The sequence below is a fragment of the Lolium perenne genome, chromosome 1 (assembly GCF_019359855.2).
Source record: "Lolium perenne isolate Kyuss_39 chromosome 1, Kyuss_2.0, whole genome shotgun sequence".
Lineage (NCBI taxonomy): Eukaryota > Viridiplantae > Streptophyta > Magnoliopsida > Poales > Poaceae > Lolium > Lolium perenne.
The window spans coordinates 253,086,597-253,230,775 of NC_067244.2; the positions used below are offsets into that span (position 1 = coordinate 253,086,597).

Here is a 144,179-nt window from a genome sequence, read left to right on the forward strand (position 1 = left end):
ACTCCCTCCTCATGGGAGCAGCAGCGGTGATGAAGATGGCGGTGGAGATGGCAGCGGTGTCGATGGAGAAGCCTTCCGGGGGCACTTCCCCGCTCCGGCAGGGTGCCGGAACAGAGATCCTGTCCCCCAGATCTTGGCTTCGCGATGGCGGCGGCTCTGGAAGGTTTTCGTGGGTTTCGTCAATCGTTATAGGGTTTTCTGATCCAGGGGCTTTTTATAGGCGGAGAGGCGGCGCAGGAAGGTCGAAGGGGGGCCCACACCCTAGGGGGGCGCGCCCCCCCCCCCTTGGCCGCGCCGGGTGTGGTGTGGTGGCCCTGCCACCCTTCTGCGCGGTTCTCGTGTGTTCTGGATGCTTCCGGGTAAAATAGGAACCTGGGCGTTGATTTCGTCCGATTCCGAGAATATTTCGTTACTAGGATTTCTGAAACCAAAAACAGCAGAAAACAGGAACTGGCACTTCGGCATCTTGTTAATAGGTTAGTTCCAGAAAATGCACGAATATGACATAAAGTGTGCATAAAACATGTAGATAACATCAATAATGTGGCATGGAACACAAGAAATTATCGATACGTTGGAGACGTATCAGGCTTGTGTTGAAGGCAAAATGCATGACTCTCCGCATCCAAGCAAGACCATCATCTCTTCCAAGAGGATCTTGGAGCTCCTTCATGTGGATCTCTTTGGTCCCGTTACTCATGCAAGTCTTGGTGCGAAGAAACATTGCTTGGTGATTATCGATGACTACTCAAGATACACTTGGGTCTACTTTCTCAAGACGAAAGATGAGACTCAACAAATATTCATTGACTTTGCTACCGAGGTGCAACACCAACACAACCTCCTCATTATGGCAATAAGAAGTGACAACGGCTCCGAGTTCAAGAACTACACACTCAATGATTTTCTTAGTGATGAGGGGATTCGTCATCAATATTCCGCTGCTTACACCCCTCAACAAAATGGTGTTGCGGAGAGGAAGAACCGGACTCTTATGGATATGGCAAGGTCTATGATGGCGGAGTATAAATCCCGCTATAACTTTTGGGCCGAAGCCATCTCCACCGCTTGTCACTCCTCCAACCGGCTCTATCTCCGCAAGGGCTTGAACAAGACTCCATATGAAATACTCACCGGGAACAAGCCTAATATCTCATACTTCAAGGTGTTCGGGTGTAAGTGTTTCTACAAAATCAAAGGGGTTCGTTTGTCTAAATTTGCTCCTAAAGCTTTGGAGGGTATATTTGTTGGTTACGGTGCCGAATCTCACACTTATAGAATCTTTGATGTATCCTCCGGGATTATCATTGAATCTTGTAGTGTGAAGTTCGAAGAAAATGATGGCTCCCAAGTGGGGCAAGTTGATGTTTGTGCAGGTGATGAAATACCTCAAGATGCCATAGTAAGAATGGGTGTGGGATTTTTCCGCCCCATTGAGGGACACGGTGTGGCGTCTCGGGAAGGACTATGCTCTACCACGGTGGAGCCCTCATCTTCTCAACATCAACAAACCCCATCAAGTGAAGCAAATGATGCACCAACCCAAGAACAAGAACAAAACCCTCCCTCTAGTGTGCAAGATCAAGAACAAGATCAAGGTCATGATCAACCAAGAATCCATGATGGTTCCGACGAGTATCCATTTGATATTCGCTCCGCACCAAATGATGTCCAAGATCAAGCACATGATGTTGAGCACCCACAAGAGATTGTAGTTGCTCAAGTTGAAGGTCAAGACGGGGACCCAAATGATCAAGTTGATCAAGTGACACCTCCAAGGCCAAGAAGAACCAAGGAGGAGATCGAGGCCCGTCGTTTGGCAAGAAGAGAGAGGACCCTTGAAATTCGTGGACACACTCATGACAAGGTCCTTGGTGATGTTCGAGCAAAAGTCTCCACAAGAAGGCAATTGGCTAACTTTAGCAATCATCATGCCTATATCTCCGTAGTGGAACCCAAGAAAGTGTTTGAAGCCCTTGAAGATTCGGATTGGGTGGAAGCTATGCACGAGGAACTCAACAACTTCAAGCGCAACAAAGTGTGGACCTTAGTAAAGAAGCCAAAGGAGTGCCGCAATGTTATAGGCACTAAATGGATATTCAAGAACAAGCAAGATGAGTTTGGAAATATTGTGAGGAACAAGGCAAGATTGGTGGCTCAAGGTTTCTCTCAAGTTGAAGGGATTGACTTTGGAGAGACCTATGCTCCCGTGGCTCGTCTTGAGTCCATCCGTATCCTTCTTGCTTATGCATCGCATCATAACTTTAAGTTACAACAAATGGATGTGAAAAGTGCATTTCTTAATGGTCCTTTACATGAAGAGGTTTATGTTAAGCAACCCCCGGGGTTCGAGGATCTCAACTTTCCTAACCATGTCTACAAGCTTGATAAAGCACTTTATGGTCTCAAACAAGCTCCTAGAGCTTGGTACGAGCACCTTAAGGAATTGTTGGTAGACCGTGGGTTTGATGTTGGGCTAATCGACCCCACTCTTTTTACTAAGAGGGTCAATGGGGAGCTTTTCGTTTGCCAATTATATGTTGATGATATTATATTTGGCTCTACTAACAAAGCTTTCAATGATGAATTCTCAAAGCTTATGACCGATAGGTTTGAGATGTCTATGATGGGAGAGATGAAGTTTTTCCTTGGTTTTGAGATCAAGCAATTGAGAGAAGGAACCTTCATCAATCAAGCAAAATATCTCCAAGACATGCTCAAGAGGTTCAAGATGACCGAGATGAAAGGTGTTGCTACTCCTATGGTTACCAAATGTCATCTTGCACTTGATCCCAATGGTAAAGAGGTGGATCAAAAGGTATATCGCTCCATGATTGGATCCTTGCTTTACCTTTGTGCATCTAGACCGGACATAGTGTTGAGTGTTGGTGTGTGTGCAAGGTATCAAGCTTCTCCTAAGGAGAGCCACATGATTGGTCTCAAGAGAATCTTTCGATATTTGGTTGATACCCCAAGATATGGTATTTGGTACCCCAAAGGCTCAAGTTTTATTCTCAATGGGTACACCGATGCGGATTGGGCGGGTGACAAGGATGATAGGAAATCAACTTCCGGGGCTTGCCAATTCCTTGGTAGGTCCTTGGTGTGTTGGTCTTCTAAGAAGCAAAATTGCATATCTCTCTCCACCGCCGAAGCCGAATATGTTGCCGCCGCAAGTGGATGCACTCAATTGTTATGGATGAGGCAAACTTTAAAGGAATACGGTGTCATTTGTGACAAAGTGCCTCTATTATGTGACAATGAAAGTGTCATCAAGATTGCCTATAATCCGGTGCAACATTCAAGAACGAAGCATATTGAGATCCGGAATCATTTCATTAGGGATCATGTTGCCCGTGGTGATATTGAGCTTATCTATGTTCCTACCAAAGATCAACTTGCCGATATATTTACGAAGCCTCTTGATGAAGCAAGGTTCACTTATTTGAGGAATGAGCTAAATATCATCGATTCAAGGAGTATAGCTTGACCATCTTGCAAACACACCTTCGTCTCAAAACTTTATTTGGTTTAGATGTGGGCATGGAAATAGGGGGAGTGCGGTTTAAATTATTGAGCTATCCCTCCCCCCATAATGCCTACATTAAAGATTTCATTCTCTATATATCATATGTTGATATGTGAGCTTAAATGATGAGTATTGATTTGGACCCAAGATACATCTTCGCGGTGCCATATCATAACACTCATATATGGTGGCCTAGGCCACCACACTCTTCTTCGTGAAGAGTTGGAGTTGTTTGGTTTTTCATTGGATTTTATTGACATCTCCATGTTCTTATGGGAAATCACTCTAGTTTGGCCTTATTTGCTCATACATTGCAAACTTGAGTGACCATGTACCATTAACAGTTTGTATCTTCTAGAACCTAAGCCTACTCTCTCCTATAAGCCATTTCCATCTTGCTCATTTTTCATGTTTGGTAAAAACTTGGAGTTTGAGGTTTTTCGGTCAGATGATCTAGGTTGCTCCATCTTATTGGTAAATTTGCACCTTATATGTGACGTGATATTTTATTACATCATATATGGGACTTGCAAATAACCAACGAAAGATGGGCCGGATTCCCGGTGATTCTGGAATTTTCCAGAACCCCGGATAATCCGGCCCCAGGCGACCCCGGAATATCCGGCCCGGCCGGATTATCCGCCCTAAGCTAGGGCCGGATTATCCGGCCTGGGCAGATCTTGAAAGGGTTGAGGTCGAGGCCGCAGGGGGCAAAACGGTTCATACCTTCCCCCCCCCCACGCGCCTCTCTCCTCTCTCTCCTCTCAAGGCCGCCGGATCTCCTCCTCCTCGCCGGAGACGCTCCGTCCGCCCCCTCTCGGAGTTCTTGGGTGGATCGGGTGCATCTCCTCCCTAGCTACCGTCTCCTCCAAGCGGTTTCCACAATGGATGTGGGTATGATTCACAATCTCTAACCCTAGATGTTGTGTTTTATATGTGCTATTTTCTTGGTGGAATTGGTGTCTAGTTGTTCCAAATCACGTGTAGTGTACTCCTCTTTCATGCCATGAGGCCGATCTAGTCTTAGACATGTTTTTTGATTGGAAATCTGCACATCTCGCAGGGCCGGATTATCCGCCCCCCGAGCAGGCCGGATTATCCGGCCAGGCCGGATTATCCGTCCCCAGGGGACACCGGATTATCCGGCCTGGAGCTTCATCGCCGCTGCAGTTTTGCTTCAATCTTTCATGTCTAGATTTGTACCGACTTATAGCATGTTTCTCGAGTATATTACTATATCTTACATGACTTATGAGCATTACCTTCTCTTTGCTACCCGCCTTTGCTTCTCACAGGTGGTGCTTCTCGGGGTGGTCGGAGACGCCAAAGGCATGATCGATCTAGTGACGAGTTTGCACCCAATGCACCTCGCAAGTCCGTCACTTCAAGGAGGAAGAACAAGGATGTGAGGGAGAACTACAAGGCCATGGATCCAGTTTCTTATTCCGCTATCCGCTTAAAGAACTGGTATGAAGATGTTCCAAGGGATGAAGAGATAGAGGGCAGGAGATACTGGTGCATGGGGCAAATGTACATCTACAAGGACATCTATGAGCCCATGAAGAATCTGAGACCCATGCAAGCTATTGATGTGGACATCCTGACTGCAAACGATCACTTTGAAGATGCAATCTGGGTAGTTGGAAGAATGGGCTTGAAAGATATCATGAAGATTCAATGTGACTATAGCCCAGATTTGGTGAAGCAATTCTTTGCCACTTTGGCAATCAAGAATGATGAGGAACGCACTATGGAATGGATGTGTGGCTCCACTCACTGCAGTGCCACTCTGCGTCGTTTTGCTGGTATTCTTGGAGTTCCTATTGATGAGGGTCATCGTCTTCATGGACCACAACAGACAGATAAGAATGCTCTTGCGAATCTCTATACCTCCGCGGGAAGGATTGGTTATACTAAGGGGCTGCTCCTCATATACAGTCAGTTGCTCCGGTTCTTTCGGGCAACCATTTGCCCAAGTGGTGGTAACAATGATGCTCTCCGGGGAGTCCTTGTGGACCTTATGCACCTCAGCTATAAGTGTGCTCGTGATGGTGATGAGGTGCGGGACTACACTCTTGATATCATGGACTTTATCTTCCATGAGATCCGTGATGCCATGGTCTCCCGGACCACCATACCTTATGCACCCTACATCCAGCTTCTCATCAACAACTCTGTGACTGTGAGTGAAGATTTGAGTGGGTATCCGTTGGTGAAGCACCATGTCAAGAAGGCCTACAAGCTTAAGCCAGTGTCCTCAGCTGTACCTACACCTGATTCTTTCATGGGTGCTGCTCGTTCTAGTGGTGTTGCTCCTGCTCGTCATCCTGATGTCCCGGCTATGAGGAAGCAAGTGACCCGGCTTAGTTGGTTTCAGCGACACATCCTTTGCATGAACATTGAGATCCATAAGGAGAACTATGCAGCTAGCCGTGAGCGTTCTGAGATCAAGCATACTCAGGCGGTTATTCTACACAAGCTCAGTGGTGATCAAGGTCCCCCGCCTCAGCCTCCAGCTCACCAGGGATACAGTGGATGGCACTCTGCTCAGGTTCCATGGAGTGACCTTAATGATTGCCTTCAAAGGTCCAACACCTCTCGTCGCTCTCCGGATGCTCCTGACACTGATGAAGAGGAAGAAGAAGAAGAAGAAGAGGTGCAAGAGTCCGATGATGATTATGCCTCCGAGTGATTCCCATGGGACGTGTAGCATCGCGCTTGTCCCCTTTTTGGCGTTTCGATGCCAAAGGGGGAGAAGTGTTCTATTAGGATTCTCGGGGATTTGCATGGTTTGGGCACAAGCATATGCGTTTATCATTCTTATATTGCTTGTGTTCCTTCTTATTTGAACTATTTGGTTTGTTTGTGTGACGTTCAAAACTATGTGTTATGTGGTGTGAGACATTGTTATGGTTTTCGGATTTCTATTTGTTGAGATCAAGGATATTACATTATGTGTGATGCTATATCTCCGTAGTATATATCTACACATGGGTATGATTTCTTACATCCTATCTCAACTTCATATGTGTCAATGTCTAGTGTTAGAGCTCATGTTGGATATCTCTCATATTGAGGCACCATACTCCTATGTGTTGTGTATTTGTATTCAAATGCAAATTACTTAGATGCACACATGTAGGGGGAGTGCCTCTATGGTTTGCCATCATGCTTGTCTCTTTAGTGATTCTCTTGCAAATCCGTATATTGTCATCAAACACCAAAAAGGGGGAGATTGAAAGAACATCTCTAACATTTATGTTTTGTGTGTTTGATGTCAATATATATGATTCACTAATGTTTGTTTAAGTGGTACAGGGATTACATAGTTATTTATTCTTGTGTGATGGATTTGATCATCTGTCAAAAAGGAATCAGAAAAAGTTGGCCGGGCCGGATTATCCGGGCCGGATATTTTGGAAATATCCGGCCCCCTCGTTTTTGGCTAAGGACTGGAAGAAATGTGGCTCAGTACATGGGCCGGACTTTTGGCCGGACAATGTCATGGTTTTGTCCCGAAGACCGGATTATCCGGGGGGGGGGCGGATTATCCGGCCCTTACTTAGGCCGGATTATCCGGCCCCCCGGAAGCAGCAACGGCTCATTTTTGAGAGGGGGTATAAATACCCCCCTTCTTCTTCCTTGGTTGCTTGCTCAATCATTATCCAAGAAATCTGCCAAGCCACCTCCATTAGAGCCACCTCAAAGAAAGTCAAGATTCACAAGATCTCCTTCCTCCCCCAACCAAAGCTCTTGATCGTTGGAGATTCGAAGGAGAAGACACCGATCTACATCCTCACCGAAGCGTTCTTCATTTCCCCCTCTCTTGTTTGAGGGATCTCATGCTAGTGTTCCTATTTGGTTCCCTAGTTGATTTGTGTTGATGTATTGTTGTTGATTGTTGTGTTGTAACAGATTTGGGAGCCTCCAATTTGGTTGTGGATGTGTGCCCCAAGAACCTTGTAAAGGCCCGGTTTCCGCCTCGAGGAAATCCCTTAGTGGAAGTGGGCTAGGCCTTCGTGGCGTTGCTCACCGGAGATCTGAGTGAAGCCTTCGTGGCTGTTGGTTTGGCTTTCGTAGCAACCACACTCCTCCAAACGTAGACGTACCTTCTTGCCAAGGAAGGGAACTACGGGAATCATCTCCGTGTCATCGCGTGCTCCACTCTCGGTTACCTCTATCCTATTCTCTATATATTGCTTAGATATATCTTGCTTAGTTGTTAGCCTTGTCATATAGGTAAATTCACTTAGTTGCATATCTAGAGAATTTACCCTTTGTGTCAAGCCTAAATTGAAAAAGAACTAAAAAATGGTTAGCACCTATTCACCCCCCCCCCTCTAGGTGCGGCATACGATCCTTTCAAGCATGTACAGACATGGTCTCGGAAAGTCGTCATGATATGATGGATAAAATTATGAGTGAAATTGTTCATCATATTACAAAGTTACTAATAGTGAAATCTGGAACACTTGTCATATGATGATCAACTTCAAAGTAAGAACCTCAAGGTTATTGGTATTTGACCAACAAACCTAGAAGTTAATGATGTTGAAGTGTTTTTCTGAATAATGAGGAAAGCTAAAAGAGAAACTACAAAAGATATTTTGGCAAAAAGAAAAGAAAAGACTAGAAAGTCTAGCTCAGGTATATATAAATGATATACATGTTATGGTTGTATTCCTAGTTAAGTCACACTATGAAATTCTTGGGTATTAGTACTATATTGGTTGGTATGAAGTGTCATACAAAACAACGCAATACAAGAATACAATGGCCTAAGTGACTGACAAGGAATATGATAGGAATGCACGTCTGGAACAAAATAAAGTGTTATTATGTTCGTCGTTGGCATTCTATCTAGCCCTTAGAATTTATAATAAAGAACTTAATAATTGTTATTTTGCTCTGGTCAAATGAAAACAATGAGTTGTTCAAATTATGACATCACTCCATGTACGATGGATAAGTTATTATAAATCTTAATGGTGAAACACACATACATAACACTGACGCTAAAATGCCATAAGGCAAATGATTTGAATTCCACTTATTTGTGGAACCGCCATTTAGGTCATGTTAGAAAGAAACGCATGAAGGAACTCCATGTAAATGGATTTTTGGAGTCATTTGATTTTTGAATCATTTGGCGCTTGCAAATTTTTTCTAAAGAGAATGATTAAAATACCGTTCATAGGCCAAGAAGTTGAACGGGCAACTAACTTAGTGGAAAAATACATGATGATGTATATGGTTCACTGGGCATAGTTGTGTGCGGGAGATTCTTCTACTTCATGAAAACTTTCAACAATGAATTGAGTATATATGTGGATATATTCAATAAGGAAGAAGTTTGAAACATTTGAATGGATTCAAATAAATTTCAGCATGAAGTGGACATCATCGTAATAGAAAAGTCAAATATCTATGATTGGATCATGGTGAAAATATTTGAATTACGATTTTTAGCGAACATCTAAGAGAGTCATGAAATTGTTCTACAACTCACATTTCTTGGAGTATCATAATGATGATATAGTATCCGAGAGATGTATCAAAACCTTGTTGGATTAATGATGAGATAAAATATTATGATGCCATTATATTTTTGTGGATTATGCTTTAGTGACTACCGCTTTTACACTAAATAGAGCATCATCATGATCCGTTGAAATGACACCATACGAGTTATGGCATGGGTATAAACCCTAATAGTCCTTTCTTTAAATTTTGGTCTAAGAGTTTACAAACCAAAATCGGATGAATGTCTTTGTTGGTTATCCCAGAGATTTAATTGGGAATTCTTCCCACAAGACAAAGACAAAAGTGTTCGTCAATGTTTCTTATTTTCGAGAAATTGTTTCTAGTGAAGTATTTGAGTGGGAGGACAATATATTTTGATAAGGTTTATGAACCTGAGCATAATAATCAGAGTAGCGCAGCATCGGAATTGGTTTAGGAAGCGGCCACGACGATCATGGCTCCCATGACTACAAAAGTGTTTTAGCCATGGAGATCGAAGTACATATTGAACCTTGTAGGTATGGTTTACTTTGTGATCAAATAAATGATTTGTGAACAAAGGATTGATTTTGAACAATGATAAACCAACTACAAACAAAGAAGTTATGATGGGCCCTGACTCCGTTAAAATGGCTATATGCCAAGAAATTCAAGATAGATAAATACTTTTTGAAAGTAAATGGATCTATACAATTTATGGACTTGGATAGAATATCCTTAAAGAAGCTCGACTTGTCGAAAAATTGTTTACGACAAAGTTCAAAGAGTTGACTACGATAAGATTAGATCTTCCGTAGCAATGCTTATAGTCTATGTGGATTATTCTAGTAATCACTACATATTTCTTTTATGAGATATGCTAGTAGGATGGCAAAATACATTACTTATCAGAAGTATGTATTAAAAGGTGTATACAAGATACAACCAAGAGTTTTGCTGGTCCGTGGAATACTAGATAGGTATACAAACTTCAATTTGATGAAGTAAGTATAGCGGAGTTTGAATCTTCACTGGATGAAATAGTCAAAGAGTTTTTGATTTCATCAGAGACGATGAAGAGGCTTGCATTTGCAAGAAATTAAGTGGGAGCGCTGAGACATATTTATAATACTTTATGTAGATGACATATAGTTGGTTATAAATAATGTAATTATATACTTGATTAAAATGTTTCATTGAAAATTAACTTCAATGAAAGGATATAAAACATATTTAGTGTCAAGATCTATGAAGATAGATTGAAACACATAATAAGTTTAAGTCAAAGTACATAGAATGGATATTGAAATAGTTCAATATAGAAATATTAAGAAAATGTTCTTGTCATGTGAAGGTTTAACAAGACTTGAGTGTATCTGACACTCGATGAGTAAAAACACATGAGTGATTTTAGATCACGAATAATATGTACAAAATCAGATATCTTGTGCTCTAAAATGTTATGAGCATATATCGGAATGATTCATAAGATGATCATTGGACGACAGTAAGAATGTCCTTGAGTACTTTAGAAGAACCAAGGATATATATATATTTTTTTATGAAGAAATGACAAACAAATCGTTGTAAGGTGTTACACCAATATTGTTTTTGTCACATATAAAATATAATTTCAATCTCAAATTAGACTAAGTGTTGTTTAAAAGGTAGCACAATGAGCTAGAAGTTGTCTATGCTAGATTTAGAAGAGTTCTAAATATTGTGACGGATTCTACAAAAGAAGGCAGAATATGTCATTGCTTTGACAATGACAAAGGATGTTAAAGTCAAGAGGTTCTTTGAGAACTTGGTGTAGTTCCGACAGAGTCAGAACTTTGAAGCTATATTGTATGTGACAATATTAGTGACATATTTCAGACCGCGGAATTAAGGTTCCACCAGAAGACCAAACATATTTAATGCCGACTCATTTGGAAATGAGTGATGCGTTGAAACGCAAATGAATTACAAAATACATACGTTTCTGAGCGTGTCAGATCCGTTGACTAAAAACCTCTCCCGTGAGCAATACATGATAAAGCACCATAAGGAAGGTGTTATATCTTTACAAATGTAAACTAGATTATTGACTCTAGTGCAAGTTGGAGACTATTGGAGATATGCCCAAGAGGCAATAATAAATGGTTATTATATATCTTTGTGTTTATGATAATGTTTACATACCATGCTATAATTGTATTAACCGAAACATTAGTACATATGTGATATGTAGACAACAAAGAGTCCCTAGTATGCCTCTTAACTAGCTTGTTGATTAATGGATGATTAGTTTCATAATCATGAACATTGGATGTTATTAATAACAAGGTTATATCATTATATGAATGATGTAATGGACATACCCATTTAAGCATAGCATAAGATCACGTCATTAAGTTATTTGCTATAAGCTTTCGATACATAGTTACCTAGTCCTTATGACCATGAGATCATGTAAATCACTTATGCCGGAAAGGTACTTTGATTACACCAAACGCCACTGCGTAAATGGGTGGTTATAAAGGTGGGATTAAGTATCCGGAAAGTATGAGTTGAGGCATATGGATCAACAGTGGGATTTGTCCATCCCGATGACGGATAGATATACTCTGGGCCCTCTCGGTGGAATGTCGTCTAATGTCTTGCAAGCATATGAATAAGTTCATAAGAGACCACATACCACGGTACGAGTAAAGAGTACTTGTCAGGAGACGAGGTTGAACAAGGTATAGAGTGATACCGATGATCAAACCTCGGACAAGTAAAATATCGCGTGACAAAGGGAATTGGTATCGTATGTGAATGGTTCATTTGATCACTAAAGTCATCGTTGAATATGTGGGAGCCATTATGGATCTCCAGATCCCGCTATTGGTTATTGGTCGGAGTGAGTACTCAACCATGTCCACATAGTTCACGAACCGTAGGGTGACACACTTAAAGTTGGATGTTGAAATGGTAGAAATTGAATATGGAATGGAGTTCGAATATTTGTTCGGAGTCCCGGATGAGATCCCGGACATCACGAGGAGTTCCGGAATGGTCCGGAGAATAAGATTCATATATAGGATGTCATTTTATGTGAATTAAAATGTCGCGGAAGGTTCTATGGAAGGTTCTAGAAGGTTCTAGAAAAGTCCGGAAGAAACCACCAAGGAAGGTGGAGTCCACATGGGACTCCACCTCCATGGCCGGCCAACCCTAGTGGGGGAGGAGTCCCAAGTGGACTCCCCCTTAGGGGGCCGGCCAACCCCCATATGGGAGGTGGAAATCCCACCTTTGGTGGGAGTCCTAGCTTGGCTAGGTTTCCCCCTCTTATGGGAAGTTTTTGGTTCGGGTCTTATTCGAAGACTTGGAGACCAACTCTTGGGAATCCACCTATATAATGAGGGGCCAAGGGAGGGGGCCGGCCACCCCAAGACCACAAGCTGGCCGCCCCCTTTGAAGTGGCCGGCCACCCCCTCCCAAACCCTAGCCGCCCCCCTCTCCTCCATATCTCCCGCGTAGCTTAGCGAAGCTCCACCGGACTTCTCCACCACCACCGACACCACGCCGTCATGCTGTCGGATTCAAGAGGAGCTACTACTTCCGCTGCCCGCTGGAACGGGGAGGTGGACGTCGTCTTCATCAACAACCGAACGTGTGACCGAGTACGGAGGTGCTGCCCGTTCGTGGCGCCGGAACCGATCGTGATCAAGATCTTCTACGCGCTTTTGCAAGCGGCAAGTGAACGTCTACCGCAGCAACAAGAGCCTCCTCTTGTAGGCTTTGGAATCTCTTCAAGGGTGAGACTCGATAATCCCCTCGTTGCTACCGTCTTCTAGATTGCATCTTGGCTTGGATTTCGTGTTCGCGGTAGGAAAATTTTTGTTTTCTATGCAACGTTATCCTACACTTTGATATTATACGCTGAAAAGGAGCACACTAATGTCTTTTGGAACTTTTCATAGATTTATTTAAATTTGGATGTATGTGTCTACATTGTTTTTAGATACATCAAAGTCTTAACAAATCTAAAACAACTTTCGTGGGAACGAGGAAAGTACCATGGTGAATGTATTTCTATACCTAATAATAAAGGGATGATTGTTTCCGTCGTCCAACACTTTTTTGGACCGTTCTACCCTCCCACCAAATTACATATTACCACTAATGCCATATAATGAGTGAAAAAACGTTTTGATATTTTATCCGTCCGAGGGAAAATGAAAAAACGATTCGATTGTTCCTCCTCTTATTCCGAACAGACCAACTATTGAAAAAAACAAAAAAACCTGGCCCTAACATGGTCCGTCGCTTCGAGATGGAGGTCGTTACTGGAGGCAAGGCGCGATGCTTGGCTGGAACAAACGGTGTTTCAGGCGGCAACGTCAATCCAGGAGACGGACACCGGCTGGGCTCTCCCACCAGCCAGAACAAAACAGATTCCTGCCACCAGGCGCTGTCCGGCCCGCGTCGTTCCTCCGCCTCTACCCGCCTGTTGTCGTCAGAAACCCACCGGCGGGCAGCGACGGGCAACACCGTAGAGCCGGGAACAACCTAGGGCTGCGGCTGGCCGAGGTCCCTCCGAGCGACGGCCCGCAAAGCCTTCTGGTCACACATCCGATGCTGATTGCAAGGGCGTGCCACCTGACCTATACCTGGTCAGGAAGGTGATGGAGATGCCTCGCTTAGTTTCCTGCATGGCATACATGTAAACATTAAATACGAGCCTCGATCGGCTCTCAGGTTATCCTGTGAATCGGCTCAAGGAGCCGATCCACCCATGATTCGTACGGGGTGCACGAATATATGGTGGTCCTGCTTGATCAAGATAAAGCTAATTAGATCTACGACGATTTAGGGTTTTCACCGCATAATCGGAACATCCTACTCAGGATTGGGCCTCGCGGCCACGCACGGTGATCGTAAGTCGATCCTAGACAAGGCCTAAAAACCAACACGAGGTTGATCCCCGGAACATCCTGTCTAGGACTAACGAACGACACCCTACGTGCCGCTGGATCCTCCAGCCCCTTGTAAGGCCTAACTATTGCAGATATTAAACTAATCCTTGATGAACAAGGAGCAATCGTAACGGATCAGATCTACTAAATAACGATCAAGCGGGGTGCCGCCCCCACACCTGAGATAGGTGTGAGGGCGGCTAGATATGCAAGGGTTGCACTACGATAGCATGTTTACGCGAAGAACTATGCTAACCCTAACACATCTATGATAACTACGTTGCTCGCCATCAACAAGGCTTCAGTACGAGCAACGCATGAACAACGTGGAGCTTGTGCTGCCTAGATCGCAAGATGCGATCTAGGCAGCATGTTGCTTACCGGTAGAAACCCTCGAGACGAAGGAGTTGGCGATGCGCCGAGATTGATTTGGTTGGTTGAACGTTGGTTGTTTATTCCATAAACCCTAGATACATATTTATAGTCCAGGGGACTTTCTAATTTAGGCGTGCACCTAACCGTGCACGGGTAAAACTCTAACTTTCAATCTAAGATATAATCTACCATAATTAAAGATACACGGGCAGTCTAGCCCAAACTCTTCGCGCAAGGCCGCTTCAGAGATCTTCCAACGTGTGATCTTCCAAGCCCATCTCTCTCACGGCCCACTTCCTGATTTGGCCAAAATCTGGTGATAACACATGCCCCCCTGGTTTTGGCAATGATAATTTCAAAACCACTCTGTTTTTCCTTCGAAGGGTCATGTCGTGGCAGAGCAGACACTGTCGTGATATCCTTCATCATGATGCCCTGTCTTTCCAGCTTCTCTGCAAAATTCGATAGCTTTGGCATCACTTCCTCGGAAACTGCAATGGCATTAAATTTTCACCAGGCTTCTCATTATTTAACTGTGCCGATCGATTAGCTCTCTTCATCCTTTCTCTGTTCCAGCCATTGGCACCCAAAAAACCCTCTTGCGCTACCATGTCTTCTTCCTCTTCTTCCTCTTCTGGTCTTTCCTATGGGTCTTCCTCCTCCCGCGAGACACCTCCGGACGTACGCGCACCAGAAGAATGGGATCGGGAGGACCATGCCTCCTCCGTCTGGTCCGAGGATGACAAGTCCCTAACCAGCGGGGATGAAGATCTCCAGTTCCTAGCCGATGGGGAACTAGCATCGGAAAGCGAGGATGACTTGCTCCCCTGGGACGGCTGTCCCTCTTCCGAAGAAGAGAAGGAGGAAGACGAAGACGACTCCCTCGAGGGCTACCCACCGGCGAAACGTCTCTGCATGTGGTGGGACGACGACGACAGCGATGATGACGAGGAGGATGAAGCTCCCATCGAGGGCCACAGAAGCAGCGACGAAGAGCCCCACGGCGGCAGTGCCGATGAAAGCTCCGAGGACGACGACGACGGCAGCGACGGTCCGTAGATAGGATCCACTAGTGTAGGTCTAGTAGCAGCAGTTTGGTCGGCAGACCCCTCTTTTTGTACCTCTCCCTTTGAGCAATCGACTCACTCTTTGTAAGGAATCTTGTTTATCAATGAAGAATTCCTCCAGTTTCGATTTTGCCGATTCCTTTCACGCTAATTTAGCCGATTGTCAATTCGGTCACTGGCTAAAGAGCCGATTGCCACGCACCAGTTCCTCAAAATTTCCGCGCAGTCAGTTGCCCCCCGAGCCTTCATTAAGGCGAGGACCGCAGTGAGTCAACCAAACATGCCACCATCTGCTTTCCGAGTCATGATGCAGAGCCAGTCGATTTCAACTAAATCGGCTCCCCAGAGCAGAGAGCTTTCAGGGCGAGCTGCCCCCCGAGCCTTAATCCGGCGAGAAATAGGCTATGACCTTAGGTAATCTGGTAATCCGAGATAGCCATCATGAAGACTCAGCCAGACTTGCCCCCCTCGATCAGTTTCCTTCTACTGGTCTTGTGTAACGGTACTAGAGTCGATGGCTGCGCATCGGCTGTCTGTTATAAAAATTTTTTTTACTGGCCGATTTTTCTCTAATCGGCCCCTAATGCTTCATTGTACACATGTTTGCTGCACATGTCTATCTGACTATATGCCCCCCCGAGCCGAATCTGCCAGGTGACTGCAGATATCGGCTTTTATGGTTGGCTAGGGCACTGCACTTGTACGTCGGCTCCGCAAGGATTCGTGCTGACCCTCATCTGACGACGTGGCCGCTGCCCAGTAGATCGATGCTGCACATAAGCGGAACATGTGGTGAAGATAATTTTGGCCGATTGCTGGAATCGGCCTCCATATCGACTGAAGCGCTGACTGAAGGTTCCGTAATGCTCCTTCATAAATTTTTGGGGCCGATCACACGGATCAGCCTCGCCATGTCTGCTCATCGCTTTGCTTCAGCTACGCGGTCGGGCTGGTGGATAAAACCAGCCCAACCTCTGACTTGATGCGCCTGCTATCGTCCACCTTGAGTGCGTCGTAGAATCGTGGAGCACTAAGCTCCGTCGGAAGGACGAGCACCATGTTTGTACCAGCCGATGTTCCATCATCGGCTTTCCTTTGCTTGGGGCGCCATTCCATTTTCCGTGGACGACCCTCTTCGTCCAGGGTTCGCTGAACTTTCGCAGCCAGATCGGGTCGTGCCTTCCTTAACGTATGCAAGTATACCCTTTCGGCTTCCTCCAGACCGCGCAAACGCTGAACCCTGCGCTTTTGTGAACGGTTGAGTCCATCAGGGCACCACCTTGGCCGGTGGTACCTGTCTTCTTCTTCTTGTCCCTCGTCTTCTGAATCCTCGAGATCCGCCCACCGAGGGGACTCAGCGCGTTTGCTCTGTGGCGGGAGAGGCCCTAAGCGCCTGAACACGGACACGTTGGCTGCCTCCTTCTTCTTTTGGTTGCATTCTGGGCAATTGCCGATTGTGGGCAATCGGCTCATTCCTGAATCCCAGCAGTGTCTGAAGAAGGGGCAGTCCCAGTGCCTGTCGTTGTCATCTTGCTCCCTTGATTCTTCTTTGGCACGGCGCTCGTGCTCCTCCTCATCGTGATCGTGCCGACGATGTCTTCTGGCTTCTCTAGCCAGAAGATCTCTTTCATCATCATCGCTGGATCGTCGGCGTCGGTCATACTGACTCACATACTTGTTGAGGAGGTGATCAGAGAGGGGTCGCTGATATCTGATGTTCTTCACTTCTCCCTCTGTGACGTAGCGCTTGCCATCATGACGGAGCCGATCGCGTGGAGCGGCTTCCTCTGTGTCCTTGCTACGAGAGCAGCTGCCCTCGTCTCCATCTTTGCCAGAGTGGTGCCCAGGTCCTACCATGTTGATGCTGAACGAGGATCCTGGCTGGCAACCTTCAGGGTAAGTGCATCCTACCATGTTAACGGCGGGGAAGGGCTGGGTGTCGACCTTCATGGCGTACTGGTTGAAAATTAGACGCCCTTTTTCTATCGCCGCTTGGATGTGCTGACGCCACACCCTGCAGTCGTTGGTGGCATGGGAGAGCGAGTTATGCCATTTGCAGTATGGCTTTCCGTTCAGCTCTTGCACCGTGGGGAATTTGAGACCTTCAGGAATCGTCAACTGCTTCTCCTTGAGCAGGAGGTCGAAGATTTGCTCAGTCTTGGTCACGTCAAAATCAAATCCCCTGGGCGGGCCTGGTGGCTTTACCCATTTGCAGGACACGGGGGTTCCTCCCGAGCCCATTCAGCCACTGCTACCTCTTGGTCTCCCGCAGGAACTTCGTCTTCCTCTCGCATTGACCAGGACTATCGCACGCTTGAATTTGTCCTTGCACAGGTCCGGGTGGCGCTGTTCATATGCCGACAGTTTCTGAACCATGTGCGCCAGTGAGGGATAGTCTGCTTGGGAGGCCATGTCCTTGAGCGGTGTTGCGAGGCCTGCTACTGCCAACTCGACTGCTTCCTTTTCAGTTAAACGAACCGAATAACATCGGTTCCTAAGATTCCTGAAGCGCTGGATGTATTCTGTCACCGTTTCCCCGCGCTTCTGACGCAATTGTGCTAGATCGGCAATGCCGGACTCGGAAGCCTCTGAATGGTACTGCGTATGGAACTGCTCTTCCAACTGCTTCCAAGTCCGGATGGAGTCTGGTGGCAACGAGGTGTACCATCCGAAAGCCGATCCCGTGAGGGACTGTGAAAAGAGCCTCACGCGTAGTTGATCCGACACTGAAGCCGGTCCTAGTTGTGCCAAATATCGGCCCACGTGCTCGATGGAGCTGGAACCATCCGATCCACTGAATTTGGAGAAATCAGGGAGCCGATATTTGGGTGGTAGCGGGATCATCTCGTAGTCGTCGGGATACGGCTTGGAATAGCCGATTGCCCTCCTTTTCGGCACCATGCCGAACTGGTCTCTCAGTATGGTACTGATCTGATCCGCTGTGCTGGCTGCAGGAGTTGAATTCTGAAGATTCGCCGGGGTGGCGTACTTAGCCAACCATGTTTGCTTTTCCAGCTCTGAGCCAACTGCAGGAGCTGAGCTCTGGAGGTTCGTCGGGGTGGCGTACCTAGTTAGCCACGTCTGCTTCTCGAGCTCTGTTGCTGACGTCCCCCCCATTTTCCCAGGAGTCCCTGATGCTGTGGCCTGGTTTGTGAGTGCCCAGTTACCACAATCTGGCACATACGTGCACGTGTACCCGTGAGGGATCTCCTTAGGCGCCTCAGGCAAGAACTGGTAGTCACCAGGGTCACCACCGATCTTGTAGACGACGAATGCCGGTGAAGCCGGCACTTCGGGTGCTGCCAACGCATATGGCAGCGGTGGACGGGACTGGAGTGGCAACTCTCCTTGAGGCGTCCCGAGAGCTGGTCCCGACGGCGAGTATCTGGTGCCTCATGATCTCCTGGAGCACGAGAAGAGCGACACGCTCCAACGTGTTGACCAGGTTCTCAGAGTGGCGGTGTAGCGAGTGAGCCACCAGGTAGTTGATCTCCTGCCGCAGGGACCTGGTGCGTTCTTCCGATGGGGCAGAGAGGTCTATCCCATCTAGTGCACCATTAGGCGAGAACCCCTTCCACCTGATGCCATGGGAACGGGTTCTGTGGAAAGAGCCGATGAGGTCGGCCTCGAGGATAACCTTAATCTCGTCATACTTCTTCTTGAGCTCATCGGTCAGGTCCTCGTACGTGACTGGCGTGCCGTCCGCCATCTCAGATGTAGATGGCGATGTGGTCGATGTAGAAGCTTGTCCCACCGGGCGTGCCAGAATGTGTTGTCGTCAGAAACCCACCGGCGGGCAGCGACGGGCAACACCGTAGAGCCGGGAACAACCTAGGGCTGCGGCTGGCCGAGGTCCCTCCGAGCGACGGCCCGCAAAGCCTTCTGGTCACACGTCCGATGCTGATTGCAAGGGCGTGCCACCTGACCTATACCTGGTCAGGAAGGTGATGGAGATGCCTCGCTTAGTTTCCTGCATGGTATACATGTAAACATTAAATACGAGCCTCGATCGGCTCTCAGGTTATCCTGTGAATCGGCTCAAGGAGCCGATCCACCCATGATTCGTACGGGGTGCACGAATATATGGTGGTCCTGCTTGATCAAGATAAAGCTAATTAGATCTACGACGATTTAGGGTTTTCACCGCATAATCGGAACATCCTACTCAGGATTGGGCCTCGCGGCCACGCACGGTGATCGTAAGTCGATCCTAGACAAGGCCTAAAAACCAACACGAGGTTGATCCCCGGAATATCCTGTCTAGGACTAACGAACGACACCCTACGTGCCGCTGGATCCTCCAGCCCCTTGTAAGGCCTAACTATTGCAGATATTAAACTAATCCTTGATGAACAAGGAGCAATCGTAACGGATCAGATCTACTAAATAACGATCAAGCGGGGTGGCTAGATATGCAAGGGTTGCACTACGATAGCATGTTTACGCGAAGAACTATGCTAACCCTAACACATCTATGATAACTACGTTGCTCGCCATCAACAAGGCTTCAGTACGAGCAACGCATGAACAACGTGGAGCTTGTGCTGCCTAGATCACAAGATGCGATCTAGGCAGCATGTTGCTTACCGGTAGAAACCCTCGAGACGAAGGAGTTGGCGATGCGCCGAGATTGATTTGGTTGGTTGAACGTTGGTTGTTTATTCCATAAACCCTAGATACATATTTATAGTCCAGGGGACTTTCTAATTTAGGCGTGCACCTAACCGTGCACGGGTAAAACTCTAACTTTCAATCTAAGATATAATCTACCATAATTAAAGATACACGGGCAGTCTAGCCCAAACTCTTCGCGCAAGGCCGCTTCAGAGATCTTCCAACGTGTGATCTTCCAAGCCCATCTCTCTCACGGCCCACTTCCTGATTTGGCCAAAATCTGGTGATAACACCGCCCCACCCGAACACTTTTTTGTCAGCAGGGTGACCCCCATATCTTCTGTGTTCGTGAGGCTAGGAGCGGCAAGGTGGAGGCCATCGCGACTTCGCGAGACTAGGAGGCCGAGCTTGCCGTATAGTAGAGCTAGCTGCGCAAGCTCCATTGAAGAAAGAGCTAGACCAGAGTGCTTGCGTTGAGGATGGTACGAGCGGCAGTGCTTGCATCTGAGAAGGGAGTGCGGTGGCGACGCGATGCACACATGCAGGAGCCGTGAACCTGAATGAATTAGTAGCAGTTTTTTTTTGGGAATTTTTTTGGGAAGGGATTACTAGCCGCAGATTTTTTGAGACAATATTAGCAGCAGCTGGGATCCAATAACGACTGATTACTAGCAAACTAGCATGTACGGTTACGTTAATTTTAGCTAGGCATGGACTGAAGGTGAGATTTCCCCAGCAGAATCTTCTCTTCCGTGGTCGAGACCAACAAGAGATGATATATTTTGTAGTTCCGTGATGCACGTGAAAAAGATCGCAACCTGAGTTTTCTATTTCTATTTCGAGAGGAATAGTGTACAATGCTCAAATGAAGTAAATATTCAGCATTGGAATGGTACAAATCAAAATCTAAGTCAAATAAAGATACATCGACGAGAGATAGAAATTACGTCATATTGTTCCAAATTATTGTACAACCAATGAAACTATCAAGCATTGGATGATGCTGCAAAAGAGTGGTGAGTTGATATCCGAATATCCAAATTATTATACACCAATAGAAACTACATCATATTGCAACGGTTGTAAACACCAAGAATGGTGGAGTTGATATCCGAATATCCAGTGTAATTCCATTGGATGATGGTGCAAAATAACATGCAAGTTCAAAGCAGTTAATCACCGAAGCTGTCACACCTTGCCACCTTCTGGGCTATCAAGGTGATAGTGGACGACAAGGTTTTATGGTGCATATATATGAGGACATCAACTAAGACGTAGGAGAAGTAAAGAAGAAACATATTCCTTTCCCGTTTTTTTGCCGTGCCATGATATTGTTTCAGTTTGTAGTTCCCGGTGTAATGCACGGGTAGCTTTCCTAGTTTTTTATTAAAAAGAAGATAGAAACCCAAGTTGTGGCTGCGGCAAATCCATGTTGAAATCGACATGACTCCCTTCAGGCAATGGTAATATTGTGCAACTAAAGCTCTTAAATCAGTCCTGCACGTAAGATTCTGCTGCACCCTACACTGCCACTATTTGTTTCAGGGATTGCATAGTATGTAGTTAATGAGCATACCAATAAATGGTGGGTGCTTCTGAATTTTTATGAAGCTTATGAAGCAGATAGTTACAACAGACACCACACCATACCATCTACACCTAGCATCACATTCATCCCAAGGGACTCGGTATTTTTTTTTATTGCAAACAGCCGGTTCCGGCCGATAGAAAAAAAAAAGCTCACATGCATTGCCCTTCTGCATGTCCAAGCTCTCTACTGAGGATAGCTTTGGGGATTCTGTACTTCAGTAGAGAAGCCAGCACCTTGGTAGTCGTTGGAGACAGGTGTGCTCCGCCGGAAATTCGGTCTCAACAATGATCGATGCTCTTAGCGGGGTCAACCAATTTCCAGCCAATTCCCAGTACGGTAGAGAGCCGCCCAAGCTGCGATGTGCGATCCTGCTTGTTGACATAGATGGGGACATCCCGACGAGTGCTGCGGAGTGGCCGTCGCTGGCCATGGCTCACGCCGCTCGCCGAGTCACATACCATCAGCAAAACAGGTAGAAAAACATTGCCGGTAGAGGTACATGTGGATCAGATTGAAGATCAAGCCTCAGATCGAAGAACACACAACGGTCGTAGCCAGAATAAGAAGGGGAAGAAGATGACGCCGCGGAGGACGGACGTCCGCCGGCTCCTCCATGTCCTACTCTTGGCCATGGCGCGGCCCTTCCTTGGTTTCGACCTGAGGACACTCGCAGAAACTGAGGCGCCCCTGACCCCGCGGCTCCCACGACGCGTCGACCTGCCGTCAGCCAGCTACTTCTGCTTTGCACACCAAGTACGCCGACGAAACCCGACAAGAAAGAAATCAATCGCGCCTGGCCAACCCTCTAATGAATTGATATCCATGGCGTGCAGGCAGCTCCGGTCCCGCACGAAACGCGATCTCGCTCACCCTGCGCCGTCGACTTCTCTCGGCACCGGTAGTTTGACGGCATGTCGTAGTTGTAGCAGGCCATGGCGAACCGCCGACTGCGTATCATGGGCCTCCTCGAGGATGCCGACATCGATGTTGTGCAACTCTGATCCATGCCGATGTCCATGGAGGGCAGCGGCGAAGCGACGGAGTCTCCATAGATTGGCTAGCGGTGTAGCTAAACTTGGGGCATCGTGTGGTTATTTATTTGAGGACACGATCGACAGGTTGTAGCTGGACTTGGAGGCGGCCTAGAACTCTCCGAAGAAAGAGATCGAGAGAAACCAACTTAAAGGGAGAGAAAGGATGCGCTAGTTATGCACGTCGCGGGATTGGATGTGGGCAGGAGGACGTTCCATGGACTAAAGAAGGAAATCATTCTTTTAAGATCGACCAGGACTATGTACCGAGATCGACCGGGACTCCTGCCTTTGGGGCGGTTCGTCCGGTGGGGAGACGTACGAGCGAACGCAGCTAGCTACCAGCACGACGGACCAAGCGAACGGACCGAACCACGGAAACGTTTCTCCCTTTATTATTAGGTATGTAGATAGAATAGATAGACTAGTAGGCATATATTTATCATATAATATACGGAGTATGTTAAATAGTGAACATGCAATCAGTGGCGGACCCAGGAATTGGAAAGGACCAGGGCTAATTTTCTAATGGCCAGAAAGTATGAAAAAAATACCTCATTATCCTTTTCTAATTAAGGCATAGTATTGGCTTTTGCACACTAAATGCATAAATGACGTTTATATGAAAGAAGGTTCAATGTTTAACCAGATAAAAATAAGAAAAACTATAAAAAAATCTTGAATAGTAGCACGACCAGATCATATTTTTGGTACCTAAATAGGTGAGATTTGCCGTACTTCTAGCCTACCATTTCCTCATCAATAATAGGAGCGGAGCTAGAACCTACAAAAATGATCAGAAAAGGTGTGAATAAATACATGATGCAACAGTTGTATTGCTAAGAAAAGTAACTTACCGCTGGCTAAACTTGGTAGTTGTTTTTTGCGTGACCGCATACTTTGGAAACACTTCAAAATCTTATCATCTTCGATGCTTGCAAATATGTGTCGCTCAATATAGCATAACATACTATGATTCATCCAATCATCATTCATTTTATTTCTCAAATCTGTCTTAATTATCTTCATTGCCGAGAATGCTCTTTCCACTGTCGCGGTTGCAACTGGCAAAATCAAGGCTAACTCAACAAGACGATATAACAGCGGAAAAGTCTTGTGTCTCTCAGTTTGAACCATCGTAAGAGCAAGGTTCCCAAGATCAATACAATTTGCAAAGTTTAGATCTTCTCTTGCATCAGCAATAAATGTGCCAAGTTGATCCCTAAGAACTATACACTCATACTGGGAGAAGTCATGAGCATACATTCTTGCAAGTTCAATTAACTTATCACTATCAAAATTAGCAAAAGAATTCTTTGGATCAAGACAAGCTATGCACCTCAATAACTGAGTAGACCTTTCAGCAAAGCGATTATTGAAATCAACAATAATTTGATCAAGCACCACATTGAATATTTCATGATGAAAATGGTCATAGTAAGTTACTAACTGACTACCAGGACCCCTTGAATGACCTCTAGCTGGTATTTTATCTTCCATAACTGGCACAACAATATTATGCACAAGACAAAATCCCTGCGCATCTTCAAAAATCTCATCCCAACCGGTGTTTCTTATTTTCTCAACTTCCTTCAATGTAGTACCAATTAGCCCTATGGCACGCACAATGTTTTGATCTTTCCTTTGCAAGCATGCAGATAGATCATTTGTCTTTCCAAGAATCATGATCATAAGATGCATTATAAATACAAACTCAAAGCTTTCCATTTTTTCCAACAAACCGGAAGCTGTGGTTTTTTGTGTATCTCCTGGCCTTGCAAGATTAGTTTGTTGGTTCTTTCCTCTTTCCGTGAAGATATCACCAGACTCAATTTGTTCCACAATCTCATCATGTTGACTCTGCAACAATTTATCTTTTCTATGACAAGAAGTGATACGTCTCCGACGTATCGATAATTTCTTATGTTCCATGCCACATTATTGATGTTATCTACATGTTTCATGCACACTTTATGTCATATTCGTGCATTTTCTGGAACTAACCTATTAACAAGATGCCGAAGTGCCAGTTCCTGTTTTCTGCTGTTTTTGGTTTCAGAAATCCTAGTAACGAAATATTCTCGGAATCGGACGAAATCAACGCCCAAGTTCCTATTTTCACCGGAAGCATCCAGAACACCCGGGAAGGACCAGAGGGGGGGCACTGGGCCCCCAGACCCTAGGCCGGCGCGGCCCAGGCCCTGGCCGCGCCGCCCTATGGTGTCGTCGCCCCTTCGACCCTCCTGCGCCGCCTCTTCGCCTATATAAAGCCCCTGGATCGAAAACCCTGATACGATCGACGAAAACCACAGAAACCTTCCAGAGCCGCCGCCATCGCGAGGCCAAGATCTGGGGGACAGGAGTCTCTGTTCCGGCACGCTGCCGGAGCGGGGAAGTGCCCCCGGAAGGCTTCTCCATCGACACCGCTGCCATCTCCACCGCCATCTTCATCACCGCTGCTGCTCCCATGAGGAGGGAGTAGTTCTCCATCGAGGCTCGGGGCTGTACCGGTAGCTATGTGGTTAATCTCTCTCCTATGTACCTCAATACAATGATCTCATGAGCTGCTTTACATGATTGAGATTCATATGAGTTTGTATCACAATTTATCTATGTGCTACTCTAGCAAAGTTATTAAAGTAGTTCTATTCCTCCTGCACGTGTGTAAAGGTGACAGTGTGTGCACCGTGTTAGTACTTGGTTTATGCTATGATCATGATCTCTTGTAGATTGCGAAGTTAACTATTGCTATGATAATATTGATGTGATCTATTCCTCCTACATATGCATGAAGGTGACAGTGTGCATGCTATGTTAGTACTTGGTTTAGTCTGTTGATCTATCTTACACTATAAGGTTACTTAAACATGAGCATTATTGTGGAGCTTGTTAACTCCGGCATTGAGGGTTCGTGTAATCCTACGCAATGTGTTCATCATCCAACAAAAGTGTAGAGTATGCATTTATCTATTCTGTTATGTGATCAATGTTGAGAGTGTCCACTAGTGAAAGTGTAATCCCTAGGCCTTGTTCCTAAATACTGCTGCGTTACTACTGCTTGTTTACTGTTTCACTGTGTTACTACTGCTGCAATACTACCACCATCAACTACACGCCAGCAAGCTATTTTCTGGCACCGTTGCTACTGCTCATATATATTCATACCACCTGTATTTCACTATCTCTTCGCCGAACTAGTGCACCTATTAGGTGTGTTGGGGACACAAGAGACTTCTTGCTTTGTGGTTGCAGGGTTGCATGAGAGGGATATCTTTGACCTCTTCCTCCCTGAGTTCGATAAACCTTGGGTGATCCACTTAAGGGAAAACTTGCTGCTGTTCTACAAACCTCTGCTCTTGGAGGCCCAACACTGTCTACAGGAAAAGGAGGGGGAAGTAGACATCAAGCTATTTTCTGGCGCCGTTGCCGGGGAGGAAAGGTAAAAGGTACTCACACTCCGGATCTCGGCTACTAAGCTATTCTCCGCTGTCGTAAGTACTCGAAGCTATTTCCTTTAGATCCTGCAATTGCAACTTTTTGTTTCTTGTTTACACTAGTTTGGCATAATGGACAACAATGAGCTTTTTACTCTATTTCCTGATTTAAGACATGGATGGTTTGATCCGAAAATTAAAAAACCCATGGAACATGTTAGTATGAACACTTTGAATACCATTGTTGCTAATGATATGGAAAATTCTAAGCTTGGGGAAGCTGGTTTTGATGAGCATGATATTTTTAGTCCCCCAAGCATTGAGGAGAAAATTTTCTTTGATGATACTTTGCCTCCCATATATGATGATTATAATGATAGTGGTCTTTTGTTGCCACCTACTATGGAGAGTAAATTTTGTTGTGATTATACTATGCCTCCTACACTTGATGAGAATAATAATGATAGCTACTTCGTTGAATTTGCTCCCACTATTACTAATAAAATTGATTATGCCTATGTGGAGAGTAATATATTTATGCATGAGACTCATGATTTATGTGATAGTTATATTGTTGAGTTTGCTCATGATGCTACTGAAAGTTATTATGAGAGAGGAAAATATGGTTGTAGAAATTTTCATGTTACTAAAACACCTCTCTATGTGCTGAAATTTTTGAAGCTATACTTGTTTTATCTTCCTATGCTTGTTACTTTGCTCTTCATGAACTTGTTTATTTACAAGATTCCTCTTCATAGGAAGCATGTTAGACTTAAATGTGTTTTGAATTTGCCTCTTGATGCTCTCTTTTGCTTCAAATACTATTTCTTGCGAGTGCATCACTAAAACTACTGAGCCCATCTTAATGGCTATAAAGAAAAGAACTTCTTGGGAGATAACCCATGTGTTATTTTTCTACAGTACTTTGTTTTTATTTTGTGTCTTGGAAGTTGTTTACTACTGTAGCAACCTCTCCTTATCTTAGTTTTGTGTTTTGTTGTGCCAAGTTAAGCCGTTGATAGAAAAGTAAGTACTAGATTTGGATTACTGCGCAGTTCCAGATTTCTTTGCTGTCACGAATCTGGGTCCACCTCCCTGTAGGTAGCTCAGAAAATTAAGCCAATTTACGTGCATGATCCTCAGATATGTACGCAACTTTCATTCAATTTGAGCATTTTCATTTGAGCAAGTCTGGTGCCATTTTAAAATTCGTCAATACGAACTGTTCTGTTTTGACAGATTCTGCCTTTTATTTCGCATTGCCTCTTTTGCTATGTTGGATGAATTTCTTTGATCCACTAATGTCCAGTAGCATTATGCAATGTCCAGAAGTGTTAAGAATGATTGTGTCACCTCTGAATATGTTAATTTTTATTGTGCACTAACCCTCTAATGAGTTGTTTCGAGTTTGGTGTGGAGGAAGTTTTCAAGGGTCAAGAAAGGAGGATGATATACTATGATCAAGAAGAGTGAAAGCTCTAAGCTTGGGGATGCCCCGGTGGTTCATCCCTGCATATTTCAAGAAGACTCAAGCGTCTAAGCTTGGGGATGCCCAAGGCATCCCCTTCTTCATCGACAAATTATCAGGTTCCTCCCCTGAAACTATATTTTTATTCCATCACATCTTATGTGCTTTGCTTGGAGCATCTGTATGCTTTTGTTTTTGTTTTTGTTTGAATAAATGCTTGTGTGGGAGAGAGACACGCTCCGCTGGTTCATATGAACACATGTGTTCTTAGCTTTTAGTATTCATGGCGAAGTTTCTTCTTCGTTAAATTGTTATATGGTTGGAATTGGAAAATGATACATGTAGTAATTGCTATAAATGTCTTGGGTAATGTGATACTTGGCAATTGTTGTGCTCATGTTTAAGCTCTTGCATCATATACTTTGCACCCATTAATGAAGAAATACATAGAGCTTGCTAAAATTTGGTTTGCATAATTGGTCTCTCTAAGGTCTAGATAATTTCTAGTATTGAGTTTGAACAACAAGGAAGACGGTGTAGAGTCTTATAATGTTTTCAATATGTCTTTTATGTGAGTTTTGCTGCACCAGTTCATCCTTGTGTTTGTTTCAAATAAGCCTTGCTAGCCTAAACCTTGTATCGAGAGGGAATACTTCTCATGCATCCAAAATACTTGAGCCAACCACTATGCCATTTGTGTCCACCATACCTACCTACTACATGGTATTTTCCGCCATTCCAAAGTAAATTGCTTGAGTGCTACCTTTAAAATTCCATCATTCACCTTTGCAATATATAGCTCATGGGACAAATAGCTTAAAAACTATTGTGGTATTGAATATGTAATTATGCACTCTATCTCTTATTAAGTTGCTTGTTGTGCGATAACCATGTTCACTGGGGACGCCATCAACTATTCATTGTTGAATTTCATGTGAGTTGCTATGCATGTCCGTCTTGTCTGAAGTAAGAGAGATCTACCACCTTATGGTTAAGCATGCATATGTTAGAGAAGAACATTGGGCCGCTAACTAAAGCCATGATCCATGGTGGAAGTTTCAGTTTTGGACAACAATCCTCAAATCTCAAATGAGAAAATTATTAATTGTTGTTACATGCTTATGCATAAAAGAGGAGTCCATTATCTGTTGTCTATGTTGTCCCGGTATGGATGTCTAAGTTGAGAATAATCAATAGCGAGAAATCCAATGCGAGCTTTCTCCTTAGACCTTTGTACAGGCGGCATAGAGGTACCCCTTTGTGACACTTGGTAAAAACATGTGCATTGTGATGATCCGGTAGTCCAAGCTAATTAGGACAAGGTGCGGGCACTATTAGTATACTATGCATGACGCTTGCAACTTATAAGATATAATTTACATGATACATATGCTTTATTACTACCGTTGACAAAATTGTTTCATGTTTTCAAAATCAAAGCTCTAGCACAAATATAGCAATCGATGCTTTTCCTCTATGAAGGACAATTCTTTTACTTTCAATGTTGAGTCAGTTCACCTATTTCTCTCCACCTCAAGAAGCAAACACTTGTGTGAACTGTGCATTGATTCCTACATACTTGCTTATTGCACTTATTATATTACTCTATGTTGACAATATCCATGAGATATACATGTTATGAGTTGAAAGCAACCGCTGAAACTTAATCTTCTTTTGTGTTGCTTCAATGCTTTTACTATGAATTATTGCTTTATGAGTTAACTCTTATGCAAGACTTATTGATGCTTGTCTTGAAGTTCTATTCATGAAAAGTCTTTGCTTTATGATTCACTTGTTTACTCATGTCATATACATTGTTTTGATCGCTGCATTCACTACATATGCTTTACAAATAGTATGATCAAGATTATGATGGCATGTCACTCCAGAAATTATCTGTGTTATCGTTTTACCTGCTCGGGACGAGTAGAACTAAGCTTGGGGATGCTGATACGTCTCCGACGTATCGATAATTTCTTATGTTCCATGCCACATTATTGATGTTATCTACATGTTTCATGCACACTTTATGTCATATTCGTGCATTTTCTGGAACTAACCTATTAACAAGATGCCGAAGTGCCAGTTCCTGTTTTCTGCTGTTTTTGGTTTCAGAAATCCTAGTAACGAAATATTCTCGGAATCGGACGAAATCAACGCCCAAGTTCCTATTTTCACCGGAAGCATCCAGAACACCCGGAAGGACCAGAGGGGGCACGGGCCCCCAGGACCCTAGGCCGGCGCGGCCTGTGCCCCGGCCGCGCCGCCCTATGGTGTCGTCGCCCCTTCGACCCTCCTGCGCCGCCTCTTCGCCTATATAAAGCCCCTGGATCGAAAACCCTGATACGATCGACGAAAACCACAGAAACCTTCCAGAGCCGCCGCCATCGCGAGGCCAAGATCTGGGGGACAGGAGTCTCTGTTTCGGCACGCTGCCGGAGCGGGGAAGTGCCCCCGGAAGGCTTCTCCATCGACACCGCTGCCATCTCCACCGCCATCTTCATCACCGCTGCTGCTCCCATGAGGAGGGAGTAGTTCTCCATCGAGGCTCGGGGCTGTACCGGTAGCTATGTGGTTAATCTCTCTCCTATGTACCTCAATACAATGATCTCATGAGCTGCTTTACATGATTGAGATTCATATGAGTTTGTATCACAATTTATCTATGTGCTACTCTAGCAAAGTTATTAAAGTAGTTCTATTCCTCCTGCACGTGTGTAAAGGTGACAGTGTGTGCACCGTGTTAGTACTTGGTTTATGCTATGATCATGATCTCTTGTAGATTGCGAAGTTAACTATTGCTATGATAATATTGATGTGATCTATTCCTCCTACATATGCATGAAGGTGACAGTGTGCATGCTATGTTAGTACTTGGTTTAGTCTGTTGATCTATCTTACACTATAAGGTTACTTAAACATGAGCATTATTGTGGAGCTTGTTAACTCCGGCATTGAGGGTTCGTGTAATCCTACGCAATGTGTTCATCATCCAACAAAAGTGTAGAATATGCATTTATCTATTCTGTTATGTGATCAATGTTGAGAGTGTCCACTAGTGAAAGTGTAATCCCTAGACCTTGTTCCTAAATACTGCTGCGTTACTACTGCTTGTTTACTGTTTCACTGTGTTACTACTGCTGCAATACTACCACCATCAACTACACGCCAGCAAGCTATTTTCTGGCACCGTTGCTACTGCTCATATATATTCATACCACCTGTATTTCACTATCTCTTCGCCGAACTAGTGCACCTATTAGGTGTGTTGGGGACACAAGAGACTTCTTGCTTTGTGGTTGCAGGGTTGCATGAGAGGGATATCTTTGACCTCTTCCTCCCTGAGTTCGATAAACCTTGGGTGATCCACTTAAGGGAAAACTTGCTGCTGTTCTACAAACCTCTGCTCTTGGAGGCCCAACACTGTCTACAGGAAAAGGAGGGGGAAGTAGACATCAAGAAGCATTAACCGTGTTGACAATAATGTTTGCATAATTAAAGAAGTCTAAGACAGATGAACAACACTTGGCAATAGAGACAACCACTAGTTGCAACTGATGGGAAAAATAATGGATATAAAATGCATATGGGTTTTCATCTAATATGCGTCTTTGCAATCCGCTGAATTGTCCCCTCATATTTGACGCTCCATCATAACCTTGACCTCTGACACTAGATATGGATAAACCAAGAGATTTTAACATACCATCCAAAGCTATCTTCAATGAAGAGGAAGTCGTGTCTGGGACATGCTTCACACCAACAAACTTCTCTATCACATGCCCCTTATTGTTGACGTACCTACACATGAAAAGAAAAATAAAGTTAGCATGCATTAAAATTTTGAATCACTCAAATAGGTGAAATATATAAGTCGCTGCAACTAACCTCAAAACCATGGCCATTTGTTCCTTAATAGATGCATCTCATGCCTCATCAACAAGAACCGCAAACTTTTTTATCCCCAATGTCATCAATAATAGCTTTGGTGGTCACATGAGCACAAGCTTTGCAAATCTGCTTTTGTATTTTTGGTGCAGTCATTTGACGGTTCCTAGGAGCTCCATCAAGCAATTTTGCAGCCTTTTCATCTTTCCCTTTATACCATTTCAGCATCTCAAGAAAATTCCCTCTATTGTTTGAGCTAGAAGACTCGTCATGCCCACGAAATGCAAGAGCTTGTAATAACAAAAAAATTGCAATGCCTATCATAATTTTCATTTGAGCTTTATATTCTTCCTCGTCTTTCATTCTGGCAGCGGACAACACATAATCCACACCTTGCCTCTGATTTTTAAAAGCCTCGCAATATTTTCTAGCTTTATTGTGAGCACTACTGAGATCCTTACCAATATTTTTTAGACTGAAGGCTCGAGCAGAGCCCGGCTTTAAATTATTAAAGCAACACCATACAACCGAAGGTCCAAGATACAACTCCCACCGATAGCACGGAAGGTAACACAGTTCACGAACTAACACATCCAAATGCCCCAACATTTGGAGAACACATACACACAGACATAAACATAATCCAGATACAAGGTAGATATGATAAAGACAGCTAAGAATGCTATGTCTGCATCCTGGAGGAAGTGTGGAGCGTGCGCAGTCTGTCAATGGTCAGCTCCACAGCCTCACGGTCCTGTCTCCTAGCCACTTGCTTCCACACCTGTAGATAGAGAGACATTTTGTATATGCAATCAGCAGGTTGACTAGGGAAGCGCCCCTCAATGGTAAATTTGTTTCTAATGTTCCACAGGGTCCAGCACAGCGCCGCACAGCTAATCCAGTAGACCCGTTTAGTTTGGCCTCTGTACGGTTGAAGCAGCCTATAAACGTCCGCCAAACACGTGGGGTTCCAAGTACAATGCAGTAATTCTCTAACCGCACTCCACAAGAATCTGGCTAAGACGCAGGTGAAGAAGATGTGGTTTGTGTCCTCCATCTCTCCACAAAGGGCACATCTCCCCGAAGATGGTCCCCTCCTCCTACGAATATTGTCATTGGAGGGAAGGCGTTTACGCACTAGCTGCCAGAGGAAGATCCTGATCTTGAGAGGGACAGCGATCCTCCAAAGCACCCCATAGTGTTTCCGTGTCGTGCCCTGGCATAGCCTGAGATATAGGGATCGTACAGAGAACTCTCCAGAGGGTTCGAGAGACCATCGGATCACATCCCGCCCGGCCCTCAGACCCACTGTCTGGAGATCCCTCCGGATGTCAGTGAGCTCCCTGTGCTCAAGCCTGCCAAGCTCCCTGCGCAAGGGGATGTCCCAAAACCCGCCGGCTGCGGCTTGCACCACCGAGGCCTCCGGATCTGCCGTTATGGCGAAAAGGCCTGGGAATCTCTCCCGAAAGGGTCTCGGTCCTAACCACCAATCGTGCCAGAACCGGGTCGATGTCCCACTAACCACTTGATGCTTTGTCCCCAAACAAAGCACTCGCTTGATCCTCTGAAGCGTGTTCCAGAATTGTGATCCTCTTGGGTGCGAGTCTACCCAGATGTCTCTACCGTTCAGGTATTTGCCGCGAATGATGTCCGCCCACAGACCCTGAGCGCCAGTCATGATTTTCCAAACCCATTTTGCCATGAGACAAACGTTCATGAGTTTGGTGTCCATGATGCCAAGTCCCCCCATGGACTTGGGCATACACACCGCGTCCCACCTGACCCAATGATATTTCTTCTTTGGGCCGTTAGCTTCCCAAAAGAATTTCGCGCGGTGTTTGCGAAGGACGTCGTGTATGCCGTCCCCAAGCATGCACACCCCATGGCGTGTAAGGGCAGGCTAGACAGGCAAGCATTCACCAGGATGAGACGTGCCGCCGAGGACATGAATTTACCCGTCCACGGGTCTGCCCGTTTAGCCACCTTTGCTGTAAGCGGACCCCAATCCGCGGCCGTAATGGCATGGTCAGAGATAGGAAGGCCAAGATATGTGAAGGGAAAGGACCCTTGTTTGCAGTTAAGCATGTTGGCAATCCTCTGCTTCTCCAGGTCCGAGGTCCCCATGACCATGACCTCACTCTTATGGAAGTTAATGCGGAGCCCCGACATGTTCTCAAAACAGAGAAGGAGGAATTTCAAGTTGGTAATAGCCAGGTCCTCCGGCTGGATCATGATGATCGTGTCATCCGCATACTGTAAATGTGATACCCCTCCTGGTATGATGTGCGGGATAACACCCTCAATGTGTCCCGCAGCAAGGGCTCTGTCCAAAATCGCGGCGAGCGCCTCGGCCACGAAATCGAAGAGGAGGGGGGATAGCGGGTCCCCTTGACGCACGCCTCGCCCATTCCTAAAGTAGTTGCCTACCTCACCGTTGATGCTGATCGCTGTTTGGCCCCCCCGAGACCAAACTGAGCACCCGGTGGACCCACCCTGGGTTAAACCCCTTCCGGAGGAGCACCTCCCGGAGAAAAGACCAATTGACTCGATCGTAGGCTTTCTCAAAGTCAAGTTTCAAGAAGACTCCCCTAAGTCTCTTGGATTTCGTTTCATGGATGATCTCCTGAAGGGAAATAATCCCCTGATGAATGTGTCTACCCTTAATGAAGGCCGTCTGGGTTCTACCAATGTATCTGTTAGCTATGGGGGAAAGCCTGATCGCAAACGCTTTAGCAACAAATTTAAAGATAACGTTGATCAGCGCAATCGGGCGGAATTGGCGAATATCCTCCGCCCCCTGAACCTTGGGGATGAGCGTAAGCACCCCAAAGTTAAGTCTCGCGATATCCACACGTCCCAGTGCAAAGCCGTTAAGGATGGCCAAGATGTAGGGCTTGACCAAGACCCAAAATCTCTTGAAGAAAATGACCGGGAACCCGTCCGGGCCGGGAGCCGTGTCAACCTTCAAACCCTTAAGCACCCCGTCCACCTCCTCCCCTGAGAAGGATAGCATAAGGTCCTCATTCTCAGCGTCCGAAACCCGTCGATCCGCCACCCAGGTGTCCTGCGTTAAGGAGAACAGCCTGTTCTCCCCTTCCGCCCCCATAAGGTTACGGTAGAAGCTATAGATGTGCTCCTGCAGGTCCTTGCTCTCAGTGATGATCCCCTGATCAGTCACCAGACGGGCGATGGTGCATTTGCGTCTGCGCCCATTAGCAATCGCATGGAAGTACGCCGTATTCGCATCCCCATGGAGGAGCCAGGACTGGCGTCCACGCTGTCTCCAATACTCCTGCTCCATCTTGAGCAAGTGTGTGAGTTGGCCTTCCAGATGATACCTCAGCGCCCAGCCCTCGTCATCCTGACCCGTGGAATCTGCACGTGTATCAAGGGCCTGAATCCTCCCGAGGATGTCCTCCTTCAGGACCCGGTCAGCTTTCCCAATGTTGGCTCCCCAGCCCTTGAGGAATTGCCTCAGACCTCCGGAAACGTGCTGCCAGGCATCGATGGGGTCTAAGAAGGGGTCCCCTAGTCCCTCCAAGCTATGCCACTTAGCCGTGACCAAATCCCCAAAATCCGCGCGTTGCAGCCAGCCCTTCTCAAAGTAGAAGCGTGTGGCACGGCGTCTAGCGTCCTCCCCAGAATCCAGCATGAAGATCACAAGCTTCAATTCCATTTTTCCAATAACTAAAACCAACTCTTGTAAATGATTCTATACCAAAATTTTCCGCGCGTGGTTGCTTAAAGAGAAAATAGTAAAAAAAAATGCAGCATCTTTAGCTACACTATATTCCAACCAATCATACCTTTTAAACCACTTCTCCTAAAATCTACGATTTTGTTTTGCAATTAATTCAGAAGGAAATTTATGACCAACTGGTTAATTGGCATGGCCCCATTACCAAATACTCTCTCCTAGCAGCATCTCTGACATTCACATCTAGCTCCTCGATCGGTTTCCAAAGGCTAGGATCCGCAACAATATCTTCTGGATTAAGATCAACACTACCATTTTCATACTCGGTACTATTGTTATGCACCTCTGGATTAACAACAATAGTATCCGGATTATCTTGCTGCTGGGCAGGGGATTGCTGTTGTGTGGTACTAGATGTTCCATCAACATTTGTATATGTTTCTTCAGCCCCACAAGATTGGTTCTGGATCGTATTGCCATGTTGTGACAGTGTTGGAAAATAAGATGAAACCGGTCGAATTGATGAGCTGATCTTTGATCTCTTTGTCCCCTTCATCCTATGTGCAATCGTACTGAATAAAATTAGTCCCAATTCAAAATCAGCAAATTTAACTAGACCCATGAAATTGGCTATTTGGTTCTGCAATCTTGAGTGCGTTCGGTATAATTGAAAATTCGAGTAGATTAAACAGAGAAAACATCAATTAGAGAGGGCAAGAAGCCGGCAGGTCGGAAATTACCAATCGTTGGTAGCAGAAGGCTGGAAGTACTTCGACGTGGTTCTGTATCTGCACTCTGTAGACTGCAGGTCGGGCTCTAAACGGCGCGGCGCGTCAGCGGCGTCTCCGCCAGTCGTCGCGTCGGCGGCGGCGCTAGCCCTGGGGGCTGGGCAGCGGCGTCGCCAGTACGGGCGGAGCCGCGGAGGGCTGATCGAGGGGTTAGGCGGCGTCGCGGCGATATGAACAGAACACGAAGAGGTAGTTTTGGTTCTTTTTTTTCACTTTTCCTAACTAGCTGTTTTGCAATTGGCAAGCAGCTAGTTTTTGCACCGTTCGATGTTGTTCGGAATCTTGGCGCACCTATGTTTCTGTTTCTCCGTGTTTCTCAGTCGTGTTTAGGGGTGGACTAAGGAGCTGGTCGGATCGTTAAGGCTCGGCTCGTTAAGCTCGTGATCGTTATGGCTCGAATCGTTAAGCTCGTTAAGAATAACGAGCTAAAATCATTGTTCGGCTCGACTCGTTATGTTCTTTCGAGCGCTCGCGAGCAGCTCGTTAAGGATCGTTATGTTGGAGATATGCCCAAGAGGCAATAATAAAATGGTTATTATAATATATCTTTGTGTTTATGATAATGTTTGCATACCATGCTATAATTGTATTAACCGAAACATTGATACACGTGTGTTATGTAAACAACAAGGAGTCTCTAGTAAGCCTCTTGTATAACTAGCTTGTTGATTAATAGATGATCATAGTTTCATGATCATGAACATTAGATGTTACTAATAACAAGGTTATGTCATTATATGAATGATGTAATGGACACACCCAATTAAGCGTAGCATAAAATCACGTCATTAAGTTCATTTGCTATAAGCTTTCGATACATAGTTACCTAGTCCTTTCGACCATGAGATCATGTAAATCACTTATACCGGAAGGGTACTTTGATTAAATCAAACGCCACTGCGTACATGGGTGGTTATAAAGGTGGGATTAAGTATCCGGAAAGTATGAGTTGAGGCATATGGATCAACAGTGGGATTTGTCCATCCCGATGACGGATAGATATACTCTGGGCCCTCTCGGTGGAATGTCATCTAATTAGCTTGCAAGCATATGAATGGTTCATAAGAGATGACATACCACAGTACGAGTAAAGAGTACTTGTCAGGAGACGAGGTTGAACAAGGTATAGAGATACCGATGATCAAACCTCGGACAAGTAAAATATCGCGTGACAAAAGGAATCGGTATCGTATGTGAATGGTTCATTCGATCACTAAGTCATCGTTGAATATGTGGGAGCCATTATGGATCTCCAGATCCCGCTATTGGTTATTGGTCGGAGAGAAGTCTCAACCATGTCTGCATAGTTCACGAACCGTAGGGTGACACACTTAAGGTTTGATGTCGTTTAAGTAGATATGTGACATAGGCATCCCCAATGGGCCTGCCGAAGATGGTACCAGGGGTTTATCGAAGGCCCCCGACTCGAAGGATAAGAAGAATCGGAAGCCCAAATTATTATTAAGGAAAGCTAGAGTTGTATTAGGAAGTAATACTTGTAATCTTGCGGGATGAGTTGGAAACCCTCCCGGACTCTGTAACTTGTGTATTACGAAACCCTCGGCTCCGCCTCCTATTTAAGGGGGAGTCGAGGGACAAAGAAAGCATCTATTCATTGTCTCACAAACCCTAGTTTTCATATCGTCGAGCACTTTTCGGCTGAAACCTTCGAGATCTACTTGCCCTCTACTTCCGACTAAACCCTAGTCTACAACCCGTAGGCATTGAAAAGTTAATCCCTTGTCAATTGGCGTCGTCTGTGGGGATTAGAGGCGTCAAGGATCTGATCTCGATGGCACGTTCAAGATCGTCGACTTCGTCAACTGCAAGCAACGCGATGGATAGAGGTAAACAGATCGAAACTGGTCTAGTCGATTTTGTTCCTCACCCGCCCTCCCGTTTGGATGCATATGCGTATCTGGAGGATCCTATGGAGATGACGTTCGGAAGGTTCCACTTTCGCGTCGAGAAAGAAAGAGTGTATCGTCTCGAAATTCCGATCTCATCGGGATTATCGGCGGTCGATCCCGACTTTTCAAATTCAACACCGTCAATCGAGTCAGGCGACGAGGAGACTTCATCGCCACGCTTCATCAGCACCAGGGCAAGCGAAAAACTCGCCAAGATCTTCAGCGACATGTCCTTCGAGTCATCTGCGGACTATGATATAAGCAATGACTCGAGCAGCATCGACAGCTTCAGCTTCATCGACAGATCTACTACCGTTGGAAAGGTCTTCACCAATCTCTATGATGCTGTCACCAAACCCAGCAAGGTTCAGAATCCAAAATATCATCAGATTTATGCCATCGGAGAACCGAGTCGCGATCAGGAGGAGACGTCAGAGGCTTTCGATGATTTGGGAAATCCATACGTTGATCCCTCTGACCTTAGGCGAGGTCTAGGCACTAAATACGTCGGGCCCACACAGTGTTTAAGGGTTCAACTTCCACAAGAAGCGTGGGATAGAGCCGCAAGAGATATGGATGGTATAGAACCAATGGCTACAACCGCTACGACGGAAGAGCTGCAAGCATACCAATATAGACTCGCCCGAGCTGGATGAGAATTGGAAAAACAGATAGCTGCTCTGAATAGAAGAAGGGAGGCAACTTCCGCATCAAGCAGGCGAAGGGCGGAGTTAAGTCGACATTCAGGAACCTAGGGAGATAGCCACAGAGAAGCTCGAAACAGAGCAAGATCTCGGCTGCAAAACATACCTGAGGCTGACAGAGAAAACCTAGTTCAGAACCTCAACATGTCCTTTATGTCGATAGACACGAGGGGGAACATCATCCCTAAGACACCGGAAGCTGGGTATATGGCGACGCAAGCCTTTATCCTCGCATGCAAGCCACCTCCCGGAGATCCAAGAGAAGCATTGTACAATATGGCCATGGCAGGAGTTGGAGCCATGGGTACAGCGTTCGTAACTTCGCCTCCCGAAGGATCAGCAAGTCAAAATAGTCCACGACCTGCTGCAGCAGCACCAGGTCCCGAGAACAAGTGGAGCAAGAGACACAGCAGCTCAAGCACGGGTGGACAAAGCACAACAAAATAGAAGGGAACATCGGCACTCCCCGGAGATAGATGACGAGGATATGTGTGGGCTGCCGTGCTTTACAAGGAGGGTCCGAAAAACTCGAGTACCTTCGGGGTTTAAATTACCCGATAACTTCAAAAAGTTCGACGGCCTGCAAGATCCAAAGGATTGGCTAGTTGATTATCTCGAGACGGTGAAGCTGATAGGAGGAACCAGAGCAACAGCCATGCAGAGCATCCAAGTACATCTGAGTGGAGCCGCGAGGTCTTGGATAAAGAAGCTTCCTCCGGGTTCCATCGACAGCTGGGACAGTTTCGAGGATGTGTTCGTCAAGAACTTTCGATCCACCTGCAAAAAACCTGCATCGTTAGAAGAGTTGAGAGCGTGTCGACAAAAGCAGGATGAATCAATGAGAAAATATATCCAAAGGTGGAATATCATTAAAAACTCGGCAGAGAACATATCTGACGAGAGAGCAATAGATGCGTTTGTCGCAGGAATTCGACGAGGAGATTTTGTCGAAGACTTGGGGAGAACCAACCCAAAGACAGTATCAGCGTTGATGGAGATAGAAAACAGATGGGCAGATGGAGAAGATGCTGTTCACAATAAGCGGCATAGATCACCAGAGGAGGACCGTGGTCGAAATTTTCAAAATAGACGTCGGTTTTCTCGACAATTCTCGAATTACGATGCTCCTGGTCAAATCTCGGCCGGATTTCGAGCAAGCGCCGGAGGAGGCAATAGAGATGACTATCAAAGGAGCAGCGAGGCGACAATAGAGATGACTCCCGAAATAACAGGCAAAATAGTGGGCCAAGGTTCCAGAGACCCTTCGTGTCTCCCGAAGATATGATGAACGGGCCGTGTCAGATGCACTTCTATCTTGACAGCAATGGGAAGAGACTGTCAGGACACCTGCAGAAGGACTGTCGAAATTTTCAGGAAATGCTAAGGTTTGCAGGGCAAGCCAATGCTCAGGCGACAAATAGAAATCCTCAAGGGCCTAGGAGTGAGATCCACTTACCACCTCCCCCGCAATTACGGACGAAAATCGACACCAGCTCAGAATAGCGGCATCACCACAACCACCTCCATACGTTGATCCTAACTCCAACGGTGCGGTCTCGATGATTTAGAAGGGTAGGCCGTCCAATAGAGCTCAGAAAGTAATCTCGCGACAAGTGTTCATGGCAGAGAAGATGCCTCCACCAACGATTGAGTACCTAAATTGGTCAGGGCAAGACATTGGCTTCACAATAGCGGATCATCCGCAGCAAGTTCCTCAACCAGGGCAGTCAGCACTTATCTTACCAGCAGTAATCGCAGGATTCGACGTATCTCGAGTATTCATAGATGGAGGCAGCAGTCTAAACCTTATGTACGCAGATACATTAAGGAAGATGAACATATCTCTAGACAATCTGAAACCTACCGACACACGTTTCCATGGCATCACGCCAAAGAAGCCGAGTTATCCGTTGGGGAAGATCAATCTCGACGTTCAGTTTGGGACCCGAGAAAATTACAGAATAGAAAGGCTGGAGTTTGAAGTCGAGGATTTCCCGTCGCAGTATCACGCCTTGTTGGGACGACCAGCATATGCCAGGTTTATGGCGGTACCACATTACACATATTTGTTATGGAGGTTACCTGGACCTAAGGGACCAATCACAGTCAAAGGAAGCTTCGCGTTAGCCGATAAATGTGACAAGGATTTTCATCGACTGTCAGAAACTTTCGGGATGCAAGCATAATACATGGCGTCAAGGCTCACGACTGGTTATGATGTGCTGCCAGATGTGGGGAGGCCTAACAAAGAACCAACCTTTAACACTGCGAAGGATTCCAAGAAGGTGCAGATTCACCCGACAGATCCGAAGAAAACAACGTCCATCGCGACAGACATGGACCTCGCATAGGAAAGCGCGCTCGTCGAGTTCCTCCGTGAGCACTGGAAAATCTTCGCATGGTGTCCAGCTGACATGCCAGGAGTACCCAGGGAACTTGCCGAGCACCACCTAAACTTGGATCCAATAGCGAGACCAATTAAGCAACCTTTGCGGCATTTTTCGGAGCCAAACTGCAAAGCTATGCTGTCAGAGATTGATCGACTCAGAGAAGCTGGTTTCATTAAAGAGCTGCATACAGAGGCCACGTGGGTAGCAAACCCAGTGTTGGTCCCAAAGAAAAACACTAAAGTCCTTCGCATGTGTGTCGACTTTACGTGTCTTAACAAGCACTGTCCAAAGGATCACTTTCCCCTCTCGAGGATCGATCAAATTATCGACTCCACGGCATGATGCGAATGTCTTTCCTTCCTGGACGCATACTCTGGTTATTACCAGATCAGATTGAAAGAATAAGACGAGGTCAAAACAGCGTTCATCACACCTTACGACGTGTTTTGCTATAGAACAATGCCCTTTGGTCTGAAAACGCGGGAGCAACATATCAGCGGATGATGCAGAAGTGCTTGTCAACACAGATTGGGAAAAACGTACAAGTATACATTGATGATGTCGTCATAACGTCAAAAAAGGGGGCAACACTAATCGAGGACCTGAAGGAAACTTTCGACAACCTCGATAAGTTTTGTCTCAAGCTGAATCCGACGAAGTGTTCTTTCGGCATCCCTGCAGGAGAACTTCTCGGGTTTCTAGTCTCAGCAAGAGGGATTGAAGCTAATCCCGAAAAAATTCAAGCTATCGTAACAATGAGGAAGCCAACAAAGTTGAAAGAAATACAACAGTTAACTGGACGAGTCGTAGCTTTAAGCAGATTCGTCGCCAGGCTGGGAGAAAAGGCGTTACCGTTCTACGCTTTAATCAAGCAAGGAGAGAAGTTCCAGTGGAACGAAGAGGCAAATAGAGCTTTCGAGGATCTTAAACGCACAATTTCGACACCACCAATCTTGGTGGCGCCTAAAGAGAAGGATCCCCTCTTGTTATATATTGCGGCCACACCCCAGGTGGTCAGCACAGCACTTGTTGTCGAAAGAGAAGAGGAAGGAAAACTCCATGTAGTACAGAGGCCGGTATATTTCATCAGTGAAGTTTTATCGCCTTCAAAACAACGGTACCCGCAGTACCAAAAGCTAGCATATGGAGTATTCACAACCGCAAGAAAATTGCGACACTATTTTTCGGCGCACCCGATAATAGTGGTCAATGAGGCACCTTTATCCAACATACTAAACAATCCAGAAGATACGGGTCGTGTCTCCCTTTGGGGAATGGAACTTTCTCCTCGGGACATCACGTATGAAAAAAGAAAGCAATAAAGTCACAAATTCTGCCAGATTTCATCGCAGAGTGGATGGAGCTGCAAAACACAGGACCCCCGGATTTATCGAGAACTTGGACTATGAACTTTGACGGGTCCAAGAAGGTAGAAGGAGCTGGAGCAGGCGTGATACTCATATCACCTGAAGGCGACAAATTAAAGTATGTCTTACAGATGACGTTCCCGAACGCGTCTAACAATGAGGCAGAATATGAAGCTCTTATACACGGCATGAAGATGGCTAAGGCTTGTGGTGCAACTCGACTAAAAATCTTTGGCGACTCACAATTGGTGGCTCAGCAAGTCATGAACCAATGTGATGCAGTCAATGATAGCATGGTGGCATACCAGGAAGTGTACAATGAGCTCGAGAAGTTATTTGGTGGATGCGAGGTAAATCACATCAGCAGGCTGAGCAATGATGATGAAGCTGATTTTCTTGCAAATATCGGGTCGCAGTGCCTCGCAATTCCACCAGGTGTGTTCTGGGAAGAGATAACCGAGAGGTCTACAAAGCCGAAGAAGGCACAGAAGAAGCAGAAGGATGAGAAAACCTCGACAACTCCTAAAGAAGCACTAGAGGAAGAAGAGGAACAGGAGCTAGTGATGATGGTGCAGGTCCCATGGATGCAAGCGTATATATCATACATCTTAAGGAAAGAAATACCCGATGACCCAATTGAAGCAAAGCGAGTTATTCGACGATCCAAAGCTTTTACGGTGGTCAAAGGGGAGCTGTACAATATCGGGTGTATTACAAAGGTGCGTCACACCCGAAGAAGGAAGGATGATTCTGAAGGACGTACACGAGGGAATATGTGGTCATCACGCGAGCAGTCGAGCTATTGCGGCCAAGGTCTTCCGAGCTGGATTTTACTGGTTGATAGCAATCGAGGACGCGAAGGACATAGTACGAACTTGTGACGCATGCCAGAGATTTGCCGCAAAGCCTCACTCTCCGACAGCGGAGCTGATGCCAATACCGTTGTCTTGGGCCTTTGCTCAATGGGACCTCGACATGGTGGGAAAGTTACACAAGGCCTCGCCAGGAGGATACGAGTATATGCTCGTCGCTGTCGACAAGTTCACCAAGTGGATAGAAGCAAAGCTGATAAATTCACCAGACGCAGCGTCGGCAATAAAGTTCGTAAAAAGCATTGTCTTTCGGTTTGGAGTACTGATGACCCTCAAGTATAGGGGGTGTATCGTAGTATTTTCGATAAGTAAGAATGTCGATCCCAATGAGGAGCAGAAGGTGTTGACAAGCAGTTTCGATGAAGGATTCACTGTAAATGCTCACAGACAAGTATTCAGGGGGTTTTGATGTAGCAGATGAATAAAGTACGAGTAAGTAAAGTGCGAGAGTAACAATTGCAGCGAGTGGCCCAATCCTTTTTAGCACAAAGGACAAGCCGGTTTGTTTACTTATAATGACCAAACGTTCTTGAGGACACACGGGAATTTAGTCTAGTGCTTTCGCTTCATATAGTTGATTAATCTTCATTGTTTTGATAAGTGTTGTGTGAGTGAACCTATGCTAATGTACCGCCCTTCCTAGGACTAATACATATTTGTGATTATACCCCTTGCAAGCATCCGCAACTACAAGAAAGTAATTAAGATAAATCTAACCACAGCCTTAAACTCTGAGATCCTGCTATCCCTCCTGCATCGATATACCAACGGGGGTTTAGGTTTCTGTCACTCCGGCAACCCCGCAATTGGCAAACGAGTACAAGATGTATTCCCCTAGGCCCATAAAGGTGAAGTATCATGTAGTCGACGTTCACGTGACACCCCTAGAAGAATAACACCACAACTTAAATATCATAATATTGAATATTACTCAACCATAATTCACTACTAACATTTAGACTTCACCCATGTCCTCAAGAACTAAACGAACTACTCATGAGACATCATATGGAACATGATCAGAGGTGATATGATGATGAATAACAATCTGAACATAAACCTTAGTTCAATGGTTTCACTCACACTACTAGAAAAATACTTACCGCCGGCGACCTGAAAAGTCTTACCGCCGGCACTTTCGGATTCGCCGGCGATCACCTCGCCGGTGGTAAGCGCTTACCGCTGGCGTCCTCGGATTCGCCGGGGGTAACTCCAACTTACCGCTGGCACCTTCTCCAATTCGCCAGCGGTATTTGTTACTGCCGGCACCTAGCCTATTCGCCGGGGGTAACTGTGTATCACCGGCACTTACGTTCTTGCCAGTGGTAGAACTAAAAATTCGCCAGGGGTAATAATAACAGGAGCCAAAAAAAATCTCAAATTACACTGTATATACACTAGAATACATAGTATATACACATAATATAGAGGGAAATACCGGAATGATAGCAAGATACACATCAATAACACAAACAGGTATAGAAAGTATCCAAATGTTCATAACGTGCATGCATCAATAACACAACAGATATAGAAAGTCTCCAACTAGCAAATATTACACAAATAGATAAAAGTTCTCCCCGTTTTCCCGGCAATCTCAGCTTATTAGGGTGGCTTGCACATGTGAATACAAAATCTCCGCGGCTAGCTAGCTTCCAGCTTCCCACCAGGCTTCTCGCTCCTCCGCTGGCTGCCGGCGAGCCTACTCGCTCAATCGACACCGGCCAGCCTACTCGCTGAAACGCCGCCGGCCAGCTCCTCCTCCTGCGTGCTCGGACTCCGAAGCCGACCTGGTGCATAGAGCCTCCTTGGATCTTTCAACAGAGCATCTTCAGGTATGCAAGTATCCTTCAAACAGTAAGGAAATATTCTCGGAATTGGACGAAATCAACGCCCAGGATCTTATTTTTCCACGAAGCTTCCAGAACACCGGGAAGGAAACGAAGTGGGGCAATGAGGCACCGACACAACAGGGCGGCGCGGCCCACCCCTTGGCCGCGCGGCCCTGGCCTGTGGGGCCCTCGCGTCGCCCCTTGACCTACCTCTCCGACTATAAGAAGCCTTCGTCGATAATAGTTCCAGTACCGAGAGCCACGATACGGAAAACCTTCCAGAGAAGCCGCCGCCGCCAATCCCATCTCGGGGGATTCAGGAGATCGCCTCCGGCACCCTGCCGGAGAGGGGAATCATTTCCCGGAGGACTCTTCACCGCCATGGTCGCCTCCGGAGTGATGAGTGAGTAGTTCACCACTGGACTATGGGTCAATAGCAGTAGCTAGATGGTCGTCTTCTCCTAATTGTGCTTCATTGTTGGATCTTGTGAGCTGCCTAACATGATCAAGATCATCTATCAGTAATGCTACATGTTGTGTTTGTTGGGATCCGATGAATAGAGAATACTATGCTATGTTGATTATCAATCTATTATCTATGTGTTGTTTATGATCTTGCATGCTCTCCGTTATTAGTAGAGGCTCTGGCCAAGTTTTTGCTCTTAACTCCAAAAGGGAGTATTTATGCTCGATAGTGGGTTCATGCCTCCATTAAATGCAGGACCGTGACGAGAAAGTTCTAAGGTTGTGGATGTGCTGTTGCCACTAGGGATAAAACATCGATGCTATGTCTAAGGATGTAGTTGTTGATTACATTACGCACCATACTTAATGCAATTGTCTGTTGTTTGCAACTTAATACTGGAAGGGGTTCGGATGATAACCTGAAGGTGGACGTTTTACGCATAGATGCATGCTGGATAGCGGTCTATGTACTTTGTCGTAATGCCCAATTAAATCTCACTATACTCATCATATCATGTATGTGCATGGTCATGCCCTCTTTATTTGTCAATTGCCCAACTGTAATTTGTTCACCCAACATGCTTATTCTTATCGGAGAGACGCCTCTAGTGAAATGTGGACCCCGGTCCATTCTTTTAATCGAATACAATCTACTGCAATACTTGTTCTACTGTTTTCTGCAAACAATCATCATCCACACTATACATCTAATCCTTTGTTACAGCAAGCCGGTGAGATTGACAACCTCACTATCACGTTGGGGCAAAGTAATTTGGTTGTGTTGTGCAGGTTTCACGTTGGCGCCGGAATCCCTGGTGTTGCGCCGCACTACACTTCGCCGCCATCAACTTTCAACGTGCTTCTTGACTCCTACTGGTTCGATAAACCTTGGTTTCTAACTGAGGGAAACTTACTGCTATACGCATCACACCTTCCACTTGGGGTTCCCAACGGTCGCGTGCTGTACGCGTGTCAGGAATCATCTCCCGGAGGACTCTACACCACCATGGTCGCCTCCGGATTGATGTGTGAGTAGTTCACCCCTGGACTATGGGTCCATAACAGTAGCTAGATGGTCGTCTTCTCCTCATTGTGCTATCATTGTTGGATCTTGTGAGCTGCCTAACATGATCAAGATCATCTATCTGTAATGCTACATGTTGCGTTTGTTGGGATCCGATGAATAATGAATGCTATGTTATGTTGATTATCAATCTATCATATATGTGTTGTTTAAGATCTTGCATGCTCTCCGTTGCTAGTAGAGGCTTTGGCCAAGTTGATACTTGTAACTCCAAGAGGGAGTATTTATGCTCGATAGTGGGTTCATGTCTCCATTAAATCTGGGGGAGTGACAGGAACCCCTAAGGTTGTGGATGTGTTGTTGCCACTAGGGATAAAACATCAATGCTATGTCTAAGGATGTATTTGTTGATTACATTACGCACCATACTTAATGCAATTGTCTGTTGTTTGCAACTTAATACTGGAGGGGGTTCGGATGATAACCTTAAGGTGGACTTTTTAGGCATAGATGCATGCTGGATAGCGGTCTATGTACTTTGTCGTAATGCCCAATTAAATCTCACACTACTCATCATAACATGTATGTGCATTGTCATGCCATCTTTATTTGTCAATTTTCCAACTGTAATTTGTTCACCCAACATGCTATTTCTTATGGGAGAGACACCACTAGTGAACTGTGGACCCCGGTCCATTCTTTTACATCGAATACAATCTACTGCAATACTCGTTCTACTGTTCTCTGCAAACATCATCATCCACACTATACATCTAATCCTTTGTTACAGCAAGCCGGTGAGATTGACAACCTCACTGTTAAGTTGGGGCAAAGTATCTTGGTTGTGTTGTGCAGGTTCCACGTTGGCGCCGGAATCCCTGGTGTTGCGCCGCACTAGACTCCGCCGCCATCAACCTTCAACGTGCTTCTTGACTCCTACTGGTTCGATAACCTTGGTTTCTTACTGAGGGAAAAACTTACCAATGTACGCATCATACCTTCCTCTTGGGGTTACCAACGGACGTGTGCTTTACCGTCACAAGCAGCAAGGCTTTTTCTGGCGCCGTTGCCGGGGAGATCAAGACACGCTGCAAGGGGAGTCTCCACTTCCAATCTCTTTACTTTGTTTTTGTCTTGCTTTACTTTATTTACTATTTTGTTTGCTGCATTATATCAAAATACAAAAAATTAGTTGCTAGCTTACATTATTTACTATCTTGTTTGCAATCTCCATATTAGAAACACAAAAAAAATTAGTTACTTGCATTTACTTTATCTAGTTTGCTTTATTTACTATTGCTAAAATGGGTACTCCTGAAAATACTAAGTTGTATGACTTCACAACCACAAATAATAATGATTTCTTATGCACACCTATTGCTCCACCTGCTACTACAGCTGAATTCTTTGAAATTAAACCTGCTTTACTAAATCTTGTTATGGGAGAGCAATTTTCTGGTGTTAGTTCTGATGATGCTGCTGCCCATCTCAATAATTTTGTTGAATTATGTGAAATGCAAAAGTATAAGGATGTAGATGGTGACATTATAAAATTAAAATTGTTTCCTTTCTCATTAAGAGGAAGAGCTAAAGATTGGTTGCTATCTTTGCCTAAGAATAGTATTGATTCATGGACTAAATGCAAGGATGCTTTTATTGGTAGATATTATCCTCCTGCTAAAATTATATCTTTGAGAAGTAGCATAATGAATTTTAAACAATTGGATAATGAGCATGTTGCGCAAGCATGGGAAAGAATGAAATCTTTGGTTAAAAACTGCTCAACCCATGGACTGACTACTTGGATGATCATCCAAACCTTTTATGCAGGACTGAATTTTTCTTCGCGGAACCTATTGGATTCAGCTGCTGGAGGTACTTTTATGTCCATCACTCTAGGTGCCGCAACAAAGCTTCTTGATGATATTATGATTAATTACTCTGAATGGCACACGGAAAGAGCTCCACAAGGTAAGAAGGTAAATTCTGTCAAAGAAACCTCCTCCTTGAGTGATAGGATTGATGCTATTATGTCTATGATTGTGAATGGTAGGATAAATGTTGATCCTAATAATGTTCCTTTAGCTTCATTGGTTGCCCAAGAAGAACATGTTGATGTGAATTTCACTAAAAATAATAATTTCAACAACAATGCTTATCGGAACAATTATAGTAACAACTATAGGCCATATCCTTATAATAATGGTAATGGTTATGGTAATTCTTATGGAAATTCTTACAACATTAATATGAATACACCCTCTGGTCTTGAATCCATGCTTAAAGAATTTATTAGTACACAAACTGCTTTTAACAAATCTGTTGAAGAAAAGCTTGGGAAAATTGATATACTTGCTTCTAAAGTTGATAGTCTTGCTGCTGATGTTGACCTTTTGAAATCGAAAGTTATGCCTAATGAAAATAAATATATCAAGTCATTTGCTACAGCAAACGCCATCCTAGTTCGAATTAATGAGAATATAAGATTGATGGCCGAATTGCGTGCTAGGTGGGAAAAAGAAGAAAATGCTAAAGATAACAATGTAGCTAAAGTTTGGACTATTACCACCACTAGTAATGCTAATGCTTCACATGTTGCTGCACCCCCTACTATTAATGGTAAAATAATTGGTGTTGGCAATGTTTCAACTTCTAATGCAAAGCGTGAAAACTGCTCAAATCGCTAAAATCATTAAATCGCCTTTGATAAAACTGCTGAAATTTTTTCCAATGTTGGGGATAATGATCCCATTGCTTTAGATCATAATGGTTTAGATTTTGATGATTGTCATATCTCTGAAGTTATAAAGTTCCTACAAGAACTTGCTAAAAGTCCTAATGCTAGTGCTATAAATTTGGCCTTTACAAAACATATTACGAATGCTCTCATAAAAGCTAGAGAAGAGAAACTAAAACTTGAAACTTCTATTCCTAGGAAGCTAGAGGATGCTTGGGAGCCCATAATTAAGATGAAGGTCAATGATTTTGATTGTAATGCTTTATGTGATCTTGGTGCAAGTATTTCCGTTATACCTAGGAAAATCTATAATATGCTTGACTTGCCACCATTGAAAAATTGTTATTTGGATGTTAATCTTGCTGATAACTCTACAAAGAAACCTCTGGAAAGGGTTGATAATGTTCGTATTAAGGTTAACAATAACCTTGTCCCCGTTGATTTTGTTGTCTTGGATATTGAATGCAATGCATCTTGTCTCATTATATTGGGAAGACCTTTTCTTCGAACTGTTGGTGCTATTATTGATGTGAATGAAGGTAATATTAAATATCAATTTCCTCTCAAGAAAGGTATGGAACACTTCCCTAGAAAGAGAATGAAGTTACCTTCATTAGAACAAATTATGATATTGATGCTTCATCTCTTGATAATACTTGATACACACTTTCTGCGCCTAGCTGAAAGGCGTTAAAGAAAAGCGCTTATGGGAGACAACCCATGATTTTACTACAGCACTTTTGTTTTATATTTGAGTCTTGGAAGTTGTTACTACTGTAGCAACCTCTCCTTATCTTAATTTTGTTGCATTGTTGTGCCAAGTAAATTCTTTGATAGTAAGGTTCATACTAGATTTGGATTACTGCGCAGAAACAGATTTCTTGCTGTCACAAATTTGGGTTGAATTCTCTGTAGGTAACTCAGAAAAATCTGCCAATTTACGTGAGTGATCCTCAGATATGTACGCAACTTTCATTCAATTTGAGCATTTTCATTTGAGCAAGTCTGGTGCCTCTTAGAAATTCGTCTTTACGGACTGTTCTGTTTTGACAGATTCTGCCTTTTATTTCACATTGTCTGTTTTGCTATGCTTGATGGATTTCTTTGTTCCATTAACTTTCAGTAGCTTTGTGCAATGTCCAGAAGTGTTAAGAATGATTATGTCACCTCTGAACATGTGAATTTTGATTATGCACTAACCCTCTAATGAGTTTTTTTGAGTTTGGTGTGGAGGAAGTTTTCAAGGATCAAGCGAGGAGGATGATACAATATGATCAAGTAGAGTGAAAGCTCTAAGCTTGGGGATGCCCCGGTGGTTCATCCCTGCATATTTCAAGAAGACTCAAGCATCTAAGCTTGGGGATGCCCAAGGCATCCCCTTCTTCATCGACAACATTATCAGGTTCCTCTAGTGAAACTATATTTTTATTCCGTCACATCTTATGTGAATTACTTGGAGCGTCTGTATGTTTTTGTTTTTGTTTGTTTGAATAAAGTTGGATCCTAGCATTCATTGTATGGGAGAGAGACACGCTCCGCTGTTGCATATGGACAAATATGTCCTTAGGCTTTACTCATAATGTTCATGGCGAAGGTTGAAACTGCTTCGTTAATTGTTATATGGTTAGAAACGGGAAATGCTACATGTGGTAATTGGTAAAATGTCTTGAATAATTTGATACTTGGCAATTGTTGTGCTCATAAGGATCATGTTTAAGCTCTTGCATCATATACTTTGCACCTATTAGTGAAGAAATACATAGAGCTTGTTGAAATTTGGTTTGCATGATTGGTCTCTCTAAGGTCTAGATATTTTCTAGTAAGGGGTTTGAACAACAAGGAAGACAGTGTAGAGTCTTATAATGCTTGCAATATGTTTTTATGTGAGTTTTGTTGTACCGGTTCATACTTGTGTTTTCTTCAAATAACCTTGCTAGCCTAAGCCTTGTATTGAGAGGGATTACTTCTCGTGCATCCAAATCCTTGTGCCAATAACTATGCCATTTGTGTCCACCATACCTACCTACTACATGGTATTTCTCCGCCATTCCAAAGTAAATTGCTTGAGTGCTACCTTTAAATTTCTATTCTTTGTCTTTGCAATATATAGCTCATGGGACAAATAGCCTAAAAACTATTGTGGCATTGAATATGTAGTTATGTATCTTATTTCTTATTAAGTTGCTTGTTGTGCGATAACCATGTTCCTGGAGACGCCATCAACTACCCTTTGTTGAATATCATGTGAGTTGCTATGCATGTTCGTCTTGTCTGAAGTAAGGGCGATTTACCATGAGTTGAATGGTTTGAGCATGCATATTATTAGAGAAGAACATTGGGCCGCTAACTAAAGCCATGATCCATGGTGGAAGTTTCAGTTTTGGACAACAATCCTCAATCTCTTATGAGAATATTATTTGTTGTTGAATGCTTATGCATTAAAGAGGAGTCCATTATCTGTTGTCTATGTTGTCCCGGTATGGATGTCTAAGTTGAGAATAATCAAAAGCGAGAAATCCAATGCGAGCTTTCTCCTTAGACCTTTGTACAGGCGGCATAGAGGTACCCCTTTGTGATACTTGGTTATGTATTGCAGTGATAATCCAGGTAATCCGAGCTAATTAGGACAAGGTGCGGGCACTATTGGTAATCTATGCATGAGGCTTGCAACTTGTAGGATATAATTTACATAACACATATGCTTTATTACTACCGTTGACAAAATTGTTTCTTGTTTTCAAAATAAAAAGCTCTAGCACAAATATAGCAATCGATGCTTCCCTCTTTGAAGGGCCTTTCTTCTACTTCTATGTTGAGCCAGTCTACCTATTTCCTCCCACCTCAAGAAGCAAACACTTGTGTTAACTGTGCATTGATTCTTACATACTTGCATATTTGCATTCATCATATTACTCTGTATTCATAACTATCCATGAGATATACATGTTGCAAGTTGAAAGCAACCGCTGAAACTTAATCTTCCTTTGTGTTGCTTCAATGCCTTTACTATGAATTTATTTCTTTATGAGTTAACTCTTATGCAAGACTTATTGATGCTTGTCTTGAAAGTACTATTCATGAAAAGTCTTTGCTATATGATTCAGTTGTTTACTCATTGTATTTACCATTGCTTTGGATCGCTGCATTCATTACATGTGCTTACAATAGTATTGATCAAGATTATGATAGCATGTCACTTCAGAAATTATCTTTGTTATCGTTTACCTACTCGGGACGAGTAGGAACTAAGCTTGGGGATGCTTGATACGTCTCAAACATATCTATAATTTCTTATGTTACATGCTACTTTATTGATGATACTCACATGTTTTATACATACTTTATGTCATATTTATGCATTTTCTGGCACTAACCTATTGACAAGATGTCGAAGAGCCAGTTGCTATTTTATGCTGTTTTTGGTTTCAGAAATCCTACAAAGGAAATATTCTCGGAATTGGACGAAATCAACGCCCAGGGTCTTATTTTTCCACGAAGCTTCGAGAAGTCCGGAGGAGATACGAAGTGGGGCGACGAGGCGCCCACACAACAGGGCGGCACGGCCCAGGTGCTGGCCGCGCGGCCCTGGCGTGTGGGGCCCTCGTGGCACCCCCTAACCTACCCTTCCGCCTACTTAAGCCTTCGTCGATAATAGTTCCAGTACCGAGAGCCACGATACGAAAAACCTTCCAGAGATGCCGCCGCCGCCAATCCCATTTCGGGGGATTCAGGAGATCGCCTCCGGCACCCTGCCGGAGAGGGGAATCATCTCCCGGATGACTCTACACCACCATGGTCGCCTCCGGATTGATGTGTGAGTAGTTCACCCCTGGACTATGGGTCCATAGCAGTAGCTAGATGGTCGTCTTCTCCTCATTGTGCTATCATTGTTGGATCTTGTGAGCTGCCTAACATGATCAATATCATCTATCTGTAATGCTACATGTTGCGTTTGTTGGGATCCGATGAATAATGAATGCTATATTATGTTGATTATCAATCTATCATATATGTGTTGTTTAAGATCTTGCATGCTCTCCGTTGCTAGTAGAGGCTCTGGCCAAGTTGATACTTGTAACTCCAAGAGGAGTATTTATGCTCGATAGTGGGTTCATGTCTCCATTAAATCTGGGGGAGTGACAGCAACCCCTAAGGTTGTGGATGTGATGTTGCCACTAGGGATAAAACATCAATGCTATGTCTAAGGATGTATTTGTTGATTACATTACGCACCATACTTAATGCAATTGTCTGTTGTTTGCAACTTAATACTGGAGGGGGTTCGGATGATAACCTGAAGGTGGACTTTTTAGGCATAGATGCATGCTGGATAGCGGTCTATGTACTTTGTCATAATGCCCAATTAAATCTCACAGTACTCATCATAACATGTATGTGCATTGTCATGCCATCTTTATTTGTCAATTGCCCAACTGTAATTTGTTCACCCAACATGCTATTTCTTATGGGAGAGACACCACTAGTGAACTGTGGACCCCGGTCCATTCTTTTAGATCGAATACAATCTACTGCAATACTCGTTCTACTGTTCTCTGGAAACATCATCATCCACACTATACATCTAATCCTTTGTTACAGCAAGCCGGTGAGATTGACAACCTCACTGTTAAGTTGGGGCAAAGTATTTTGGTTGTGTTGTGCAGGTTCCACGTTGGCGCCGGAATCCCTGGTGTTGCGCCGCACTATGATACGCGTACAGCACGCGTCCGTTGGGAACCCCAAGAGGAAGGTGTGATGCGTACAGCGGAAAGTTTTCCCTCAGTAAGAAACCAAGGTTTATCGAACTAGTAGGAGCCAAGAAGCACGTTCAAGGTTGATGGCGGCGGAGTGTAGTGCGGCGCAACACCAGGGATTCCGGCGCCAACGTGGAACCTGCACAACACAACCAAGATACTTTGTCCCAACGTAACAGTGAGGTTGTCAATCTCACCATCTTGCTGTAACAAAGGATTAGATGTATAGTGTGGATGATGATTGTTGCAGAAAACAGTAGAACGAGTATTGCAGTTGATTGTATTCGATGTAAAAGAATGGACCGGGGTCCACAATTCACTAGTGGTGTCTCTCCGATAAGAATAAGCATGTTGGGTGAACAAACTACAGTTGGGCAATTGACAAATAAAGAGGGCATGACCATGCACATACATGTTATGATGAGTATTGTGAGATTTAATTGGGCATTACGACGAAGTACATAGACCGCTATCCAGCATGCATCTATGCATAAAAAGTCCACCTTCAGGTTATCATCCGAACCCCCTCCAGTATTAAGTTGCAAACAACAGACAATTGCATTAAGTATGGTGCGTAATGTAATCAACGAATACATCCTTAGACATAGCATTGATGTTTTATCCCTAGTGGCAACAGCACATCCACAACGTTAGAGGTTTCTGTCACTCCCCCAGATTTAATGGAGATATGAACCCACTATCGAGCATAATACTCCCTCTTGGAGTTACAAGCAAAATCTTGGCCAGAACCTCTACTAGCAACGGAGAGCATGCAAGATCATAAACAACACATAGATGATATTGATAATCAACATAACATAGCATTCACTTATTCATCAGATCCCAACAAACACAACATGTAGCATTACAGATAGATGATCTTGATCATGTTAGGCAGCTCACAAGATCCAACAATGATAGCACAATTAGGAGAAGACGACCATCTAGCTACTGCTATGGACCCATAGTCCAGGGGTGAACTACTCACTCATCACTCCGGAGGCGACCATGGCGGTGAAGAGTCCTCCGGGAGATGATTCCCCTCTCCGGCAGGGTGCCGGAGGCGATCTCCTGAATCCCCCGAGATGGGATTAGCGGCGGCAGCGTCTCTGGAAGGTTTTCCGTATCGTGGCTCTCGGTACTGGAGTTATTATCGACGAAGGCTTAAGTAGGCGGAAGGGTAGGTCAGGGGGCGCCATGAGGGGCCCACACCACAGGCCGGCGCGGCTAGGGCCTGGGCCGCGCCGCCCTGGTGTGTGGCTGCCTCGTCGCCCCACTTCGTTTCCTCTCCGGACTTCTGGAAGCTTCGTGGAAAAATAAGATCCTGTGCGTTGATTTCGTCCAATTCCGAGAATATTTCCTTACTAGGATTTCTGAAACCAAAAACAGCAGAAACAAGAATCGGCTCTTCGGCATCTCGTTAATAGGTTAGTGCCGGAAAATGCATAAATATGACATAAAGTATGTATAAACCATGTAGATATCATCAATAAAGTAGCATGGAACATAAGAAATTATCGATACGTTGGAGACGTATCAGCATCCCCAAGCTTAGTTCATGCTCGTCCCGAGTAGGTAAACGATAACAAAGATAATTTCTAAAGTGACATGCCATCATAATCTTGATCATACTATTGTAAGCACATGTAATGAATGCAGCGATTCGAAGCAATGGTAATGCAATGAGTAAACAATTGAATCATATAGCAAAGACTTTTCATGAATAGTACTTTCAAGACAAGCATCAATAAGTCTTGCATAAGAGTTAACTCATAAAGCAATAAATTCATAGTAGAGGTATTGAAGCAACACAAAGGAAGATTAAGTTTCAGCGGTTGCTTTCAACTTGTAACATGTATATCTCATGGATATTGTCAATGTAAAGTAATATAACAAGTGCAATATGCAAGTATGTAGGAATCAATGCACAGTTCACACAAGTGTTTGTTTCTTGAGATGGGAGAGAAATAGGTGAACTGACTCAACATGAAAGTAGAAGAAAGGCCCTTCGCAGAGGGAAGCATTGATTGCTATATTTGTGCTAGAGCTTTGATTTTGAAAACAAGAAACAGTTTTGTCAACGGTAGTAATAAAGCATATGTATCATGTAAATTATATCCTACAAGTTGCAAGCATCATGCATAGTATACTAATAGTGCCCGCACCTTGTCCTAATTAGCTCGGATTACCTGGATTATCACCGTAATACATATATTTTAACCAAGTGTCACAAAGGGGTACCTCTATGCCGCCTGTACAAAGGTCTAAGGAGAAAGCTCGCATTGGATTTCTCGCTTTTGATTATTCTGAACTTAGACATCCATACCGGGACAACATAGACAACAGATAATGGACTCCTCTTTAATGCTTAAGCATTTAGCGACAATTAATATTCTCATATGAGATTGAGGATATTTGTCCAAAACTGAAACTTCCACCATGGATCATGGTTTTAGTTAGCGGCCCAATGTTGTTCTCTAACAACATGCATGCTCAAATCATTCAACTCATGGTAAATCGCCCTTACTTCAGACAAGACGAACATGCATAGCAACTCACATGATATTCAACAAAGAGTAGTTGAGGGCGTCACCAGGAACATGGTTATCGCTCAACAAGCAACTTAATAAGAGATAAAATGCATAAGTACATATTCAATACCACAATAGTTTTTAGGCTATTTGTCCAATGAGCTATATATTGCAAAGATAGAGAATGGAAATTTTAAAGGTAGCACTCAAGCAATTTACTTTGGAATGGCGGAGAAATACCAGGTAGTAGGTAGGTATGGTGGACACAAGTGGCATAGTGTTTGGCTCAAGGATTTTGGATGCATGAGAAGTATTCCCTCTCGATACAAGGCTTAGGCTAGCAAGGCTATTTGAAACAAACATAAGTATGAAGGGGTACAGCAAAACTCACATAAAAGACATACTGTAAGTATTATAAGACTCTACACAGTCTTCCTTGTTGTTCGACCCTTACTAGAAAATATCTAGACTTTAGAGAGACCAATCATGCAAACCAAATTTTAGCAAGCTCTATGTATTTCTTCACTAATAGGTGCAAAGTTTATGATGCAAGAGCTTAAACATGAGCACAACAATTGCCAAGTATCACATTATTCAAGACATTCTACCAATTACTACATGTAGCATTTCCCGTTTCCAACCATATAACAATTTAACGAAGCAGATTCAACCTTCGCCATGAACATTATGAGTAAAGCCTAAGAACATATTTGTCCATATGCAACAGCGGAGCGTGTCTCTCTCCCACACAATGAATGCTAGGATCCATTTTATTCAAACAAAACAAAAACAAAAGCAAACAGACGCTCCAAGCAAAGTACATAAGATGTGATGGAATAAAAATATAGTTTCAGGAACCTGATAATGTTGTCTATGAAGAAGGGGATGCCTTGGGCATCCCCAAGCTTAGACGCTTGAGTCTTCTTGAAATATGCAGGGGTGAACCACCGGGGCATCCCCAAGCTTAGAGCTTTCACTCTCCTTGATCATATTGTATCATCCTCCTCTCTTGATCCTTGAAAACTTCCTCCACACCAAACTTAAAACAACTCATTAGAGGGTTAGTGCACAATCAAAATTCACATGTTCAGAGGTGACATAATCATTCTTAACATTTCTGGATATGGCACAAAGCTACTGAAAGTTAATGGAATAGAAAAATCCATCAAGCATAGCAAAACAGGCAATGCGAAATAAAAGACAGAATCTGTCAAAACAGAATAGTCCGTAAAGACGAATTTCTAAGAGGCACTAGACTTGCTCAAATGAAAATTCTCAAATTTAATGAAAGTTGCGTACATATATGAGGATCACTCACGTAAATTGGCAGAATTTTCTGAGTTACCTATAGAGAATTAGGCCCAGATTCGTGACAGCAAGAAATCTGTTTCTGCGCAGTAATCCAAATCTAGTATGAACCTTACTATCAAAGACTTTACTTGGCACAACAATGCAACAAAACTAAGATAAGGAGAGGTTGCTACAGTAGTAACAACTTCCAAGACTCAAATATAAAACAAAAGTGCTGTAGTAAAATCATGGGTTATCTCCCAAGAAGTGCTTTCTTTATAGCCATTAAGATGGGCTCAGCAATTTTAATGATGCTCTCGCAAGAAGTAAGAGTTGAAGCAAAAGGAGTATCAAGAAGCAAATTCAAAACACATTTAAGTCTAACCCACTTCCTATGCATAGGAATCTTGTACACAAATAAATTCATGAAGAACAAAGTGACAAGCATAGGAAGAAAACAAGAGTAACTTCAAAATTTTAAGCATATAGAGAGGTGTTTTAGTACCATACAAATTTCTACAACCATATTTTCCTCTCTCATAATAATTTCCAGTAGCATTATGAACAAACTCAACAATATAACTATCACATAAAGCATTCTTATCATGAGTCTCATGCATAAAATAATTACTACTCCCAACATAAGCATAGTCATTCTTATTAATTGTAGTGGGCGCAAATTCAACAAAGTAGCTATCATTATTATTCTCATCACCATAATCATCAAATATAGGAGGCATAGTATAATCATAATAAACTTTATCCTCCATAGTAGGTGGCACCAAAATACCACTATCATCATAAATGGGAGGCAAAGTATCATCAAAGTAAATTTTCTCCTCCATGCTTGGGGGACTAAAAATATCATGCTCATCAAAACCAGCTTCCCCAAGCTTAAATTCTTCCATAGCATTAGCAATAATAGTGTTCAAAGCATTCATACTAATAACATTGCCATTAGCACGCATATAAAGTTCCATAGGTTTTTTAATTTTCTCTTCAAACACCTCATGTCCTAACTCAAGATAAATACAATAAAGATCTCTAATATTTTTGTTGTTTTCCATTAAGCCTAACTAGTGAAATAAAAACATGCATGGAATTAAGTAAAGTAAAACAAGTAACTAATTTTTTGTGTTTTTGATATAATGCAGCAAACAAAGCAGTAAATAAAATAAAGCAAGAAAAAAACAAAATAAAGAGATTGGAAGTGGAGACTCCCCTTGCAGCGTGTCTTGGTCTCCCCGGCAACGGCGCCAGAAAACGGTCTTGATACGCGTACAGCACGCGTCCGTTGGGAACCCCAAGAGGAAGGTGTGATGCGTACAGCGGCAAGTTTTCCCTCAGTAAGAAACCAAGGTTTATCGAACCAGTAGGAGCCAAGAAGCACGTTGAAGGTTGATGGCGGCGGAGTGTAGTGCGGCGCAACACCAGGGATTCCGGCGCCAACGTGGAACCTGCACAACACAACCAAGATACTTTGTCCCAACGTAACAGTGAGGTTGTCAATCTCACCGGCTTGCTGTAACAAAGGATTAGATGTATAGTGTGGATGATGATTGTTGCAGAAAACAGTAGAACGAGTATTGCAGTTGATTGTATTCGATGTAAAAGAATGGACCGGGGTCCACAGTTCACTAGTGGTGTCTCTCCGATAAGAATAAGCATGCTGGGTGAACAAATTACAGTTGGGCAATTGACAAATAAAGAGGGCATGACCATGCACATACATGTTATGATGAGTATTGTGAGATTTAATTGGGCATTACGACAAAGTACATAGACCGCTATCCAGCATGCATCTATGCCTAAAAATTCCACCTTCAGGTTATCATCCGAACCCCCTCCAGTATTAAGTTGCAAACAACAGACAATTGCATTAAGTATGGTGCGTAATGTAATCAACGAATATATCCTTAGACATAGCATTGATGTTTTATCCCTAGTGGCAACAGCACATCCACAACCTTAGAGGTTTCTGTCACTCCCCCAGATTTAATGGAGAGATGAACCCACTATCGAGCATAAATACTCCCTCTTGGAGTTACAAGCAAAAACTTGGCCAGAGCCTCTACTAGCAACGGAGAGCATGCAAGATCATAAACAACACATAGATGATATTGATAATCAACATAAAATAGCATTCACTTATTCATCAGATCCCAACAAACACAACATGTAGCATTACAGATAGATAATCTTGATCATGTTAGGCAGCTCACAAGATCCAACAATGATAGCACAATTAGGAGAAGACGACCATCTAGCTACTGCTATGGACCCATAGTCCAGGGGTGAACTACTCACTCATCACTCCGGAGGCGACCATGGCGGTGAAGAGTCCTCCGGGAGATGATTCCCCTCTCCGGCAGGGTGCCGGAGGCGATCTCCTGAATCCCCCGAGATGGGATTGGCGGCGGCGGCGTCTCTGGAAGGTTTTCCGTATCGTGGCTCTCAGTACTGGAGTTATTCTCGACGAAGGCTTAAGTAGGCGGAAGGGTACGTCAGGGGGCGTCACGAGGGGCCCACACCACAGGCCGGCGCGGCCAGGGCCTAGGCCGCGCCGCCCTGGTGTGTGGCTGCCTCGTCGCCCCACTTCGTTTCCTCTCCGGACTTCTGGAAGCTTCGTGGAAAAATAAGATCCTGGGCGTTGATTTCGTCCAATTCCGAGAATATTTCCTTACTAGGATTTCTGAAACCAAAAACTGCAGAAACAAGAATCGGCTCTTCGGCATCTCGTTAATAGGTTAGTGCCGGAAAATGCATAAATATGACATAAAGTATGTATAAAACATGTAGATATCATCAATAAAGTAGCATGGAACATAAGAAATTATCGATACGTTGGAGACGTATCACACTACACTCCGCCGCCATCAACCTTCAACGTGCTTCTTGACTCCTACTGGTTCGATAACCTTGGTTTCTTACTGAGGGAAAAACTTGCCGATGTACGCATCATACCTTCCTCATGGGGTTCCCAACGGACGTGTGCTTTACCGTCACAAGCAGCGGAGGTGACCTGATAAGTTGTCGATGAAGAAGGGGATGCCTTGGGCATCCCCAAGCTTAGATGCTTGAGTCTTCTTGAAATATGCAGGGATGAACCATGGGGGCATCCCCAAGCTTAGAGTTTTCACTCTTCTTGATCCTATTGTATCATCCTCCTCTCTTGATCCTTGAAAACTTCCTCCACACCAAACTCAAAACAAACTCATTAGAGGGTTAGTGCATAATCAAAAATTCACATATTCAGAGGTGACATAATCATTCTTAACACTTCTGAACATTGCACAAAACTACTGAAAGTCAATGGAACAAAGAAATCCATCAAACATAGCAAAACAGGCAATACGAAATAAAAGGCAGAATCTGTCAAAACAGAACAGTACGTAAAGACGAATTTTTCTGGGGCACTTAACTTGCTCAGATGAAAAAGCTCAAATTGAATGAAAGTTGCGTACATATCTGAGGATCACGCACGTAAATTGGCAGATTTTTCTGAGTTACCTACAGAGGGGGCTGCTCAATTTTGTGACAGTAAGAAATCTGTTTCTGCGCAATAATCCAAATCTAGTATCATCTTTACTATCAAAGACTTTACTTGGCACAACAATGCAATAAAATAAAGATAAGGAGAGGTTGCTACAGCAGTAACAACTTCCAAGACTCAAATGTAAAACAAAAGTGCATAAGTAAAATAATGGGTTGTTTCCCATAAGCGCTTTTCGTTAACGCTTTTGAGCTAGGAGCAGAAAGTGTGAATCAAGTAACATCAAGAGATGAAGCATCAACATCATAATTTAAACAATTTGTCACAATAGGTATATTAGATGCTCCATTATCCATAGTGGTACTAAGGGCTTTGTCAATTTTAGGCCTATAATAGTTTTTTGGCTTAGGCACCTTAGAGACATACATGAACTTTTGCTCCTTACCCACATAAGCTTTCTCCTTAAACTTTGGCCAAGGTTCCCATAGCTTCTTCAAGTTCACTAATCCTATGGGTTTGATTATCATGAGTTGCACAAGTTTCTAAGACGGCAATTCTCTCATTAATTCCTCCTAGAGATTTATCAAGTTTATCAGTGCTATTAAGTAATATTCCCAATTTAGTATTAATACTTGGAAGATTTTGCTCTATGGTCTCTAACTTTTTCATGACATCTTTAAGAGAGATTTCAATTTTAGCTTCATTAACAGGTGGTATTCCAACTAGACTCTCAATAATGCAACTAGCTTCTAAAGCAGGAGTGCCTAGGAAATTACCCCGCGCGAGAGTATCAAGAACATACCTATTCCAGCTAGAGATACCAACATAAAAGTTCCTAAGTAGGATAATAGTGGAGTGTTTCTTAGTGCACCTGTGATGAGCATCACTAATTCTATACCAAGCATCTTTTAAACATTCTCCCCCTTGTTGCTTAAACGAACGAAATTCAACTTCAGGATTACTCATTTTAGCAATAGTAAATAAAGCAAACTAGATAAAATAAATGCAAGTAACTAATTTTTTTTGTGTTTTTAATATAGAGAACGCAAACAAGACAGTAAATAAAGTAAAGCAAGTAACTAATTTTTTTGTATTTTGATATAAGAAAGCAAACAAAGCAGTAAATAAAGTAAAGTAAAGCAAGACAAAAACAAAGTAAAGAGATTGGAAGTGGGAGACTCCCCTTGCAGCGTGTCTTGATCTCCCCGGCAACGGCGCCTGAAAAAGAGCTTGTTGACGCGTAAAGCACACGCCCGTTGGGAACCCCAAGAGGAAGGTGTGATGCGTACAGCAGCAAGTTTTCCCTCAGTAAGAAACCAAGGTTTATCGAACCAGTAGGACTCAAGGAGCACGTGAAGGTTGTTGGCGGAGGAGTGTAGTGCGGCGCAACACCAGGGATTCCGGCGCCAACGTGGAACCTGCACAACACAATCCAAATACTTTGCCCCAACTTAACAGTGAGGTTGTCAATCTCACCGGCTTGCTGTAAACAAAGGATTAAATGTATGGTGTGGAGAATGATGTTTGTATGTGAAGAACAGTAAAGAACAATGTTTGCAGTAGATTGTATTCAGATGTAAAAGAATGGACCGGGGTCCATGATACATCTCCAATGTATCGATAATTTCTTATGTTCCATGCCACATTATTGATGTTATCTACATGTTTTATGCACACTTTATGTCATATTCGTGCATTTTCTGGAACTAACCTATTAACAAGATGCCGAAGTGCCAGCTTGTCATTTTCTGCTGTTTTTGGTTTCAGAAATCCTAGTAACGAAATATTCTCGGAATTGGACGAAATCAACGCCCAGGGTCCTATTTTGCCACGAAGCTTCCAGAAGACCGAAGAGGAGACGAAGTGGGGCCACGAGGTGGCCACACCCTAGGGCGGCGCGCCCCCCCCTTGGCCGCGCGGCCCTGTGGTGTGGGCCCCTCGTGCCGCCTCCTGACCTGCCCTTCCGCCTACTTAAAGCCTCCGTCGCGAAACCCCCAGTACCGAGAGCCACGATACGGAAAACCTTCCAGAGACGCCGCCGCCAATCCCATCTCGGGGGATTCAGGAGATCGCCTCCGGCACCCTGCCGGAGAGGGGAATCATCTCCCGGAGGACTCTACGCCGCCATGGTCGCCTCCGGAGTGATGTGTGAGTAGTCTACCCCTGGACTATGGGTCCATAGCAGTAGCTAGATGGTTGTCTTCTCCCCATTGTGCTTAATTGTCGGGTCTTGTGAGCTGCCTAACATGATCAAGATCATCTATCTGTAATTCTATATGTTGCGTTTGTTGGGATCCGATGAATAGAGAATACTTGTTATGTTGATTATCAAAGTTATGTCTATGTGTTGTTTATGATCTTGCATGCTCTCCGTTACTAGTAGATGCTCTGGCCAAGTAGATGCTTGTAACTCCAAGAGGGAGTATTTATGCTCGATAGTGGGTTCATGTCTCCGTGAATCTGGGGAAGTGACAGAAATCTCTAAGATTATGGATGTGCTGTTGCCACTAGGGATAAAACATTGGTGCTATGTTCAAGGATGTAGTTACTGATTACATTACGCGCAATACTTAATGCAATTGTCTGTTGTTAGCAACTTAATACTGGAGGGGGTTCGGATGATAACCTGAAGGTGGACTTTTTAGGCATAGATGCATGCTGGATAGCGGTCTATGTACTTTGTCGTAATGCCCAACTAAATCTCACTATACTCATCATAATATGTATGTGCATGGTCATGCCCTCTTTATTTGTCAATTGCCCAACTGTAATTTGTTCACCCAACATGTTGTTTATCTTATGGGAGAGACACCTCTAGTGAACTGTGGACCCCGGTCCAATTCTCTATACTGAAATACAATCTACTGCAATACTTGTTCTACTGTTTTCTGCAAACAATCATCTTCCACACAATACGGTTAATCCTTTGTTACAGCAAGCCGGTGAGATTGACAACCTCACTGTTTCGTTGGGGCAAAGTACTTTGGTTGTGTTGTGCAGGTTCCACGTTGGCGCCGGAATCTCTGGTGTTGCGCCGCACTACATCCCGCCGCCATCAACCTTCAACGTGCTTCTTGACTCCTACTGGTTCGATTAAACCTTGGTTTCTTACTGAGGGAAACTTGCCGCTGTGCGCATCACACCTTCTTCTTGGGGTTCCCAACGGACGTGTCAACCACACGCATCAAGTAAATTTCTGGAGCCGTTGCCGGGGAGATCAAGACACGCTGCAAGGGGAGTCTCCACTTCCCAATCTCTTTACTTTGTTTTTGTCTTGCTTTATTTTATTTACTACTTTGTTTGCTGCACTAAATCAAAATACAAAAAAATTAGTTGCTAGTTTTACTTTATTTGCTATCTCGTTTGCTATATCAAAAACACAAAAAAAATTAGTTACTCGCATTTACTTTACTTGTTTCATCATGTTTCCTTTTAATTTTACCACAAAAGACATACCGGTAGGACGTGGGTCTATAGTTGGGAGAAATAATATAGAGGTATTTTTCAACCATGTTAGTACCATTGACGATTTTGAGGATAGACACTTGGTAGACCTTGCTCCTACTTATGAAATTGCTGCTGCTGCTTTAGTTCGCATGTTGGAAACTAAATTTGTTAATCTCAATCCTATAATCCAACACATGTTTCTCACACTTGGTGATATGGAAGAAGGGGAAAAGAAAGATTTTGTTTTAGAAACCCTCCTTAGAGAATTTGGTGGTCTAGCAAGAGAGGCTAGAATGGTCTTTGCTAAATATAATATGCTTGGTTCTTATACCAATTTTGTTAGTCTCCTTGAAAAGATGGATATGGATAGAATAAAGTACACTAATAATATTAATGATGGTGGGGAGACCAAAGCACCAATACCATGTAAGCTCCTAGCAATGAATGATGCACTAGAAAATAACTATGCTTGGCTTGTTCCTGAAAATTTGTTTGATGAGAGTAGCAAGCCTAAGACTAATGAAAAGGGAGATGCTAAAACTTATGTATCTAATATACTATGCCTGGTTGAGAAAACTCCACACCCCGCTGAAGATGCACCACCCTTCGATAATACTTGATACACACTTTCTGCGCCTAGCTGAAAGGCGTTAAAGAAAAGTGCTTATGGGAGACAACCCATGGTTTTTACTACAGTACTTTGTTTTTATTTTGTGTCTTGGAAGCTTTTTACTACTGTAGCAACCTCTCCTTATCTTAGTTTAGTGTTTTGTTGTGCCAAGTAAAGTCGTTGATAGAAAAGTTCATACTAGATTTGGATTACTGCGCAGAAACAGATTTCTTTGCTGTCACGAATCTGGGCTGTTTTCTCTGTAGGTAACTCAGAAAATTATGCCAATTTACGTGAGTGATCCTCAGATATGTGCGCAACTTTCATTCAATTTTAGCATTTTCATTTGAGCAAGTCTGGTGCCTCAATAAAATTCGTCAATACGAACTGTTCTGTTTTGACAGATTCTGCCTTTTATTTCGCATTGCCTCTTTTGCTATGTTGGATGAATTTCTTTGATCCATTAATGTCCAGTAGCTTTATGCAATGTCCAGAAGTGTTAAGAATGATTATGTCATCTCTGAACATGTTAATTTTTATTGTCACTAACCCTCTAATGAGTTGTTCTAAGTTTGGTGTGGAGGAAGTTTTCAAGGATCAAGAGAGGAGTATGATGCAACATGATCAAGGAGAGTGAAAGCTCTAAGCTTGGGGATGCCCCGGTGGTTCACCCCTGCATATTCTAAGAAGACTCAAGCGTCTAAGCTTGGGGATGCCCAAGGCATCCCCTTCTTCATCGACAACATTATCAGGTTCCTCCCCTGAAACTATATTTTTATTCCATCACATCTTATGTGCTTTTCTTGGAGCGTCGGTTTGTTTTTGTTTTTTGTTTTGATTGAATAAAATGGATCCTAGCATTCACTTTATGGGAGAGAGACACGCTCCGCTGTAGCATATGGACAAGTATGTCCTTAGGCTCTACTCATAGTATTCATGGCGAAGTTTCTTCTTCGATAAATTGTTATATGGTTGGAATTGGAAAATGATACATGTAGTAATTGCTATAAATGTCTTGGGTAATGTGATACTTGGCAATTGTTGTGCTCATGTTTAAGCTCTTGCATCATATACTTTGCACCCATTAATGAAGAAATACATAGAGCATGCTAAAATTTGGTTTGCATATTTGGTCTCTCTAAGGTCTAGATAATTTCTAGTATTGAGTTTGAACAACAAGGAAGACGGTGTAGAGTCTTATAATATTTACAATATGTCTTTTATGTGAGTTTTGCTGCACTGGTTCATCCTTGTGTTTGTTTCAAATAAGCCTTGCTAGCCTAAACCTTGTATCGAGAGGGATTACCTCATGCATCCAAAATACTTGAGCCGACCACTATGCCATTTGTGTCCACCATACCTACCTACTACATGGTATTTCTCCGCCATTCCAAAGTAAATTGCTTGAGTGCTACCTTTAAATTTCCATTCTCCACCTTTACAATATATAGCTCATGGGACAAATAGCTTAAAAACTATTGTGGTATTGAATTTGTACTTATGCACTTTATCTCTTATTAAGTTGCTTGTTGTGCGATAACCATGTTCACTGGGACGCCATCAACTATTCTTTGTTGAATTTCATGTGAGTTGCTATGCATGTTCGTCTTGTCTGAAGTAAGAGAGATCTACCACCTTATGGTTAAGCATGCATATTGTTAGAGAAGAACATTGGGCCGCTAACTAAAGCCATGATCCATGGTGGAAGTTTCAGTTTTGGACAATATCCTCAATCTCATATGAGAAAATTATTAATTGTTGTTACATGCTTATGCATAAAAGAGGAGTCCATTATCTGTTGTCTATGTTGTCCCGGTATGGATGTCTAAGTTGAGAATAATCAATAGCGAGAAATCCAATGCGAGCTTTCTCCTTAGACCTTTGTACAAAGTGCATAGAGGTACCCCTTTGTGACACTTGGTTAAAACATGTGCATTGTGATGATCCGGTAGTCCAAGCTAATTAGGACAAGGTGCGGGCACTATTAGTATACTATGCATGAGGCTTGCAACTTGTAAGATATAATTTACATGATACATATGCTTTATTACTACCGTTGACAAAATTGTTTCATGTTTTCAAAATCAAAGATCTAGCACAAATATAGCAATCGATGTTTTTCCTCTATGGAGGACCATTCTTTTACTTTCATTGTTGAGTCAGTTCACCTATTTCTCTCCACCTCAAGTAGCAAACACTTGTGTGAACTGTGCATTGATTCCTACATACTTGCTTATTGCACTTATTATATTACTCTATGTTGACAATATCCATGAGATATACATGTTATAAGTAGAAAGCAACCGCTGAAACTTAATATTCCTTTGTGTTGCTTCAATGCCTTTACTTCGAATTATTGCTTTATGAGTTAACTCTTATGCAAGACTTATTGATGCTTGTCTTGAAGTACTATTCATGAAAAGTCTTTGCTATATGATTCACTTGTTTACTCATGTCATATACATTGTTTTGATCGCTGCATTCACTACATATGCTTTACAAATAGTATGATCAAGGTTATGATGGCATGTCACTCCAGAAATTATCTTTGTTATCGTTTTACCTGCTCGGGACGAGCAGAACTAAGCTTGGGGATGCTGATACGTCTCCAACGTATCGATAATTTCTTATGTTCCATGCCACATTATTGATGTTATCTACATGTTTTATGCACACTTTATGTCATATTCATGCATTTTCTGGAACTAACCTATTAACAAGATGCCGAAGTGCTAGTTGCTGTTTTCTGCTGTTTTTGGTTTCAGAAATCCTAGTAACGAAATATTCTCGGAATTGGACGAAATAAACGCCCAGGGTCCTATTTTGCCACGAAGCTTCCAGAAGACCGAAGAGGAGACGAAGTGGGGCCACGAGGTGGCCACACCCTAGGGCGGCGCGGCCCCCCCTTGGCCGCGCGGCCCTGTGGTGTGGGCCCCTCGTGCCGCCTCCTGACCTGCCCTTCCGCCTACTTAAAGCCTCCGTCGCGAAACCCCCAGTACCGAGAGCCACGATACGGAAAACCTTCCAGAGACGCCGCCGCCGCCAATCCCATCTCGGGGATTCAGAGATCGCCTCCGGCACCCTGCCGGAGAGGGGAATCATCTCCCGGAGGACTCTACGCTGCCATGGTCGCCTCCGGAGTGATGTGTGAGTAGTCTACCCCTGGACTATGGGTCCATAGCAGTAGCTAGATGGTTGTCTTCTCCCCATTGTGCTTAATTGTCGGGTCTTGTGAGCTGCCTAACATGATCAAGATCATCTATCTGTAATTCTATATGTTGCGTTTGTTGGGATCCGATGAATAGAGAATACTTGTTATGTTGATTATCAAAGTTATGTCTATGTGTTGTTTATGATCTTGCATGCTCTCCGTTACTAGTAGATGCTCTGGCCAAGTAGATGCTTGTAACTCCAAGAGGGAGTATTTATGCTCGATAGTGGGTTCATGTCTCCGTGAACTGCAGGAAGTGACAGAAATCTCTAAGATTATGGATGTCTGTTGCCACTAGGGATAAAACATTGGTGCTATGTTCAAGGATGTAGTTGCTGATTACATTACGCGCAATACTTAATGCAATTGTCTCGTTGTTAGCAACTTAATATCGGAGGGGTTCGGATGATAACCCGAAGGTGGACTTTTTAGGCATAGATGCATGCTTTGGATAGCGGTCTATGTACTTTGTCGTAATGCCCAACTAAATCTCACTATACTCATCATAATATGTATGTGCATGGTCATGCCCTCTTTATTTGTCAATTGCCCAACTGTAATTTGTTCACCCAACATGCTGTTTATCTTATGGGAGAGACACCTCTAGTGAACTGTGGACCCCGGTCCAATTCTCTATACTGAAATACAATCTACTGCAATACTTATTCTACTGTTTTCTGCAAACAATCATCTTCCACACAATACGGTTAATCCTTTGTTACAGCAAGCCGGTGAGATTGACAACCTCACTGTTTCGTTGGGGCAAAGTACTTTGGTTGTGTTGTGCAGGTTCCACGTTGGCGCCGGAATCTCTGGTGTTGCGCCGCACTACATCCCGCGGCCATCAACCTTCAACGTGCTTCTTGACTCCTACTGGTTCGATTAAACCTTGGTTTCTTACTGAGGGAAACTTGCCGCTGTGCGCATCACACCTTCCTCTTGGGGTTCCCAACGGACGTGTCAACCACACGCATCAGTCCACAGTTCACTAGTGGTGTCTCTCCAATAAGAAATAGCATGTTGGGTGAACAAATTACAATTGGGCAATTGACAAATAAAGAGGGCATAACAATGCACATACATATCATAATGAGTAGAGTGAGATTTAATCGGGCATTACGACAAAGTACATAGACCGCTGTCCATCATGCATCTATGCCTAAAAATGCCACCTTCGGGTTAGCATCCGCACCCCTTCCAGTATTAAGTTGCAAACAACAGACAATTGCATTAAGTATGGTGCGTAATGTAATCAACACAAATATCCTTAGACAAAGCATTGATGTTTTATCCCTAGTGGCAACAGCACATCCAAAACCTTAGAACTTTCTGTCACTGTCCCAGATTTAATGGAGGCATGAACCCACTATCGAGCATAAATACTCCCTCTTGGAGTTACAAGTATCAACTTGGCCTGATGAGGACATCCCTACTACACCACTACCTCCGTCATTGATGAATGAAGATGAACCTGTTGTGAAGCTCAAGTCCAATGAAGTTCGGATTGGACCAATTACAAGGGCTCGTGCGAAGCTACTTAAACAACAGGTGAACTTGTTTCTAAACGATACTTTGATTGATGAGAACTTTATACTGCCTAAGTCCTATTACTTATGTATCATCAGGTATCAAGAGGAGACGAGCATTGCACGAGGAGTAGAGGAGCAGCTGGACATGAAGACGAACGTCAAGATGGACGTGAAGCTGGACATGGAGCTGGACATGAAGATATCTCATGGACGCGCGAGGGAGGAGCGGGAGGCATGCGCGAGAGGAGAAGTCGACGTCCAGGCCGGTCCAGTGCCCGGTTAGACCGGCCTCCAGACCGGCCAGCCCGGTCCCTGGCCCGGTTGACCGGGCGGCAACCGGATGCATCGTACCGGGGCCAAACCGGACAAGTTTTGCGAACTTCCCGGTTTGCCGCCCGGTTGACCGGATGCCACGCCGGCCCGGTCCCTGGCCCGGTTGACCGGATTCCGGACCGGATCCATCCGAGTCTGTCTTGACCAGATCTATTCTGGGTCGGTTTGACTTGTATCTTTCGACCAGAACTCGTCCCGGACGCCTATATAAGTGCCTTGGACGACCCCCTAGCTGCTTTAGACCATGTTTAAGATAAACCCTAGTTCTTAGTTGTTTGCTCTAGCAAAACTATTGAATCCCTGCACCATATTTCTTGATATTGTGTAGATCCTGATAAAGTCTTGTGTGATCAGCTGTTCCATTGGGAATTAGATGGTTGCAACTTACCGCTTCGTGGTCGGCGGCTACGTGCGCAAGTGTGTGGAGTTGCGAATATCTTGCAGGGTTGAAAGCTGTTGCATTGGCGGCAGGGACCAATCGAGAGATCTCGTTGCATCATACAAGTTATCATCCACTACATCATCGTGTTTCTCCACTGCCATCACCCCGTGATCATCATCACCACCGTTGCTTACGGAGAAGATCGGGCCACCCCATATCATCTTGGTATTAGATTTCCAGTTTTCCTCGGTAAGCCATCCACAATCCACCCCATAGTTTAGTTGTGAGTGTTTTCCTATCCAGAAAAAGCCATAAAAAGTTAGGGTTAGGGTTTGCCATAGCCTTAGATTGCACTAATTTCAAGTTTTAGTTGCTTTTCGTAGTTGTTTTTGCGTATCTTTTCTTTCCATCTAGTATTTTAGGGTTTGAGTTTACTCTATCATCTTGTGTTACTTTGTCGTTTAGTGTCAGTTTGTTACTCCGAGTCCACATAGCATACAGTGTGCTTGTTCCTAACCATAGACACAGCCTTTCGATATAAAGTGACTAGGAACTTCCCCAGAAGAGACTAGTTTTACCGCTCGACAGGTTGCTCGTTAGGTTATCGGTGCTTTGCATATTTCTGTTGGCCGTGTTACCAAGGAGTTGTGTCAGAAAATCAAAAAAAAGGAGAAAATTGAAAAGAAGCAAAAAGAGCTACATAGCTGCGTGTGTTATACAAAAAGAAAAATCCAAAAAGAAAAGTGAAGTGCTAGTTGAATCAAGTGAAGGCCTAAGTTTACTTTACTGCACCCGTAGTTGAGCAATCTTGTGCCTGTCTCGTTGAGCTTTGCTAGCGTCTCTCTTGTGCATTGCAACCTTTCCCACATATAGTTGAATTGCCCCATTATATCGCCTTGTGTGAGTATCATTGGTTGTCTACGGTCAGCGCTAGAGCTTGTTTTTGGTGCAAATAGGTAGCCCACCTACAGCCCCACATATATCCTGCTTTGTCGTGTGATTGTTCTTATACCCTTGATATTCGCTTCGCTACATCCGTGCACTAGTTCGTCAATCCAAGTTGGTCAGCAATACTAATTCACTTTGGAGTGGTAAGATTTCCTTTCCTTATCAGTTTTGAGTGAGTTGTGAGAGTACCACCATATATTTTTGATTTAGTGCACTAATCTCCTAACGATGTCTGCTAGTGATCATAAACTTGTTAACCAGGAAAACAAGAGTGCCGCAGATATCATCACATGGAGGGAGTATGAGGCGCTTCGTAATGAGATGCGACGTGAATTCCGCGCTCAGGACGATGTGCTTAATGGGAAGGTTGAAGAGATCTCCCAAAAGCTGGACGCTACTCATGTGACCGTCACTACAATGCAAGATCAAATGACGGATGTACAACGCAGTCTTGCTGATTTGCGTTTAGCTGTTGAGAATTTGACCGCGCAACAACAACAAGAAGATGACGATGATCCTGAGCTTCAAGATGACGCACACAATGCTCGTGATGCGCCACGTGGTAATCGTCCTCGCGGTTGGGCTCCACTTGGCCGCAATGGTCGTGGACAAGATGAGGAAGATGGATTGGGTAAGCCCAAGTTTTCTATACCCAAGTTTGAAGGAGGAGCCGATGTTGAAGAATACCTCACTTGGGAGCTCGAGATTGAGAAGTTGTGGAGCTTACATCCACATTATACTGAATATCGGAAGATCAAGCTTGCTTCTTCCGAATTTGATGGCTATGCTTTGCGTTGGTGGGATGCTTTTGTTCGTAACCGAGAAGAGGATGGTGAGCAACCTATACGCACATGGCGTGCTATGAAGGAGGCGATGACTTCTCGCTTTGTGCCTACAAATTACTTGCGGAATATATATGATAAGTTGACTCTATTGAGACAAGGTGTGAAGACTGTGGATGAATACTACATGGAGATGGAGATGCTTATGCAGCGTGGCCGTGTCCGTGAGTCTCTCGAGATGACAATGCAGCGTTTCCTCAACGGTTTGAAGTATGATATCAAAGGCATTGTTCGTCACTACAGCTACACCAATATGAATCAATTGTTACATCATGCAGGAGAAGCTGAATCACAGTTGGCTGACGAAGCAAAGATTAAAGGTCGAGCTTCAGGAGCTGGGCGTTTCACACCCCGCGCGGCCCCATCTACGGCGTCGGCGCCTTCGACGCGCTCCGCCCCTTACTCTACTCCGCCTAGTAAGCCGGTCTCCAATGTGTCTAACACAAAGAAGTCCGAATCTGCTGCAAGTACGAGTGGTTCTAATGTGTCAACTGCGCGCAACCGTGATATGCTTTGTCATACATGTGGTGGCAAGGATCACTTCAAGAGAGATTGTCCTAACCGCAAAGTCATGATTATCAATGAGGACAATGAGTACGAGACTGGAGATGATGTTGATCCTAATGCTCCAGAAGATGATGACTATGATACTGATGGTGAAGATGCATATCCGTCTGATGCTCGCACCATTGTTGTGTCGCAGCGAGCTCTTAATGTGTTGCCTAGTGCATCGACTCAGCGCTGCAATTTATTCCAAACAAAGGCTTTAGTTGGTCCTGACAAGGCTTGCAAGGTCATTATTGATGGCGGGAGTTGCCGCAATTTAGCAAGCAAGGAGTTGTGTACCAAGCTGAAGTTGAAGTATCTACCGCACCCGCATCCATACTATATTTAGTGGTTGAGCGACAATGGTGAGATGAAGGTAAACTACATGGTGCGTTTTGAGTTTGCTATTGGACCGTATAAGGATTGCATTGATTTTGATGTCGTTCCTATGACGGTGTGTCACCTACTATTGGGTCGGCCTTGGCTCTATGACCGTTCTGTGCAACACAATGGCCATGCCAATACATATCACTTGGAGTTCAAGGACAAGAACAGCCTATGACACCACAACAAATTGTCAATGAGTCTCGTCAGAAAGTTGAAGTCAACTTGGAGGATGCTTCTTTAGATAGGCGAGAGAATTGTAATGTTGCGAGTGATATAACGAAAAGTGAGAGAGTGAATTCCTTAGTCTCATTAGCCACCAAAGAAGACATGAGAGAATTTTGTGAGGATCCTACAGCCATGCCTATTGTGCTCATGTACAAGGGTACGGTTTTGGTTTCTAACGACATGACCCCTCTTCCTCTTGGTGTTTCTAATGTTTTGCAGGAATTCAGCGACATGTTTCCGGAAGAGGTACCCACAAGACTTTCACCATTGCGAGGTATTGAGCATCAAATTGACTTGATTCCCGGAGCATCGCTGCCCAATAGGGCGCTGATACGTCCAAAACGTATCTACTTTCCCGAACACTTTTGCTATTGTTTTGCCTCCAATTTGTGTATTTTGGATACAACTAACACGGACTAACGCTGTTTTCAGCAGAACTGCTCTGGTGTCTCGTTTTTGTGCAGAAATCCAACTTTCGGGAAAAACCTCGGAATTTATGCAGAAGGCCCTATTTTCCCAGGAAACTAACGGAGCCAGAAGGGCAATTGAAGTGGAGGCCCGAGGGCCCCACACCATAGGGCGGCGCGGCCCAGGGGGGGCCCGCGCGGCCCTGTGGTGTGGCCCCCTCGGCCGGCCTCCGACGCCCTCCTTCGGACTACTTATTCGCCTCGACCTAAAAACACCAGGAGAGAAGTCGAAGTCGCCAGAAACCCTCCAGAACGCCGCCACATCGCGAAACTCCGTCGCGGGAGCCAGAAGTCTCCGTTCTGGCACTCCGCCGGGACGGGGAATTGGAGGAGATCATCACCGCCATCACCGCCAACGCCTCTACATCAACCAGCCATGTTTCCCCCATCCATGTGTGAGTAATTCCCCCGCTGTAGGCCGAAGGGGATGGTAGGGATTGGATGAGATTGGTCATGTAATAGCATAAGATTGTTAGGGCATAGTGCCTAGTGTCCGTTATTGGTACTTTGATGATATTGTTGCAACTTGTTATGCTTAATGCTTGTCACTAGGGCCCGAGTGCCATGATCTCAGATCTGAACATGTTATTGCTTCATCAAGATAATCATTGTTTATGGTCTTACCTATAAGTTGTATACACATGTCGCTGTCCGGAACCGATGGCCCCGAAGTGACAGAAATCGGGACAACCGGAGGGAATGGTAGCGATGTGAGGATCACATGTGTTCACGGAGTGTTAATGCTTTGCTCCGGTACTCTATTAAAAGGAGTACCTTAATATCCAGTAGTTTCCCTTGAGGCCCGGCTGCCACCGGCTGGTAGGACAAAAGATGTTGTGCAAGTTTCTCATTGCGAGCACGCACGACTATATATGGAACACATGCCTATTGATTGCTTTGTACTTGGACACCGTTTTATTATTATCTGCAAATGCCCTGCTATGATTGTTACATGAGTTTCTCTCATCCATGCAACGCCCGTCATCCGTCCCCGTGCCTACAGTATTTTAATCCTGCTGTTTACTAAAATCACTACTGCTGTCTCTCGTCACTCGTCTGTTATTTCACTATCGCTATCGCTATAAAACTGTTACTATCGATAAACTCTTGCGAGCAAGTCTGTTTCCAGGTGCAACTGAATTGACAACTCCGTTGTTAAGGCTTCCAAGTGTTCTTTGTCTCCCCTTGTGTCGAATCAATAAATTGGGTTTTACTTCCCTCGAAGACTGTTGCGATCCCCTATACTTGTGGGTCATCAAGACTATTTTCTCGGCGCCGTTGCCGGGAGCATAGCTTTATTTGGAAGTTCACTTGGATTAATATTGTTCGCTGCAAATTCTCCATCATGGGTAAACCTCGCGATACTAAGATCGCCATATTACCATCCACTACAAGAAAAGGTACAATTCTGAATACCTCTGCTGCTCTTGATTCACCATCTGTGATTGATAAACTTGTTTCACCGCCACATGCTTCGCATGCGGGTACTTCTGCTGAATCTGAACACTCTCATAATATTGATAATGTTTCGCTGTGCTTGATGCTAGTGGTTCATTGGGATCGTTTCTAGATGCTACAATTGCTAGGTCTCGTCAAATTGAAAAGACTGAAACTCCTAATGCTACTACACCCGTTAGTTCACCCGAACTTGGTTATTTTAGTGATGATCCCGAGGAAGATTATGTGGAGCTTAATGATGATTTTATTGAAAAATGCAATGCTACTACTGATGCAAGAAAAATTAAAAAGTTGCTTGCAGAACATGCCGTTAGATATAAACCTGTCTCTGATCCTAAGTTTGCCACATCTCCTATAAACATTAGGGATAAAGATTATGATTTTTCTCTTGATCTATCTCATATAGCTATTGTTGAGAAAACACCCTTTTGTGGTACTGAAAAAGAAAGTGCTGTTGAACACATGACTGAGTTATCTACTCTTAGTAGCTTGTTTTCTGATGATGTTAAGATGCGTACTTACTTTGTTGCTAAAATATTTCCATTCTCATTAAAGGATGACGCTAAAACTTGGTATAATAATTTGCCACCAAATTCTATTAAAAGTCCGAAAGAATTGCTTGATGTTTTCTTCCGCAAATACTTTCCTGCTAGTGCTCAACATATTGCTTTGCAGAGAATTTATAATTTTAATCAGAAGATGAAGAGAAATTGCACGAGGCTTGGTCGAGATTCTGCTCTCTTATTAGAGCTCGGCCCGAGCATGATCTCGAAAAGCATGATTTACTTGATATATTTTATAGTGGACTAACCATTGAGTCTAGGGCATACCTGGATAGTTGTGCTGGTTGTGTTTTCAGAAAAGAACTCCGGATGACGCTGAAGAATTATTGGCTAAAATAAGCCGGAATCATGATGAATGGACTACGCCTGAACCAACTCCAACTCCAATATTGAAGAAGAGGGGTTTAATTGAATTGAATGATGAAGATATGAGGGAAGCCAAGAAGTCTTTCAAGGAGAAAGGTATTAAATCTGAAGATGTGAAGAATCTACCTCCTATTGAAGATATATGTGAGATAATTCCCCCTTCATCCATGATTGAGGTAAATTCCCTTCAACGCTTTACTAGGGAGGATATTCCGTATTCAAAGCCTCCTGCACAATGCTTAGATGAGTTTGATAATTATATTGTTAAGCAAGAAAATTTTAATATGAGAGTAGAGAATCATTTAATGGAAAATTCTCGAGCTATTAGTGAATTGCATGATATTGTGGAGAGAACCTCCAATGATGTTAAGATGCTTGTTAAACATTTTCAAATGATTCAAACTCAAATTGATCAACTCACTAAAGTGCAAAATGACTTGTTAGGGAATAATTCTAAAGAGAAACATGCTTATGAAGTAACAACTAGAGGTGGTGTCTCTACCCAGGATCCTCTATATCCTGAAGGGCATCCCAAAAGAATTGAACAAGATTCTCAACGCATTGAACCTAGTGCTCATTCTAGGAAGAAAAAGAAGAAGAAACATAAAAATGTTGTAGAATCCTCTCGAACCCGTTAATGATCCTAATAGTATTTCTATTTCTGATGCTGAAACTGAAAGTGGTAATGAACATGATAATGATAATGATAATGTTAAGAATGATACTCTTGATAAAGAAGAGGTTGAAGAAGAACCTGAAAAGCATGCTAAAAATAAAAAGTACACTAAAGAAGACTTTATTGCTGAGAAACATGGTAATGAAAGAGAACCTTGGGTGCAAAAGCAAATGCCTTTTCCTGCTAAGAAACTAAAATCAAAGGAAGAAGAACACTATAATAAATTTTGCGATTGGATGAAACCTTTATTCTTGCAAATCCCTTTGACTGATGCGATTAAATTGCCTCCTTATTCAAAGTATATGAAAGATATTGTTACTAACAAAAGGAAAATCCCCAATGAGGAAATTTCCACTATGCTTGCTAATTACTCTTTCAATGGCAAAATTCCAAAGAAGTTGGGCGACCTGTATACCTACTATTCCTTGTTCTATCAAGAATAATTATGTTAAAACTGCTCTATGTGACTTGGGAGCCGGTGTTAGTGTTATGCCTTTTTCTCTTTACAAGAGACTTTACTTAGATAAGTTGATACCTACTGATATATCTTTGCAAATGGCTGATAAATCTACTGCTATTCCTGTTGGTATATGTGAGAATGTTCCTGTTCAAGTTACTACTAACTGCTTGAGATTAACTGATTTTGTTGTGTTGGAAATGCCTCGAAGATGATAATATGTCTATTATTCTTGGGAGACCTTTTCTTAACACCGCAGGGCTGTTATTGATTGCAATAAAGGAAAGGTTACTTTCAATGTTGATGATAGGGAGCATACCGTTTATTTTCCCAAGAGGATCGAGAAAGCGTGTGGAGTTAATACTATTTCTAATGTGAGAACTATCAAAGTGGGAACTATTGATTGTCCTATATATGAGCCTAAGGAAGAATATCAAACTCTCGTGATTGGATCCATATCAATACAATTCAAGGTAACATGATTGATTTGAGGTTTATTTCTTCTTATGCTATGTAAAATTTATTTGGTGACAAGACTTGATCAACCTTGTTAACGGATACTTTTTATATGCATAGAGAGGTAAACAACATATCTTTCTTCCTCCACTTGCTCTAGTTGCTGTAGCATTTTTAATTTGCAAAGTTCTTGAGTTATTCGAAGATTTCAAAATTTTTCCTGGCCAGTAATAATAAACTAAATACCCAGAAATGTGCGTTTTTCAAAGTTTTCAAAAATTCACAAAAATTATACCGTTGGTCCTATTTTTCCACGAGGCACCTGGGAGCACCAGAGGATGACCTGTGGGGCACCAGAGGGCGCCAGACCACAGGCCGGCGCGGCCAAGGAGGTGGCCGCGCCACCATGTGGTGTGGGTCCCCCTCTGCCCCACTTTGCCATCTCTTCCTCCCAGACTCTTCTCTCTCCCGAAAAAATCAACACCAAGTTCCTCTCACTCGCATTTTTGCTCCAGAGCTCCAGATTTTTCGATCTCTTTGCTCAGCCCAGATTTCTGTCTGAAATTTGGCACATTTGCTCTTCGGTATGTGACTCCTCCACCCATCCAAGTAGAATTTCGTTTGGTTGAGTATATCTTGAATATTTTGCTGCTGTAGGTAACATGTTTAGTGAGCTTGCATGCTTGTTCTAAGTGGTAGAAACTAGTTTTGATGCATGATTAGTACTCTAACAAGTTCCTATGGTAGTTTCCCTCAATTATTTGTCACCAAATCAAATTTCTATATTGGTTGTTGAAATTTCAGAAAATGGAGTGGAATAGATATCACTTGAACCAGCAAGAATTGGAAGTCCAACAAGTTATGATGGTCAATCGTGAAGACGGAGTATACCCCTCTTACTACCCGTGCGCGGATTTCATGAGAAGCGCGGGGATATTTGAAGATGTTCAAACTCTAATTTCTCGTGCAGGGCTGAGTGACTTTGTTGAAGGAGAGCCAAGACAATATGTGAAATTAACTATGTCTTTTGTGCAGGACTTCAAGTTCAATTGGTCGCGATCTAACCCCATGGTCCAGTATAAAATTTACAATAAAGCTGTCAACTTGCCATTTAGTGCTTTTTGTGCAGCAATTAGAGTACCGCAATGGGGATCATGTGAGAAGATAAAGGGATCGCCGCAAGAACTCTCGGATCTCTACAACATGATTTGCGATGGAAGGAGTTTCTCAGGTGAAAGTGGTAAAATCACTAGTATTCAGCTCCCGGCTATCCGCTACTTTGCCTATTTTATTACCAAGTGCGTTCTCGCTAAAAGGATTGGTGGTAAACTTTCTATCTCGGATTTGGCTTTTCTAGCTGCAGCACTGCAAAATAGTAGGTCTTATAATTTGGGGGCATTAATAGCTTATAGACTTGCTACTAACCGCGAGAAAGGTGGAATTTGTGGAGGTCTCATCGCCTCTCGTTTACTAGCTTTTCATAATGTAGAACCTCATCATTTTGATATTCCGTTCCCCATAGAAAAACTTGACATAGCCTCTATGATTAAACATGAATTTGTTTCAGATTCCTCCAACTTGGGTAACCTGTATTATAAGATGATATTTTATAAGAAAGTTTGGAGAATAACTAAGAAAACTGAGAAACTAGTAAGATTGCCTGCGCCTGTTTTGTCTAACCTTGATTCCAGGGGAGATTGGTCGGTCACAGAGGGTGCACTAGATGCACACATAGAGAGAGGAGGTCAACATGCAAGAGACGACACGGAGGTCGAGGAGCACCTCGACTCATCATCCGATGCAGCAAGTTCCTCGCATCAACACGGTGGATATGCGGAGCCTCCACGCTTTTCTTCTGCGCAGGAGCTTTACTATGACTACTCCATCGACTACCCACCGGCGAGGAACAACGACCCTCGTTGGGGTTAAACTCCACTTAGGCCAAAAGCCTAAGCTTGGGGGGAGGTATACCGGCATCACTCATTCTTTGCATATTATGGTTGCTGGATACTTGTACATACTTGTTTTGTTCGTTTGAGTGGTTTTCTAATGAGAGGAGGATGATATTTGGGGAAATGCTGCCTGAAAACAGATTCTGGAACGTTACTGTAAAAATCGTCAAAAATAGCCAGAGCGTCATTTTGAGCTGCAAATTTTTGTGCAGGTTCCCCAGGTTGTTATCTAACTTTCATTAGTTGAACACTTTTCGATCTGAGCAACGTAAGATTTTTGTAAAAATCGATTTCTGTACTGCTGTCAGGTTTTGGCAGATTTCTGCTATCTCGCTTTTATGTGTTTCTTTCAGTTTGTTATTTCTTGTTTTGCTTTGTTTCCTTCCCAAAACACAAAAAGACCAAAAATATTTCTGTTGTTTCTCTTCACCATTTGTTTGCTTTGGTTTCTTGCATTTGTTTCACTTTATTTGCTATTGCTAGTTTGCTATAAGAAAACCCAAAAAGATTTTGCTTTGTTTGTTTGTTTCTTTTTGTTCTTGTTTCTAAATTCGAAAACACCAAAAATATTTGCTGTTCTTCTCTGTTTTGTAAAGTTCTTTATGAGTTCAATGGTCTTCGGTGGCTGGAGCGTGGTTTTCATTTCATATTATCCAAGCTACACAAGTGAAAAGGCAATAATGATGATCTACGACAATCTGATTGTGGTGAGAGGCTGGTATGAACTCTATTTGTTTTCATTTTTGTACATATACTCATCCATGTGAGCATGCTTAGTTGGTTCATGTGAGGTATATGTTATTTGAGAAAGTCTAGTAGTTCATGATCTCTCATGTTTAGCTCCAATTTATTAATATGAGTAGCATGTCATGTATGTTTGTTTGCATTGTTTTATTCATAAGTAAGTATGGCATTGTGGTATCCTCCTCTGAATAATTCATTTATATCGACTTGGCACATGCTCACGCATGCATATGACTGAACAAAAAGTCAATTAAGCCTCGATGATTTATATTGCTTCAGAGTTCTTGTATCACTTTTATGCCTCCGTTAATTTATTTTGCCGCAAGCATGATTATGACGAGTTATCGCTCTCTTGATTTGTCGCTCCCTAGTCTATTGCTAGCCTTCACTTGTACTGAGCGGGAACGCTGCTCGTGCTTCCAAACACATGAAAACCAAGTTATTCCAGAGTGTCCACCATAAATACCTATGCATGGCATTTCAAACCATTCCAAGTAAATTCTCGTGCGCTACCTTTAAAACCTTCAAAATGCTTCTCAATTTGTGTTTATGTTTCATAGCTCATGAGGAAGTATGTGGTGTTTAGCTTTCAACCTTGTCATTTACTTTTGACGGACTCTCATATGGACTAGTGGCACATCCGCTTATCCAATAATTTTGCAAAAAGAGCTGGCAATGGGATTCCCAGTCCCAAATTAATTAACTTAAATAGACACTCCTCCATGGTTTGTGATTGTTGGACGGCACCCGAAGGATTCGGTTAGCCATGGCTTGTGTAAGCAAAGGTTGGGGGGAGTGTCATCGTCATAATAAAACTAAAATAAAAGGGCACTCCTTCATGGTATGAGATTGTTGGCAGGCACCCGAGGATTCGGTTAGCCATGGTTTGTGCAAGAAAGGTTGGAAGGAGTGCCAAATAAATATGCAATAATTCATGGGAGCCGCTCTTGAAAGTCCGGTTGGCGAGGTAGTTAGTGTACCCATTACCATTCATTGACAACAACAAACACCTCTCAAAATAATTTTACTCCTATCTTTATAAAAATGAAAAGCTCTAGCGCATGTTAATCCCTGCTTCCCTCTGCGAAGGGTCAATCTTTTACTTTTATGTTGTGTCTCCATTATTTCTTTGAGCACTATCTTGAGAGCACAACTGTCATTCTTAGTACAATATGCTTGTCTCAAAATATGATTGATTGTGGTATAACTTTGATGCATTTATCTTTTGACAATCACTACTTCTAGTCTTTCTATGAACTCCAGAGGTGCCCGGCATTTATGTTTTGCCAATCAAATACAGGCAAAGCGAGATACCACTTTATCATACTCTCTTATGAACATTGCAATCTTGCTTATATACATGATTCATGATGCTTCTTATTAATTGTTGGTACCTCTCCATGATTGACATAGCTGTTAGATGATCTTATTTGCATGTATCTCATTATGAACTGCTTAAGTATTAGCTATTGCATGAGAATATATACATCATATGAGCAAATGTGTTCGTGAAAGTTCTTTTATCGCTCAGTTGTTAACTGAATTGCTTGAGGACAAGCAATAAGCTAAGCTTGGGGGGAGTTGATACGTCCAAAACGTATCTACTTTCCCGAACACTTTTGCTATTGTTTTGCCTCCAATTTGTGTATTTTGGATACAACTAACACGGACTAACGCTGTTTTCAGCAGAACTGCTTCAGTGTCTCGTTTTTGTGCAGAAATCCAACTTTCGGGAAAACCTCGGAATTTATGCAGAAGGCCCTATTTTCCCAGGACACTAACGGTGCCCGAAGGGCACGGGAAGTGGAGGCCCGAGGGCCCCACACCATAGGGCGGCGCGGCCCAGGGGGGCCCGCGCGGCCCTGTGGTGTGGCCCCCTCGGCCGGCCTCCGACGCCCTCCTTCGGACTACTTATTCGCCTCGACCTAAAAACACCAGGAGAGAAGTCGAAGTCGCCAGAAACCCTCCAGAACGCCGCCACATCGCGAAACTCCGTCGCGGGAGCCAGAAGTCTCCGTTCTGGCACTCCGCCGGGACGGGGAATTGGAGGAGATCATCACCGCCATCACCGCCAACGCCTCTACATCAACCAGCCATGTTTCCCCCATCCATGTGTGAGTAATTCCGGCGCTGTAGGCCGAAGGGGATGGTAGGGATTGGATGAGATTGGTCATGTAATAGCATAAGATTGTTAGGGCATAGTGCCTAGTGTCCGTTATTGGTACTTTGATGATATTGTTGCAACTTGTTATGCTTAATGCTTGTCACTAGGGCCCGAGTGCCATGATCTCAGATCTGAACATGTTATTGCTTCATCAAGTTAATCATTGTTTATGGTCTTACCTATAAGTTGTATACACATGTCGCTGTCCGGAACCGATGGCCCCGAAGTGACAGAAATCGGGACAACCGGAGGGAATGGTAGCGATGTGAGGATCACATGTGTTCACGGAGTGTTAATGCTTTGCTCCGGTACTCTATTAAAAGGAGTACCTTAATATCCAGTAGTTTCCCTTGAGGCCCGGCTGCCACCGGCTGGTAGGACAAAAGATGTTGTGCAAGTTTCTCATTGCGAGCACGCACGACTATATATGGAACACATGCCTATTGATTGCTTTGTACTTGGACACCGTTTTATTATTATCTGCAAATGCCCTGCTATGATTGTTACATGAGTTTCTCTCATCCATGCAACGCCCGTCATCCGTCCCCGTGCCTACAGTATTTTAATCCTGCTGTTTACTAAAATCACTACTGCTGTCTCTGTCACTCTGCTGCTGTTATTTCACTACTGCTACTGCTATAAAACTGTTACTACTGATAAACTCTTGCGAGCAAGTCTGTTTCCAGGTGCAACTGAATTGACAACTCCGTTGTTAAGGCTTCCAAGTGTTCTTTGTCTCCCCTTGTGTCGAATCAATAAATTGGGTTTTACTTCCCTCGAAGACTGTTGCGATCCCCTATACTTGTGGGTCATCAGGCGCCATATAGGACGAATCCCGAAGAGACGAAGGAGATACAGAAGCAAGTACAACCGCTACTCGACAAAGGTTATATCCGCATAAGCCTTAGTCCTTGTGTTGTTCCTGTTATTCTTGTTCCTAAGAAAGATGGTACATGGCGTATGTGCGTAGATTGTAGAGCAATAAACAACATTACTATTCGATATCGTCATCCTATTCCCTGTTTAGAGGATATGTGATACGTCTCCAACGTATCTATAATTTCTGATGTTCCATGCTAGTTTTATGACAACTTACATGTTTTGTTCACACTTTATATCGTTTTGATGCATTTTCCGGAACTAACCTGTTAACGAGATGCCGAAGTGCCAGTTCCTGTTTTCTGCTGTTTTTGGTTTCAGAAATCTTACACAGGAAATATTCTCGGAATTGGACGAAATCAAGGCCCACGATCTTATATTTCCACGAAGCTTCCAGAACACCGAAGAGGGACCAGAGGGGAGGCCCAGGGCCTCCACACACCATGGCGGCGCGGCCAGAGGGGGGCGCGCCCCCCTACTGTGTGGGCCCCCCAGGACCCTTCCGACTCCGCCTCTTCGCCTATTTAAGCCCTGGTGACCTAAACCTTCGATACGAATAAGCCACGATACGGGAAACCTTCCAGAGCCGCCGCCATCGCGAAGCCAAGATTCGGGGGACAGAAGTCTCTGTTCCGGCATGCCGCCGGGACGGGGAAGTGCCCCAGGAAGGCATCTCCATCGACACCACCACCATCTTCATCGCCGCTGCTGTCTCCCATGATGAGGAGGGAGTAGTTCTCCCCCGAGGCTGAGGGCTCTACCGTAGCTATGTGGTTCATCTCTCTCTTTGTGATCTAGTTGAATATCATCTATGTGCTACTCTAGTTATGTTATTAAAGTAGTCTATTCCTCCTCCATGATGTAATGTTGACAGTGTGTGCATCATGTAGTACTTGGTATAAGCTATGATTGTGATCTCTTGTAGATTATGAAGTTAACTATTACTATGATAGTATTGATGTGATCTATTCCCCCTTTCATAGCCTGACGGTGACGGTGTGCATGCTATGTTAGTACTCGGTTTAAATTGCAATGGTCTATCATGCACTCTAAGGTTACTTAAATATGAACTCCGAATGTTGTGGAGCTTGTTAACTCCAGCTTGAGGGAGCTCTTGTAGCCCTACACAATGAATGGTGTTTGTTATCCAACAAGAGAGTGTAGAGTAGTTTCAGTTATGTGATCAATGTTGAGAGTGTCCACTAGTGAAAGTAGGATCCCTAGGCCTTGTTTCCGAACATCGAAACACCGATTATTTACTGTTCCACTGCATGTTTACTCGCTGCCATATTTATTTCAGATTGCTATTACCACTCATATCCATCCATATTACTTGTATTTCACTATCTCTTCGCCGAACTAGTGCACCTATACATCTGACAAGTGTATTAGGTGTGTTGGGGACACAAGAGACTTCTTGTATCATGATTGCAGGGTTGCTTGAGAGGGATATCTTTGTCCTCTACCTCCCTGAGTTTGATAAACCATGGGTTATTCACTTAAGGGAAACTTGCTGCTGTTCTACAAACCTCTGCTCTTGGAGGCCCAACACTATCTACAGGAAAAGAAGCGTGCGTAGACATCACGCTATTTTCTGGCGCCGTTGCCGGGGAGGTAAGGTAAAAGGTATTCACATCCTCCGACTACTAAGCTATTTCCTAGCATTGTTGCTGGTGTGTGAGTGCTCGAAGCTATTTTCTTTAGATCCTGCAATTGCATCTTTTTGTTTCTTGTTCACTAGTTAGGCATAATGGAAAATAACAGTGAGCTTTTTAATCTATTTCCTGAGTTAAGACATAAATTGTGTGATGCGAAAATTAAAAAAACTATGGAACCTTATTTGCATGCTAGTAGCAATGTTATTAGTATGAACACCATTGTTGATAATTCTATGGAAGAATTTAAGCCTGGGGAAGCTGGTTTTGATGAGCATGATATTTTTAGTCCCCCAAGCATGGAGTAGAAAATTTACTTTGATGATACTTTACCTCCTATATATGATGATTACAATGATGACTATCATCCACTGACATAGGCATCCCAAATGGGCTTGCCGAATATAGTACCCGGGGTTTACTGAAGGCCCACTACCCGAAGAATAAGAAGACTCGAGAGCCCAAGATGTATTTAAGGGAAAGATAGAGTTGTAATAGGAAGTGTTATTTGTAATCTGGCGGGATGAGGTAGAAACCGTCCCGGACTCTGTAAACTTGTATAGCACGAATCCCTCGGCTCCACCTCCTATATAAAGGGGGAGTCGAGGGACGAAGAATCAATCGAATCATTATCTGCAAACCCTAGTTTTTATAATCGTCGAGTACTTTTCGGCTGAAACCTTCGAGATCTACTTACCCTCTACTTCCAACTAAACCCTAGCCTACAATCCATAGGCATTGACAAGTTGATACCTTGTCAATTGGCGCCGTCTGTGGGAACTAGAGGCGTAAGGAGCTAATCTCGATGGCACGCTCAAGATCTTCGACATCGTCAACCGCAAGCAACACAATGGATCGAGGTAAACAGATCGCTGCTGGTCTTGTCGATTTTGTTCCTCACCCACCCTCCCGTTTGGATGCATATGCGTATCTGGCGGAGCCCATGGAGATGACGTTCGGAAGGTTTCACTTTCGCGTCGAGAAGGAAGGATCGTATCGTGTCGAGATTCCGATTTCGTCGGGATCGTCGGTGGTCGATTCCGATTTTTCAAACTATGTATCGTCAATCGAGTCAGGAGAAGAAGAAACCTCGGCGACACGCTACGTCAGCACCAGAGCAAGAGAGAAACTCGCCAAGATCTTCAACGACATGTCGTTTGAGTCATCTGCGGACTCATATATAAGCGATGGCTCAAGCGATGTCGACAGTTACGACTTCATCGACAAATCTCTGACAGTGGGCAAGGTCTTCATCAATCTCAACGATGATGTCACCAAACCCAACGTAGATCTGAGTACAAAGTATCATCAGATTTGCGCCATTGAAGATCAAGAGGAGACATCTGAGGCTTTCGACAGTCTGTGAAATCCATATGTCGATCCCTCCAATCTGCGACAAGGCCTGGGCAACAAATACGTAGGGCCAGAGCCGCGAGATAGAGTTCAACTTTCACAAGCAGCGTGGGACAGAGCTGCGAGAGCTATGAACGGCACAGAACCAATGGCTACCACAGCCACACCAGAAGAATTGCAAGCATATCAATATAGGCTCGCACGAGCTGCCAGGGAATTGGAAAAACAGACAGCTGAGTTGAACAGGAGGAAGGAGGCAGCTTCTGCATCCAGCAGGAGAAGGGCAGATCTAAGTCGACAATCTAGAACTACGGGTGATAGCCACCGGGAGGCGCGGAACAGAGCAAGATCAAGGCTACAACACATACCCGAAGCAGAAAGAGAGCACTTGGTCCAAAACCTCGACATGTCCTTTATGTCGATAGATACAAGAGGAAACATCATCCCTAAAACACCAGAGGCTGGGTATATGGCGACACATGCTTTTATCCTTGCATCTAAACCACCTCCAGGTGATCCAAGGGAAACATTGTACAATATGGCGGTAGCAGGAGTTGGAGCTATGGGGACAGCGTTTGTGTCAACGCCTCCCGAAGGAGCGGCAAGGCAAAATAGTCCACGACCCGCAGCAGCAACAGCGGCAGTACCTGAAGGGCCAAGTGGAGCAAGACACACAGCAGCACAAGCAAGAGTCGACAGAGCGCGGCAGAGCAGAAGGGATCATCAGCAATCCCCAGAACTTAACGATGAAGATATGTGCGGCTTACCATGCTTCACGAGGAGAGTCCGAAAAACTCGAGTCCCCTCAGGATTCAAGTTACCCGATAATTTCAAGAAGTTCGACGGCCTTCAAGATCCAGAGGATTGGCTAGTCGACTATCTGGAGACGGTGAAGCTGACAGGAGGAACTAGGGCAACAGCCATGCAAAGCATCCAGGTGCACTTGAGTGGAGCCGCACGATCGTGGATAAAGAAACTCGCTCCAGGATCCATCGACAGCTGGGAAAGTTTCGAGGACGTGTTCGTCAAGAACTTCAGATCCACGTGCAAAAAACCCGCGTCGTTAGAGGAGTTGAGAGCATATCGACAAAAGCCAGATGAGCCAATGAGAAAGTACATCCAAAGGTGGAATATCATCAAAAACTCGGCAGAAAATATATCTGACGAGAGGGCAATAGATGCGTTCGTCGCAGGAGTCAGGCGTGGAGATTTTGTCGAGGACTTGGGAAGGACCAATCCAAAGACAGTATCCGCGTTAATGGAGATAGCAAATAAATGGGCAGATGGAGAAGACGCTGTCCACAACAAACGACACAGGTCGCCGGAGGAGGACCGTGGTCGAAACTATCAACCGAGGCGAAGATTTCCTCGGACGTACCAGAACTACGACGCTCCAGGACAAATTTCGGCAGGTTTTCGGACAAATACAGGAGGAAGCAACAGAGATGATTACCAGAGAAGCAGTGAACAGCGAGGTGATAACAGGGATGATTCACGCAACAGGCAAAATAGCGGGCCTAGGTTCCCAAGACCTTTCGTGTCCCCTGAAGACATGATGAACGGACCGTGCCAGATGCACTTTTTCCTCGACAGCAACGGCAAAAGATAGTCAGGGCACTTGCAGAAAGACTGTCGAAATTTTCAAGCAATGTTGCGGTATGCAGAGAACGCTAATGCGCGGGCAGCACAGAGAAATCCTCGAGAACCCAGAAGCGAGATTCACTTGCCGCCTCCTCCCGCGATTATAGACGACAATCGGCATCAGCTCAGAATAGCGGCAGCACCTGCACCACCACCTTATGTTGATCCTAACTCTAATGGAGCAGTGTCGATGATTCAGAAGGGAAGGCCGTCCAATAGAGCTCAGAAAGTAATTTCACGATAGGTGTTTATGGCAGAGAAAATGCCTCCACCAACAGTTGAGTACCTTAATTGGTCAGGACAAGATATCGGTTTCACAATAGCAGATCATCCGCAGCAAGTTCCTCGACCAGGGCAGTCAGCACTTATTTTGCCAGCAGTTATCGCGGGATTTGATGTCTCTCGAGTGTTCATAGACGGCGGCAGCAGCTTGAACCTTATGTATGCAGATACATTGAGGAAGATGAACATATCCTTAGCAAACTTAAAACCAACAGACACAAGGTTCCACGGCATCACACCGGAGAAACCAAGTTATCCATTGGGAAAGATCAACCTCGACGTTCAGTTTGGGACCCGAGAAAATTATAGAATCGAGAGGCTCGAGTTTGAAGTCGTGGATTTTCCGTCGCAATATCACGCTTTGTTGGGACGACCAGCATATGCTAGATTTATGGCGGTGCCACATTATACATACTTGTTGTGGAGGATGCCTGGACCAAAGGGACCAATCACAGTCAAAGGAAGCTTTGCCTTAGCCGATAAGTGCGACAAGGATTTCCACCGGTTGTCAGAAACTTTCGGGATGCAAGCTGAGTACTTGGCGTCAAAAAGCATGACTGATTACGACGTACTGCCAGACGTTGGAAGACCAAACAAAGAATCAACTTTCAGTACCGAGAAAAATTCAAAAGAGGTGCAGATTCACCCGACAGACCCAAAAAAGACGACATCTATCGCAAACGACATGGATATCGCATAGGAAAGCGCGCTCGTCGAGTTCCTCCGTGAGCACTGGAAAATCTTCGCATGGTGTCCAGCTGACATGCCAGGAGTACCCAGGGAACTTGCCGAGCACCACCTAAACTTGGATCCACTAGCGAGACCAATCAAACAACCTTTGCGGCGTTTTTCGGAACCAAACCGCAAAGCCATGCTGTCAGAAATCAATCGACTACAAGAAGCTGGTTTTATCAAAGAGATATCCACAGAAGCCACATGGGTAGCAAATCCTGTGTTGGTGCCGAAGAAAAACACTAAGGTCCTTCGCGTGTGCGTCGACTTTACGTGTCTCAACAAACATTGTCCAAAGGATTACTTTCCCCTCCCGAGGATCGATCAAATTATCGACTCCACGGCCGGATGTGAACGTCTTTCCTTCCTGGATGCATACTCTGGTTATAACCAGATCAGATTGAAAGAAGAAGATGAAGTAAAGACCGCGTTTATTACACCTTACGGCGTGTTTTGCTACAGAACAATGCCCTTTGGTCTAAAAAATGCGGGAGCAACATATCAGAGGATGATGCAGAAGTGTTTGGCGACACAGATTGGGAAGAACGTGCAAGTATACATTGATGATGTCGTCATAACATCAAAAAAGGGGGCAACGCTGATCGAGGATCTCAAGGAAACCTTCGTCAACCTTGATAAGTTTTGCCTCAAACTGAACCCGACGAAGTGTTCTTTCGGCGTCCCAGCAGGAGAACTTCTGGGGTTCCTAGTTTCAGCAAGAGGGATTGAAGCAAACCCCGATAAAATACAAGCTATCGTAACAATGAGGAAGCCAACAAAGTTGAAAGAAATACAACAGCTAACTGGGCGAGTCGCAGCTTTAAGCAGATTTGTCGCAAGGTTGGGAGAAAAAGCATTGCCGTTCTACGCTTTGATAAAACAGGGAGACAAATTCCAGTGGAACGAAGAAGCCGACAGAGCTTTCGAGGATTTGAAGCGCACAATTTCGACACCGCCAATTTTGGTGGCACCAAAAGAAAGGGAACCCCTCCTGCTGTATATCGCAGCCACACCCCAAGTGGTGAGCACGGTGTTAGTTGTCGAAAGGGAAGAAGAAGGAAAACTCCACGGCGTGCAGAGGCCAGTATACTTCGTTAGCGAAGTTTTATCGCCCTCAAAACAAAGGTATCCTCAGTACCAAAAGATAGCATATGGAGTGTTCACGACAGCACGAAAATTGCGACACTATTTTTCGGCACATCCGATCGTAGTGGTCAATGAAGCTCCTTTGTCAAATATATTGAACAACCCAGAAGCTACGGGTCGTGTCTCCCTTTGGGGAATAGAACTTTCCCCTCGGGACATCACGTATGAAAAAAGAAAAGCAATCAAGTCGCAAGTTCTGCCGGACTTCATCGCAGAGTGGATGGAGTTGCAAAACACAGGACCCCCAGACTTATCGAGAACCTGGACCATGAACTTTGATGGGTCCAAGAGACTAGAAGGGGCTGGCGCAGGAGTAGTACTCATATCACCTGAAGGCGACAAGTTGAAGTACATCCTTCGAATGACGTTCCCTAACGCATCTAACAATGAAGCAGAATATGAGGCTCTCATACACGGGATGAAGATGGCGAAAGCCTGCGGTGCAACTCGACTAAAAATCTTTGGCGACTCACAGTTGGTGGCACAGCAAGTTATGAACCAGTGTGACGCAGTCAATGATAGCATGATGGCATATAAGGAGGTGTACAACGAGCTCGAGAAGTTGTTCGATGGATGCGAAGTAAATCATATTAGTAGATTGAGCAACGACGAAGCCGACGTTCTTGCAAACATCGGATCGCAATGCCTTGCAGTGCCGCCAGGTGTATTCTGGGAAGAGATAACAGAGAGATCCACTAAGTCGACAAAATCAAAAAAGAAGGAGAAGAAACCCTCGGGGGCTACCAAGGAAAAGCAAGAGGACGAAGAAGAAGATCAGGACCTGGTCATGGTGATACAGATACCGTGGATGCAACCGTACATATCATACATCCTCAGGAAAGAAATACCCGACGATCCAGTTGAGGCAAGGCGAGTAATTCGACGCTCCAAAGCTTTCACGGTGGTCAAGGGAGAATTGTATAAGCGAAGTATTTCGGGCGTCTTGCAAAGGTGCGTCACACCCGAAGAAGGAAGAATAATTCTGAAGGATGTACACGAAGGAATATGCGGCCACCACGCAAGTAGTCGAGCTATCGCAGCCAAGGTTTTTCGGGCAGGATTCTACTGGTTGACAGCAATCGAGGACGCCAAGGACATAGTAAGAACTTGCGATGCATGTCAAAGGTTTGCCGCAAAACCCCACTCTCCAGCAGCAGAGCTAGCACCAATACCATTGTCATGGCCCTTTGCTCAATGGGGACTTGATATGGTGGGCAAGTTACACAAATCTTGGCCAGGAGGAAAGGAGTACATGTTAGTAGCTGTCGACAAATTTACAAAGTGGATAGAAGCGAAGCCGATAAATTCACCAGACGGGGCATCCGCAGTAAAATTCGTAAAAGGCCTCGTCTTCAGATTTGGAGTGCCCCACAGCATCGTCACAGACAACGGCAGTAACTTCACATCCCAGGAATTCAAAGATTATTGCGAAGAAGTGGGTATCAAGCTGAACTTTGCGTCAGTTGCACATCCTCAAACCAATGGGCAAGTCGAGAAAGCCAATGGCATCATCTGCAATGGCATCAAGAAGCGCTTATTAGGACCACTGGAAAAAGCTCGACATACCTGGCCAGAAGAACTACCAAGCGTGTTGTGGAGCATCCGAACAACACCAAACACAAAGAACGCAGGAAACTCCGTTTTTCCTGGTTCATGGAGCAGAGGCAGTACTACCAATCGAGATAGAGCACAACTCTCCACGTGTCGCTGAATATGATGAAGAAACGTCGAGAAGAGCGCTAGAAGACGATGTCGACGCACTTGATGAAGCCCGAGATGAAGTATTATCTCGGGTAACCAAATATCAACAGGACTTGAAGAATTACCACAGTCGACGTTTGCGGCCAAGATCTTTTCAGGTGGGAGACCTAGTTCTTCGGCTCACGCAAAAAAGTCATGAAAAACTCGAGTCCCCATGGCTTGGCCCTTACATTGTCACGGAAGTAATCGGAGGAGGAGCATACAGGATCAAGGACAAGAAGACAGGGGTGGAGGAGCCAAACCCCTGGAACGTGGCGCAACTTAGGCGGTTCTACGCCTAGAGTCGAAATATAGTCCTTGTAAAACTTCAATGTACTCAAACGCCCGCGAGTTTTCAGACGCACTCTTTTCCTTTTTCGGCGCACCGAGTGGGGCCGGAGAAGGTTTTTAATGAGGCGGGCTCGCGGTGCTGCAATATAATAAAGATAGTAAAAATATAACCTTTCTTCTTTATCGACATGATCAAAGTCTTTGCTCCGACGAATTTCAATATAGTTCATCGACAAAAGAAAAGTCTTGCCTTGGTATTCAAATACCTCGTGAGTCAATAAAAATACAAAATAGTACTCAATAAAAAGCTCGGGGGCTCATATTCGCCATAAAAATATAAATGCCTTGGTTCAAAACCTCGCAAATATACAAATACAGTAAAGAGTCACCGAAACACTCGGGGGCTAGATAAACAGAGAAATATAATGATTGCTTTACAATATAGTCACGGATTACAAAGAAGAAATATCTACAAGAGGAAAATAACTAGTCTTGATTCAATATGTCATCAAGAGTAACTCTGTTTTCTTCAGGAGCAGCACCAAGAAAATCGGCGTAATGGCCATCGGCAAAAAAGTCGGCGTCCATCCGAAGAAGGTCCTCAATCATTTCTTCAGCTATAGGCGTAACCTTCGTGTTAATCCTGTCAACACCAACTCTTCGACGTTTTACCTTTTGATGAACTTTCGCGACAACTTGGGTAAGGTCAAGATTCGAGTGGCAGATCTGGAGCATGATAAGAGCAAATCTGGCGCCAGCTACCAGTTGAGCTTTGACAAAATCGTGGATACTGCGAGCATCCTTGAACCTTTCCATCAATTCAGGAAGAGTTTTTGGTTGGACGTTCCGAGGAAACATGGAGTTGTAAACCATGGACAAGGTCTTGGTACAAAAGTCAAGGAAATCGCGAGTTTGAGAGGTGCGATCTTGAAATCTGACAATCTGGCGAGTCCTCTCTGGGGTAGCCCAAAACAAAGAACCATGGTCCAGGGAAAGATTAACAAGGAGGTTCGTCCTGGCATTTACCCTTTCTTCCTCGGCAGCAGCATCAATAAAGGCACCTATCAAAACAACGGAGTGGAAACCTTTAAGAGACAATAGCATGAAGATGAAAGATATCAGAGGATGAAACAAGCATACCCGACATATCTGCACTGGCTTCATTCATTAATTCGAGCATGAAATTTTCTCGAGTAGTCGCCTTTTCAGCCTCGGAAGCAGCAATTTCCTTAGCAGCCACGGCCTCGCGAGCTTGCTGAAGAGCAACTTTTTCGGCTTCAGATGACTTACGAGATTGCTCCATCATCACAAGTGTTTGCTTCTTCGCATACTGAAGTTGCTGTCGAAGTTCATCCAGTTCTTGCGACAAGGTATCGTCGACAGGAGCAGTATCAGCAAAAGCTCCCTTCGCGCGAGAAGAAGGCGAAACATTGGAAGGAGCGGAAGATGGAGTATAGTTATCAAATATCAACTGAAATTTAAACAAGACAACATCAAACAACAAGCAAAGATAGAGTTTTTCATTAATTTCTTGGAATAATTACAAGGGCATTACAGTGGAGCTAAGGAAATACGTGTCGCCAAATGACTACTTTGGCGACAAGAGCAAAAGAAACAAAGAAAAACAGAGGCATGCAACTAGACCTCCGGCCTTGACGAGCTAGGAGTCGACGATGGCTTAATCCCGAGATAGGCCAAGATCTTCTTTGTGTTGGGTTTGGCCGCCTTAATCAGCGACTTCCACCTTGACTGCTCTATTTGCTCGGTGTCGCCAACTTTCATCCAAATAATAGTCCGGCGATCGGCCAAGAACCAACGCGACAGTGTTTTCAACGGCAACCTTCATATTTTCTTGGCGCATCTTCAGTCCAAGGTCTTCCGGTGTATTGAACATCTTGGCAAGGTTGAGGAAAGTCGCAGGCTCCTCTTTCTTCGGGAAGAAGTAGGGGAACAATGCCGACAACACGGCGCTAGCATTCGACACACCTTCACGAATCTCGGACCCATGAAGTTCCAGATAGGAAAGTGCTTCAAGGACAGGGTCATTGACAGGATTCGTCAGATCAAAATCCTGGTTTGTTTGGGCTGTCAAGGAAACAAAGCATTAGTGAAAAGACAAGAAACAACGATCCTCATAAAAATAGAAGGGATCAGCAAACTTACTGAAAGTGCGGCGACTCTGAGTTTTCAGGCGCTTGAGGATTCCTTCTTCACGAGAAGCTTGCGCAGCTTTGTGCTCATCTAAGGCAGCTGTAGCATCCTCAAGTTTTTTCTGCAATTCCTCGACACCAGCAGCTTTCGCCTTGGCTTCATCAGCTTCGGTCTTGGCTTTGCTAGCAGCGAGGTCGGCTTTCTTGCGGGCCACCTCACTTTGCTCAAGTTTTCGAGCAAGTGCGTCGGCGCGTTCGTTGGCCTCTGCAAGTTTCTCTGTCGAGATACGGAAAAGAGAGAGAAGAAAGATCAAAAATCGCGACAAGCAACAGGAGTAAAAAATCAAGAAAAAACAGCAAGTATCAAAGTCGTTACCTTCGGCTCTATTAGCATATTCACGGTACCCAATAAATTGGGAACCGATGCGGAGAAGATCCTTGATCATAGGCTGTTCAACGTGAACACAGCAAGAGAAACATCGGCATGAAAAAGAGAAAAGGTGTGAAAAAACAAAATAAGGAAAATATAGATGTCGACAAGCTTACATCATCTAGGAGCAGAGTCGACGAACTGCCCAACTGAGGGGCAGGTTCAACAATCTTTTCCACCCTTGTCCTTTTTGGTGAAGGAGCAAGGGGGCTTGACGGTGGAGTAGTGGTGACGACGTTTTGTTGAGGAGGCGACGTTTCTTCCCCTTCAACTAGCGTGTCTGAGGCAAGTACAGTACGTGACGTGCTTGTCCGAGGAGCCACGTCAGTAGTTGGTACTTCTTCTTCCTCATCACTGTTGACCAAAAAATCGGCAGCATAAAAAGCAAGACAAGATAAATATTTCGAGTACAAAAATAGGGAGAAATAAAGACGACTTACGAGCTGACGAGGGATTCAACATAAGGATCATAAGCTGCCTTCGGATGAGAAGGAACAACTTCTTCAGCCTTAGAGGTGCCAGAATCCTCGGCATCATTCCTTTTCCTTTTATTCCTTGGAGAAACAGCAGGAGGAAGGGATTGCGTCGATTCACTGGCTTCAGACTCAATTTCTTTGTCACGAGAAGCCGCAGATTTGTGAGAACCCGCGACTTCACTTTCAGGAACAGAAGAACCTTGAGTATCTTCGGCAACGATGGCCTGTTCTTCGACTTCTCCACCCTCAGGAAGAGGAGGAAGGGAAGTCATAGTAGGATGGTTCTGTAAAAATAGCGACAAAAGGAAAATTAAAGAGATGACAATACAATGAGAGGCAGAGAAAGTGCGAAACAGGATAAAAACTCGGGAAGACAAAATACCTCGGGGAGTGGATTGGTGGAGCTGTACGGTTCCACGCGACAAGAGGAAGGAATTGGGTCCTTGCCTAGGCGAGAAAGTCTTCGAACCAACTTCTCCAAGTCCTTGGTGGAAAGATCACCGGAGATTCTGTTGGCGTCATTTTTACCAGAATATGTCCAAAGGGGATTTTTGCGAGCCTGAAGAGGCTGCACTCTAATCCTAAGGAAGTAGGCAGTAATTTGAACGCCAGATAGTTCTTTGCCTCGAGTGTTTTGAAGCTGATGGATACGAGACATGAGTGCCTCTGTCGCCTTTTTCTCATCCTCGGAAGCTTCGGCATCCCAGGAACGGCGGCGCTGAATTCTGGCACTTCCGTCGAAAGGGATTATGTTGTGCTCAACGGAGTTGGCGCTTTCTTCGTGAATGTAGAGCCACTTTTTGCGCCATCCTTGGACAGAATCAGGAAACTTGACGTCGAAATAGTCGACATCAGTACGAACACAGATAACAACGCCACCTATGTTATAAGTGACGTTGTGGGAGCCATTGCGGCGGAGGCAGAAAATGCGTTTCCACAGAGCCCAATTGGGAGGGATTCCGAGGAAGCATTCGCAGAGCGTGATGAAAATAGAAATGTGAAGGATGGAATTAGGGGTCAACTGGTGCAGTTGAATCCCGTAAACGAAAAGAAGGCCGCGGAGGAAATCATGGATGGGGGTCGAAAGGCCGCGGATCAGGTGATCAACAAAACTAACCCGATACTCCATTGGAGGCTTGGGGTAGCTTTCTTCGCTGGGAAAGCGGATGGCGTCCTCCTTCTTCATGAGGCCGAGCCTCTTCAGCATGTTGGTGTCTTGGTTGGAGATTTTGGATCTCTCCCACTCAAGATCCTCGGCGGCCATCTTGGATTCCGGAGTGCTGTGGCGAGTCAGACGCGCGCGCGGTGGCATCAACGGCAATGGGCAAAGCAATGTATGAGCGTGCGGAAGATCAGAGAGAGTTGGGCGCAGGGGAAGTTTTGCGAAGAGGAACAGATGAGCGGCGCAAGCGAGGGGATGAACGGAGGTTGAAGAAAGGTTTATATAAGAATTGGGTGAAGTAGTGTGCCGTTGGATGAAGAAATCGTGTGGTGAGAATAGATCTTCTAGATACAAGGGCAAAAAAGTATTTTTACTGAGATAGGCGTTACTGTACGTGCGCCAGAAAAAGCGGAGGACGTGTGTCCCCCACTTGCACGACGTGTCAACGAGGTGGAAGCAATGGACCCACAGGGCAGGAAAATCACGACTATTCGAGAAGGATGAAGTAAATTTGATTAAGGGAAGCATGTCGATAAGAAAAATAAAAGAAGATTGGCGACAGGAAGAATTATTCAATACTTCGGGAGCCTTTGATCAAAAAACAAGTTTTTGCCCAAATGCTCGGGGGCTACTTCGACAGAAAGTAAAATTTCGAGTATGGCAATATAGAAATTGCGGGAGCCTACAACCAAGCACAAGTCCTTGGCTGTAGCCTCGGGGGCTACTCCCATCGGGAGCGCTGTTCGCGCACCCGAGAGATAAAAAAAAGAAGAAGAAGAAGAAGAAAGAGATCATATTGGGAAATAATGACAATATAGCGACAAGATGGACTAAAATGTTGAGCCTACAACCAAGCACAAGTTCTTGGTTGTAGCCTCGGGGGCTACTCCCATCGGGAACGCTGTTCGCGTGCCCGATGAAATTAACAAAGGAAAAATAGAAAAGCAAAGAGAGTATATTTCGAGTTATAATTAACTCTACATATACTCCCATCGGGAGAACAACATAAGTCATATTTGACTCGATAAAATGTGCCATTCCAACAGCCGGAAAAGCACTCGACAATATATTCTCAGAACGCCGAAGTTGCGATCAATTTCTGAATGCCGCAAATTTGCGAAGGTAAGACCCCAGATCCGTTCTGCTGGGCGTGGCATCGCCAAAGACTGCGCTCTGCTACTTTTATCCGTATCAACAGATACGAAGAAAAATCCTAACGGACGCGTTAGGTACCCGATAAATTTGACTGGGACTCGACAGAATGGTAAGACCTTAAGCGGCACCTGTCGACGTTTACACCAGTATCCCGAGATCATGTCCGGGGACGTGATTTTGAAGTAGGTTTTTGCGGATTGCCACTAGAGCAGTTAACTAGTACCTGATCCGTCAGATGAACTAGCCCTAACTACCAGTATCCCTGTACAATATAGAATTTTATGTGAAGAAATATAAAAAATTAAAGCTTTCGAATAAAAATAAACAGTGGAGATTTTCCCTGACTCTACGATTCAAGCAAAATCTCGGGGGCTACTGACATAGGCATCCCAAATGGGCTTGCCGAATATAGTACCCGGGGTTTACTGAAGGCCCACTACCCGAAGAATAAGAAGACTCGAGAGCCCAAGATGTATTTAAGGGAAAGATAGAGTTGTAATAGGAAGTGTTATTTGTAATCTGGCGGGATGAGGTAGAAACCGTCCCGGACTCTGTAAACTTGTATAGCACGAATCCCTCGGCTCCACCTCCTATATAAAGGGGGAGTCGAGGGATGAAGAATCAATCGAATCATTATCTGCAAACCCTAGTTTTTATAATCGTCGAGTACTTTTCGGCTGAAACCTTCGAGATCTACTTACCCTCTACTTCCAACTAAACCCTAGCCTACAATCCATAGGCATTGACAAGTTGATACCTTGTCATCCACCTACTATTGAGGAGAAAATTAATTATGATTATACTATGCCTCCTATATTTTATGATTATGGTGATAATGATAGCTACTTTGTTGAATTTGCTCCCACTACAATTAATAAGAATGACTATGCTTATGTTGGGAGTAGTAATTATTTTATGCATGTGAATAAGAATGCTTCATGTGATAGTTATATTGTTGAGTTTGTTCATGATGCTACTGGAAATTATTATGAGAGAGGAAAATATGGTTGTAGAAATTTTCATGTTACTAAAACACCTCTCTATATGCTGAAAATCTTGAAGTTTCTCGTGTTTTATCTTCCTATGCTTGTCACTTTGCTCTTCATGAATTTATTTCTATACAAGATTCCTATGCATAGGAAGCGGGTTAGACTTAAATGTGTTTTGAATTTGGTTCTTGATGATCTCTTTTGCTTCAACTCTTATTTCTTGCGAGTGCATCATTGAAATTACTGAGCCCATCTTAATGGCTATAAAGAAAGCACTTCTTGGGAGATAACACATGTGTTTATTTTACTACAGAAATTTTTATTTTATATTTGAGTCTTCGAAGTTGTTACTACTGTTGCAACCTCTCCTTATCTTTATTTTATTGCATTGTTGTACCTAGTAAAGTCTTTGATAGTAAGGTTGATACTAGATTTGGATTTCTGCGCAGAAACAGATTTCTTGCTGTCACGAATTTGAGTAGTATTCTCTGCCGGTAACTCAGAAAAATCTGCCAATTTACGTGAGTGATCCTCAGATATGTACGCAACTTTCATTCAATTTGAGCATTTTCATCTGAGTAAGTTAAGTGCCCCAGAAAAATTCGTCTTTACGGACTGTTCTGTTTTGACAGATTCTGCCTTTTATTTCGCATTGCCTGTTTTGCTATGTTTGATGGATTTCTTTGTTCCATTAACTTTCAGTAGCTTTGTGCAATGTCCAGAAGTGTTAAGAATGATTATGTCACCTCTGAACATGTGAATTTTTGATTATGCACTAACCCTCTAATGAGTTTGTTTCGAGTTTGGTGTGGAGGAAGTTTTCAAGGATCAAGAGAGGAGGATGATACAATAGGATCAAGAAGAGTGAAAACTCTAAGCTTGGGGATGCCCCCGTGGTTCATCCCTGCATATTTCAAGAAGATTCAAGCATCTAAGCTTGGGGATGCCCAAGGCATCCCCTTCTTCATCGACAACTTATCAGGTCACTTCTAGTGAAACTATATTTTTATCCCGTCACATCTTATGTGCTTTACTTGGAGCGTTTGTGTGCTTTTATTTTCGTTTTGTTATTCTCATTCTCTGAATAAATTCATGCTTATGTGGGAGAGAGACACGCTCCGCTTGTTCATATGAACACTGGTGTTCTTAGCTTTACTTTTAATGTTCATGGCGAAGGTTTAAACTGCTTCGTTCATTGTTATTCTGTTGGTTCAGGAAATGTTTCATGTGGTAGTGGTATAATGAAATACTTGCATAATCTTATAGATCATTGAGCTTTGATAACCTGATTCTTTGCAAACGTTTTGAGGTATTTAGATGGTAAAGCTTGCTGGATAAATAAGTTAAAATTAGTAGTGGATTGTTGTCTTTAAGCTTGTGCCGTACTACAAACTCTACTTAAATAGTTGAAGGTGTAGTTGGACTTGATAGCTTTCCATGTCGAAGAGTTCATCGTAATAACTAAGTTGTGCTGAAGTTTGAACCTGCTAGTTGTTTGCAATAAGCTTGTGAGTTCTTTTTGACTAATGTTAAGCTACGGTTTTTGGCACTTTCACCATCCAAATTTGCTAGCCTCTTCGGTACTGTGCATTGCCTTTTGCTCACATTGAGAATTTTGGATACTTCGCCAGTACATCGAAACCCGTGGAAGGACTTTCTCTTGTCCTCCTACACATAAGCCATACATCCTCCTCAAAACAGCCACTATACCTACCTACCACAACATTTCCATAGCTGTTCCGAGATATATTGCCATGCAACTTCCATTTTACATTACATGACTTGTTGTCATTTATTATTTATATATTGCTTTGCATGATTCTATACAGCTGATGTGTGGTTTACCCATGTTACGCTAGATCATTGCACATCCTGCTACACTGGCAGAGGCATACAGTTTTATACATCATGTTTTATTCATTATGAGTTATTTGTACCAAAAGTGTGTTGTCATATTAGGATGTTGCCCCTAAAAGTGAAAAGAGCCATGGAGGCCATCAAAAAGAGAAACAGAAAAAGAAAAGAAAGAAAAAATATAGAAAAGAAAAAGAAAAAAGAAAAAGGGGGCAACATTACTATCTTTTATCCACACTTGTGCTCATGTTTTAGCACCTGCGGTATTCATAGTCATCATTTGTGCTCATGTTTAGCACCTATACTCCATATGAGAGAGTTTTCATGTTTTACTAGTACAACTATGTGGGGAATTTACACTATAGAACTTGGGTTGTATATTCCAATGATGAGCTTCCTCAAAAGTGCTCTAGGTCTTCGTGAGCAACCAAGTTGGATGCACCCCCACTAGTTCCATTGGAGAGCTTTCATACACATATAGCTCTATGTGCATTCGTTGCATGGCAATCACTACTCCTTGCATAGCTTCGATTATAAGACTTCCTCTTGTCTAATGATCACTTATAGCTTTGTAAGACTTTCTTCCATTTGGCCTTCCAAACCCCCATTAACGTTCTTTATGCCATAACATCCTGGTGCCAATACCAAATGCTTGCGCTCACCGGTTGAGTAGACTTCGAAACAGTTGATTCATGACGTTCATGTTTAATTTTACTTGACTGAATCCTTCTTTGTTGTGAAAATTTACTTGATGCTTGGAATGAAGGATAGAACTTCTATGCTGGATACTTAAAACATCTTTAACGAAATTTGTACGGTTTCATGTCTTTAAAGCAATAGTTCATGAAAACTTCTAGCTTGTTTAACTCTTGCATTATCATCTCTTATATCAACTATAGACATTTGCTTTGAATGATTTGATCTCAGCTCATATGCTTTACATCATTATTGGATCAAGATTATGTTGGTAGCATGTCACTTCAGAAATTATCTTTGTTATTGTTTACCTACTCGAGGGCGAGTAGGAACTAAGCTTGGGGATGCTGATACGTCTCCAACGTATCTATAATTTCCGATGTTCCATGCTAGTTTTATGACAATACTTACATGTTTTGTTCACACTTTATATCGTTTTGATGCATTTTCCGGAACTAACCTTTTAACGAGATGCCGAAGTGCCAGTTCCTGTTTTCTGCTGTTTTTGGTTTTAGAAATCTTACACAGGAAATATTCTTGGAATTGGACGAAATCAAGGCCCACGATCTTATATTTCCACGAAGCTTCTAGAACACCGAAGAGGGACCAGAGGGGAGGCCCAGGGCCTCCACACACCATGGCGGCGCGGCCAGAGGGGCGCGCCCCCTACTGTGTGGGCCCCCCAGGACCCTTCCGACTCCGCCTCTTCGCCTATTTAAGCCCTGGTGACCAAAAACTTCGATATGAATAAGCCACGATACGGGAAACCTTCCAGAGCCGCCGCCATCGCGAAGCCAAGATTCGGGGGATAGAAGTCTCTGTTCCGGCACACCGCCGGGACGGGGAAGTGCCCCGGAAGGCATCTCCATCGACACCACCGGCATCTTCATCGCCGCTGCTGTCTCCCATGATGAGGAGGGAGTAGTTCTCCCCCGAGGCTGAGGGCTCTACCGTAGCTATGTGGTTCATCTCTCTCTTTGTGATCTAGTTGAATATCATCTATGTGCTACTCTAGTGATGTTATTAAAGTAGTCTATTCCTCCTCCATGATGTAATGTTGACAGTGTGTGCATCATGTAGTACTTGGTATAAGCTATGATTGTGATCTCTTGTAGATTATGAAGTTAACTATTACTATGATAGTATTGATGTGATCTATTCCCCCTTTCATAGCCTGACGGTGACGGTGTGCATGCTATGTTAGTACTCGGTTTAAATTGCAATGGTCTATCATGCACTCTAAGGTTACTTAAATATGAACTCCGAATGTTGTGGAGCTTGTTAACTCCGGCTTAAGGGAGCTCTTGTATCCCTACACAATGAATGGTGTTTGTTATCCAACAAGAGAGTGTAGAGTAGTTTCAGTTATGTGATCAATGTTGAGAGTGTCCACTAGTGAAAGTAGGATCCCTAGGCCTTGTTTCCGAACATCAAAACACCGATTATTTACTGTTCCACTGCATGTTTACTCGCTGCCATATTTATTTCAGATTGCTATTACCACTCATATCCATCCATATTACTTGTATTTCACTATCTCTTCGCCGAACTAGTGCACCTATACATCTGACAAGTGTATTAGGTGTGTTGGGGACACAAGAGACTTCTTGTATCGTGATTGCAGGTTTGCTTGAGAGGGATATCTTTGTCCTCTACCTCCCTGAGTTCGATAAACCTTGGGTGATTCACTTAAGGGAAACTTGCTGCTGTTCTACAAACCTCTGCTCTTGGAGGCCCAACACTGTCTACAGGAAAAGAAGCGTGCGTAGACATCAATATGCTAGATGAATTGAGTGGTGCTGCTGTTTTCACTAAAATTGATTTGCGTAGTGGTTATCATAAAATTAGGATGAAAGAAGGGGATGAGTGGAAAACCGCCTTTAAAACAAAATGTGGTTTATATGAGTGGTTAGTAATGCCTTTTGGTTTGACTAATGCACCTAGTACTTTCATGAGACTGATGAACCATGGTTTGCGTGATTTTATTGGCAAGTTTGTGGTTGTGTATTTTGATGACATATTAATTTACAGCCGCAATGAATCTGATCATATTATACATATTCGACATGTTTTGCAAGTGTTGCGTGATAGTAAACTCTATGGTAATCTTGAGAAGTGCACATTTTGCAAAGATAAGGTCATATTTCTGGGTTATGTTGTCTCTAAGCATGGAGTAGAAGTAGATGTGTCTAAAATTGAAGCTATTCAAAATTGGCCTACTCCCATGAATGTGAGTCAAGTTAGAAGTTTCCATGGTCTAGCTGAGTTTTATCGCTGTTTTGTGCCCAATTTTTCTACTATTGCTGCACCTTTGAATGAATTGACTAAAAAGTGTGTTGCATTTGAGTGGGGCGTTGCCCAAGATCATGCTTTTGATGAACTGAAACGATTGTTAACTTCTGCACCGTTGCTTGCACTTCCTGATTTCAATAAGCAATTTGAGATTGAATGTGATGCTAGTGGTTTGGAATTGGTGGTGTGTTGATGCAAGAGGGTCGCCCAATTGCATATTTTTCTGAGAAACTTTCTGGTGCTAAGTTGAACTATCCAATATATGATAAAGAATTGTATGCTTTAATTAGAGTTCTTGAGGTTTGGCAACATTATTTGTGGCCAAAGGAATTTATCATACATTCTGATCATGAAGCTTTGAAATATCTGAAAGCCCAATCTACTTTGCATAGGCATCTTGCTAAGTGGGTTGAGTTCATTGAGTCTTTTCCGTACATTATTAAGCATAAGAAGGGAAAAGATAATATTGTTGCTGATGCTCTATCTAGGAAGACTATGCCGTTAACTCATCTTGATGTTAAAATTCCTGGATTAGAGGTGTTATGTGATTTATATGCGACTGATCATGATTTTGCTGAACCATACTGCCTATGTGTTATTGGTAAAGCATAGGAAAAATATCACATACACGATGGGTTCTTGTTTAGAGCTAACAAACTATGTGTTCCAGAATCGTCTGTGCGTTTGCTCTTGTTGGAGGAATCATACACTACTAGGGAAAGCCTTATAGCAGCACTCCTTACCGCCGGCGAGTTCGGTTCGAAGTGGCCAGCGGTAAGGCCTTTTAGGCCCTCCTCGCGTTACCGCCGGCGAGTTGGTTTTGGGTCGCCGGGGATAGGGCACTTACCGCCGGCGAGTCGAGATTGGAACAGCCAGGGGTAAGGCGGACCGAGAGCACCTGGATGGACCTCCCCTTACCGCCGGCGAGTTTGTCTCGGAGATGCCGGGGGTAACTTAACTACTGCTGGCGGAAGGGATTTGCAAGTGCCAGGGGTAAAGGGGGCTGCTGTGGACCATTTGGGCAGAAATTACCGCGGGCATTGATACGTCTCCAACGTATCGATAATTTCTTATGTTCCATGCCACATTATTGATGTTATCTACATGTTTTATGCACACTTTATGTCATATTCGTGCATTTTCTGGAACTAACCTATTAACAAGATGCCGAAGTGCCGATTCTTGTTTTCTGCTGTTTTTGGTTTCAGAAATCCTAGTAACGAAATATTCTCGGAATTGGACGAAATCAACGCCCAGGGTCCTATTTTGCCATGAAGCTTCCAGAAGACCGAAGAGGAGACGAAGTGGGGCCACGAGGTCGCCACACCCTAGGGCGGCGCGGCCCCCCCCTTGGCCGCGCGGCCCTGTGGTGTGGGCCCCTCGTGCCGCCTCCTGACCTGCCCTTCCGCCTACTTAAAGCCTCCGTCGCGAAACCCCCAGTACCGAGAGCCACGATACGGAAAACCTTCCAGAGACGCCGCCGCCGCCAATCCCATCTCGGGGGATTCAGGAGATCGCCTCCGGCACCCTGCCGGAGAGGGGAATCATCTCCCGGAGGACTCTACGCCGCCATGGTCGCCTCCGGAGTGATGTGTGAGTAGTCTACCCCTGGACTATGGGTCCATAGCAGTAGCTAGATGGTTGTCTTCTCCCCATTGTGCTTAATTGTCGGATCTTGTGAGCTGCCTAACATGATCAAGATCATCTATCTGTAATTCTATATGTTGCGTTTGTTGGGATCCGATGAATAGAGAATACTTGTTATGTTGATTATCAAAGTTATGTCTATGTGTTGTTTATGATCTTGCATGCTCTCCGTTATTAGTAGATGCTCTGGCCAAGTTGATGCTAGTAACTCCAAGAGGGAGTATTTATGCTCGATAGTGGGTTCATGTCTCCGTGAATCTGGAGGGGTGACAAGAACCTCTAAGGTTATGGATGTGCTGTTGCCACTAGGGATAAAACATTGGTGCTATGTTCAAGGATGTAGTCACTGATTACATTACGCGCAATACTTAATGCAATTGTCTGTTGTTAGCAACTTAATACTGGAGGGGGTTCGGATGATAACCTGAAGGTGTACTTTTTAGGCATAGATGCATGCTGGATAGCGGTCTATGTACTTTGTCGTAATGCCCAATTAAATCTCACTATACTCATCATAATATGTATGTGCATGGTCATGCCCTCTTTATTTGTCAATTGCCCAACTGTAATTTGTTCACCCAACATGATGTTTATCTTATGGGAGAGACACCTCTAGTGAACTGTGGACCCCGGTCCAATTCTCTATACTGAAATACAATCTACTGCAATACTGTTCTACTGTTTTCTGCAAACAATCATCATCCACACTATACATCTAATCCTTTGTTACAGCAAGCCGGTGAGATTGACAACCTCGCTGTTTCGTTGGGGCAAAGTACTTTGGTTGTGTTGTGCAGGTTCCACGTTGGCGCCGGAATCTCTGGTGTTGCGCCGCACTACATCCCGCCGCCATCAACCTTCAACGTGCTTCTTGACTCCTACTGGTTCGATTAAACCTTGGTTTCTTATCGAGGAAACTTGCCGCTGTGCGCATCACACCTTCCTCTTGGGGTTCCCAACGGACGTGTCAACTACACGCATCAAGCAAATTTCTGGCGCCGTTGCCGGGGAGATCAAGACACGCTGCAAGGGGAGTCTCCACTTCCCAATCTCTTTACTTTGTTTTTGTCTTGCTTAGTTTTATTTACTACTTTGTTTGCTGCACTAAATCAAAATACAAAAAAATTAGTTGCTAGTTTTACTTTATTTGCTATCTTGTTTGCTATATCAAAAACACAAAAAAATTAGTTACTTGCATTTACTTTATCTAGTTTGCTTTATTTACTGTTGCTAAAATGGCCACCCCTGAAAATACTAAGTTGTGTGACTTCAAAACCACAAATAATAATGATTTCTTATGCACACCTATTGCTCCACCTGCTACTACAGCAGAATTCTTTGAAATTAAACCTGCTTTACTGAATCTTGTTATGCGAGAGCAATTTTCTGGTGTTAGTTCTGATGATGCTGCTGCCCATCTTAATAATTTTGTTGAATTGTGTGAGATGCAAAAGTATAAAGATGTAGATGGTGACATTATAAAGTTAAAATTGTTCCCTTTCTCATTAAGAGGAAGAGCTAAAGATTGGTTGCTATCTCTGCCTAAGAATAGTATTGATTCCTGGACTAAATGCAAGGATGCTTTTATTGGTAGATATTATCCCCCTGCTAAAATTATATCTTTGAGGAGTAGCATAATGAATTTTAAACAATTAGATACTGAGCATGTTGCACAAGCATGGGAAAGAATGAAATCTTTGGTTAAAAATTGCCCAACCCATGGACTGACTACTTGGATGATCATCCAAACCTTCTATGCAGGACTAAATTTTTCTTCATGGAATTTATTGGATTCAGCTGCTGGAGGTACCTTTATGTCCATCACTCTTGGTGAAGCAACAAAGCTTCTTGATAATATGATGATCAACTACTCTGAATGGCACACGGAAAGAGCTCCACAAGGTAAGAAGGTAAATTCTGTCGAAGAAACCTCTTCCTTGAGTGATAAGATTGATGCTATTATGTCTATGCTTGTGAATGATAGGACTAATGTTGATCCTAATAATGTTCCGTTAGCTTCATTGGTTGCCCAAGAAGAACATGTTGATGTAAACTTCATTAAAAATAATAATTTCAACAACAATGCTTATCGGAACAATTCTAGTAACAACTATAGGCCATATCCTTATAATAATGGCAACGGCTATGGTAATTCTTATGGGAATTCTTACAACAATAATAGGAATTCACCCCCTCGACTTGAAGCCATGCTTAAAGAATTTATTAGTACACAAACTGCTTTTAACAAATCTGTTGAAGAAAAGCTTGGGAAAATTGATATACTTGCTTCTAAAGTCGATAGTCTTGCTGCTGATGTTGATCTTTTGAAATCGAAAGTTATGCCTAATGAGAATCATCATAATAAAATTGCTACTACAGCAAATTCCATCCAAGTTAGAATTAATGAGAATATAAGATTAATGGCCGAACTGCGTGCTAGGTGGGATAGAGAAGAAAATGAAAAACTAGCTAAAGAGAAGAATGTAGCTAAAGTTTAGACTATTACCACGACTAGTAATGCTAATGCTACACATGTTTCTGCACCTCCTACTATTAATAATAAAAGAATTGGTGTTAGCAATGTTTCCACTTCTAATGCAAAGCGCGAGAAACTGCCTGAAACTGCTAAAACTGCTGAAATTGCTTGTGATAAAACTGCTGAAATTTTTTCCAACATTGGGGATGATGATCCCATTGCTTTAGATTATAATGGTTTGAATTTTGATGATTGCCACATCTCTGAAGTTATAAAGTTCTTGCAAAAACTTGCTAAAAGTCCTAATGCTAGTGCTATAAATTTGGCTTTCACGCAACATATTGCAAATGCTCTCATAAAAGCTAGAGAAGAGAAACTAGAGCGCGAAGCCTCTATTCCTAGAAAGCTAGAGGATGGTTGGGAGCCCATCATTAAGATGAAGGTTAAAGATTTTGATTGTAGTGCTTTATGTGATCTTGGTGCAAGTATTTCTGTTATGCCTAAGAAAATTTATAATATGCTTGACTTGCCACCGCTGAAAAATTGTTATTTGGATGATAATCTTGCTGATCATTCTACAAAGAAACCTTTGGGGAAAGTTGATAATGTTCGCATTACCGTTAACAATAACCTTGTCCCCGTTGATTTTGTTGTCTTGGATATTGAATGCAATGCATCTTGTCCCATTATATTGGGAAGACCTTTTCTTCGAACTGTTGGTGCTATCATTGATATGAAGGAAGGTAATATAAAATATCAATTTCCTCTCAAGAAAGGTATGGAACACTTCCCTAGAAAGAGAATGAAGTTACCTTTTGATTCTATTATTAGAACAAATTATGATGTTGACACTTCGTCTCTTGATAATACTTGATACACACTTTCTGCGCCTAGCTGAAAGGCGTTAAAGAAAAGCGCTTATGGCAGACAACCCATGTTTTTACCTACAGTACTTTGTTTTTATTTTGTGTCTTGGAAGTTGTTTACTACTGTAGCAACCTCTCCTTATCTTAGTTTAGTGTTTTGTTGTGCCAAGTAAAGTCGTTGATAGAAAAGTTCATACTAGATTTGGATTACTGCGCAGAAACAGATTTCTTTGCTGTCACGAATCTGGGCTGTTTTCTCTGTAGGTAACTCAGAAAATTATGCCAATTTACGTGAGTGATCCTCAGATATGTACGCAACTTTCATTCAATTTGAGCATTCTCATTTGAGCAAGTCTGGTGCCTCGATAAAATTCGTCAATACGAACTGTTCTGTTTTGACAGATTCTGCCTTTTATTTCGCATTGCCTCTTTTGCTATGTTGGATGAATTTCTTTGATCCATTAATGTCCAGTAGCTTTATGCAATGTCCAGAAGTGTTAAGAATGATTGTGTCACCTCTGAACATGTTAATTTTTATTGTCCACTAACCCTCTAATGAGTTGTTCTAAGTTTGGTGTGGAGGAAGTTTTCAAGGATCAAGAGAGGAGTATGATGCAATATGATCAAGGAGAGTGAAAGCTCTAAGCTTGGGGATGCCCCGGTGGTTCACCCCTGCATATTCTAAGAAGACTCAAGCGTCTAAGCTTGGGGATGCCCAAGGCATCCCCTTCTTCATCGACAACATTATCAGGTTCCTCCCCTGAAACTATATTTTTATTCCATCACATCTTATGTGCTTTGCTTGGAGCGTCGGTTTGTTTTTGTTTTGTTTGAATAAAATGGATCCTAGCATTCACTTTGTGGGAGAGAGACACACTCCGCTGTAGCATATGGACAAGTATGTCCTTAGTTTCTACTCATAGTATTCATGGCGAAGTTTCTTCTTCGTTAAATTGTTATATGGTTGGAATTGGAAAATGCTACATGTAGTAATTGCTAAAAATGTCTTGGGTAATGTGATACTTGGCAATTGTTGTGCTCATGTTTAAGCTCTTGCATCATATGCTTTGCACCCATTAATGAAGAAATACATAGAGCATGCTAAAATTTGGTTTGCATATTTGGTTTCTCTAAGGTCTAGATAATTTCTAGTATTGAGTTTGAACAACAAGGAAGACGGTGTAGAGTCTTATAATATTTTCAATATGTCTTTTATGTGAGTTTTGCTGCACCGGTTCATCCTTGTGTTTGTTTCAAATAGCCTTGCTAGCCTAAACCTTGTATCGAGAGGGAATACTTCTCATGCATCCAAAATACTTGAGCCAACCACTATGCCATTTGTGTCCACCATACCTACCTACTACATGGTATTTTCCGCCATTCCAAAGTAAATTGCTTGAGTGCTACCTTTAAAATTCCATCATTCACCTTTGCAATATATAGCTCATGGGACAAATAGCTTAAAAACTATTGTGGTATTGAATATGTACTTATGCACTTTATCTCTTATTAAGTTGCTTGTTGTGCGATAACCATGTTCACTGGGGACGCCATCAACTACTCCTTGTTGAATTTCATGTGAGTTGCTATGCATGTTCGTCTTGTCTGAAGTAAGAGAGATCTACCACCTTATGGTTAAGCATGCATATTGTTAGAGAAGAACATTGGGCCGCTAACTAAAGCCATGATCCATGGTGGAAGTTTCAGTTTTGGACAATATCCTCAATCTCATATGAGAAAACTATTAATTGTTGTTACATGCTTATGCATAAAAGAGGAGTCCATTATCTGTTGTCTATGTTGTTCCGGTATGGATGTCTAAGTTGAGAATAATCAATAGCGAGAAATCCAATGCGAGCTGTCTCCTTAGACCTTTGTACAGGCGGCATAGAGGTACCCCTTTGTGACACTTGGTTAAAACATGTGCATTGTGATGATCCGGTAGTCCAAGCTAATTAGGACAAGGTGCGGGCACTATTAGTATACTATGCATGAGGCTTGCAACTTGTAAGATATAATTTACATGATACATATGCTTTATTACTACCGTTGACAAAATTGTTTCATGTTTTCAAAATCAAAGCTCTAGCACAAATATAGCAATCGATGCTTTTCCTCTATGGAGGACCATTCTTTTACTTTCATTGTTGAGTCAGTTCACCTATTTCTCTCCACCTCAAGAAGCAAACACTTGTGTGAACTGTGCATTGATTCCTACATACTTGCTTATTGCACTTATTATATTACTCTATGTTGACAATATCCATGAGATATACATGTTACAAGTTGAAAGCAACCGCTGAAACTTAATATTCCTTTGTGTTGCTTCAATGCTTTTACTATGAATTATTGCTTTATGAGTTAACTCTTATGCAAGACTTATTGATACTTGTCTTGAAGTACTATTCATGAAAAGTCTTTGCTTTATGATTCACTTGTTTACTCATGTCATATACATTGTTTTGATCGCTGCATTCACTACATATGCTTTACAAATAGTATGATCAAGGTTATGATGGCATGTCACTCCAGAAATTATCTTTGTTATCGTTTTACCTGCTCGGGACGAGCAGAACTAAGCTTGGGGATGCTGATACGTCTCCAACGTATCGATAATTTCTTATGTTCCATGCCACATTATTGATGTTATCTACATGTTTTATGCACACTTTATGTCATATTCGTGCATTTTCTGGAACTAACCTATTAACAAGATGCCGAAGTGCCGCTTCTTTGTTTCTGCTGTTTTTGGTTTCAGAAATCCTAGTAACGAAATATTCTCGGAATTGGACGAAATCAACGCCCAGGGTCCTATTTTGCCACGAAGCTTCCAGAAGACCGAAGAGGAGACGAAGTGGGGCCACGAGGTGGCCACACCCTAGGGCGGCGCCCCCCCCCTTGGCCGCGCGGCCCTGTGGTGTGGGCCCCTCGTGCCGCCTCCTGACCTGCCCTTCCGCCTACTTAAAGCCTCCGTCGCGAAACCCCCAGTACCGAGAGCCACGATACGGAAAACCTTCCAGAGACGCCGCCGCCGCCAATCCCATCTCGGGGGATTCAGGAGATCGCCTCCGGCACCCTGCCGGAGAGGGGAATCATCTCCTGGAGGACTCTACGCCGCCATGGTCGCCTCCGGAGTGATGTGTGAGTAGTCTACCCCTGGACTATGGGTCCATAGCAGTAGCTAGATGGTTGTCTTCTCCCCATTGTGCTTAATTGTCGGATCTTGTGAGCTGCCTAACATGATCAAGATCATCTATCTGTAATTCTATATGTTGCGTTTGTTGGGATCCGATGAATAGAGAATACTTGTTATGTTGATTATCAAAGTTATGTCTATGTGTTGTTTATGATCTTGCATGCTCTCCGTTATTAGTAGATGCTCTGGCCAAGTTGATGCTAGTAACTCCAAGAGGGAGTATTTATGCTCGATAGTGGGTTCATGTCTCCGTGAATCTGGAGGGGTGACAAGAACCTCTAAGGTTATGGATGTGCTGTTGCCACTAGGGATAAAACATTGGTGCTATGTTCAAGGATGTAGTCACTGATTAAATTACGCGCAATACTTAATGCAATTGTCTGTTGTTAGCAACTTAATACTGGAGGGGGTTCGGATGATAACCTGAAGGTGGACTTTTTAGGCATAGATGCATGCTGGATAGCGGTCTATGTACTTTGTCGTAATGCCCAATTAAATCTCACTATACTCATCATAATATGTATGTGCATGGTCATGCCCTCTTTATTTGTCAATTGCCCAACTGTAATTTGTTCACCCAACATGCTGTTTATCTTATGGGAGAGACACCTCTAGTGAACTGTGGACCCCGGTCCAATTCTCTATACTGAAATACAATCTACTGCAATATTGTTCTACTGTTTTCTGCAAACAATCATCATCCACACTATACATCTAATCCTTTGTTACAGCAAGCCGGTTAGATTGACAACCTCGCTGTTTCGTTGGGGCAAAGTACTTTGGTTGTGTTGTGCAGGTTCCACGTTGGCGCCGGAATCTCTGGTGTTGCGCCGCACTACATCCCGCCGCCATCAACCTTCAACGTGCTTCTTGACTCCTACTGCTTCGATTAAACCTTGGTTTCTTACTGAGGGAAACTTGCCGCTGTGCGCATCACACCTTCCTCTTGGGGTTCCCAACGGACGTGTCAACTACACGCATCAGGCATCCCGTTTCATTTTCGCCGGGGGTAAAGTTTGGGCCATTTGGGCCGAGACTACACAAGCACCCTCGCCGCCACACACGCACGAGTCGTAGCAACCTAACCCTTAGCAATATTTCCTCCACACCCACAGCTGTGGCGACGGCGGCCACCCACCAGGACGAGCTCGCCCAAAATGCTCCGCCGCCCTCGCCACTTCCTCCCCGCGAAACACCGTCGCCGCCCAAACCCCAACCCAAACAGCCCGCCGCCGATCCCCCCACCCCGACCTACACCCGCGACATCGTCCGCCGTGTCACCAACATACTCCGCGACCACCCCTGGTCGGCGGCGCGCCCGCTCCTCCTCTCCCTCCCGGGCCTCACCTGGGACTCCCACACCGTCGCCCGCGTCCTCAAGACCCACCCGCCCCTCCAAAAGGCCTTCCTCTTCTTCCGCCTCGCCGCCTCCCCCGCCGCCGACCCCAAGGCCGCCTTCCGCCACGACCGCTACACCTACACCTCCATGCTCCACCTCCTCGGCGAGGCCGGCCGCGTGCCCGCCATGCTTCGCCTCCTCGCCGAGATGCTGCGAGCCGGGGTGGACCCCGACGCCGCCACGTTTACCACGTTTCCCCGATGCTGAGAGCTTTCCCCCGCGTGGCCTGTGGTTGCCGACAGGATCCTCGCCCCAAGGTGGGCCGCGAGGCTGCCTCCCTACCCCGGCGACCCCCCGACCCCGGCGGCTCCTACGACTATCACCCTTCCCCTGGATCCGACCAATGCGCCCTCCATCGGCACCCTGCTCGCTCGCGTCGGAGTTGGGTACAAAGGCGACGGCGGCCTCGGTTGGTGGACGTCCCGATCTGCAGCATCGGCTGCTCGGAGCTCCTGCTGGTGGGGTCCTCCGAGTGCAGCTCCTTCCGCAGCGCCGTCCCGATCTGCAGCGCCGTCCCGATTTGCTCGCCCCCAAGCGACCTCGACGCCGTCGCGTCGGCCTTGGCCTCCAACGGTAGCTGCTTGATGCCCTTGATTCGATTCTGAACCTGGTGTTGATTTTTTGGTGTGCAGCTAGAAATAGATGAATTCAATACTCAATTTTGATTCGATTCACTTTAGTACACGGCAAATATAGTGAGAAATTTGATGTTTGTATTTTTGTTTGGCAAGAAAAAAGACATATTTTGACTAACTATTGCTTCAATTCGTCTAAAATTTCAGTTTCTTCATATTATTCCGAATTCTGAATTAGTTGGCTTCAGGTTCTTGTTCCTCTGGTTTGCTTCATGTCCTTGAACAACTGCATCAACAGCGGGATCAACAAGGTGTACGTCCTCACCCAGTTCAACTCCGCCTCCCTCAACCGACACCTCTCCAGGGCCTACAGTTTCGGCAATGGCGTCGGCTTCGGAGACGGTTTCGTTGAGGTGTGAAACTCTAGAATTCAGACTGCATGCATTTTGTTCAGGTAATTACTGTATACTACCTCTGGACAGTTTTAATTGACGCAACCCGAACTGTTTTTGTGAATGATGCTAGCTGAAAACGACATCGATTTGCGTCCATTTAATCCGAACGGAGGGAGTATGTATTATTTTTCGCAGTTGTCTGTCAAAGTGCATGGTTTTCTCTGAATTTAGCCATTATGCTGTAGCAAACTCTGTCGATGTTTGAGGTAAAAATATAAGTGCTACGATCATTTTCAGCAATGAACACACAAGTTAGTTCGATCATGTTTCTTCTATGATGGATGGGTAGCTGTATTCTTTCCTTGTGAGATTCAAGTTAGTGTGGATCTAAGACTGGGGTTAAGTTTTGTTGCTAATGACCTATTTCTTCTAACAAGATACTGTGTAGACATTCATATATTGTGTGTTGTTAGGATACACTTCCTTATTTTCCGGTTTTCTTGATATTTTTTCTACTTTCTGATTTCTTTTTAACAGTGGAAAGAACTGGAACATGACTGCGTTATGTTGATATTTACAGAACTTTTCAAGTTTGATACCAATCCCGGTTCTCTTTGGGGTGAGATCAATGCTATCATGGCCCTGCACTTTGGGCATGAAGGGTGGGACCAAGGTGAAGGTGTATGATCTGATGGCATTATGATGAGTTTCTTTTTTCTCAGGATGTTTCTGTAAAACGCGGCTCTAGCTGGCCCCAACCTTGTAATATTGCTTAATTAATGTAATAGCAACTATATGGCGAAGGTGGACGTTCTGGTGGCTAGCTTTTTTTTATTCTTGTACACACATAGCGCTGGCGAATATGGCATGTGCCGGTGGTACACTCAGTTACCCCCGGCGAATTGGCTAGGCGCCGGGAGTAAAAAATACCGCTGGCAAATATGGAAAGGCGCCGGGGGTAACAGCATGTTACCGCTGGCGAACACGAATGTGCCGGGGATAACCCCTTACCACCGGCGAGGTGATCGCTGGCGAATGCGAAGGCGCCGGCGGTAGCCCAAGTCCATGCGCCGGTGGTAAGGCCTTTTCTAGTAGTGATATGCTGGAGGTTTGATGGGTCACTTTGGGCGTGAGAAGACGCTACTCATGCTCGCTGATCATTTTTATTGGCCAAAGATGAGGCGGGATGTGGACAAGTATGTGAAGAGGTGCATTACTTGCAACAAGTCCAAGTCCAAGCTGAAGCCTCACGGTTTGTATACTCCGTTACCGGCACCTACTACACCTTGGGAAGATATTAGTATGGATTTTGTGTTGGGTTTGCCGCGTACTAAAAGAGGCCATGATTCTATATTTGTGGTAGTGGACAGATTTTCTAAAATGTCACACTTTATTGCCTGCCACAAAAGCGACGATGCGTCGCATATTGCTAACCTGTTTTTCAGGGAGATTGTTCGACTACATGGAGTCCCGAAGACTATTGTTTCTGATCGTGATGTGAAGTGCATGAGCTACTTCTGGAAGACACTTTGGGGAAAGCTGGGGACAAAGCTACTGTTCAGTACTTCTTGTCATCCTCAAACTGATGGTCAAACTGAGGTGGTGAATCGAACCTTGTCACAACTGTTGAGATCCTGATCAAGAAGAACCTGAAGGAGTGGGAAGAGTGTTTGCCGCATGTAGAGTTTGCTTACAACAGGGCGGTACATTCTACCACGGAGCTATGTCCTTTTGAGGTGGTGTATGGTTTCAAACCCATTACTCCACTTGATTTGTTGCCTTTACCCATACATGAGAGAGTTAATATGGAGGCATCCAAGAGGGCGGATTTTGTGCGAAAAATCCATGTGAAGACTAAAGAGTTGATAGAGAAGAAAGGCAAGAGCAATGCTGCAAGGATGAACAAGAAGCGCAAAGAGATGTTGTTCAAGCCTGGTGATATGGTCTGGGTACATTTTTGCAAGGATAGGTTCCCGAAGTTGCGGAAGTCTAAGTTGAAGCCTCGTGGTGCTGGTCCTTACAAAGTGCTTGCCAAGATCAGTGATAATGCATACTCGATAGATCTTCCAGTTGATGAGTTTGGTGTCAGTAATTCTTTCAATGTTGCTGATTTGACACCATATGACGGAGAAGACCTTGGAGCGTCGAGGTCGACGCCTTTTGAAGGGGGGGGGAGATGATGAGGACATCCCTACTACACCACTACCTCCGTCATTGATGAATGAAGACGAACCTGCTGTGAAGCTCAAGTCCAATGAAGTTCGGATTGGACCAATTACAAGGGCTCGTGCGAAGCTACTTAAACAACAGGTGAACTTGTTTCTAAATGATACTTTGATTGATGAGTACTTTATACTGCCTAAGTCCTATTACTTATGTATCATCAGGTATCAAGAGGAGACGAGCATTGCACGAGGAGTAGAGGAGCAGCTGGACATGAAGACGGACGTCAAGATGGGCGTGAAGCTGGACATGGAGCTGGACATGAAGATATCTCATGGACGCTCGAGGGAGGAGCGGGAGGCATGCGCGAGAGGAGAAGTCGAAGTCTAGGCCGGTCCAGCGCCCGGTTAGACCGGCCTCCAGACCGGCCAGCCCGGTCCCTGGCCCGGTTGACCGGGTGGCAACCGGATGCATCGTACCGGGGCCAAACCGGACAAGTTTTGCGAACTTCCCGGTTTGCCGCCCGGTTGACCGGATGCCACGCCGGCCGGCCCGGTCCCTGGCCCGGTTGACCGGATTCCAGACCGGATCCATCCGAGTCTGTCTTGACCAGATCTATTCTGGGTCGGTTTTACTTGTATCTTTCGACCAGAACTCGTCCCGGACGCGTATATAAGTGCCTTGGACGACCCCCTAGCTGCTTTAGACCAGGTTTAAGATAAACCCTAGTTCTTAGTTGTTTGCTCTAGCAAAAGTATTGAATCCCTACACCATATTGCTTGATATTGTGTAGATCCTGATAAAGTCTTGTGTGATCTGCTGTTCCATTGGGAATTAGACGGTTGCAACTTACCGCTTCGTGGTCGGCGGCTACGTGCGCAAGTGTGTGGAGTTGCGAATATCTTGCAGGGTTGAGAGCTATTGCATTGGCGGCAGGGACCAATCGAGAGATCTCGTTGCGTCATACAAGTTATCATCCACTACATCGTCGTGTTTCTCCGCTGCCATCACCCCGTGATCATCATCACCACCGTTGCTTACTGAGAAGATCGGGCCACCCCATATCATCTTGGTATTAGGTGGGCCAAGACCCGGGCTGTAGCCCGGGCTGCCCGGGGCCCAGGTCCGCCCCTGCATGCAATACCATACATAGTACACCTAGTTTATGCTCTCATCTAGGGCTCAATAGTAATTACATAGAAGGCTAAATTATACATTATCGTTGAGAAATTTGCGCCAATGAGTTTTTCTTTTTTACTTTTCTTTGGGTATATTAGTATAAACTATATTTCTAGAAAATTTAGTGCTTAACATTTTCACCTCTTCTATAAATTTGCTGCACTGCATAGGAGATATCTGGCCGAGTAAAAGTTGGACTAAAGGCCACCTGCAATATTGAGATACTCGGTAGGATCTGCCAAAGTATCACTGTACTTGGCGGAATGGGTGGAGGTTGTTCAACCAGAGTGGTAGGGATTTGCATTGTAACATACCCGTGGGCTCAAGAAGCTCTAATCCATAATTTTCCTCAGAGAGCTAAGAGACAATCCTTGCCACGCTTGACTGAGATACCTAGAAAAAAAATTAAGATCACCCACGTCAGTCATGCTGAGAGAAAGTGTATCTTACAACGAAATGCACTTTGGCTCATAGGAGCATATGCCCCCATTATGTGAATCCACATTTTAAAGTGTTAAAAAATTCTAAACTAAATTTTACATGTACATCTAGATATTTTATGTTGGTACACAAGTTTTCAAAAGAAAAAACATTTTTCTGTGGCTCATGTAAAAAAAGATAAATTTTGATGTTGTAACACGACTACGTACAGGGCATTTTTTTGTCTTTTTTAACACACCACATAAAATGTTGTTTTTCCACGAAAACTTGTGAACGAACATAGGATATCACGAAGTATACCAAAAAAAATTATGTCAGATTTTTTTTGACATTTTTAAAATTGTTTTTTTATTATTTTCTATAATGGATGCATATGCACGCGTGTGCCAAAATGCCACCTCCTATCCTACATTCCTACTCTGGGTGCATGTCCATCCTGGGTCGATGTCCCCACTCCGTGTGCAGTGCGTGGGTTTGCGGCAGACGTATCTATACCTAATAATAAAGGAGCTAACGTTTCCGTGGTTTGATCCGTCACTTTGCGCTTTCGTCCAACATGAAGTACGTCTTCGTCCGTTTGTCGGTCCTATGTTAGTTTCGTTCGCCGTCGTACGATTCATAATGAGTAGCTCAAGTCCCACCATCGCACGAGTTATGCTCCAATTCCTGGTCGATCCGGTTTTCTTTCGTCGCCTGCTGGGAACCTGGCTCCGCTCCGGACTCACATAGCCCAGCCATATGCACGACCGCATAACGTTTCCGCCGTTTAGGTTTTGTTTCATCGGGAGCTGGGCTTTGCTCCCAACCCAGATCGCAGACCTACGTATACGCTGCTGCGTGCGACTCATGGGAGCGAGCGGAGACTTTGATCTCTCTAATCGGTGCTACCGGCAGACAGTCGTCGCCGACAAAGTAGACGCAGCTGCTAACGATCCGCGAGTACTGCATGATCTGCTCCCGTAATCAGGCTTTCCCTGCCGCTGGCCGCCACCGGCGTCAATACTTGGATGGATTTAAAATCTGATTGAATTGACGGCCGCGACGATTAGGAGGTGGAGTGGGAGGATGCGGCATGTGGGGGAGGCACCCTTCCTGGTGCACATGTTCCTTGAGGTGCAGCGCGAGACGACGTCGGCGTAGACCTGGCACTACAGACTGCGTCCGTGGGTGATTCAGAGACACGGCTGCCGTCAGTTGAAAACAGAAAAAAAAAAGAACTGTCTCCGTCCTCTATATCAGGTGGCCCCGGCTTCCTCCCCCGATTCCCGAATCATCATGGTTTCCAATCGAGAATCCCTACTCGACTCACTCGATCAATGTCCCAGCCACGAGAGAAAAAAAAGACGCCTTGATATGTTCAACAGCCATGGGCCATGGACAAACCATAGTTCAGCAAAACACGATCGGTGTGCTTCTTTCATGGTTTGATCTGGAAAGTTTGAGGTTCGTGAGGAGGTGGTTTATATGTGTGCTCTCCTGAATTGCATCAATTTTATGTCGTTGCGGGCCCTGCCGCGTAGATCCGCGTTTGTCGTGGTCAGCGTCTCCTGCCACACCGTGGCCCTGGCGGTCATGGAGCAGCCCAAGCGCAGATCGTCGGGGCATATCAGGAGCGCAGCGTGAACATCGATTTGATTCTTCACAGCTACTCTACAAGATGTGCTTGGTCAGGTTAGCAGTAAAATTGCAGCAATTATCCATCAGCAGCAACCACCGTCCCAGCGAGGATGAGACCTTGATTGTCGGCTGCCAATCCCTGTTGGTGCATCGTCGATCGGACGTCTCCTGCCGCGTTTTTTCTCATCCTTTTGTGCCATCCTCGACATCCAATTCCTGGAGGCTGAAAACTAATCTAATTTTTTTTGGTACGTGACCCAATCCTGCATCTGCGGCTCTTTTGATACAATATTGCATGTTTACTTCTTTTTATGCTTACTTTAATTTTTCAGTGGAGCATCTATTTTAATTCTGGCATAAATATATTCCAGAATGGTTCATGCAGCGGAGGGGTAGGTACACAGGCGATGATATAACTTAATTGTTTGAAGCAAATTACCCGGCCGTTGATTGCAAGGCTGCGCATCCAAAGAACTTACCCACATCGTCTGATTTCGTGTCAGGTCACCCATGCATGCACTTAGTAGGCAAGTAGCATTGTCCCTGAATTTCGTAATACAGATTATTTTTACATCTCGATGTCTTAAACCTTGAGAAGAAGAACGTTTCTGCAATGTTGTGAATTAATTTGCTATAAGATGAAGGGCAAGAGGCGAGGATGAGACCTTGATTGTCGGCTGCCAATCCCTTCTGGTGCATCATCGATCGGACGTCTCCTACCGCGTTTTTTCTCATCCTTTTGTGCCATCCTCGACATCCGATCCCTGGAGGCTGAAAACTAATCTAATTTTTTTTGGTACGTGACCCAATCCTGCATCTGCGGCTCTTTTGATACAATATTGCATGTTTACTTCTTTTTATGCTTACTTTAATTTTTCAGTGGAGCATCTATTTTAATTCTGGCATAAATATATTCCAGAATGGTTCATGCAGCGGAGGGGTAGGTACACAGGCGATGATATAACTTAATTGTTTGAAGCAAATTACCCGGCCGTTGATTGCAAGGCTGCGCATCCAAAGAACTTACCCACATCGTCTGATTTCGTGTCAGGTCACCCATGCATGCACTTAGTAGGCAAGTAGCATTGTCCCTGAATTTATTATTTTTACATCTCGATGTCTTAAACCTTGAGAAGAAGAACGTTTCTGCAATGTTGTGAATTAATTTGCTATAAGATGAAGGGCAAGAGATAACGGAAACAATTGTATAATGTATATATTTATTCCGCTGCTTTCAGTAGTTAACGTCACATGATATTTGAGTAAGTCCCATTTTCACCTCCTTGGATAGAATATTGCGCCTTTCTTCAAGTGGAACCGATATGTTTTCTAAAAAAGTAATTTATATAACTTATGATAACTGCTCAGTTTTGCTAATTGAACTTAATGTGTTTAGAATGAACTTCTAGCCTATATTATCCCGGTGCAACGCACGGGCAATTTTCCTTCTATACCTAATAATAAAAGTAAAAGGGTTTCTCCCTCGGTCGTCGTCTAACTTAAAAGTACCCTAAAAGTTGGAGAAAATTACCCACCGTGCCACCCATAAGTGAAAAAAAAACGTTTGGTATGGTCTGTTCGTCCGTGTTCGTCCGTCCATACATCTATTGTTCGTCCGTGTGTTCCTATACGTGTTTTGTTTCTAACCTTGACGCAGCCCAATTCGTGTGGCTAGCTACCGAGTACAACTCAACCTGGTTAGAGTTCACAACAGGTACGTCATTGCTTGGTGTATAAATACAACAACACCACGTCCGTTGAGCCAGTCGTCCCGCTCAATCTCGATTTCTAGGATCCGATCGCCGGACTGTTCGGGAAGCCTAGGTAGGTGACGCAGCCGGCGACGCCAAGATTGGGGCCAATGCTGCAGGCTGCGTGGGAAGAGCGGTTACAAGACCAGTGGCAGAGCCAGATCAGCAATGGAGCAGGGGCAAAGTCTATGCACAATGACGAGGCCAGTTTTCCCCCAATAAACGTCACTACTAATTACCCAATGGAGATTGCTAGACGAGACCAGGCAGCTGCCCAGGGTCGCCAGGAGCTGGCTCCGCCCCTGGACAAGACAGTAACCTAGCGTCGTGGCCTGCCGGCAGCGTCGAGGATGACGTCGCCCATCATGGCGCAGCCCCTCCAGGCACCGTCTCCCACGCAGGGAGGCTGTACAGCTCGACCCGGCTCCTGCTGCTCCCGACCGTGGACGGTCCTGTCCGGCAAGTCCCGACCTTCCCGGCTCCTCCAGGTGCGCAGCCACAGGGAGGCCGACGTGCAGCAGCTGCTCTCCTACAAAGGCAGCGCCGATGGCAGCCTTGCTGCTGCTGACCGAGTGCCCACTGCCCACGCCGCACGCCGGTGGGCACTGCGATGTCGTCGACCCGTTCCTTCTTTACCTCAAGTTTCTTGATCTGAAGATGACGCCACAAATCTGGGCATATACTGGTATCTAGGTCTTGCATCTGTAATTGCCGCCAAGAAAAGGCACTCAAGTGAAACCCCTCAGCCGCGCGTGGTAGCTTAATTTTTTCTTGGAGCCTTCAGATCTGTACATGGCCATGTATTGCTGCAGAATTTTTTCGTGAGTGCTCGTTCCTGCAAAATATATTACAGTACTACTTGCCAATACAAACGTCAATTATGCATGGTGTAGCTGAGCACGTTGTACATGCAAGAAGCGTCGCCAACTCCTTGCTCAAGCACGAGGCCGAGCAGCCTACAAGTCCACCCAAGGCAATGTTATTCCTTCGCGCGTCGCGGCAGGCGCCGGCCGGTCGTCGTGCAGCCTGGCGTGCTGGTCATCCACCGCTCTGAGGCGCGCGTGCAATCCAAATACCCGAACTCGGAGTTCCTTCGTCTGAACCAGGAAATACCTATCGGCACTTGCTGAATAAATTAGAGGAATGTCATGGCCTTTGTTGATGTGTAACCAGGGACGCAGTGCGCCAATGGATAAGTGGAGATCTCGCGAGTAGTTGTGTGTGTGTCGCCTCTTTCAGAGGTGGTGTGGAGTTGTTCCTGTGGCGTTTGTGCCATGCACACGTTGTATTTTGGTCTCTTCTATGAAACCGATACGTTTTTTCATGATGTATTGTTGAAAAAATACCAGAAAGTAGTTCATTACCTACTACTTGAGGCCTAAAAATAATTATGCACCTTATCTCTAAGTTTACTAAATACTAAGTTCTTTCTTTCTTTATTTATTTTAATTCATTCATACTGGACTATTAATACTTTTCCTATGTATGTTCAAACCAGCAAATACAAAATAGTTTTGATTTCCTAGCTAGCTATAATAGGCGCCAGTTTGTTAAACATTTTTTTCCGGTAAATTTGTATGGTAGTTTATACACTAATGTAACACTATTTGACTTTTAAATAAGACCATGTGGGTGGAAGGCCACTGTGGTGGTCATCATCGGGTGCCCTAATTGGTTAGAGAGGGTATTTTAGAGGAGGGATAGCCATTACGGTGGAGGTGGGATGCTGCATCGATAGCGGTTTGCATGTCCAGTGATACAACTACCGGAACATGAAATGCTTACTTTCCAGGAGCGCGGGAAACACTTTGGCTCATCACAAGTATGATGGATACGTGAGATCGTAACGTTATACAGAACCGACGAAAAAAACCCATCAACTAGGGTATTGTGAGGAGATAAAACACACTTAATTATTTTATGTTTTCTTTCTAGCATGTTTTTGCTTCCATGATAAAATTTAACAATGTATCTCCCGTTGCAACGCACGGGCAATTTTCCTAGTAAGGAAAAAAGGCGCGATGCAGATTGCGTACGTGCATATATAGAAGGCACGCAGCATGTGAAGAGAATATCAATCAATCTCTGCCTGGTCCTGTTCCTGTATGCACGTACGTTCGCCATGGTTGTTTTCATGCTCGCACACACGTCTCTGTTGCTTCCGCCGCTGTTTTCCCTGCAAGTCACACACGCGCACCACAAGCAGTTCCGCTTCACCTGCACCGCTCCAGCAACGCACGCGCACGGGCGTGCCTACCGTCTGGGTCGTCACCGTCAGTTGTCTCCGCCGCGCGCGCCTCTGTTCCTGTTTGGTTCCGTTCAGAGAAGTTGATCTTTTTCTCGTCAGTTTCGTCAGAGTTTAGGCACCGTCCAGTTTCACCTCAAAACCCGGCGATCTCATCTTGTCATCAGCTCTCGCCTAACCGAGCTGGCTTACTGTTTGCGCATCCATCCGAGCAACCAGAGACCAAATTCCCAGCGACAGAATCCCTCACCTTTCATTCTACTTTATCTCTGTAATCTTCCTCTTTAACTGTTCAAAATCATGCGCGTTCCATTTCCTGAACGATGCCAATGGAGATGGGTCGTTCAGCCAACCCAAGTTATAATTCTTCAGCACAAATTCGACCTTTTTTCTTCTGTTTGTTCAGCTCTCGTGACTGAAGATGCACGAAAAGCATTACGTGAGCGTTTTCACTCAAACATGAGCACAGCACCCAGTAGCTTGTTCCATGCACTTGATCAATGCAGGCCCAATTTTGATTCTCAGCTCCAGTCTCCACAGGATGTAATTCATTTTTGCCTCTCCCTTAAACTACCGGGCCGGCTCGTTTCCTTCCAACACCGGCCTAAACTCCCAGAGCACCCCGACGCTGATGCAAGCCAGTTCTGACCCTCCTTCTATCTACTCTTCCTCATTTATTTCAATTGCAAAACTTGCTCATTTCATATCTTGCAAACTCTAGTTTGAAATAAAATGTTATCTATATAAAAGTTTATCAGAAAAATATGAGGAATCTAAATATATCATTTAAATGCATGTTTGAATCTCGCATCATGTCATGCCGTTGTAGTTTACATCGCACCTAATAACTTAATGTGGAGTATTTGGATTTCCGAATAAGGTTTTCCCCGCTCCGCTTAATATTGAAGTAGCTCACCCTTGCTTTTGTTAAGCTTCATGCACTAGCCACTTGAACCAAAAGTTTGAACTGATGAAAAGGGCTAGGCAATCTACTTATACACTTCAACACCCCCTCTTGATGTTCCTTCTTCTTCTTCTTCTTCTGATATGTCTTCTTCTTTTGAGGAGCTTCCCTCTGCTCTTCCAGCGACTCATCTTCATCGTCCACCTGATCGTTACTCTCCTAGTCAGTACGGTCTCTCTATTGCCCTTGAGCCGACTTCTTATCGGGATTCCGATTCTGATTAAATAACATGAACCCTAATTTGCCGGTAGAAAAATAACATGAACCCTAATTTGTTTATCAGGGATTCCGATTCCGATTAAATTGGATAAGTTGCATCGCATCATCGTTGCCATGTCATGCATACCATCTTGATCATGCTGGATTTTCTTTATCTGTAGTAGTAAGACTTGCGTCCGCTGTGTGTGTTCCAGCATTTGCTTCTTCCCGAATAGGATCACGAAGTGGTGTTGTGAGATACGACGATTTCTCCGACAAGTTCTTCTGCAGCTTTTCACAGGCGAGCCCATCTCTTCACCTATTTTATAATTTCATGCTTATTGTTCTCTTGCTATCTATATGTTGCGATTCTTTCGAGTCACGTGTCCTATTCTATTGTCACCCATATGAGCCATGTTAAATATCCGCTACCTATCGCCGTTGTTTGTTGGTTGAGCCTTTTGCGAGTCATAGCGCATATTAGGGATATGTTTTTATCTCTATATCTGTTGGGTTGTTGGGAGGTTATCACATGCTATATCAGTTGTTGGAGATAATCACACCTTACTTTATTGTTCACAACTAAAACTGTAAGCAGTGGCATCTGTAAGCCCTTTTGCGAAAGCATTAGATCTTTGTCTCGCTAATGTCACATAGGACCCGAGTTCTTGTTATATATTTCGAGATTGAGCGCTCTACCCGTACGCACGGAGCCAGGAAAGAATTTTAGAGGGGGCAAAGATGTGCTAATTAGAGAAATTTTGTTTTTTAAGTGGGGGAAAATCACTATTTGGCATGGCATATTGCAAAGAAAGTGAAAATTGAGTGGGGGCAGCTGCCCCCCTTGGCTTACACGCTGGATCTGCCCCTGCCCGTACATGGGGATTACTACTCGAACCCCCTCACCCATTAACTTTTCTCAAGTCAGTTGAAAAGGGGGCCACAACCTTGGTTTTATTCAGCGCATGCATGTTTATATACTGTTGCCTTCGGGTGTTTACTTCCTGTTACCTTTGGACGTTTATATTATGTACTGTACCCCATGGAATGTTTAGCGAATCGTGTGGTTTGCACGCCTAGCCGTTAACGCAAATCCTGAGTCCGCTTCGGAGTACGGCCGAACTTAGATATGGGTAGGTTAGTCGGGTGGCCCCCCTAGACTTTTTTGTTGAACTGGGAACGGTCTTGCTGTGAGACATCGCCTGTCATAAGCGAGTCGAGCATGCGTATGGTTACATTTGGGCAACCCTTGCAGGGTGTACATCTTTTCAAAAAACCTTGTCCGCGGTTATGGACGACTTGGAGTTGTTTAACTCGATTATAGAACAACTTACACCTTTATGTTGATGCTAATAATTTGCTAATAACTTGCGTAGTAAATTAGCATTACTACAATTGTTACCTAATAAAACATGTCAACCATGTGAGTGCCCTTGTTAGTACTTCTTCCTAGTGAAAGGGAATGCATCGGTTGGGTTATGTTTGTGGAGTATAGAACTGTTAGCTTATGCGCTCTCTCATCTTCTCTGATTAGACGAATGTTGTAGCGTATCTCTATAAGTTAGTCAAACTTTGATGCCGCTATACTCCACCATATAGCCGGGCGATGTTTATACCGCCCACCAGCGAGCACAACAGGTCGATCTTGTCTCGCAAGTACGTGCCATTGCTACTTACCCTCGCCTTTCTTTCTCTTTTTGTCTCCTCCCCCTTTTGTCGGCAACCGATGGACCGACTTCGATAGGTACGAGATGACGACGTTAGAAAGGTTACCCTGCGGCTTGGCCTGAGAAGGATTATGGACGCCACTGGTTACCTTCAGGACTCTTAGTCAAATTTGTATCTTCTCTGTACTCGGACGTATTCGATCTTATGTATGATTTTGATATTTGTATTGTATAATAGCAAAAGTGCCCGTACGTTGCACCGGGGGCCCACTATACCAGTGGTCCTTCGTACTCGAGGAATAAGGCACTGGCTAGTACTGGTGGGCCTTCGTACGCGAGAAATAGGGCGCTAGGTAGTAGTGGCGGGTTGACAAAGATAGCGAGGTCGCTGGCCATGGATGCGTTGAACTGTGATGGACCGCAAGCTTGGCGGCTTTGGAAGATTGAAAGGGATCATATGCGGACAAAATAAGAGGTGGATATGTACAAATTGTGACTACCGTAATAAATTGTAATCCTTATTCTAGTGCAAATGGATAGTTTAGTCTCTACGAAACTTACGATATGACGCAATAATTTTTAAATATATATGGGTCATATGTATTGTTCTCTGACTAAATAATTTTTAATAACCTTCAGTTAACAATTTAGAATGCTTTTCTTAGTTATGTGAGACAGGGAGGAGTATCAGGCAAAGAGTTACATACATGTCCGAAATTGTAGGTTGAAAAAAAACAAAAAATTGCAAATAAGGGCATCTCCAGCGGCGCGACGCATTTTTGGTTTTTTGCCTTTTTGCGTCCGTTTGCGTCTGGACCCTTCTCCAGAGGGAAGACGCATTCCGGTTTTTATTGTCCGTTGCGTCCGGAGAGACGCATTTGCTACCCAAATATGCGTCAGATTTGCGTCTGGGCGGCAGCGCGCCCTTTCGTCAGGAAGGATTGGGGCGGTGGGGCGCCGTCGGAGTAGGGGGCGTAGGAGACGGTACCGTCTGCAGCCTCCTCCTCCTCCTCCGATTTCACACCGTCGCCGAACGAAGGGAACATGCGGCGGTGGGTGAACAATGGGACCGAGAGCGTGGCCAGGACGGGGCCGGAGCCGCTTAGGGTTGTTATGCGGGTTATTCTCTAGGCCGCAATCTCTCTGACTCGAAAGGCAATTAGCTCACATTAGCAAGGGTCATACTTGAATTCCTTCCTGGACCTGAGTCCAATACCAATCTGTGCTTCTTCCTTGTTGATTTGCAACTTGACAACGTATATGAATAGGTAGAAGTCGATGTGAAGAAGCGAGGTGGGATTATTATTAGCACCAATCACCGATCTATTCTACAGGGAGAGAACTTTGTTTAACCGTACCAGCCCAATAGCCCAATCCAGGTCCAGCGACGCCCCTCCAATCCTATCCCTTCCGAAATCATTAGAAAAAGGCCAACCTTTGCGAAGGGAACGCAACTTGCTCCGCACGCGATAAGTGACGCACGGTGGTGCCTAAAAATTTCTGGAAAGTGTTCTCCCTGCTCGCCACGTGTCGCAAGGGGAAGCAAGGTGGGGATGAGAGAGGAGAGAGAAGACAAAGGGAGGCTGGTTTGTGTCAGATTTTCCTTTATTTTCTAGATTCATTTTTTAAAAAATGAAATATCTTGAGAAGCGTAAGTCCAAATTACGATCCGTTCTCACTTTTGAGATCCTCGCGTCGAGATCTTGAAAATTAGATCCCATGTTGATAGGTTTCGAGATTTTTTTTCTTCCCGTACTTCCAATAGTAGTATGGTTGTACTCGCTGTGTGTACCTAACTGTACTCGTGCTTAAACTGATAAGTACTTCTATTTTTAGTGTATTTGATTCAGTTTTTCCCTTTACTCAGTAACTGTACTTGTTCGTGTGCGCCACTGTACCCGTACTTCTGTACCAGTATTTGATCGTGTGCGTGACTATACTTCTATACTAGTACTTGTTCGTATGCGTGACTATACATGTACTTGCACCCGTGCAGTTGTACTTGTACTCATGTTGTATATGTAAATGTACTCGTGTTTTATACTGAACTGTGATTGCATGTTCACCTAGTTGTACTCGTCTTTCGCTGTCATTCGAAAACACAATTTTGTATACTCGGTGTACGTATATATACTCCGCATGCTGGTATCCCTGCAAGTTTGCTAGTAGCTACTGTACAAGTGAGGGCCAGGCTAGCTAGTTTTTCAGTTGGATTGTGTCATGCATGGGCTGTAGACTTACGCGCTGCAGTATTGTTTGCATGTAGAATGAATCAGCGCGGGAGGAGCACTGCGTTGGAGTCGCGCGTATGCGCGCGGGGCCAGGAGGCGTACGCGCGTCGGTGTACTTTCGTCTCGTACGTTCGTGGAAGTTGTTCCGTCCCGCACGCTACGTGGGTCGTGGTCGTGGCTTCGTTAGTTGAGTGCGGCCGGTTTTCCTGAGAGCACACGATCAGGACTGCACGCGAATACGTGATCGCGTATACGCTGGCTTCCTTGCACCTCCGACCGATCGATCCATTCAGTATACAGGCAGCCCAGCTAGGTAACAGCCAAGTTGGGTCCATTCGGCCCAATTCTTCTTTTCCCTTTCTATTTTTCTTCAGAAACGGACAGAATTTGTACAAAACTGATTGTATGTCTGATGCATATATATATGTGATTTTTTGCAAAAAATCAAGGTAGAGCAGCTGACATACCTTTCCCAAAGGAGAGCTCCGCCATAGGGTGGATGAAGTCCTCGCCATCTTCCTCGATGCCGTCCGGGGCCACGGCGGTGACGGCGGGCTCCGGGTTGGTGCCGCGGGCTCGGGAGGGGGTGAGTCGAAGTGGCGGAGCAATGCTGGCGGAGCGCTGCTGCTCCGCCGGGCCGGGGTGAACCCTCGCTTGCGGCCCCGCTGCCCAGCCCCAACATCCAGGTCGATGATGTGGTGCGCGAGCGTCGGCGGCGGCGGCGAGCTGACGCGAGGCGCGCGCTGCTGGCGGTGGCGGCACCAAAGGCAGCAGCCGCACGTTCCGAGCAGGGCCACCCTGGCCACTGCGCCAGCGACAATGCAGGCTACGTCGCCACCTCCGAGCTGATGCACCATGCTGGAATGGTGGGGAAGGGAAAGCTAGATAAGGGGCGCGCGGTGAAAGAATGATCCTAAGGAATGATCGTGAGGAGGGAACGCGGTGACCTGGGCAAGGAGATGGAGAAGGAGGAGCGTGCTCTCCCCTTCTTTTTATAGATAGCTAGTGCTTGGGCCGGAGCGGGTAAGGCTGACCAAGAACCCCTTTTTATAATGGCTAAGTTTTTCTAGGGCAGGGGGCCATGGCCCCCCTGGCTCTGAAAAATTCCTTAAAGATATATATTTTTGTTAAATTTATATATCTACTTAATGTTTAAGTATGATTAGTTTTTTAGGCCCCATAACAATATCAGTCAAGCTTCACCACTTGGTCACACACAAAATATTATTCAACAAGATAAATATTAGGGTAATACAATAACAAATTAAATGATATTTACGTTTGAAAGATCCATGGTCTTTAGAATATTGGGGAACATGTTTGAAACTATTTATTTATATTGATCGCACGAACTATATACCATGATTATTATTTCTACTAATAGCTACTTGTGTACAAGTGTATTGTTTCCGAGAAATAGAAATAATCATAGAAAAAGTTATGAGGGTCCGTGTTGTTCTGCACATTTGAGAAGGAGTCGGAGTATAGTCACGTTAAGCTACAACTTCAACCTACTATATTTTCTAGAATTATTCCAAACTCTACTTCCTAAAGAGTATAAATACAAGTGTAGTAAGTGTATAAACAAATCTTGGATTAGGGCCCTAACTGCTGAGAGCCCGGGACGAGCGCCCCTCTGCCCCGCCCTATGGGCCGGCCCTGACCTCATACTATAGTGGAATACCCTAGCTAGTTCAATCTAACCTTTTACTAAAGTTTCGGGATATCCGATCAAGAACCTCCCATTGCAAATAAGGAATTTGAACATGGTTTATGTCGTCTCCAACAATCCCTCAACTCTTCTTTACTATAAGTTGCAACCCTACGATCCCATATGGGAGAATTAACATACCGTCGACGCATATACATTGCCATCGTAGAACCACAATAAAGTATAAAACCTTACCAAATACTCATGAAAAGAAAAATCATATTGTGCCCTCATGAACATGGGGAACTACTCACGATGAAAAATCGTGGAAATGGATAGTGCAATATGAATTAAAACACAATATGAAAGTATAACTTCACTACGAAATAATAATACTATTACATGTACAAGCATGCACATGGCACTAGAATGTATTTCGGTGTTCACGTCTAAGCAAACTATCAGGGAAATCATGTTCATTTCGAGATGGATACTGTGATGGTGATGAAGATGGCAAAGATAGTAAATATGATAATGATGATACTCCGCTCCTATGCCAAGGAGGAGTTGGTGCCCACGACGGCAGCGGGCGTGGGACAAAATAGTCTACCCTGTCCCGGAGAAGGAGAAGACTTTTGCCTCCGCCACGCCTCTGAATAATTTTTTAAAAAAGTAGGTCTAGGATGATTTTCCAAAGTGGGGGAATAAGAAAAAAATAAAGATGTGAGGCGACCCTCGAGGTTCCAAGGGCCAGCCATGGTGGGGATAGCCATGTGGACGCGCCATGGGCCGCCTCTGTGGAGCCTCCTAGCTCATCATGTGGGACTCAGGTGCATGTTGTATTCTTCTTGATGAAAAAACTCATCTAACATTTTTCCTTGACTTCTTTGAATTCCCAAAGGTACCGGAAATAGCGAAATACTAAAAGGAATTTTTTGCCTCCCTAAATTAAATACGAAAACAAAATCCTTAAAGTACATTAAAATATCTAAAAACATGTAAATATTGCATAATTGTATTAAGTCACAATATGAATTTAAGTAAAATCATCTAATAATGATGATATAAATGCACGCATTAACTCCCCTAATCATCAACCGAACTCATCAAACATTTTTCCTTGACTTATTTGAATTCCAGAATGTTCAGGAAATAGCGAAATACTGAAAGGCAGTTTTTTGCCTCCTTGAATTAAATTCGAAAACAAAGTCTTGAAAGTACATTAAAATAACTAAAAACATTTAAATCATAACATAAACTTAAGTAAAATCATCTAATTATGATGTTATAAATGCACACATAAACTCCACGGATCTTAAGCCAGGTATCCCCTTTGATTAAATAAAGCTCATGAATCCCGAGACGGTTCTAGTGAGCCTTGCGATATGCACAAGTAATAGTCTTGTGCATCCTACTTGGCTCGTTGACACCGTGCCTAGGGTTTGTATTCAAATGTATGTATGATGCCTTACTTGATGTTAATTTTAAATCTTGTTCATATTCATTTTGGTATTTCTATTTCCATGGGCGATGATTACAATTCTTGGGTACTACAGCTGATCCTAGGGTGATGTGAGTGAGCATTGTGATATGCATAAATACAAATATTGTGCATTGCAGTTGGCTCGCTCACCCTGTCCCTTAAATTTTTGTGTCCAATGGAAGTATGAGGCCTTACTTGATATTTATTTTAAATATTATGCATATTCATTTTAGGACTGGTGCTACTTGTGATATGCACAAATAGATATTTTATGACTTTGATCTAATTTTTAACATAACTGGCCATGCAACAAATAAATTTTGTGAATCTGTGCGCAAACTATGACCAAATTAGGTGTGAGCCTAAGAAGTTTGTCATAGTGTTCACGGATGATCTTGAAACCACGACGGTAAGTTTTAGTCAACATGTTGTGCCTCTTGGTTTGTCATATATAGTTGCATCCACTTATGACTTTGATCTAATTGTTCTTTCTTTCATATAATTGTGTCTAGGTTATCCCCTGTAGCGCAAGACGTGACTTCAGGGAGCATATACATAGAAATATTAACCAACTAGGACAGTTTGAAGTCACCCTCCAACAGTACACATGCACATACAAGAGATGACATTCTTTATTCAAGTCACCAATGAGACAAACCGAACATATTTCCACGGGGCTCGTTGGATAGAGATGAAAGAGCACTACAAGATGGAGCATAGGTAGGAAGTGTCATTTCTTTTTGGATGTTGTATTCGGACAGATCTACTTTTACAAGACAGACCGCGTCGACTCCTATTTGATGGTTAGTTCCACGGCCGAAGATATGTTGATGGGCTTATTGTTCATTACCCACCATCGGAGCCAGAGGCGGAGGAGGCGGAGCCAGGTGTGTCGTAGCAGTGTAGGTCTTGTCCATTACAAAGTGTAGTACGCACTATAATAATTTGGTCACTTGGCTAATTGTAGTGTAATAGTTTGGACACTTGGCTAGTAGGCACTGTAATGATTTGGTCACTGTGACATCCCAGGATTCCAGACGTTTGCGGGGTAGAATTAGAAAAGGGATATGCATTGCATCGCAAAACTGGGGAAAATTTCACGCTTAATTGCATCAAAATTTAAGAGGGCACAAGTTTCTCTCTCGACGCCATCTAGGGTTAGGATTTCGAGAGTGCGATAAACTAGGACATGATCTCTTTTGAATTAGGGTTTTAGAAGAGGGGAACCATTTGAATTCAACACATACAATTGAGTGTTAGCATTTGAAACAAGTTTGAATTGAGTTTCAAACTTAAACATTACTTGATATAAAAGACCATGTATAATTCAAACAAATAATAATATATATAAATAATTCAAACAATAAAAGAAAATATAAAAGTTACAATTAGCTCAATAGAGAAACTTTGAGCTTTATTGATGATCACACAAGATACATTGTCATTTACATACACATATTACATAATCCTTTCAGAAATAAACAAAGGAAAAGAAAAAGGAAAACTTACAGGTAAATGATGAAACTAAACTACAACCTAGCTACTATCTTGATCTTCTTGATCATCCAGGAAGCTTGATCTTCTTGAATCCCTCAAAAGAAACACAGATTGTTTACAACAGTGACTAAACCAAAATATCACCAAACAGAGGTGCAGTCCAACAACCACACCCAAATTTGTTCGGATGTGCCTAACCAAGCATCACCACAACTTCACTAATGAGGACAAAGACAAAAATAAGCCAGCATTCAATAGCCTGAAAATAATGTAGTTCTCTCTGTACCAGTGAGCCACTCATTATTAAGATTTTAAGATGGAATTTGCAGGAACCACATTGTAAGGAAAATGGGCAAACTACAAAATCCAGATGGACTCGCATGGAAAACAAACACATTGGATAGAAAAGGCACCTCGCAATCTGGAGAGTTAATGTTGAGTAACTAAAACATCCGAAACAGACAACATGCAGACGAAGATAATTGATACGTCTCCGACGTATCGATAATTTCTTATGTTCCATGCCACATTATTGATGATATCTACATGTTTTATGCATACTTTATGTCATATTTATGCATTTTCCGGCACTAACCTATTAACGAGATGCCGAAGAGCCAGTTACTGTTTTCTGCTGTTTTTGGTTTCAGAAATCCTAGTAAGGAAATATTCTCGGAATTGGACGAAATCAACGCCCAGGGGCCTATTTTCACACGAAGCTTCCAGAAGACCGAAGATGATACGAAGTGGGGCCACGAGCTGGCGACACATTAGGGCGGCGCGGCCCAGCCCTTGGCCGCGCCGACCTAGTGTGTGGGGCCCTCGTGTGGCCCCCTGACCTATCTCCTCCGCCTACTTAAAGCCTTTGTCGCGAAACCCCCAGTACCGAGAGCCACGATACGGAAAACCTTCCAGAGACGCCGCCGCCGCCAATCCCATCTCGGGGGATTCAGGAGATCGCCTCCGGCACCCTGCCGGAGAGGGGAATCATCTCCCGGAGGACTCTTCACCGCCATGGTCGCCTCCGGAGTGATGAGTGAGTAGTTCACCCCTGGACTATGGGTCCATAGCAGTAGCTAGATGGTCGTCTTCTCCTAATTGTGCTTCATTGTCGGGTCTTGTGAGCTGCCTAACATGATCAAGATCATCTATCTGTAATGCTATATATTGTGTTTGTTGGGATCCGATGGATAGAGAATACTATGCTATGTTGATTATCAATCTATTACCTGTGTGTTGTTTATGATCTTGCATGCTCTCCGTTATTAGTAGAGGCTCTGGTCAAGTTTTTACTCTTAACTCCAAAGAGGGAGTATTTATGCTCGATAGTGGGTTCATGCCTCCATTAAATCTGGGACAGTGACAGAAAGTTCTAAGGTTGTGGATGTGCTGTTGCCACTAGGGATAAAACATTGATGCTATGTCCGAGGATGTAGTTATTGATTACATTACGCACCATACTTAATGCAATTGTCTGTTGTTTTTAACTTAATACTGGAAGGGGTTCGGATGATAACCTGAAGGTGGACTTTTTAGGCATAGATGCATGCTGGATAGCGGTCTATGTACTTTGTCATAATGCCCAACTGAATTTCACACTACTCATCATATCATGTATGTGCATTGTCATGCCCTCTCTATTTGTCAATTGCCCAACTGTAATTTGTTCACCCAACATGCTATTTATCTTATGGGAGAGACACCACTAGTGAACTGTGGACCCCGGTCCATTCTTAACATCGAATACAATCTACTGCAATACTTGTTCTACTGTTTTCTGCAAACAATCATCATCCACACTATACATCTAATCCTTTGTTACAGCAAGCCGGTGAGATTGACAACCTCACTGTTTCGTTGGGGCAAAGTACTTTGGTTGTGTTGTGCAGGTTCCACGTTGGCGCCGGAATCCCTGGTGTTGCGCCGCACTACATCTCGCCGCCATCAACCTTCAACGTGCTTCTTGGCTCCTACTGGTTCGATAAACCTTGGTTTCTTACTAAGGGAAAACTTGCCGCTGTACGCATCACACCTTCCTCTTGGGGTTCCCAACAGACGCGTGCTGTACGCGTATCAAGACTGTTTTCTGGCACCGTTGCCGGGGAGATCAAGACACGCTGCAAGGGGAGTCTCCACATCTCAATCTCTTTACTTTGTTTTTGTCTTGCTTAATTTTATTTACTACTTTGTTTGCTGCACTAAATCAAAACACAAAAAAATTAGTTGCTAGTTTTACTTTATTTGCTATCTTGTTTGCTATATTAAAAACACAAAAAAATTAGTTAGTTGTTTTACTTTACTTAATATCATGCATGTTTTTATTTCACTAGTTAAGCATAATGGAAAGTAACAGTGAGCTTTTGAAGCTATTTCCTGAGTTAAGACATGGATTGTTTGATGCGAAAATTAAAAAACCTATTGAACCTTATTTGCATGCTAGTAGCAATGTTATTAGTATGAACACTATTATTTCTAAAGCTATGGAAGAATCTAAGCTTGGGGAAGCTGGTTTTGATGAGCATGATATTTTTAGTCCCCCAAGCATATTGAGGAGAAAATTTTCTTTGATGATAATTTGCCTCCTATTTATGATGATTATAATGATAGTGGTCTTTTGTTGCCACCTACTATGGAGAGTAAATTTTATTATGATTATACTATGCCTCCTACACTTGATGAGAATAATAATGATAGCTACTTTGTTGAATTTGCTCCCACTACAACTAATAAAATTGATTATGCTTATGTGGAGAGTAATAATTTTATGCATGATAAGAATGTTTCATTTGATAGTTATATTGTTGAGTTTGCTCATCATGCTACTGGATATTATTATGAGAGAGGAAAATATGGTTATAGAAACTTTCATGTTACTAAAACACCACTCTTTTTGCTGAAAATCTTGAAGTTGCGCTTGTCTAGTCTTTCTATGCTTGTTGCATTATGCTTCATGAACTTGTTTATTTACAAGATTCCTTTTCATAGGAAGTGGGTTAGACTTAAATGTGTTTTGAATTTGCTTTTTGATGCTCTCTTTTGCTTCAACTCTTATTTCTTGGGAGTGCATCATTAAAATTACTGAGCCCATCTTAATGGCTATAAAGAAAGCACTTCTTGGGAGATAACCCATGTGTTTATTTTACTACAGCACTTTTGTTTTATATTTGAGTCTTGGAAGTTGTTACTACTGTATCAACCTCTCCTTATTTTATTTTATTGCATTGTTGTGCCAAGTAAAGTCTTTGATAGTAAGGTTCATACTAGATTTGAATTACTACACAGAAACAGATTTCTTTGTTGTCACGAATCTGGGCCAAATTCTCTGTAGGTAACTCAAAAAATTATGCCAATTTACGTGAGTGATCCTCAGATATGTACGCAACTTTCATTAAATTTGAGCATTTTCATTTGAGCAAGTCTGGTGCCTCTTAGAAATTCGTCTTTACGAACTGTTCTGTTTTGACAGATTCTGCCTTTTATTTCGCATTGCCTGTTTTGCTATGCTTGATGGATTTTTCGATTCCATTGACTTTCAGTAGCTTTGTGCAATATCCAGAAGTGTTAAGAATGAGTGTGTCACCTCTGAACATGTAAATTTTAATTGTGCACTAACCCTCTAATGAGTTGTTTGGAGTTTGGTGTGGAGGAAGTTTTCAAGGATTAAGAGAGGGAGATGATACAATATGATCAAGGAGAGTGAAAGCTCTAAGTTTGGGGATGCCCCGGTGGTTCACCCCTGCATATTTCAAGAAGACTCAAGCGTCTAAGCTTGGGGATGCCCAAGGCATGCCCTTCTTCATCGACAACATTATCAGGTTCCTCTAGTGGAACTATATTTTTATTCCATCACATCTTATGTACTTTGCTTGGAGCGTCGGTTTGTTTTTGTGTTTGTTTGAATAAAATGGATCCTAGCATTCATTGTGTGGGAGAGAGACACACTCCGCTGTTGCATATGGACAAATATGTCCTTAGGCTTTACTCATAATATTCATGGCGAAGGTTGAATCTTCTTCGTTAAATTGTTATATGGTTGGAATCAGGAAATGCTACATGTACTAATTGCTAAAATGTCTTGGATAATGTGATACTTGGCAATTGTTGTGCTCATGTTTAAGCTCTTGCATCATATACTTTGCACCTAATAATGAAGAAATACATAGAGCTTGCTAAAACTTGGTTTGCATAATTGGTCTCTCTAAGGTCTAGATAATTTCTAGTAAAGAGTTTGAACAACAAGGAAGACGGTGTAGAGTCTTATAATGTTTACAATATGTCTTTTATGTGAGTTTTGCTGCACCGCTTCATACTTGTGTTTGTTTCAAATAGCCTTGCTAGCCTAAGCCTTGTATCGAGAGGGAATACTTCTCATGCATCCAAAATCCTTGAACCAACCACTATGCCATTTGTGTCCACCATACCTACCTACTACATGGTATTTCTCCGCCATTTCAAAGTAAATTGCTTGAGTGCTACCTTTAAAATTTCTATCCTTTACCTTTACAATATATAGCTCATGGGACAAATAGCCTAAAAAACTATTGTGGTATTGAATATGTACTTATGCACTTTATCTCTTATTAAGTTGCTTGTTGTGCGATAACCATGTTCCTGGGGACGCCATCAACTACTCTTTGTTGAATATCATGTGAGTTGCTATGCATGTCCGTCTTGTCTGAAGTAAGGGAGATTTACCGCTAGAATGGTTAGAGCATGCATAATGTTAGAGAAGAATATTGGGCCGCTAACTAAAGCAATGATCCATGGTGGAAGTTTCAGTTTTGGACAAATATCCTCAATCTCATATGAGAAAATTAATAATTGTTGAATGCTTATGCATAAAAGAGGAGTCCATTATCTGTTGTCTATATTGTCCCGGTATGGATGTCTAAGTTGAGAATAATCAATAGCGAGAAATCCGATGCGAGCTTTCTCCTTAGACCTACAGGCGGCATAGAGGTACCCCTTTGTGACACTTGGTTAAAACATATGCATTGCAATGATAATCCAGGTAATCCGAGCTAATTAGGACAAGGTGCGGGCACTATTAGTATACTATGCATGAGGCTTGCAACTTGTAGGATATAATTTACATAACACATATGCTTTATTACTACCGTTGACAAAATTGTTTCTTGTTTTCAAAATTAAAGCTCTAGCACAAATATAGCAATCAATGCTTCCCTCTGCGAAGGGCCTTTCTTTTACTTTTATTGTTGAGTCAGTTCACCTATTTCTCTCCACCTCAAGAAGCAAACACTTGTGTGAACTGTGCATTGATTCCTACATACTTGCATATTGCACTTGTTATATTACTTTGCATTGACAACTATCCATGAGATATACATGTTACAAGTTGAAAGCAACCGCTGAAACTTAATCTTCCTTTGAGTTGCTTCAATACCTTTACTTTGAATTGTTGCTTTATGAGTTAACTCTTATGCAAGACTTATTGATGCTTGTCTTGAAGTACTATTCATGAAAAGTCTTTGCTATATGATTCATTTGTTTACTCATGTCATTTACCATTGTTTGGATGGCTGCATTCATTACATATGCTTACAATAGTATGATCAAGGTTATGATGGCATGTCACTCCAGAAATTATCTTTGTTATCGTTTACCTGCTCGGGACGAGCAGAAACTAAGCTTGGGGATGCTGATACGTCTCCGACGTATCGATAATTTCTTATGTTCCATGCCACATTATTGATGATATCTACATGTTTTATGCATACTTTATGTCATATTTATGCATTTTCCGGCACTAACCTATTAACGAGATGCCGAAGAGCCAGTTGCTATTTTCATTGCTTTTGGTTTCAGAAATCCTAGTAAGGAAATATTCTCGGAATTGGACGAAATCAACGCCCAGGGGCCTATTTTCACACGAAGCTTCCAGAAGACCGAAGATGATACGAAGTGGGGCCACGAGCTGGCGACACAGTAGGGCGGCGCGGCCCAGCCCTTGGCCGCGCCGACCTAGTGTGTGGGGCCCTCGTGTGGCCCCCTGACCTATCTCCTCCGCCTACTTAAAGCCTTCGTCGCGAAACCCCCAGTACTGAGAGCCACGATACGGAAAACCTTCCAGAGACGCCGCCGCCAATCCCATCTCGGGGGATTCAGGAGATCGCCTCCCGCACCCTGCCGGAGAGGGGAATCATCTCCAGGAGGACTCTTCATCGCCATGGTCGCCTCCGGAGTGATGAGTGAGTAGTTCACCCCTGGACTATGGGTCCATAGCAGTAGCTAGATGGTCGTCTTCTCCTAATAGTGCTTCATTGTCGGGTCTTGTGAGCTGCCTAACATGATCAAGATCATCTATCTGTAATGCTATATGTTGTGTTTGTTGGGATCCGATGGATAGAGAATACTATGCTATGTTGATTATCAATCTATTACCTATGTGTTGTTTATGATCTTGCATGCTCTCCGTTATTAGTAGAGGCTCTGTCCAAGTTTTTACTCTTAACTCCAAGAGGGAGTATTTATGCTCGATAGTGGGTTCATGCCTCCATTAAATCTGGGACAGTGACAGAAAGTTCTAAGGTTGTGGATGTGCTGTTGCCACTAGGGATAAAACATTGATGCTATGTCCGAGGATGTAGTTATTGATTACATTACGCACCATACTTAATGCAATTGTCTGTTGTTTTCAACTTAATACTGGAAGGGGTTCAGATGATAACCTGAAGGTGGACTTTTTAGGCATAGATGCATGCTGGATAGCGGTCTATGTACTTTGTCGTAATGCCCAATTGAATTTCACACTACTCATCATATCATGTATGTGCATTGTCATGCCCTCTCTATTTGTCAATTGCCCAACTGTAATTTGTTCACCCAACATGCTATTTATCTTATGGGAGAGACACCACTAGTGAACTGTGGACCCCGGTCCATTCTTAACATCGAATACAATCTACTGCAATACTTGTTCTACTGTTTTCTGCAAACAATCATCATCCACACTATACATCTAATCCTTTGTTACAGCAAGCCGGTGAGATTGACAACCTCACTGTTTCGTTGGGGCAAAGTACTTTGGTTGTGTTGTGCAGGTTCCACGTTGGCGCCGGAATCCCTGGTGTTGCGCCGCACTACATCTCGCCGCCATCAACCTTCAATGTGCTTCTTGGCTCCTACTGGTTCGATAAACCTTGGTTTCTTACTGAGGGAAAACTTGCCGCTGTACGCATCACACCATCCTCTTGGGGTTCCCAACGGACGTGTGCTGTACGCGTATCAATAATACTTGCACGAACTGCATCGGCATCTAGAAGATAAGCAGTCTCTAGCTGAGTCAAATTTCAATTGATGACTTTGATTAAACAATCAAAAGATTAGGACATGAGATGCACAATATGAAGAGTTGCTGTACCAAGAAACACAAGAACAGACTCATATTGATTACATTACGCACCATACTTAATGCAATTGTCTGTTGTTTTCAACTTAATACTGGAAGGGGTTCGGATGATAACCTGAAGGTGGACTTTTTAGGCATAGATGCATGCTGGATAGCGGTCTATGTACTTTGTCGTAATGCCCAATTGAATTTCACACTACTCATCATATCATGTATGTGCATTGTCATGCCCTCTCTATTTGTCAATTGCCCAACTGTAATTTGTTCACCCAACATGCTATTTATCTTATGGGAGAGACACCACTAGTGAACTGTGGACCCCGGTCCATTCTTAACATCGAATACAATCTACTGCAATACTTGTTCTACTATTTTCTGCAAACAATCATCATCCACACTATACATCTAATCCTTTGTTACAGCAAGCCGGTGAGATTGACAACCTCACTGTTTCGTTGGGGCAAAGTACTTTGGTTGTGTTGTGCAGGTTCCACGTTGGCGCCGGAATCCCTGGTGTTGCGCCGCACTACATCTCGCCGCCATCAACCTTCAAAGTGCTTCTTGGCTCCTACTGGTTCGATAAACCTTGGTTTCTTACTGAGGGAAAACTTGCCGCTGTACGCATCACACCTTCCTCTTGGGGTTCCCAACGGACACGTGCTGTACGCGTATCAATAATACCTGCACGAACTGCATCGGCATCTAGAAGATAAGCAGTCTCTAGCTGAGTCAAATTTCAATTGATGACTTTGATTAAACAATCAAAAGATTAGAACATGAGATGCACAATATGAAGAGTTGCTGCACCAAGAAACACAAGAACAGACTCAAGTTGCAGCCAGAACTCTTCTAAAAAATAATGATTCCTACCTTCGCCAAAAGTAAATTCGATTTTCCCATTTTGGTATATCATATGGATCAGAAGCACTAAGAATAATACTAAACTATAGTTTCATCACCGAGACAACACCTAAAAATCATTTACTTGCAGATATAAAGCTAAGAAGTTCAAATCAAATAATTGGTTTGCTATATTGCAAAAGGTGATGTGCAGAGAGGACCAGAGGTGAAAGATGCAAGAGCATTCTTCCCTAAAAGGGTCTAGAGCGTTCTTTAACTGTTTTTCATTGAACTTTAAGGAGAAAAGCCAAAGGTGTCACACATCAGATTTACTAACTTAAAACGTGACTAATTATCAGACACTTCAACTGGAAATTTTACAAACAATTAGATTAACAGAATACAAAGAGCGGAATAAACGCAGTATTGCAGAGAGTTGTGACAGGTGAAAATGCTTTCTTACCGCTGGGCGAGCAAACAATGAACAAGCTGTGTTAGCGACCATTTAAAGCAGAAACATGTGCTTTTGTCCGGGTGTCCCATACCTGTTTTATGAAATGAGAACATCTTAGTTTTCAACCAGATTTTGCATAATAAGTAGACAACAAGAACTGAATTCGTACCCTACAAACGGAAGCTCAGCCCCCTGTTAGCAAGACACCAATTGTTGGAGGGAGAGCTACGCAGTAAACCCCATTCAGGTGCCCATGATAAGATCGAATAACCTTTAACAGAGAACACATACCAGATGTCAGGAGAATGTAAATATGCTACATTGTAAACAAGACTAAATAATAATACAAACCTTGTTTTGTCCGAGATCCCAAAATTTTACTTGGAAGTCCTACATCAATGCACACTACATTCATCAGTTCCAAACCTTTCACACAAGCATAACACATATTAATTTCTGAACCTGTAAATTGATACAAGAAGATATAATTTGTACAAGAGAAAAGCTAAACCTCTTCAAAAAATCCAAATTCTTTTCACGTCCAAAACGGACACGTGTATTATCAATGTTTTTCTGGTCCATTGCCATGCCATTAACAGGAGAGGAAAAAAAGAATCTGTTAGCCTGTGCATTTTCTCTAACTCTTACCCTTGTTGAATCTGAATGAGGACTAACATGGACAAGAGTAGCAAGTCACACAAATAATGTAGCAAATTCAAACTAATAGCTCTATGTGGTTTTAGGCTTTCAGAAATGGAATTGGATCTACCTTTTGTATAGCAAGTCACAGAAATCATGCAAAACAAACAGGCAACCAACAAATTCACCGACAAGTTCAAATTTGCTTTATTCATGGCCATCCTACTTCTCAGATTAAAACATAACCATACTTATAATCTGCTTGGGTGAGGGGTGAATGGAGGCGTGTGCTCTTGCATGTCTCTCAGGTGAATCTGTGGAAATTTCACAACATTGGCTTTAAAATAATCATACTTTAACAAAATTAAATATCCACTAAGAGGAAAAAATTAATCAAATGACCTAAACAAAATAGAAAGCCTCTGTAAATTGAGAAGAGATAGGCAACATGGCCACTGCTGGTAGGTTATCTTCTTCCAAATCATCCAAACATGTGCACCACAAATCCACAATTACCACCCAGTCCACACAACATATACATGTGCATCAAAAGAACCCGTACCACTACAATCTACATCTCACAGCCAGGAGCTCATCTGCAGCACATATACACATGTCCAGGAGACAACCAATACCATAAAAATGGCATAAATGAACACCAGTGAACCTAGCCTAGAACATAGAATCGGATTTTATTCCCTACTCATTCGATTTTTCATAAATAAGAGATTACAACCACAAGCATAGCTTACCCTTGATGTGTGACCGTGGTCGTGGTCCACAGAGACATCGTAGTAGAAGTAGGGGTTGGGCTAGCCGCTGCGTGGAGGTACAGGAGGCCACAACCAACCTTGGCTGCAACACCATCACAACACGGTCACCCCCACCACCACATCGTCGATCTGGACAAATCAGACCGTGCCAGAACATGAAGGGGAGGCGAGCTGGATTAGGGGAAAGTCGCTGTCGATTCAGGGGTCCTAGAGGTGGTCGGGGTCGTTGAATCTGAGGGGGTTGGAGCTCAGGAGGTCGTTGTAGAGGTCTAGAGCGTCGACGAGGAGACGTGCTCGACAAGAGGAAGCTCGCCATCGCCGGCAGCCAGGCCACCTCCAGCGGCTAGAGCGCATGCTCCTCCTCGTGGCAGTCTCCACTTCTTCTCCCTCACTGGCTCATCCTGTTCCTCTCGGCACCTCCTGCCGCTGAGGACGAGCAGGTGGCAGAGGAGAAGGCGGCGGCTCGGCCAGAAGATGA

At 43.8% G+C, this 144,179-nt stretch overlaps 2 protein-coding genes across 2 annotated transcripts; one reads left to right on the plus strand and one right to left on the minus strand.

Annotated features, from left to right (window-relative positions):
- Positions 1–23,395: 23,395 nt before the first annotated feature.
- LOC127327429 (uncharacterized) lies at positions 23,396–31,462 on the minus strand. The gene is made up of 4 exons (XM_051354205.2): positions 31,446–31,462; positions 31,021–31,358; positions 23,513–24,547; positions 23,396–23,439 (listed from the first exon to the last, which is right to left on the minus strand). The coding sequence occupies exons 1-4, from the start codon at positions 31,460–31,462 to the stop codon at positions 23,396–23,398; spliced, it is 1,434 nt and encodes a 477-aa protein (XP_051210165.2).
- A 7,364-nt stretch (positions 31,463–38,826) lies between these two features.
- On the plus strand, positions 38,827–115,362 carry LOC127339887 (uncharacterized). The gene is made up of 4 exons (XM_051365686.1): positions 38,827–38,859; positions 113,186–114,142; positions 114,393–114,598; positions 115,120–115,362. The coding sequence occupies exons 1-2, from the start codon at positions 38,827–38,829 to the stop codon at positions 113,774–113,776; spliced, it is 624 nt and encodes a 207-aa protein (XP_051221646.1). The 3' UTR covers positions 113,777–114,142; positions 114,393–114,598; positions 115,120–115,362.
- Positions 115,363–144,179: the final 28,817 nt, after the last annotated feature.

Excerpts from the sequence above, each read along its gene's own strand:
- LOC127327429 (XM_051354205.2), bottom strand. Across the intron at positions 24,548-31,020 it reads TATTGTCAACACGGTTAATG|CTTCTTGTCATAGAAAAGAT; the intron begins CTTCTTGATGTC and ends GGAGACGTATCA. Across the intron at positions 23,440-23,512 it reads ACTACCAAGTTTAGCCAGCG|GTTCTAGCTCCGCTCCTATT; the intron begins GTAAGTTACTTT and ends TCATTTTTGTAG.
- LOC127339887 (XM_051365686.1), top strand. The coding sequence starts at position 38,827 with ATGGCAGGAGTTGGAGCCATGGGTACAGCGTTC. Across the intron at positions 38,860-113,185 it reads GAGCCATGGGTACAGCGTTC|TTTGGGCCATTTGGGCCGAG; the intron begins GTAACTTCGCCT and ends CCGGGGGTAAAG.